Source organism: Panicum virgatum, chromosome 1K (assembly GCF_016808335.1).
Source record: "Panicum virgatum strain AP13 chromosome 1K, P.virgatum_v5, whole genome shotgun sequence".
Taxonomy (NCBI): Eukaryota; Viridiplantae; Streptophyta; class Magnoliopsida; order Poales; family Poaceae; genus Panicum; species Panicum virgatum.
Window position 1 is genome coordinate 28,594,406 of NC_053136.1, and position 144,179 is coordinate 28,738,584.

Consider the following 144,179-nt stretch of genomic DNA (forward strand, 5'->3'; position numbering starts at 1 on the left):
AAATAGAGAGAGTGATAATGTGGACATTGCTGATTCCTTTTTGTACCAATGTTCAAATATATGGAAGAAATTGTAAATCTGTAAACAAACTTAACAGAGTGAAAAATAATTTTATAAATGTCTCATCTACATTTATGGTTACGTTTTCTAGAAGTCGTAAATGTCTCATCCGTCGTCCCCTTCCCCGCAAGGGAAAAATGCAATGATTGAAGACGAGGAAATTGAGCAAATTGCATCCCAGATACACTGAAACGATCATGGCGATGCTCAAAATGAATCTGGGGATGACGAGGGTCCCCAGATAGGACGAGTGTGACAATCTAGGTTTTAGAGGTTAAAAGTATAACTTTTGTGTTTATTTAAAAATTTAAACCATGATTTCTATAGCAAGGGTATTTTTGTTATTTTGAAAAAGTGCAAAGTCCTTTTTACAAAATAGTTTTGCAAAAGGAAAAATTTCAAATTTTATGAGGGGTTAAAATGCATATTTTTGTTTTTCACTTTTACGCTCATAAAAAGATATTTTATACTTAGGGCTACCCTTGCAATTTTAAAATTAAGTTGTGTTCTTTGTATTATAAAAAATTTGACGGATTTCAAAATATTTTAGAATCCTTTGATCTAGTGTGTTTTTGCCCAACAGGAAAGTTGTAGATCTTGAAAAGTTATACAACTTTCATGGTAAACACTTTTTCATTTGAGCCCTAGATCAACGAGAAAATTTACTTTTCAGTTTAACCCCTGGAATTTTGGGAAATTACAAATAAGTCTACCCACAGCTTCTTCTTCCTTGCTCTGCTGAAAACAGAGCGCCGCCGCCCCTCGCCGTTGTTTCATCGCCGCCGCTGGTTCCTCGCCTGCCAGCTGCCCCGCACCGCCCCACGCGTCGCGAGTAAGCCCCGCCACCACCTGAACCGCCTTCGCTGGCACCCCTTGGCCGCGCCACGCCGCCCCGCCAGCATCTCCTCGCGCCGCCTTGCTGACCGCCGTTGAACAGCCGCCCCCGCCACCGGTTTCGCCCTTCCTTGTCAAGTTCATCCTTTGAGCCCCCTCCCTCACTAATCCTCACTCCTCTGCAGCCTATAAAAAGCCCGGCCGAGCCCTTCCTGCTCGCATGACATCAAGCAAGGCCGCCGGTAACCATTGCGCCGCCGCTCACCGCCCACACGGGGAGCCACTTCTCCTCCCTTCCTCTGCCAAAATAGAGCACCCCACGAGCTTGCCCTCATCCTAGTGAAGCTTCTCTGCCCCGCTGTCCCCTCCACATCTCGCCGGAGCACCGCCGCCGCGGCTCAGTTCGCCGCCGGCCTGCCACTCACCGTGGACAGCCCGCCACAGGCCATCTCTGCCCTAGCTGAGACCACCGGCAGGTGCGCACGAGCCCCCTCACCGTTTCCCCAAACCTCCCCCTCATCACCAGGGTCGGACCTCACCAGAATCCGGCCGGCCGCCGCCCCTAGCACCTCCTCTGTTCAGCCCAACCGGTCAGTGACCTGATTGCATTGTTTGAAATATTTCATAGGGTTCTCTTTGCAAAATTTCCTAGCCCCCTTTCTAGTTTATGCTATAAACTTGGAAAATCCTAGAAAAATGTAGAAAAATCAAAAAATGCCAAATTAATTTTGTTGTGTTCCTCTTAACTAGCTCTATAACTTTGGCTACTAAAGTTTATATGAAAACTTATATTGTGTGCTCTAGTTTATTTGTTAGGAAATGAGTAATTTATTTATATCTTTTTAGCCATAGCTTTGTTATACTTAATTTTTGGAACCTAACATCCTTATGCCATATATAGTCTTGTGAAAAATTTGTGGCCCAAATACTTGACTTTTGCTCATTGTTTCATGTGTTTTGTTTATTTCTAGCATATACACCTGTTTTATTTATTAAAGCATGTTTTTGTTAATTTCTTAAAGTCATCTTTTTACCATGAGTTTTTCTGTTCATAAATAGTTTATGGTAATTTTTGGAAGAATTTTACTAGTATCTAATTTAGGTATTTAATTTTGCCTTGAATATAGAACTTGATTCATATATAATATTTTTTTCCTCATCATGGAAATTTATGAATTTATTCTTGAAAGCTACTTTTGGGTGATATCTCATGCTCATGAAGTTTCAAAACCTTTTGAAACTTGATATGTCTAGTTTAGAATGTTTGTTTTGCTAAATTACAACTTTTTAGTGAAGGAAAGCTATACTTAAGCACTTCACTAATTTCGACTACTGCATTGCATATAGAAATAATATCGCTAGTCGACGGAACCACGAACTCATACAGGAGCTTGATAGAAGACAACGGAGACCTGAACATGAACTTGGAGTCCGAAAGTGAACTACATGAAGTCCAACCAACATCGCAGAACTAACTGAAGTCCCGAACCCAGATTCGGAAGAGTTAAAGCCTACTAACTTTATAGACGCCACTAAAGGCAAGCCCCGGAGCATAATCTTATTATTTTAAATTATGCAATTTATTGTTACTATTTATTTGTGCATTTAAGTATTGGAGTTGAATGAAAACCTTATATGCATAATTCTAGGTTCCTATTGATTGAACACTAGCTTTAAGTCTGCAATAGCTGCTATGCTAATAGGACCGGTAAAAGTCGAGTGATTGCTTGTCACTCGCGAGCTACATAGGAGTTGATTGTTTACTTTCTTGCAATCACTATAAGGATCATGGACGGATTTGTTGAAGTCCGTCTGTATTGATAAAATTGATAAGGCCGCAGTGTGTGGTAGCCGTGGTTAAGCGTTTGAACGTACTAACCACATGCCGTAAATATGATACGCGGCAAGCCTAGTAACTGATCAGCCCGGCAAGTGGACATGCCCTCCACTCTCTCTTAGAAATAGGAAATTAAATTTATGTTAAAAGTTATGATAAATTGCGCAACAAACTACGGGTGCAGATGTAACATCCCAAAAATTTACCAAATCATATTACACGATAAAAAAAATAATTTTCAAAATTTTATTCGTCGTTGAGCTCAATCCTTCATGTCCAAGCCCTATTTCCCTGAAACCTGCTCGCCTCGACGCCCACGCCACTCTGCAACACCACGCGAGCTCTGGGAGCCATTAATGGCCGCTCTGTAGCTCGCCGACCGGCCGCTGCGCCCCGTCCTCCTCGTCCACGCCTTGGCCTATAAATCGGCCCTTCGTGTCGCCCTCGAGCTCCACATCCCAGGCCACCACCGCTCGCCGCCTCCCTGACCTCCCAGTGCCGCCGCCAGGGCTGCCTCCGCCCGCCGTCGCCGGCCCCCGTGGGCGCGTCTCCTCCCTCCACTCCAGCCCAAGCTGGTAGGGGCAAACGAACCCCCTCGCTCCCCTCTCCCTTTCCCCCTACCCCCGGCTGCCGCTGTGCCCCTAGGGCCGCAGGCCCATGGCCGCCGGCGCCCCATGGCCCTCCTCTGTTTTGGTCACGGGAGGGAGGAAGGAGAAGGGGCGATTTTGCCCTTAAGCCCCTCCCTTCCTTCTATTTTAATTAAGATCCCCCTATATGTCCCTTTTAAAGAAAAGCCCTCCTCTTTTATTTATTTAGCAAACTAGTCCCTCCACCATATAAACAAAATTCCAAGTATGCCCCTGTCCCTTTTCAGAGTAACTCACATATTCCTAGAAGTTATAATCAAGCCCTTTCACTCTCAAAACTAATTACAAACAAGCCCCTGGATCCTTATTTAGCCATAAAATTTTATGCGCCAAACAATCTCCGATCGACCTGAAACTTTACCACGCCAAACCTAACATAGTTTTGGCCGTGCCATTAGAAAACCACCACAAAATATTACTCCTATCTCCATATCTTAATTGTTTCCGATTCGAGCTCATTTTATTTTATGTTTATGCTTGCTAATGTTGTTCGTCGGTTGTGCTGTTTCCGCCGCGTATGACGAAGTAGAACCAATTCCAGAGGAGAAACCAGAGGAGCCGGGAGATCAGGAAACTGCCGCCGCCGACGCGTACGAAAGCGAAGGCAAGTCTCATCGATCCCTTACGTTGACCATGATTGATCCTAAGTAAGGTTAAATATAAAATTTACTAGACTTAGGGATTGCATGAGATGATACACTGAGGGTATGAGAGAAACCATTGATGGAAGCCATGTTGCATATTGATTTACTGTCAGACTGGTATATTATCAGACCTTGTTAATTGATGAAACTGGAATGGGAATGAGACCAGGGCAGTGTGGAATGTGTTGGTGCATGCGCTACCGTGGTGGTAGACTTGCGACCGAGCTCTGTCATGGTGACATCTCGGGTTTGGTTGGTTATGGTTGTTGGCTGCCCTGATGAGCCTTAAGGACCGAGTGTTGTGGTGCCATCTCGCCTAACCTACCTTTAGTACGACCACATGAGCTTGTATGGGTAAGCCTTAGTCTAATCCCACTGGCTAACCTGGTAGTCGTCCGAGGTGGATATGTTTTGGGGCGAGACCTAGATTGGTCCAGACCTGGGGGTTTGTGGGCGACTAGTCGGGGTTGAGCCACGGCTGGGTGTCGGCTATGACGGAGCTGTCTCTAGACGGTGAAGTGCGTGTAGGTAAAGCGTACAACCTCTGCAGAGTGTACAATCCATTCGAATGGTCCATGTCCTCGGTTTGGACAGGTTACGGTGTGGACATCTCAACTAGTTGAGCCACCTAGCCTATGAGATGGATGACTGTTTGGGTTACCTTTAATACTACATTTGTTATTTATTCTGGTCGATTAATGGACCTTTGCGTATTAATCTGTAACTCTCTCCCCGTAAGAGTGAGGTGGGACTTGCTTAGAACTTTCGTACTCAACCCTTGTTGATTATTTTTTTCAGAGGATCCTGACTTTGTGCCTGAAGCTTACGAGTAGATCGTGTCCGCACCCAAGCTGATCGAATGGAGCCGTGATGGACGAAGAGCTAGTCTTGCATATCGTTATGCTACTCATTATCCTGTGGTTATTTGCGGTAGCTTTGTGTTGTCACTTTACTCCTCGTGTACGGGTGGAATAAAGCTCTGTATGACTTTGGACTCCACTTGATGTAACATGTATTGTACCGGAGACTTGCTTCAGTTATTAATACATGGTTTAGCCTCGATCTTTGGGGTCGGGGTGCTTCAGCAGAGAGGGTCGGGCTCTCTGTAGTCGGGGAGAGTGGCGCTGATCCACGACCCGGAATGAGAAGCAAACTGTTGCTTGAGAGTGACTCATCAGTGCTCCAAGTATGTGTGTTAGGTTTACCCTTGCAAGGTTGGAAATTCGATTCAGAATCGTCCATTTCTCGCGGATATTGAGACTGCTTGATCCCTTTGCCACATAGAGTAAGAAGTGGAATAATTATGATACTAAATCTTGTTGAATGCAATTAATTTCTCTACCATGTTTGTATAGATAAGTGCTTACCTAGAATGGTAAATAAAACTAGAATCTGACAGCTAAAACTTGAAATTAAAGACCTACTCTTTGTTGCTTTTCAGCAAAATAAAACCCAGAGCCTTCACAAGCCTTGCATGTCTAGTTAAAGGGATATTATATATCCTTAGTCGGGTCAGTCTTGCTGAGTATTAGTATACTCAGTCTTGCCTTTGACTTTATTTTTAGGTAATCTTTGGAATGCTTGGTGAGATTGACGTCATGTACGGGCTTTATCATGATGTCATATATCATCGCTAGATATCATTTTCTTTTCCAATGTTTATAAACTCTGAAGAACTTATCTACTTTCAAATTTCTGAGGAACCCTGTTTAAATTCTCAAACTCAGTTTGTAATAACATTTACTATTGAAGTTTGTGTTGTTAAACTTATGGTTATTGTAATCTTTGGGCTCACCTTCGAGTGAGGTATGTTGTTTCGATCCGAAATATAGTGGTGTTATCGGGATTTTACCTGACAGACTGTCAGATTTCTCTGTTCGAAGTGCGTGTTAATTATTTCATCTTTAATGGTAATAGTTAACGCACTTGAGTCGGATTAATTTTGGTGGTTCTGCCACAACGAGGGGCTTATGTAGACAGAGTGTGGCAGGATCCTCTTGATCCACATCCATTCCCTCAAAGAGAAAGACGTTCGAGGTCGGAGTTTGATCCGGATTACGTTCCGAGTCCAATTCGGGTAAAGACTTACTAGCGAGCATTTATTATACATTTTCAACGACTACGCGTACTGAGTTGCCGAATTGTATGGTCCATGTAGGAGCCTCCGACAGGAAGAGGTGATCGTCGACGTCAACCTGCAAATGCAACAAAGGGAGAACTTGAAGGCAATGAAAGCTCTGGTCCAGAACCTCAATCGACTTCCTCTGGCAGCCAAAATAAAAGGAAACGGGGTCGGCATGGAAGAAACAAATACCCCAAAGGCCAATGGACGGTCAATGTAGTTTGTCCAGCAAGCGAGCCTATAGAGCCTCTTGATGTAAGTGCAAAGTTTCAGAATGCAATCGGTTCTATAATAAGAACAAAGATGGTTTTGGATCCAACGATCTCCGATTGGCCAACAGTTCCTGAGGGTAGGAAGGAGGCGATGTGGCAACTATTGAGCTGAACCTTTATTTTGCCAAGAGGAACTCAAGATAAAGTGAAGCATTATGCTAAGAAGATGTTGGGTGAAATTTTTCGCCGGTGGAAGAGTGAACTAAATACCAAGTATGTGCAGAAGAGCCGAACACCTTTTGCAAATTATGGGGACATCACACCACAACAATGGGAAGAGTTTGTTCGACAAAAGAACTCTGAGGAATATCTAGCTCTGAGCAAGAGAAATAGAGATCTAGCATTGAGCAACGTACATAAAGTCCGTCTTGGCCCGGGGGGATACCAAAGGAAGGCCGATCAGTGGCGGCGTGAAAGAGAAGCTATAATAGCTGCAGGGCTACCTAACTCTTTTCAAGGCCTTACTGATCATGGCTAGTTCTGGCTTGAAGCAAGGAAGCCTAAGATAGTGGATGGCAAGCCACATTTTGTCGAACCACTGACCGAAGCCGTCGCACAAAAAATGTATGAACTTACCGACCTTCAGAGTCAAGGAAAGTTCAAAGCCAAGAGGGACAAGGATGTGCTTAGTACAGCCCTTGGGTCCAAAGAGCATGGAGGTCGCGTCAGAGGCGTGTCCTCTAAGTTGTCATTTAAGGATGGGTTCCAAGAGGACCGGTCAACCTACAAGAGGCATGACCGCTACAAGGAAGAGAGGATACAAGCAGCAGAGCAAGCAGCAGAATCAAAATTTAAGGAAATGTTTGCACAAATTGCAGAGCAGCAGTCCGGCCAGCTTGTGATGGTGCCCCCTCCGGTATTAGCCCAATCGAATTCGACATGTGCTCAGAGCAGTGTTGCGTCAACGACAGCACAACCATACCCGGTGGATTCTGTAACAAGTACTACTCCATGCATGCTGCTCTATCTAATCGGTAGAGCTGGGAAGACGAAAGAAGTTGCCAAGGCCCACGTGGATCCTGCTGGGGCTTTATTTGAGGGAAAACCAATCCCGCCCCTATATGCATGTGTGCGAGTGCAGGAGCTCCTGAAATCAAGCTATGAAGACAACGAGATAGACATCTCCACTGCAGATGAGAAGACCACGCTTGGACAATGCATTGGCATCACCATGCTGTGGCACAAGCGAGATATTATACTGCTTGTTTCACCAGATTTTACCTCGCCATCACCACAACAGTCTCTATCAGCTCTACCATATGTACCGGCCCCGCCAACATCGCCACAAGCTCCAGCATCTCCACTAGCTCCACCATCGCCACCAGCTCCTGCAGCTCCACCTTCGCCACCAGCTCCTCAAGCTCCATCTTCGCCACTAGCTCTAGCATCTCCACTAGATCCACTATCGCCACCACCTCCTCTAGCTCCACCTTCGCCACCAGCTCCTCAAGCTCCATCTTTGCCACCAGCTCCAGCATCATCGCAACTAGCTCCTGCATCGCCACCAGCTCCAACATCACCATCAGCTCCTGCTTCCGGACCAGCTCATCTATCAGTTCAAGCATCATCAGCACCTAGGCAAGAATCACCTCAAGCGCACACGGGCTCGACTCCACCACCACAACTTGGCCAGTATGTACCACGAGTGATACGGTCTTATGAGAAGGAAGACTCAGAGATTGTAAATAGATGGCACGTAGCAAACACCAAGCAGAGCTCAAAGGATAAGTCCAAGGATAAATCAAAGGATGTTTCGGATTCTAGTGTCACCAGACGACCGGGCTTTTCCTTGCCCCGCACTGACTACGACTTCCATCATTATGTTGGGGTCAATGATATAGCAGATTTACCGGAATGTCCGCTAAAATTTGAATATGGTAAGCCATTTCTACCCGACTCTTTGATGGAAGGGGTTCCTCCTTTTATGAAGAGGATGCATAGTTGGTACACGAGAGCATGTAGACTTGGACTCAAAACCATTTGGGCTCGGTATGATCCTGATATTTTTGGAGCCAAAACTGAGAGTATCTGTGATACCATGTTCGATTTTGAAGATATTCATGACATGTTCCGCCTCAAACAACTCAACATAGAAATGGTCAGACTCTGGTGCATGTAAGTGTTGCATCCATACTAATACCTTATATGCAATGACCTATAATTATATATGCATACATATCTAATTAGTTGGGACATTTCATTCTACAGGATGCAACAACGACAAGCGGATGCTATAAATCGTAAGGTTGTGTTCCTTGACCTGTTCGCTATTTGTGAGGCAAGGCATTACGGGCCAATGTTGTGGAAGGACGACCACGATGAGCTGAACAAGTGTTCAACGCGCAAAGCAAAAGCTAAAAAGCGAAGAGAGTTACACAAAGATATCGTAAGAAGAGTTGGTGCATACATATCGCTTCAGATGCAACGGTGGCAGGACAGGGATGGCATATGCGCACCATACCACTTCCGGTATGTGTAATTTCAATCATTTGTTATAATATGCACTTTCTTCGACTAAATGCCTATATGATATTTTTGCAGAAATCACTGGATTGCAATTATGTTACAGCCGAAGCTCGGAAAAATACTTGTATTTGACTCTGCTGATTTTGAGAAAAAACATAAGCAGAATTCCTATCCATCCTAAAAATGTTAGCAAAATTGTTATTCTCTATATTTATTTTTTCATATATCGTATTGGACATCATACTAAATCTTTCATATATAAATAACTTCTTATTTATTTTTTCCATAAAATAACAGGGCTTACAAGCACTACATTTTCAAAGGAGGAATTCATCCCCAAGATAGACAAGAAGAAATGGTGATACACACACTTTCCATGCCACAAGCAACATGCAAGTTCTGTGTACTGTGGATACTACATGTGCGAGCACATGAGGGAGCTCGATAGATACACAACAGATCCCCAACGTGTAAGGGTCTACATTTTGCTAGGAATAGAAGCATAATTGCATATTATTCTGCTTGCATCTAATGGAAATTTTTATTTGCAGGCTTCACGGGAAAAACACCAAGGTCCACTCCATGAGCGACAACTTCTCAATGTAGTTGATGATTATGTCATTTCATATTGCATGAAGTGGTCCATATAGATGGATATTTTATTCACCCGGAGCATGAACTATCAACTGACTCAAAATATAGAAGCCTCCGTCAGTGGGACAATCAGCAACTCCGAGCCGGCTATAGTACCATTAGTCAGAAGAAATAGGACAAAACTATGCAATTATTTCTATGTGCAATTTCATGATGAATGTATGTACTCTAAAGATACACTATACTGATACTTTCTTTATAATTTTATTTTGAATTTATAATTAGTTATATTTAAGCATCATCGATCAGAAAATCATCAATTGCGCGCTAGCTTGATATGTGAAAATTCACGCGAACCAGAAGTAGGAAACAGATTTGGTATAAATTGGTGAGAAACAAATTTATAAAAATTGGCGGGAAACAAATTTGAAAAACGGGTGGGGCGGGAACCAATTTCCACGGGCGGGTTGTGCCACAAGCCGCCCCTAGAAAACTCATTTTCAGGGGTGGGTCAGGGCATTGCCCGCCCCTGAAAATCATTTTTCAGGGACGGCTGATGTCTTGACCCGCCCATGAAAACTCATTTACAGGGGCGGGCCCTTCGCCCGCCCTAGAAATCTCAATTTGTAGCAGCGAGAGACAGGAGCGGGTATTGCACCCACCCCTAAAAATGCTATTCTACCCGCCCCTACAAACCGTTTCTGTAGTAGTGATACTGTCTTTTACGTTTTCATTCAAAAAGTTGAATGAGTTTTAAATTTAAACCAACTGTCTTTGTATCAATAGAATTAGAGAGCAAACAAAATGCAAGCACTCATGAGTAATTTCTATGCATGTTTTCGATTTGGAAATAATTATTGCTATTTGTAAGTTAGTAAACTAATTGGGTTTTCCTTTGTTTTATATGTATTTTTAAAAAAAAATATATTCATGATCTAAAATTACTGTCGTTACAAGATTATCCCTGTAGCAATCTAGCTTACTTTTGATCTGCACCTCAAAATATTGGTGTACTAACTGCTGAATGTACTGAACTGACCCATGGGTGTCCATCAGCAGTCTAAAATGTTGGGGGTCATATTCTGTTGGCAATTCTCTCGTACCAAATCAGCACCAGCCAAACCAGTCGAAGTAGCAACTGTCCGTCACCCGCATCATCCTCGCCACATGCACGCCCGCCGTCGACTGTACTGAACTATTGTTAAGACATACGGCTTCCGCGGGATGACACAAAAGTGCACAGCTAGCGTGCCGGATTTTTGCAGGCCGTCGCAAATGCCCGCCAGAAGCTAGCGGTTGATGCGGCCGGGTAGTGGGTATGCGCACGCCGCCCCACTTGAAACCTGACCAGCATGGCATTAAATAAATACTGTCTTTTAGGTTTTCATTCAAAACATTTTGGTTTAATTTTGAGTAAGATCATGGAGACAACAAACTTCATGCTGTTGAATGCAAGAAGCCTACAAAGTCATGAGTGCACTGGAAAAAAAACTGTACAAAAAGTCTATTGTCTGCGTGATCAACCTATATGTAGCTCGAGAAGTTTGTCAAAACAAAAAATCAACGGTGATGAATGTTTAAAACAACATAAAAATGTTTAAATTTAAAAAATAAAACAAATTGAATTTCGTCTGATCGGTAGATGAAAATAAAAAATGTGTGGATGGAAATTGAGATTTCATCCACCGAGTAGACAAAATCTTCGAAATATTTGCATTTTTGTCTTCTAGGTGGATGAAAATATAGTTTTCATCTAATGGTTGGACGATAATTACTTTCGTCCATCCGGTAGATGAAATATGGGTATTTCGTCCTTCTGGTTGACGAAATTGAGATTTCTTCTCCTGCACAAACGATCGCGACCTATTTTTGAAATTACTCAAATTCAGAGTATTAATCTGTAATTTCAGTAAAAATTTGTATTAAAAAAATAAAACTTTGAGCTGCTTCGGAAGATGCAGCTGAGTAAAACGGAACGTGAGGAGGTGGTGCTGGCCAAGGAGGAGAAAGCAAATCTCCGAGCGATCAAATGGATGGCAGTCCCCTACCGTCGTCCTAACTCCAGTGCTGTTGCACCAATGCGTACGTCGTGCTCCGGTGAGGAAGAAGCCCACACACGGTCGATCGACCAGATGGCTCTCGCGTCCGTCGATTCAGTATGGACGATAGGCGCCACTCGACGGAGCGCTGCTGCATCCTGGATTACTTGCCTCCGTCTCCTCCGATCATGAACGACGAGCTTGACCTTCACGACGGTCGATGAGGAAGACGCAGCCAAACAGACCAGCATGGCATTACATTGGCACACATCAATTCTCTGATTTACTCTGCAAACGTGAGCAAGGCTGTATCTTTTTAAAGTTGAGCAAGGCCATATCTTTTGGCCTTCCAAATCTGAGCAAAAAAAGAAAATCCTACTTTTTTAGAGGAAAAAAGAAAATCCTACTGGGAATGAATTCTGAGCAAAACTAAAAATTCTGTTGGGTATGAAATCATGCCCGTGGAGGACCGTATAATCTATAGTTTGGCCACAACCGCCAAGTTATGCCTTGGTTATAACGTGTAGGTGGGGTAACTACAGATGGAAATGAGTTCACCAAACACGAAACCTGATGGGTATTTACTCCTTTAAGGTATGGATTTGGGTCAATTTTAATTATGTGGGTTTGTTAATGGGAAAATTTCTACTCGTTGGGTTATGGGCATGAGTTTTTTCATATAAGTATCAAAACCTGTAAATTCATGGATTTTTTTTTAAACCCAATCCAACGTAGTGCATATTACCATTTTATTGTGAACTTGTAACGAACTTTATTTTAATACCACCATTTTATTGTGAACTTGTAAAACAACTTGATTTTAATACCACCAGATTTTATTGTGAACTTGTAAAAAATTTGATGTTAATACCACTGCCACTTGAAGTACTAAACTTGTTTCATGTAATATTTATTTCCTCTAGTATCTTTATACAATAAAGTATGAACTTATGGCTCATTTTATATTTATGTAAAATCTGACTTGTTGCTTAGATAAATGTATTGTCTCTCTTAGTCGTTTGAAGCTTAGTTGATAATGAGAAGAATATGCAAGTATTGATCCTTGACAAGCTTCTATCTTGGCAAGGGTGCAACCAATGTGTAAAAGAATGTTCCCGGTCATGAGCGACCGGTGAGTATCCGTTAACCCGATGGACAGTGTTACCCAAAATGTTTAACGGTCTAAACAGTGACTTACCATTTAGCTATTTATTCGGGCTAAATAACCATTTAAACGGACTAAAAGGTGATTTAATAGGATAAACAGCTGCTTGAAAGGATAAGATAAGCCACTGTATAGTGTGTACACTACGTGTACATGGGCTAGATGGTCGTGTACGTGAATAGTGCCGATGGGTTAGGGTTTGGGCAAAATTTTATACCTATCATGGGTATGAGTTTTTAATGGGTCTAAATCAGGTCTGATCATGGGCTAGGTCGAGTCGGGTTAAATCCAAAATTTTGTGTATAATTTTCCTGTTGGGTTAGGTTTTTGGGTCAAAAAAATCGATCCATGCCCGGCCCGACTTTTGGTGTGGGTGGGAAATTTTAGCCCAAGCCCGGCTTACATATTGTCTGGGCAGGTCGGGTTAGATTTTTTTGGGTGGGTTAGCTAGGTGGGTTTGTCGGGTCGCCCGCCCGTGATTACACCTAGTCTAAATTGTTTTTGCGGGCACAGGTTTGGGATGGTAAAACCCAGCAGATTGTTGTCATCCCGAGGGGGGTGATCAGTTGAGTATTGGCTACCGTTTTTTACAACCTGGGTCAAATCTGCATGAATTTGAATCAAATTAGTGAAGTTGTAAAAATCCCATTAGAAGTTACTGTATTTTGGATTCCTCTTAGAACTTTTGATCAAGCTCTCCCTCTACAAATAGAGATCTACAAAAATGCCATGGTCTGAAAATACCTTCATGCCCTGGATCGCTGCTAATCTGCTACTAATAACAAACACCATGGCTTAGAGGATTTCCGTTGCAACTGTGTATGTACTCAATTTTAAGAGTATTCAAATGAAAATTCGATGGTATGTCCAATGCACTGTACTGGCATCATATATCAAACAGACCACTATGTATCCTGAACTCATTGAAAAAATGTATCCCTTTTTTTTTGAACTGGAAACACAGCAAGGGAAGCCCCCACTGTAAAATTTTATTAAAAGCGGTTAAAGAGCAAGTTACAAAAGATACTTATAGAGGAGAGCTAGGCTGTATAAAAAAAGAGAAAGAAAGAAGTGGGACAGAACTAGCAGAAAGTCCTATGTACAAGGAGTCTAAAGAGAAGTGTTGAGGCAGATCCTACCCTTTGGGTCCAGTCCCAAATTTTGGAAACAATAATTTTAAGGGATACAAAAGGAGGGAATTTAATACCACAATTGAAGGAAGCATTTTCCTATTCTGAGAAAATGTGCTTCACAATGGAGAAAACTTACACATGAGCCATAGTGCGCCTCCATAATATTGTATTAACAAGGGAAGGAAAAAAGAAAAAGAACATGTGAACCGACCTTTCAAGGATTAAAGATTTTTGATGTTTGGAATGAATTTGATGGTCAATCAAATGAATTAAGAAGCATCAGCAGGGTCACCAAAAACAGAATATGAACAATAAAACTGCACGACTTATCATACATAGCATTTTTTTTATAACAAACACAGCATGTTCAATTGACAATTCTACATCATCTTCACGCCTTTTGCCAATATATCGAATACCTCCTTTTTGCGTTAATGTACATGTCCTTACATGGATATCTAAACATCCAAAATTAGAGGAGTCCACAGGTTAGTTTGCAGATTAATAAGCTCAAGGAATTTTCTGAGATTACTAAGGGGTAACCCTTACAATCAATTTGGATATATACAATTCCATCAATCAATTCTACAAATATTCATAGTATGACTGTATATTTAAGAGCATCACACATGATGCTATGAAATCCAAATTTATCATTTGGCATTTGCCCAGTAATTTTGGTTGTACCTCGACAATTCTTAAAGTAGCATGAGATCACAAGCATTCTCTAATATTTGATGTTGCCTAGAACCAATATTTATCTTTTTGCAAAAAGAACGAATCCAAAGGTCTCAGTCAGTGCTACATATCAACACACATGACCAAGATCACCCTTGGAGTCAAATCTTGCAGGCAGCCAGGCACCATCTACAAACCTTGTTCTGGCATTTGATCATGAAGCAGATTCAACTGCCTCTTACCAGTATACCAAGTAACACTTCATTTTGGAGCATGAATTCATGTCCATCACAACCATAAACTCCTGGGATGCTCTCATTACCACTGTTTTCTATAAGCTTTTGAATTCTCCTGTTGCTCATTTCTACTACAAAAAAAGCCTCCAGGGCAGCATACACAAAAACTGTGCTAGGCTTGCACAATTATGCCGCCTCTTAGCTTAGAGGAGAATCAGCAGAGCTCAAAATCTATCAATCAAGGCAGCATAGATGACAAAAGTCAGCCACCCATACAAGCATATGCTCAAGGAATTAAGTTATGCATTCAAACCGTCCTATTTGACATAAACAATTGATTAGCATACTTGAATGTTACTTCATTTGGAATGCAACCCTTTCTAAGCATCTCAGTAGCAAGTTTCTCTGCATCTTTCCATCGCTCAGCCCTACACAAACCCTTTAATACAGAATTGTAGGAAATGGTGTCAGGCTCACAACACATGGTGTTCAATAACTTGAGGGCATCATTCAGACGGCCTTGTTCAGAAAATCCATTGATAAGGGCATTATATGTGAAAATATCAGGTGTAATTCCATACTTTGGAATTTGCTCATAAACTTCAATTGCACGATCAACTAGCCCTTTTTGGCACAGGGAATTGATAAGTATATTGAATGTCACTTCATTTGGGGTACATTCCTTTCTAACCATATCAGCTATAAGCTCTCCAGCATCATCCCATCGTGCAGCTGCACACAAACCCTTCATCACAGCATTGTAACTAAAGATATCAGCCTTGCATGGCATGCTTCTAAATAAATCAAAGGCCACTTCATCAAGTCCTTGTTCAGAAAAGCCATTAATAAGGCTACTGTATGTGACAATATCAGGTGTACATCCGTACTTTGGCATTATCTCAAACACTTCAATTGCATCGCTGACCAGACCATTTTGGCATAGTGAATCAATGAGTATATTAAATGTCATTTCAATTATAGGACAATCCTCCTTAATCATCTTAGCTATAAGCTGCGCAGCATCACACCATCGCTCAGCTCTACATAAACCCTTAAATACAGCGTTGAAGCTAATTGTGTCAGGCTTGCATAGCATGCCATTCAGTAACTTCAGGGCATCATCGACATGCCCTTGTTCAGAAAGACAGCTGATGATTGTGTTGTAATTGACAACATCAGGCTTATATCCATACTTGCGCATTTTTCCTAGAACTTCAGTTGCATACTCAACCAACCTGTTTTGGCATAAGGAATTGATCAGCGTGCTAAATGTCGCATCATTCGGTGGGCAATCCTTCCTAACCATCTCAGCTATCAGCTCCCCAACTTCCTCCCACCGTCCAGCAATACACAAACCCTTCAATGCAGCATTGTAACAAACCGTGTTAGGTTTGCATAACATGGTGTTAAGCAGCTCGAGCGCTTTGTCGACGCGCCCATGTTCCGAAAATCCATTGACCAGGGTACTGTAGATGACAACATCAGGAATGCATCCATAGTGGGGCATTTGCTCAAGAAGCTTCACAGCACGGTCAAGCAACCCATTCTGGCAGAAAGCGCGGATCTGTGTGGCGAACGTGACTTCATTTGGATGGCAATTGTTCCGGATCATCTCTGCCATGAGCTCCTCGGCTTCCTCCCACTGCTTAGCACCGCACAAGCCCTTCAACACGGTGTTGTAGGTGTAGGTGTCGGGAGCCACGGGCATGGAGGCGATGAGGCGCAGTGCGTCCGCGAGGCGGCCGGAGCGGCAATACCCGTCGATGAGTGCGGTGTAGGTAACGACGTTGGCGGCGCCGGAGGCTTTCGCCGCCTCGAGCACGCGCTCCGCATCGGCGAGGCGGCCGTCACGGCAGTAACCCGCGACGAGGGTGTTGTGGGAGACGGCGTCGGCGGCGCCCGAGGCCTTGAGTGCCTCAAGCACGCGCTCCGCGTCCGCGAGGCGGCGGCGTGAGCAGAGCTTCTTGATGAGGATGTTGCAGGTGATGACGGGCGGGGGCTCCGGCACCGGGTCCGAGGCCGCGGGCGTGGAGGTGGACGAGGGCCCGCCGAGGAGCAGCCGCAGCGCGGCGTCGAGGTCGTCGAGCTCGACGAGGCGGCGAAGCGTGCGGTTAGCGGCTCCAGGGCGCGGCTGGGCGCTCGGATTGACCCAGATGGAGCCCGCCCCGCCGCGCCGCCCGGGTGGGGTCTGGCTCTGGCTCCGGCGGTCTGACCTCCGCGTTGAAGCGGCGACGGCCTCGGCGAGGTGATGACGGCGGGGCTTGCTGTGTTTGAGAGATATCCGTAGAGGGGAGAGTCGATGGGCGGCGACGGGGGCGGGTGGCGGCGCTGGCGAGGAGGAAGGAGAGGGCATTCTTAGGGTGTTCGTCATGCTCGGGTTGGAAGCAGTTGCGCTACGGATATGTGTGGCTGTCGTTCTGTTGGTGGTTGTTATTAGTTTTTTTTTTTACTTTCCTATCGGACGCTCCGTTGCCACGTCAAAACAAAATATTTTGAAATATAAAAAATATAAAATTGAAATAATAAAAAATACGAAAAGAATAGTTCAATCTAAACATCGTATTCTGAAAAAAAAATCCTGCCGCAACATCGAACTCATATTTCATGCAACATTCCCAAACAAAAATTACCATATGATAGATTGAGATTGAGCATGGTGAAACTTGAAAACACAAATTCGCACACATCTGTTGTGTTTTGCAACATCCAAAAAATTGTGCTGCAACACTAAAGATATATAATGCAACATGGATGTCGAGAAGTACAGAGAGTCTTTCTTCCAACTCGATCTAGACAACGTCGGTCCTCGCGTGCCGCCTCTCCCGAGCTCCCTCATCTCCATAGAGCTCCTCCCTGTGGTCCCCGCGCCCCGCCCTTGTCCCTGCCGGCGTGGAGCACTGGTTTAGAGTGAGAGAGCTTGTGTGGTGGCCAGGCTACAGTATGTAGCCTGCCGACAGCAAAGTAGACCCAATCACAAGAAGCAGGAACAACGGCGCCACGGCGGCACCCAGCACGCCCTCACGGACCTTGAACCCAGCAACCAACGTCCACCAGCGTCCTCGGGGAGAATCGCGGAGGCGACGCCCACGGAGAGCGCGCCGGCGATGGCAAAGAGGGCGTGGGGTGGTAAAGGGTCCAATATTTTGAACTAGAAAATCTAAAGGCCGGGTCCTAAAAGGATCGGGCTTTAATCTTATATAATTTTGAGTTAGAAAATTTAAAGACGGCTGTGAAGATGTGACTAGGGCCATGGCCCATTATCACCCCTAGGAGGGCGGTTGCGAGCACGCGCTGCAGTGGGGGCAGGGAGCAGCATGGGGACACGGGGAGGAGGAGCGCTAGCGCGAGGAGTAGGTGGAGTGCAAGGACGAGGTCGGCGGGGAAGCCGAGAAATAGGTGGAGCTCTACGGAGCTGGCGGTGGGGGAGAATCGCTCGGCGCCGGCGAGGAACGGTAAGGTCTGAGGGAGGCCGATAACGCGAACAGCGGTGGCGGTGATTGTGCGAGGTGGAAAGGCAATCTTAGTGGAGGCGGCGTGGGGAGCAACAATGGAGAGGGAGAAAGAAGAAATGTTGGATGGAAGAATAGACAGGGCAAAGCGGTGTGTGGATGACGATTAAAGTTAGAGTCGGTGATTACGGGACCACATCTAGATATGTCGACGTCCTGCGTCCGATGCGTTCGGATGCACAAAGGGAAGCATTACCCTTTTTTTAAGATTACACGATACAAGTGTACAATTTAGAAACTCACACTCACCCTTATGAGCACATAGGGAAAAGAAAATTCAAAGAATGAGCCAGTAAATCCTTGAGATTGACAAAGTTATCACAGATGCCTCACTGTCGATAGGAGCATCGTCTACCACTGAAACCATAACATCGTTAAATTCTAAAATATTCGCACAGGGAATCGAATACATGACATGAGGTGCTACTAAGTTTTTTTAATCACCGAACTACATGCCCTTTCTAAATCATACTACCTTTAAATATTTTACAACATACTTACTCATCCTATGAAAATTGCAATCCCGTGTTTCAAAAAATCCCACATATTAAAGAGTACAATTCTAGAAATGAAATCTCAACTACCTACCTAATTAAATGGTCAGATTTGATTCACATGCCAAAACTAGCTGTATGTGGGTCAACAAATAAGGGTATAAGAGCTATTTCATGTCGCGCGCCCCACAATCCTGATTCCACATGCGCCCGTTGGGAGCGGCACCACATGTGCGTGTGACATATTTTTGTTTTCTTTCCTGTTGAAAGTGTATCTAGGCTCCTAATGGATTTTGATGAGTTGCATGATAACATGATTAAAGGATTAACATGTTTGCTACATAAATAAGAAATTTATTTGTAAATCAATTTATGAATTGGCTCATGGTACATGCAATCAAATAAAGAGGTTATATTGATGAATGTCAAGCAAAGTGTGAAGAAAATAGAAACAAGTGTTCATGCAATGACAACGATGGTTTCTATCCATGGCTTGGCACAAGATGAGAAGTGAATGGTCAAAAGTGTGATTGCAAAGCAATACTAGCATATGCGCGTGTGAATTACATCATTGTTCTTGTTGAAGCTTGAGTTATGGAATGCTACTTAGATATCCATAGTTTAGCTCAATAAGGTGAAGGTAAGTGATGAAGAAACAAATCGAGATGACTAGAGCGAGGGACTAAGAAAATTTTAGTGAAGCGATGGCTTACCATGTGCGAATTGCTAAGGTGAAGTGACTAGTGTCTATGGGGTTTTCGAATTATCATATTTAAGCTGTGTTGGGAAAAGCAATGCAATGCAACAAATACATTTTGGACGATGGAATGGAATGACTTAGAGCTTCAAGGAGTGATTTGCTAGAATGATGGAAATTCTAAGTCACTAGCTCAAGTATGGATTTGCTCAAGAGAAAAATTAATGTTCGAAGCGCATCTAGGCCGATAGATGCATATAGTAAGTTTCGATGATTAATGACAACCGTATGCGACTAACGTATGTCTTAAAGGAAAAATCAATGATTAGTTAAGTCTCATATAAAATGTGAAAGGAGACCCCTTAATTTAAAACAATCATGCGTACCAAGGACTCATTTTCGAAGATTAAGGACCTTTCTAGTGTCACAAGGAGGTGAAGGACACTTGATTTAGTTGAGGTTTCATAGTTTTTAGTTCTTGACCGCACTATTAAGAGGGGTTCTTGAGTTAGTAGCTTGCTCAAATTTGAGTTGGTCTTTGAAATCCTGCACACTTGACCACAATACTTGGAAGAAAAAACAATTGAAGAAAGAATCAACTCCAAGTCAATTCAGCAGAAAATTAAGAAAATCAGCACCACCGATGTAACCGATGCTCGTCCATTGGTGCATCCAAAGCAAGTCGGATGAACCAACGCCTCCACGTCGGCTCAATTCTCAATACAAAACAGAATCAAATCAAGAAACCCAAGGTTACTGGTTTAACCATTGGTCCCGAAGCATGTGTCGGTCTAATCAACATGTCATTACTCAGAGAGCATGTTTTGGTGGAATGAAACTCGCCTTCAGCACCAGTTTAACCGACGCAACTAAGGAAGGCATCGGTGCATTGACACTAGTATTACTCAGAGACGCAATCATTGGTGCAATGACGCAAGCTTGCACACTGCGTCAGGGTTCCAACGGCTATTATATGGACGCAGGGAGACATGTTGAACCGATGCCTACCACCGGTTTAACCGATGGTAACGAAATTTATGCAGTGGGTTTATAACGGCTATGGGGGCTTCTCCACTCTATATAAGTCGACCCCTAGCTCATTTATGATGACTTTGACACACTGAATATTTGAGACCACCCATCAGAAGAGAAGAGAGTGCTTTGAGCAAAGAGATGAAGATCTAGAGCTTGAAATTGTTCCAAATTTGAAGAAACCATCCTTTTCAAGTGTAGAGAGTGCTTGAGCTTAGGGCCAACTGAGTGTAGGTCAAGCAAAGGCTTAGAAGCTTGTTACTCTTAGTGTTTGACGGTACCTAGATGGTCTTGTGATTGTGAGGTTCTTGGTGAGCTCTTAGAGTTTGTGGGAGCCCCAAGAAGAGATGATTGTACACGGTGTGAAGCTCACGGTTCTGGAGATGGAGAAGGAGCATTCTTAGTGAAGACTTGCTTCTTAGTGGAGCAAGAGAGCAATATCCTTGTGTGGGTACTCCAACGTGGATTAGGGAGGAGCGTCAACTCCTCGATACCACGGAAAAAAATTCGGTTGTCTCGTGTCCCTTGCATTTACTTTTAAGCAATTAGATTTCCTTGTAATTGTTCTTGCTCTTGATTGCTTGTTGTTTGACTAGGACACTTGCATGGTAGTGTGATCTCCGGACTAGAATTCGTTCTTGTTAGTGTGTTTCTCCCTAGGCAAGATGAGCATGTTAGTGTATTTACCCACATAAGAACCTGATTCCAAACTATTAGTCAACTGATTCATCTCCAAAAAATTTCAATCAATTTTGATATAATGTAATAGTATGAACGCAAAATTTTATTTTTAGGGTCCATCTTTTTACATGGAGCTCACGTGTAGGTCTAGCAATATTGTTTTACATAGAGTAGTTACCAGTCAGTCATCTCCAATAAATTTCAGCTAATTTTGATAAATTTTTATAGTGTGAACACAATTTTATTTTCAGGGTCCGACTTTTGACGTGGCCCAAATGTAATTCTAGCCACACTGCTGATCAAAGATAGAGTAGCTGCTAGTCATATTAAATCATCTCCATCAAATTTCAGATGATTTCGTCAAATTTTATGGTGTACACTTTCCAGGGTTCGGATCTCAACGCGGTACCGACATTTATACAGTCATAATGCCGCTCTTGTATGCCGGCATGGGCGTGGGCCTCGTGGACGGTGGTGATCGGCGCCGGAATAGTGGTGAGCATCGTGTGGGTGGGCAACCTGTGGCTGGCATACTTCATGGAAAGGAAAGCAAGCTGCTGAAGAGCAGCAAGCAGCAAAACCAGTTCTGGAGCATTTCCAATCATTCATATTTTGCTGTCCAGGGCCAAAACAATTCATGTTACCATTGCTTGCATTGGATGTTATCATCGTGTACTATCTTGTTAACTTGCAAGAGTGAACATGTAAATTTTGCAGAACAATTGACATCAGAATTGACACGAGCAAAATTGTCTATGCGAAAAAAAATCCGTTCTCATTTTGCTAAGTATTGCTGCATGTTGCATTTTCAGGTACTGTAGCAAATGTCAGAAATGACTGTAGCGCGAAAAAAAGAGGAAAGGGTAAAAAAAAAGACTTCCTAACCCTCCCTTTCGTGGAGCTGCAGTCAGCCAACGAGCCAAACATGTAGAACAATCGAAGTAGAGCTGAAAAAAACCTGAAGTTAGTGAAGTGAAACTATTTTTTTGAGTTGGAGGGTAGCCAGTACCAGAAAAAGAAGCTTTATCTTTTTTCAGTGGGTGATCACATCTGCTCTACAACAAGCAGCATAATAACTGTCTCAAACGAAAATTTCTGTTGCAAATTTCGAAATTACGTAGGTGGGTAAGGGTAAAGATATTTCATGAAGGAGCACGATCTTTTGCATCAAGAACAGTAGCCATAAATGGTGCAGTATTAGAAAATTTTTTATCACAGATATGGTCGTCATTTACATCACCATATCGGCGCCACCTGAAAAACTATGTACAAGCAATGCAACGCAGAAAACCTAACAAACTGCCACTTATGTTAACAAGGCGGGAACCTAAAATACCTGCAAAGCAAAAAACCACAGTTCAGTACATACTCGTATACTATGCCTGGAAACATTTATTTTTTCTTTGAAGCCAAACGACACAGCATACTATCAACAATGGAACATTTAGTCTAATTGAGAAAAGGGACTCAGGTGCGCTTACCTTCAATCTAGAAGTGTGTTGGTTGTATCATACTATTAACACATATCCATAATATAATTTTCTACAAATTTGGAATAACGGAATCTGTCGATCTTTTAACCAAATGTCAAGTCTTGGGAACTTCGACTGCTATTACTGCGTGGGGCATATGGTCTTGGCACCTTCCATCTCAATAATTCCTGAAATGTCATGAGCAAGGGTCAGGTTACTGAAACAGTGGTAAAGTAAAAAAAGGTACAATATCCTAGTACGGTTAAATTATAAACTTAAGTGAGACTCACTAAAGATTGGTACACTGTCTCAAACCCACGGTCAGAATAGACTAGGCAACTAACTGTACTCTCAGAATAGACTAGGCAACTAACAAACCCTCGGTCATGCCAACAAAGTTCATGCATAGGTGGAGTTTTAAGTTGATAGGTTAGGATATTAAATTAACCATTGGAGTTCGAGATTATATAAAAAATGATGATGAAAAAATTATAATTTTTTTAATATGTATTGTGATGTCCACTATGCTGCAAAAATTGAAATTAAAATTCAACTTGTGTATGCAGAAACAAAAAAAAGACAAATTGTTTTATAGGGTATAATGAACTAAATGGCATAGTTTAGAGGGTAAATTGAACCAAGTTATAGTTTAGGAGGTTATTCAGACTTTAGCTATACTTGAAGGGAGTACATTGAATTTTTTCATTAATTTAAAAAGTTACAAGTCAGTTCAATGTACCTTCACTGAATTTGGACCGTAAGCTTTATAAGCTTTGTCAATTGCAGAGTAAATGACAGTTGCTTGATCTGAACCACGGTTACACTTGACCAACCGAACAACTTCCTTCGAGTTTGAAGGTTTAGCTTTCAAGTACAAAATAAGCTTTGAAGGCAAGGATCCTGGAGGGTCTTTTTTCCCATGGGTCATCTCCACCGTTACCAGATCATCCCATAACACATCCCAGATTACTGAGCAAGGATCCTTTGCAGGATTGAACTTACGCTGAGTCATCAATGGTAGCTGAAACAAAAAATGCAAGCATGTAATAAAATCAGACTGGCAAGTGAAAAAAAAATGGCACATCATGAGTAAAAATGGTCTTACCTGAAGCAATAGTACTCTTCTGTGAGTAACTAAAAGAATCTTCACCTTAGGAAGTACAAAATGATCCTCATAAGCATCAGTAGAAGCAAACTTTCCACGGATTTTAAAAATGTCAATTTGACCAAGGAATGTAGCACATTCAGCTAGATGCAAGATAGCCTTCATAATACATAAGTTGCAAAAGGTCACCAGATTAGAGAGGTTCTTTCATAGTAAATTAAGACTAGCCGAGAAAAAAAAAACTAATTACCTGACCAGTTGCTTTATGCTCGTCATAAGGATAGAGCAAACTATCACCACCAATAGCCCGAGGGAGACGCTTACGCAGCAATTGTTCCTCAGCCATTATAGCTGACGATATTTTCATTTTTACGGCATTGGCACCTTCAGTAGTTTTTGATAAAAGATCAAGAACTCCACTAACTGGTTGTGCAGCTGCGCCAATTATTCCCTTTCCAACTCCTTGAACAAAACCCTCAACACCGGAAGATTTTGCACCCTCTATGGGCTTTGTCAATATGCCTGTGACACCTCTGAAGATGCCTTTTGCAAGAGCACCACCTCCATCTCTTATGACATCACCAAAGTCTTCCACACCTTTGCTATCCTGGAGAAAACAAAGCAATAACATGAGAATTCTTCTTACATATCTCAAGTTTGGCAAGTCAAATACATTCATAAGCTTAGTAAAGAAAAAGGAAACTGAAACGCACCTGTCTCATTCGGCTCTGAATGAATTTCTTGTCCATAGACAGTGCTGCTATACCCTTGCTCATGTTACTCAAAGCGCTACTAGCATTACCAAGAATGTCAACACCAGAAAGTAGTTGAAGAGGTTGGCTAAGAAGATCCTTTTGAATGTTAGATATAGCTGAGTTCGTAAGTGCACTTTGCCGCATGCACAATTCCTCTCGGTACCTTTGAGCTATACGCACCTGGATGTGAAAAAAAATCAGTGTATAAGGGGCAGACTATGACAAGGGAGCAGTATCATGTGCAGATAAATCTTTTTTTTTGCATGTACATGTGCAGATAAATCGCATCTTTACTTGTATAGATGATGAAGATACAAAATATCAATAGCTGTCCTACCGGCATATGCTCCATGTTTCCCAATGCAGTCATCAAGGACGACCAGAACCCAAGAACTCCCCTTGGCCTTTGGCTAGGGGACATTGCCATTGACACTCTAAATCGAATCTCAGAGATGTTCAAAAGGCTGGTAAGAAAAGGTTCAGTTTAGTTAATAGGGGGACAAAAAATAAAATAAAATAAAATAAAATAAAGGAACACCATGTGGTCAGTCACCTACCCAATTTTCAGTATAGGGTCCACTGAAACAGCTGAAGGTTGGCTGCTATATATCCTATCAAATTTGAGGTGTTGAATCATCTCGTGGAGGCGCCAAATGATTGGTTCATGTATGTTAACAAAAAACACACAACTCTCAGGAACCTACAAAGGATAAAAGAAAAATAATATAAAACAAAATAGCCAGGTGAATGATGCCACAAAACTGTAAAAGTTATAAGATTTTTGGTGCCCTCCTTGCACAGATTTTAATAAAATTTATATATATTCTCAGAGGGTTTTCCCTTTTGTGATCTAAAAAAGAAAGCTGATCATCACCTGCACACCAACATATGGATAGACACAAAAATCTAGAGAATTATTGGTCTGCACTGTCACAGAAAACTTGAAAACGTATTCTGACTGATTCTCAAGCTTTTGAGGACAGAAAAGGACAGGCATAGGAACAAATGGCAATTGATTGTCTATTTGAAACCAGTGCATCTGCATTTTGAGCCTGCCATGAAAGGAGCATATTTGAGAATACACAAATGGGAATTTCTGAGAAGTGACAAAAGTAACCTAGAAAAGAACCAAGAGTATATTCTTGTTACCGATTTACTCCGGAGCCCATTCCAGATGAGTATGCAACTAATAGTTGCTGCACTGAGAGGTAAAGAACTTCCTCAGGCATATGGTCAATTACAGAAATGCCCAGCTCCATTAGTTCCAAAGTAACATGGAATTCACTATCCAGATCTGGAGATGACTGCCCATAGTCGACCTCTGATGGTTGAAAGATTGGTGATAATATCCTTTCAATTATCTGTCCCCGATTTCGACTATCTGGCAGCCAATCACTAATTTGGGTAACACGCAATTTCCCCTCCTTCAAAACAGTGACACGTAAAGCCTTCTTAAGAGCACTTGAATTCGTCAGTGGCTGGTGATCCATAACAACATCAATGTCATATGTCATGGAGTTCATAGGGTCAGTTCCATCAACCAATACTTCCAATAGACGCTTCCTGCTGAGATCTTCCCAGAAAAAGGAAGCTGATGAATTTGGAGGCAGACTACGCCATGAATAATCATCACCACCGACCTGCCGAAACCGTATAGGCAAGAACATGGAGCGATTCTCCACCCTGCTTACATAATTTTATTTTGCTTAATTAAGTGTAAGAAGTTTTGGTGTGAAGTTGACGTGAATAAAGCACGTACCTGTATGGGCTGGACCAGCAATCAAGCTGAAATACAACTTCATAGCGTGAACATTTTGTTCCGCTTCTAACATTTACCCTCACAAAAGTTTGATGATTTCCTGTAATACTGTTCATGAGCACACACATAACTCCATGGGCATTTATGCTAAAAGGTGTACTCCATTTGTATCCCTCCAGCCGCAACTGCAAGCATCACAAAGATTAAAAACGGTGGAGTAATAACATTAACAAGTAAGCAAATAACTGCCAGTTCAAGTTAATAACCTTTAAAAGTTCACATCCAAATTCCGATCGCCATTGAAATACTTTTGGAGGTTCATATGACAGCAAGGGCTCCTCAGCCTCATTATGATACTCAGATAGAAAAATATTCCTCCCAATTCTATTGATAAGAAGTGCTTGTGGCAGAAAATTTACCACCTGCATAATAGCTAATTATTTTCTGAAGTGTCCAAAGAATATAGCGAATTATTCAAACAACACTCCATAACAAACCTTCTCACGTAAAAATAGAAGAGAGCTCAATAGAATTATCAAAACACATTATTGAGTTGCATGCACCGACCAGTTCAACCCAAAAGCTTAAGCTGATGGGGAGAGGTGGGCAATTCACTTATATTCCAACACACAAGAAACAAGATTCCAAAAAACAAAAAGAGAGCAAATCTATAACAAAATTCAATTCATGTTTTGAATATTAAGTGGCCTAGCAGGCTATGCCAGCGGAAGGACCAGAATGAACACTGAAACTATTTGCCTTTGGTTTTACCTGACAAAACAATAAGAACACTTAAATATGAGATTGATCAGATAATACGTAACTGAGCACAAGGACCAAAACACTTCCTACTGCGAATATGTATCCCATATAAATTCATTCATAGACAATGCAATAGATGAATGGGAGTCAACACTGCAATCACTTTCCAAGGGATCGGCAGCATTTGTACTTCCAAATTAACAAATGAGTCAAAATGCTTAGCAACACAATCTTTATGTCTAATCTCTAAATATAGCACAGAGTTATAAAAAACAACATACTAAAGCATCTACATCTGAAAAATCCATCAAACGATATGCAATTGGTGTATATCCAATTAACATATAATAAACCACAAATATTTGACAAATCTGGGAATATAAAGACTCAAACCTTTGTTCTATCTGAAGCCATCTTCAATTGAGCGGAGAACCAGTAATATGAGCCATCAGAAGCGTATGCTTTGATGTCAACATGCTCCTGGAGATGAATGATGCCATATATATGAAATGATGCTACAAGAAGATAAGCAATAGATCAAAGCATACATTACACAAGGTATACCTTGTTCTCAAGCTCGAAAAGAGACACTCCTATACTGTACTGTGTGGAACTACCAACAGCCACAGATATTGCAACTCGAGCTGAGCTGAAATTGTTATCCCTGGACTCAGAGCGCATACCAGCAGACCGGTTCAAGTAATCCTGTGGCGATAGCATCACATAGTTTGTGCCACAATCTTCAATAACTTCCAGTACTTGCATATTTCTCGACATTGTGCCTCTTCTGACAAGGGACTTTGAAGAATACTTAAGGGAAAATTTTGAAGATTTAGCCACTCTACTTAGTGATTCTGGTCTACTAAGTGAGTCTGCATCTGAGCTTTCTGTTGGTTCCCCTTCCACAATGCGATAAGATAGTGGAATTGAAGAATGGTTTTTTATCCAGTAAGGAACAAATAATCTCAGCGTCTTTGGTGCAGCATCACTTGCTCCTAGGTCATGCTCAACACTTACACGTAGTCTCCTAATATTCATCAAAATTAGTGAAATAAATAAAAGAATATAACAGAAGAATGAAATCATTTTTTTTGAACCTGAAAAGAATGAAAACATTATTCCCCATCATTATCTAATACAAGCTCAACGGCAGATGTATATGAAAAATGGGGTAGCAGAGTGGATCGTATTCAGTAGTAGCAAGTAGCAGTGATGAGCTTGTGCTTGCTGCACAACCTAGGTAATTAACTAATTATTATAAGATTTTTGCATACAAATCCAAAGAGAACACTGGTCATGCTACCGAAAATCTTATCATATAAGTCCATTCATATTAGGGTGTATATAATTTGATGAGGGTAAGACAATCATGGGCCATTCCCAGCTCCAGGAACAAGGTGAGACAACAACATTCCTCATTTTTCTACTAGGTATAATGTGTTGATGGGACTGACTCATCATTTCCCAAACCATCCAATAACTGAATTTAATGCATCAATTATAAACAGCTCAAATCGGAATTACATATAAGAACTTTAGATACATCAATTAAAAGCGATGCAGGTTTTCTAAAAGATGTCACCACAGTGAGGCTGCTACATATGCTCTGAAGAGAGGAGTTTGTATAGGACAATTGGGGAAGTGCCAAACCATGACCACATAATCCAAAATGCGAACACTTGGATGATTGATATAAGAAGTTTGCGAGGTTTTGCTGCAGTCTAGCTGAAAACACTGATTCATTGTACATGCAATGTCCACAACCGACATATTTCATTTTTGTTGTGAAGAATGAAAGAAATTAAACACAACACTGTCAGGGTCCACAAAAATTGGAAGTGTTAATACTATTTATCAAACACAAGATTATGAGTTCAAGAAAAAAAGAACACAGGAATATCGCAAAAGGTTCCAAACCTTTGGCTTTGTTTCTGAACCATCCAGAAAGAAGAAACATGTTCCAAGGACAACAAATCCATTATCAATATAGCATCCTGAAAGAAAAAGTTAAACAAAATATTATTGTACTTCAGTTCTGTGAGAAAATGCCAAGACAGGCCACTGAATACCCTCCTTAATAATGTTTGATCACTCATCATATTAAAACAACTTGCAACTTTTTATAACTGAAGGTATTTTAAGCGTAACTCTGTTTTTGTATATTTGCACTAAATTTTTGAATAAGATGAATGATTAAATGTCTTGCCCAAAATGCAACAGTATCAAACATGTTAACACAGAGGGAGTAACCCCTTCGGAGTTCGGTCCCATATGTAAGATTGGGGAATCACGTGTCCTGTAGATCCTCAAATGCATATGGTACAGAACTCTAGGTATACTATAATGCCATGAACTATTAGTTTGACATCTAACATGTTCTGTAAAGAAAATAGATACAATACCTTTTCTAAAATCCAACCATTTTGGAGAAATAACGTGAGATAAATAGGTTTCCGTATATCTGCTGAATAGATAAATACACTTCCACCTGACGGGACCATACCATGCTGCCTTTCAACCATATTACCTTTAGTGGAAACCTCCCAAATAGCATATTCAGCTTCATACGGAAGCTTATTTTCAAGTCTAAGGATTGAATTGAAAGAAATTCTCCAATCGTAAACAGGCACATTCAAATCTGTATGAACGACAGAAGCATCGATTCCAACACTAAACCAGAAATATCTTTCATTGCCAACAGGAGGATGACAATATGAAAGCACATCCTTTTTCTCAAGTTCAGCAAGCTTAAGAAAGGAATTCCCTGATGATGCTGTCGACTGGTTTAAGGTGCTTGGCCTAGAAAGTGAAGACTGCTGCTGCTGCTTAGGTACGCTCTCAGAACCTAGAGAACAAACCTGGCTCCAGCTGTAAGGTTCCTCTGATTTTTCAGAATACGGACGGACTTGCAAGCACAGATCCATATCCCTAATCATCGCTGTCCAAGGCAATGCAGTAGATGAATGAGGACTGACAGTACCAAGTATTTTCCTAGGAATTTCCGCACCCTGTTCTTGCAATTTTTGTCTCGAACGTACCCAACGCCTTCTCCTCACAAAGTCATGTAGTGATTTAGAAGATTTCCAAGAGGATGACGGCCAATTCAAGTTTTGAAAATCAGCACTATATGCCCATCCATCATTATCTACAAAATTTGACTTTTCAATTTTCCATGGTGACGTCCATCTCCAACCTGATGGAAGATTAGGCTCAAAAAATACCTTCAAAATAGGTTTCATAAATTCTGTTAGGAGCTAATAGATTATTATGAATTAAGAGCTTTTCACATTATATAAACCAACCATGATACTTATTTTCTTAATTCAAGGAAAAATTGATTCCATTAGTAAACATATACAACAACAACAACAACAACAACAACATAGCCTTTTTTCCCAAGCAAGTTGGGGTAGGCTAGAGATGAAACCCGAAAGAAAAAAGTTCAAGGTTCAGGCACATTGATAGCTAGTCTCCAAGCGCTCCTATCCAAAGCTATCTCTTTAGAGATATTCCAATCCTTAAGGTCTCTCTTAACCAACTCATCCCACGTCAGTTTAGGTCTACCTCTACCCCTCTTTACATTATCGACCCGCTCAAGAACCCCATTAGTAAACATATACGAACACAAGAACTCCATTAGTAAACATATACGAAAAAAAATACCTTTGATGAGTACGAACAGTTCCTTGTGCTCCATTGCTTTAAGTCATTTGCATAATCACTCGAGGGGTTAGGTCCCCAGCCCATAATTGGTCGGTACCACTGATTTTCAAATACTTCATCAATAGAATTGGTGGAACTCACTGATCTAGTATTCGGCATAGAGCAATTAAGCTTGTTTACCGGACATAAAGATACTTCAAGTTTAATGTCAGCATCATTAGCAATAACTGCAAGACCTCTCAAGGTTGCATGTTTCTTTCCATTCCTCATGCTGACCTCAAATGCAAAATGGTTATTGTTAAGCGATTTTGGAAGGACTGTCACCGGCAAAGCTGCAGTAAAGCTTTCCCATGGACCATCTGGGCTAAGTCCAATCCAGAAGTTACTGTCTGCATGGTTTATGCTGTCTTTCATGCTCTGGAAGTTTGAATGAGTAGGTCGTTCTACATAACAGCTTGAGAGGACCAAAACACCACAGTTTTTCCTGTCTTCATAATTAGGTACCTGACCCTACAAATTAAAAATGTGCTGTTGATCTCAGTATGGGCTGAACAGAAGAGTCAATAACGGAACATGAATTTCATATGCTATCCAAACAGATGAGCATAAACTAGAAAACCCAAACTGTTACCTTCTTTGTAAGAGGACATGTTAGTACTCGTTTAACATCAGAAGCTTGCTGAAGGATCCTCATTGAAGGAGCTCGTTTCAACATTGTTGCTCCTCGTCCAATTGGGATTGACAAAGAACCAAGTACTTCACCTTCCAAAACAAATAGAGAAGATGTTAACAAATCTTAAAGAGTCAACACATTTACCACCATTCTACTTTATTTATCAAGTGGAAACTTAAAACTATAAAACGCACAGCATGTTAGATCTTGTTATTTTTTTTTGCCTCAAAAACCGAGGAGAGTGGTGAATCATTTGTATATAATAGATTAAGGTCACAAGTACAACCCACAAGGAGATCACCCAGCAATTCCCAGTAAAAACTGGGAAACTTAGGCTAGTATAATTTTAACTATACAAATATCCTATAAATTTAAGTTCTATTAGCAGAAACATTCAGATATAAAGCATAAGTTGTAAACTGAGGATTATTAGTTTCCATGTTAATTTGACCAGTTTCCTTGTAGAAATATTCCATGTAACATACAAGTTTAAACGTTCAAATCTTGTTTACCAGGGCCTATGGCTGGGCTGAGGTGAAGAGTTACTCCATTCGTGCCCTAATATTTTATTAGTCATTTCAACCTAGGTTTCAACCACCCTTGTCCCTTCCAATAGCTTTAAGTACCCTGGCAGAGGTAATTACAAAAAGCTCTCATGAATACTTATGGTTTGGCTGTGTGAGGTCCCAGAGGCCGGATACATTTCCTTTTTCTATAAAATAATGAGCTCTTATGGTTCCAGCCATATAGATAATAAAAGATAAGGTACTCCGTGATACTTATCCAGTCTTATCTTGCATCTCAAAGATCAAACCCCAAGTTTGTCTATGAGGAACTAACATAGTAGAAGCATCACACAGTCCTTATATAAGTTTTGGTCTACAAAGGCTAATAGAGAAGAAATGGCAACAACAAACATTGCAAATCTTATAATACCTATATAAAGGCACCGAAGTGGAATAAACATTTCATTTTCAAGTCCTAAGAGCATCTCCAAGTGTTGGGATATATAGATCCTATACATGCGCCGGTAGTTCAGACTGCTGGGGGGTGTTGGTGTATATGTGAGCCCATGTATAGAGGCCCATGTATAGGATCTATATATCCCAACACCAAGAGTTCCCAATCTCCCTTCCCCATCCTTGTTTTTTTGGGAAAAAGGGAAAAAAAACTTTCTAATAGTTCCCTATCCAAGTTCCCCATCTCCTAACAATTGGCAAACTGGGTTCTCTTGTGCGTCAAAATACGCATGCCTCCGTCGTTCCCCATCCGCTCTTTTTTCCCGTCGCCGTCATCTTCCCGCTGTGTCGCGCTCCCCACGACTCCTACCCTACACCGCACCCTCCCTGCCGTGCCAGACCCCATCCTGCATGTCCCCGTGGATGCCCAGCGCTGGTTCCAAGAGCTCGCCAACGAAACAGATCGCCGCCACCATGGTCTCGCGGGAACAGACCACCGCCGCAGCATTCTTCTCGGCGAGATTCCGACTGCTATGATGCATCTCCGACGCAAGAGGTAAAACAGAATCCCCTCGTCATCCTCTTTCTTTTCCCCAAAATTCCAAGCCCTCTTGTGCCCTCTCTTCTTCGAAGTCGATGCCCACCGGCGCAAAGACTTCTTCGAAGTCGATGCCCTCGCGCTGCACGAATCCTTTGGCCACGAGCCGCGCCTTGTGCCGCACCACCTCGCCGCGCTCGTTCTTCTTCACCTTGAACACCCACTTCAATCCGATCGGCCGGCATCCGATCGGCGGGTTCACAAGTTCCCACGTGTGGTTCTCCTCCACCGCCGCCATCTCCTCCAGCATCGCCACCCGCCAGCAAGCCTCCTGCTCTGCTGCGGCGAAGCTCGGTGGCTCCTCTGCGCTGCCCAGGTGCAGCTCGAGATCGTCCAGCACCCGGGCCGCCTGCCCTGGTGGACTGGAATCATCGACGAGATCATCCACCGCGCGGAACCGGAGCGGCTCGCCGGAGTACTCCGCATCGACGTTCGAGGAGGCGCTCGGAGGAGGCGTGACGTAGTGGATCGGCGATGCTGAGCCTGGTGATGGTGTGGCCGGCGACCCCGCAGGCAAATGCGGAGCCGGTTCCGCTTCCCCTGTTTTCGAAACAGGGGAGGCTGGAGCAGGGGAGCCGCCGCCTGGGCTCGTTGCCGCCGCACCTGAAGCAGGGGAGCCAACTCCTGGGCTCGCCGCTGCTTCCCCGTCGGCGTCCTCCCCGTCCTGGACCTCCACGTGCTCGATGATGAAGTCCCTCCAGGCTCCGCGCACTGCTTCCCCATCACCTTGCTCCTCCTCCCAACTCCAACACGCCGCCTCATCAAAAACCACGTCGCGGGACACCACCACGCGCCGTGCCTGCGGATCGTAGAGCCGGTACGCCTTGCTACCGCGCTCGTAACCCAGGAACACCATCGGGCTGCTCCGATCCTCCAACTTGGGGAGGTTTGGCTTCGTCTTCTTCACATGCCCGATGCAGCCGAATGTCCTGAGGAAGGACACGTCCGGCTTCCTCCCGTGCCATGCCTCGAACGACGTCATGCCGTCCAAGTTCTTGGTGGGCGCGCGGTTCAGAATGAACACCGCCGTGCTCACCGCCTCGCCCCAGAACGCCGCCGGCATCCTCTTGGCCTTGAGCATGCTCCTCGCCATGCCGACGACCGTCTGGTTCCTCCTTTCCACGACGCCGTTCTGCTGCGGCGAGTACGGCGCCGTGAGATGGCGTTCCACGCCTTGTCCGGCGCAGTAGAGCCCGAACTCGATCGAAGTGAACTCGCCGCCGCGATCCGTCCGCAGCACGCGCAGCTTCTTCCCCGATTCTGTCTCCACCCGCGCCTGGAACTCCTTGATCGCCGCCGGCGCCTCATCCTTGCTTGACAGGAGGTGCAGCCACATGTAGCGGCTGCAGTCGTCCACCAGAAGCAGGAAGTAGCGCCGCCCGCCGTGCGTTGCTGGCGTGATTGGCCCGCAGAGGTCGCCGTGGACGAGCTCGAGGATGTCGCCGGCGCGGTAGCTCGCCTTCTTGGGGAAAGGCAGCCTCCTCTGCTTCCCAGCGAGGCAGCTGTCGCAGAGCTCGCCCGCGTGCTCGATCAGCGGCAGCCCTCTCACCATGCCTCGCCTCGCCATCCTGGCCAGAGCGTCAAAGCTCAGGTGGCCGTAGCGCGCGTGCCAGCGCCATGCGTCGTCGTCGCAGCGTGCCGCCAAGCACACCGGGCGCGCAATGCGCAGCGCCAGGGTGTAGAGGCGGTTCTTGCTCCGCGCGACCTTGGCAAGTAGCTTCCGCTCGCGATCTCTGATCCGGAGCACGCCTCCGTCAATCAGCACCTGGCAGCCTCGCTCGTCGAGCTGGCCAATGCTGATGATGTTGCTCCGGAGCTTGGGGATGAAGTACACGTTCGTGAGCGCCTTGTGCTCGCCGTCCTTGCACTGGAACACGACCGTGCCGCGCCCCTGAATGCCAACGCCGGAGTTGTCCCCGAACTTTGCGGTGCCGACGACTTAGGTGTCGAGCTCGGAGAAGGCCGCGCGGTTGCCGGTCATGTGGTTGCTCGCGCCGGTGTCGAGGTACCACTGCTCCTCCGCCTCCTCTTCCGCCCGCCCGAGGTTGACCCGCGCGCGCGGTTCGTCGAGCTCGACGTGCCCGCCGCGGTCCTCTGCCTCGGTGTTGATGGCGCAGACCTGCGCCATGAGCAGCGCAGGCTCTTCCTCGTCATCCTGGGCGAGATGCGCCCTCTCCTGGCGCCTTGGCTCCTTGCAATTTCGGGCCCAGTGCCCGATTTTGCCGCAATTGTGGCACCGATCCTTGTCGGCGGCGCGATTGCCGCCGTCCTTGTCGGTCCCCTCAGCCTTCCGCCGCGGTTTGCCGCGCCGCCTGCCGCGCGCACCGCTTCCGCCACCTCCGCGCGAAACAGAGGAGCCCTCCCCCTGCTTCCTCTCGCACAGGCGCGCCGCCCACTGCTCCTCCGTGAGCAGTAGCTGGCCGCCGGCGGTCGTGCGGGCGGTTGCCTCCGCGCGATCTTCAACCGCCTTGAGCCGCCTGGTCACCTCCTCGATTGTGAGCGTGCTCATGTCGAGCAGCGTCTCAATCGAGAGCGCAATCTGCGCGAATCGCGGCGGCACGACGCGGAGATACTTCGCCACCGCCTCCTCCTCGCCGATGGCGACGCCGACCTGCGCTAGCTGGCTCACCAGTGAGGTGAGCCGCAGCGCGAAGTCCTCGATGGCCTCTCCATCGCGGAACGCGATTGCCTCGTACTCCCGCCTGAGCTGCTGCGCCTTCGCCTTGCGCACGCGGTCGCCTCCCAGCCGCATCGTCTCCAAACTCTCCCAGGCCTCCTTTGCGGAGTCCTTGGCGCCGAGCGGGACGACGTACTCTGTTGGCACCGACTTGAGGATGGCCTCCATGGCCGACTGGTCGTCTTCTTCGTCGGTGGTGCCCGTTGTCACCGCCGCCCACAGGCGCCTTGCCTTGAGCATCACCTTCATCAGCACCACCCACTCGGCGTAGTTCGTGCGGGTGAGCATGGGATACTGCGCGTTGCCGGCTTCCCGCACCGTCTTCTTCACGACGTACGTCGTCTGCCGACCACGCCGCTCCGGGGAACGCCCGCGCCCACGCTCACGATCCAGGGAAGTCATGGCCACCAAGCTCGAACACTCAAGCTCTGAATACCACTTGTTGGCACTCCCTCACCACACTCACTCACTCTTGCAGGTGGAGAAGAAGAAGGGGAGAGGAAGAAGAAGCTCAGGAAGAGCACACACGGCAGTGGAGCTGCTTGAACCACTGAGCTGCAGCTACTCTCTCCTTTATACACAACCAAGTCAAGGTGAGTCATTTACAAGGTATGGCCTTACAGTGCTTTGCAACTTCTAACACTACTTGCTACTGCTGCTGCTACTACTTGCTACTGCTGCCATGCTGCTACTAGCAGCTGCAACTATGCTCACTAGTCTTTGCCGCCCAAAATCAAGTGGCAAGCCACGGCAGGTCAAAGAGGTAGAGCTACTACTACTATAAAGAAAGAGAGCAAGCTAGAGCATGGTGATTATCTAACAAATCTTCCCCTAATCGCATTGCTCTTGCTTGATTTCCTCAACTCCAATCTTGGTCCTCAACTCTGTGAGTCGAACGCGCCCAAGTGGCTTGGTGAGGATGTCACCGAGCTGTCGAGCAGTCTCGACATGCTCGAGCTTGATCTGTCCACCATCGACGCAGTCACGGATGTAGTGGAACTTGGTGTCGATGTGCTTGCTCCGGTCGTGGTGGACGGGGTTCTTGGCAAGGGCAATGGCGGACTGGTTGTCCACCATCAGGACGGGTGCCCGAGCGTCTTCTCCGGTGAGCTCTGCCAGCAGCCTCCCCAGCCAAACTCCCTGGCAACATGCCGTCGCCGCCGCAATGTACTCTGCCTCGCAAGTGCTTAGCGCGACGACCTTCTGCTTCGTCGATTGCCAGGAGATCGGGCACGCTCCAAGGAAGAAGAGCACGCCAGTCGTGCTCCGCCGTCCATCAACGTCGCCCGCCATGTCGCTGTCGCTGAAACCGATCAGCTCCAGCTCTCCCCTGCTCCTCCTTGGGTAGATGAGCCCGTAGCCGCGCGTCCCCGCCACATAGCGGAGCAGATGCTTGACCGCGGCGAGGTGATCCTCCCGCGGTTCCGCCATGAACCGGCTCACGTACCCCACGGCGAACCCAATGTCCGGCCGCGTGTGTGTGAGGTAGCGTAGCCCGCCGACGATGCTCCGGTAGCTCGTGGCGTCCACCAAGGGGGCAGTGCTGTCCTTTGACAGCTTGATCTTCTCCTCCATGGGCGTCTGGCACGCCCTGCACTCGCCCATCCCGCTCCGCTCCAGCAGCTTCTCGGCGTAGGAGCTCTGGCGGAGCGTGATGGCGTCCCTCCCCTGCTCCACCTCGATCCCGAGATAGTAGGTGAGCAGGCCGAGGTCAGACATGCGGAACATCGCCTTCATCTTCTTCTTGAATGCATCGATGTCACGCTGCTCTGTGCCGGTGACGATGAGGTCGTCGACGTACACGCCGACGATTACCAGTCCGCCCTTCGACCGGTGTGTGTAGAGGGCGTGCTCGGTGGCGCACTTGGTGTAGCCGAGCGTGGTGAGGCTGGCGTCGAGCTTGATGTTCCATGCGCGCGGCGCCTGACGCAGCCCGTACAAGGCCTTGCGCAGGCGGAGCACCCTGTGCTCCTCGCCGGCGACGACAAATCCCGGCGGCTGCTGCACGTACACTTCCTCAGCGAGTTCCCCGTTGAGGAACGCCGATTTCACGTCCAGATGATGGACCTCCCAGCTCCTTGACGCCGCCAGCGCCAGTAGTAGGCGCACAGACTCCATGCGCGCCACCGGCGCAAAGACTTCTTCGAAGTCGATGCCCTCGCGCTGCACGAATCCTTTGGCCACGAGCCGCGCCTTGTGCCGCACCACCTCGCCGCGCTCGTTCTTCTTCACCTTGAACACCCACTTCAATCCGATCGGCCGGCATCCGATCGGCGGGTTCACAAGTTCCCACGTGTGGTTCTCCTCCACCGCCGCCATCTCCTCCAGCATCGCCACCCGCCAGCAAGCCTCCTGCTCTGCTGCGGCGAAGCTCGGTGGCTCCTCTGCGCTGCCCAAGTGCAGCTCGAGATCGTCCAGCACCCGGGCCGCCTGCCCTGGTGGACTGGAATCATCGACGAGATCATCCACCGCGCGGAACCGGAGCGGCTCGCCGGAGTACTCCGCATCGACGTTCGAGGAGGCGCTCGGAGGAGGCGTGACGTAGTGGATCGGCGATGCTGAGCCTGGTGATGGTGCCGCAGGTGTGGCCGGCGACCCCGCAGGCAAATGCGGAGCCGGTTCCGCTTCCCCTGTTTTCGAAACAGGGGAGGCTGGAGCAGGGGAGCCGCCGCCTGGGCTCGTTGCCGCCGCACCTGAAGCAGGGGAGCCAACTCCTGGGCTCGCCGCTGCTTCCCCGTCGGCGTCCTCCCCGTCCTGGACCTCCACGTGCTCGATGATGAAGTCCCTCCAGGCTCCGCGCACTGCTTCCCCATCACCTTGCTCCTCCTCCCAACTCCAACACGCCGCCTCATCAAAAACCACGTCGCGGGACACCACCACGCGCCGTGCCTGCGGATCGTAGAGCCGGTACGCCTTGCTACCGCGCTCGTAACCCAGGAACACCATCGGGCTGCTCCGATCCTCCAACTTGGGGAGGTTTGGCTTCGTCTTCTTCACATGCCCGATGCAGCCGAATGTCCTGAGGAAGGACACGTCCGGCTTCCTCCCGTGCCATGCCTCGAACGACGTCATGCCGTCCAAGCTCTTGGTGGGCGCGCGGTTCAGAATGAACACCGCCGTGCTCACCGCCTCGCCCCAGAACGCCGCCGGCATCCTCTTGGCCTTGAGCATGCTCCTCGCCATGCCGACGACCGTCTGGTTCCTCCTTTCCACGACGCCGTTCTGCTGCGGCGAGTACGGCGCCGTGAGATGGCGTTCCACGCCTTGTCCGGCGCAGTAGAGCCCGAACTCGATCGAAGTGAACTCGCCGCCGCGATCCGTCCGCAGCACGCGCAGCTTCTTCCCCGATTCTGTCTCCACCCGCGCCTGGAACTCCTTGATCGCCGCCGGCGCCTCATCCTTGCTTGACAGGAGGTGCAGCCACATGTAGCGGCTGCAGTCGTCCACCAGAAGCAGGAAGTAGCGCCGCCCGCCGTGCGTTGCTGGCGTGATTGGCCCGCAGAGGTCGCCGTGGACGAGCTCGAGGATGTCGCCGGCGCGGTAGCTCGCCTTCTTGGGGAAAGGCAGCCTCCTCTGCTTCCCAGCGAGGCAGCTGTCGCAGAGCTCGCCCGCGTGCTCGATCAGCGGCAGCCCTCTCACCATGCCTCGCCTCGCCATCCTGGCCAGAGCGTCAAAGCTCAGGTGGCCGTAGCGCGCGTGCCAGCGCCATGCGTCGTCGTCGCAGCGTGCCGCCAAGCACACCGGGCGCGCAATGCGCAGCGCCAGGGTGTAGAGGCGGTTCTTGCTCCGCGCGACCTTGGCAAGTAGCTTCCGCTCGCGATCTCTGATCCGGAGCACGCCTCCGTCAATCAGCACCTGGCAGCCTCGCTCGTCGAGCTGGCCAATGCTGATGATGTTGCTCCGGAGCTTGGGGATGAAGTACACGTTCGTGAGCGCCTTGTGCTCGCCGTCCTTGCACTGGAACACGACCGTGCCGCGCCCCTGAATGCCAACGCCGGAGTTGTCCCCGAACTTTGCGGTGCCGACGACTTAGGTGTCGAGCTCGGAGAAGGCCGCGCGGTTGCCGGTCATGTGGTTGCTCGCGCCGGTGTCGAGGTACCACTGCTCCTCCGCCTCCTCTTCCGCCCGCCCGAGGTTGACCCGCGCGCGCGGTTCGTCGAGCTCGACGTGCCCGCCGCGGTCCTCTGCCTCGGTGTTGATGGCGCAGACCTGCGCCATGAGCAGCGCAGGCTCTTCCTCGTCATCCTGGGCGAGATGCGCCCTCTCCTGGCGCCTTGGCTCCTTGCAATTTCGGGCCCAGTGCCCGATTTTGCCGCAATTGTGGCACCGATCCTTGTCGGCGGCGCGATTGCCGCCGTCCTTGTCGGTCCCCTCAGCCTTCCGCCGCGGTTTGCCGCGCCGCCTGCCGCGCGCACCGCTTCCGCCACCTCCGCGCGAAACAGAGGAGCCCTCCCCCTGCTTCCTCTCGCACAGGCGCGCCGCCCACTGCTCCTCCGTGAGCAGTAGCTGGCCGCCGGCGGTCGTGCGGGCGGTTGCCTCCGCGCGATCTTCAACCGCCTTGAGCCGCCCGGTCACCTCCTCGATTGTGAGCGTGCTCATGTCGAGCAGCGTCTCAATCGAGAGCGCAATCTGCGCGAATCGCGGCGGCACGACGCGGAGATACTTCGCCACCGCCTCCTCCTCGCCGATGGCGACGCCGACCTGCGCTAGCTGGCTCACCAGTGAGGTGAGCCGCAGCGCGAAGTCCTCGATGGCCTCTCCATCGCGGAACGCGATTGCCTCGTACTCCCGCCTGAGCTGCTGCGCCTTCGCCTTGCGCACGCGGTCGCCTCCCAGCCGCATCGTCTCCAAACTCTCCCAGGCCTCCTTTGCGGAGTCCTTGGCGCCGAGCGGGACGACGTACTCTGTTGGCACCGACTTGAGGATGGCCTCCATGGCCGACTGGTCGTCTTCTTCGTCGGTGGTGCCCGTTGTCACCGCCGCCCACAGGCGCCTTGCCTTGAGCATCACCTTCATCAGCACCACCCACTCGGCGTAGTTCGTGCGGGTGAGCATGGGATACTGCGCGTTGCCGGCTTCCCGCACCGTCTTCTTCACGACGTACGTCGTCTGCCGACCACGCCGCTCCGGGGAACGCCCGCGCCCACGCTCACGATCCAGGGAAGTCATGGCCACCAAGCTCGAACACTCAAGCTCTGAATACCACTTGTTGGCACTCCCTCACCACACTCACTCACTCTTGCAGGTGGAGAAGAAGAAGGGGAGAGGAAGAAGAAGCTCAGGAAGAGCACACACGGCAGTGGAGCTGCTTGAACCACTGAGCTGCAGCTACTCTCTCCTTTATACACAACCAAGTCAAGGTGAGTCATTTACAAGGTATGGCCTTACAGTGCTTTGCAACTTCTAACACTACTTGCTACTGCTGCTGCTACTGCTGCCATGCTGCTACTAGCAGCTGCAACTATGCTCACTAGTCTTTGCCGCCCAAAATCAAGTGGCAAGCCACGGCAGGTCAAAGAGGTAGAGCTACTACTACTATAAAGAAAGAGAGCAAGCTAGAGCATGGTGATTATCTAACAGACCAGTCACCATCAATCTCCTCCACCAGCAGCTCTCCATCCAATCGCCAGCAGCAGCTAGCTAGGGAGTAGCTTTCTTCCTGCCTCCCGGATCTTCCTTCTCTGAAGCAAACAGCAGAAGCCAGCACTACTTTCTCTTTTCCCTCTCTCAACCGAACCAATCAGCATCCAAGACCAAGCCACCAGCACCGGTATAGCAGCAGAGGGAGTGCAGGAGAGAATAATGGATGTATTCCTCCAAACCTTAGAAGGGTGGGATATATAATTCCTATACATGGACCTCTAGATGGGCCTCTATACATGGGCTCACATATACACCAACGCCCCCCCGCAGTCTGAACTACCGGCGCAGCGGAGTTCAAGACTGGACAACAAGAAAGCCAACCCCTCCCCGCAGTCTGAACTACCGTCGCAGCGGTGTTCAAGACTGGACAAGAAAAAAGTACAAAGGGCAAATACCCCCCGCAGCCACAACTAGCCACCTGCTACGTTGAGGCTGGAGCGAAACTCCGAGAAGGTCGAGGAGGGTAGTCCCTTGGTGAAGATGTCGGCAAACTGGGAGGTGGTCGGGACATGGAGTACCCGAACATCGCCGACGGCGACCCTGTCGCGCACGAAGTGCAAGTCGATCTCCACGTGCTTCGTCCGCTGATGCTGAACGGGGTTGGTGGAGAGGTACACGACGCTGACGTTGTCGCAGTAGACGAGCGTGCTCTTGGCGAGCGGGCTGTGGAGCTCCGCCAAGAGCTGTCGGAGCCAGGACGCCTCCGCCATGCCGTTAGCGACAGCCCGGTACTCCGCCTCAGCACTGGAGCGGGAGACAACCGGCTGCCGCTTGGACGATCAGGAGAAAAAGGTTGACGCCTAGGAAGACGGCGTAGTCGGAAGTAGAGCGGCGAGTGTCCGGACAGCCAGCCCAGTCAGTGTCGGTGTAGACCACCAGCTCAGAGGTGGGAGAGCGGTGAAGAACCAAGCCGAAACTAATAGTGCCATGGACGTAGCGGAGGAGACGCTTCAGTGCAGCAAGGTGACTCTCCCGGGGATCATGCATGTGAAGACAGACCTACTGAACGGCATAGGTGAGATCCGGCCGGGTGAAGGTCAGGTACTGCAAGGCACCGGCAAGGCTCCGGTAGGCGGTAGGCAGTAGGACCAGCCACGGGATCACCCAGATCAGCAGACAGCTTCGCCTGAGTATCGACAGGAGTGGAGCAAGGCTTGCAATCAGTCATCCCAGCCCGCTCCAGAATGTCGAGTGCATACTGCCGCTGGTGAAGGAACAGGCCAAACGGACGAGTCTCAACAGTAACGCCCAAGAAGTGGTGGAGCTGACCAAGATCCTTCATAGCAAACTCCTGCTGCAGAGAGTAGATGACGCGCTCAAGCAACTGATGACTGGAGGCGGTGAGCACAATGTCATCGACATAGAGTAGCAGGTAGGCAGTCTCATCTCCACGGCGGTAGATGAACAGAGATGTGTCAGCCTTGACCTCGGTGAATCCCAAAGTCAGCAAGAACGTGGCGAACCGAGAGTACCAAGCCCGTGGAGCCTGCTTCAGACCATAGAGGGACGTGTTGAGCCGGTAGACCATATCCGGACGACCCGAGTCCACAAATCCCGCTGGCTGAGAACAGAAGACAGTCTCTGACAGTGTGCCGTGAAGAAACACATTCTTCACATCCAGCTGGTGCACAGGCCAAGAGCGAGAGAGCGCAAGCGAGAGGACCGTGCGCACAGTAGCGGGCTTCACCACTGGACTGAAGGTCTCATCATAGTCCACACCAGGCCGCTGAGTGAACCCCCGGAGAACCCAACGAGCCTTGTAGCGCTCCAGTGTGCCATCAGCCCGACGCTTATGCGTCCAGATTCACTTGTCGGTGACCACATTGCAACCAGACGGACGCGACACGAGATCCCACGTCTGGTTGGTAAAAAGAGCCGCGTACTCCTCTTCCATCGCGCGCCGCCAGTGTGGATCCGCCAAGGCGTCGCGGACAGAGGAGGGTACCGGAAAGACCCGCGGCTCCCCCTCTGTAGCGGAGAGAGTCGCGGCCTGAGACGCCATCCGTCGAGTCACCATGGGATGGATACACCGAGGATCCCGATGGATGACTGGCGGGTGGTACACCGCCGGCTCGGATCGAGAGCGAGTCGGCGGCGGCGACGGCCCCGGTGTCCGCGCCGCAGGAGCCGGTACACCTGCATCGGCTGAGCATACCGCGCAGGTGCAGGGAGAGGCACCGGGGCCGCGCGTGGCGCAGCGGGAGACACCGGGTCCGCGCGCGGCACGACCGGAGGTCCAAGGGCCGCGCGTGGCGCGACTGCGGGCACCGGGGCCGCGCTCGGCGCACCAGTTATCACTGGAAGCGGCGTCGGTGCGCCGGAAAAAGCTGCAGGGAAAGGACAGACAGGTAACGGTGGATGAACCACCGAGTCAGTCGGAAACAGAGACTCCAGCTCGGGGTCAGGAAAAGGTGTGGAGGAGGTGGAGTAGGGGAAATCCGACTCGTCAAAGACGACGTGTCGGGAGATCAGGATGCGGCGAGAGGTGAGGTCAAAGCATCGGTACCCCTTGTGGTCAGGGGAGTAACCAAGGAACACACGAGTCGAGCGGGGTGCCAACTTGTGAGAAGCTGTGGCGGAGGTGTTAGGGTAACACGCACACCCGAAGACCCGAAGGTGGTCGTAGCGAGGAGAGGTACCGAAAAGAGCGTGGTGTGGAGTGGGAGCAGGAGAAGCAATGGACGGAAGACGGTGGAGCAAGTAGGTGGCGGTGTGGATGCTCTCAGCCCAGAAGCGTGGGGGCAGAGGGGCCTGGATCAGAAGGGTGCGCACGACGTCGTTCGTCGTGCAAATCATACGCTCAGCCTTGCCGTTCTGAGAAGTATACGGACAAGACATACGCAGCTGAACACCCCGAGAGAGTAAGAAGGAACGGGAGGTGGAGTTATCGAACTCACGCCCGTTGTCGCACTGGACGGCCTTAACGGTGAGGCCGAACTGAGTGGGCACCCAGGCAAAGAACTTGGCGCGCAAAGGGAAAGTCCAAGAGTAATGAGAAAAATCATCCACCACGACCAGATAATATTTATAGCCAGACATACTGAGTACAGAGTATGTCCACAGGTCACAGTGAACAAGATCAAAGGCAGGCGTCGCATGCAAAAAAGAAGAAAAAGAAAGTCGCACATGACGACCAAGCTGGCACGCATGGCAGTCGAACATCGGTACTACGACTGAGCAACAAGGACATTGGGACGAAGAAAAGAACCAGGAGCAGAACCCACGGCGGTGACAGAAAGGCAAGACCCATCACCAACCATGATGGAAGAAGGACAAAAGGGGGTGGGTGTCGGACGGAAGAGGATACCGACATCAGGGGTGGTGTGGAAGGAGGCACCCGAGTCGGCGATCAACTCGGTGCTGACTAGCGGCGTCAGCCCCATGGCGCTGAAGGACTGCGCCAGTGCGGCCTGGTGCCACCCCCCAAGGCCAGGTCGACGGCTGGCTGGGCTAAGCGGGCGGGGTCCAGAGCGACGCGACTAGGGGAGCAGCGCCGATGACCATGGCCGCCGGTTGGGGCTGAGGACGAGGGCCACCCCCCTGACCCTGGAACAGCCACATCGAGATGTGCCCTGACCATGTGGTGCTGAAGGATGGCCAGGGCGTACCGTCAGGGCCAGGAGCAGGAGTGGGAGCCGAAGTCGGGGTCGGAGTGCCCCGACGGCCTCCACCACGTCCCCTCCGCCGACGACGGCCGCGGCCTCCCCCACTCCCGGTCTGGCCGGTGAGAGGAGCATCAAGGAGGGGGTCAGTCGGGTCGTTCCGGGTTCCAGATCCAGAGAGCGGATCCTGGTGGGAGGACGAAGCGCCGGGCTCGGTGAAGGGAACGACGGGCTTCTCCGCGGCGACCCGACGAGTGAGGGCCGCGGACTAGGCAGCAAGGAGGACCGCTGCAAGAGCGGCGTCGTCCGTAGCAGCTCCGGCGGCGAGCTGCTGCCCGCGGAAGGCAGCGGCGGTGAACGGCGCGGCACCCGCGATTGAAGCCACGCCCGCGCCCACGGCCAGCTAGGGCAGGGCGGGCGGCGCGGGGACGCCAGGGGCCGGCCACGCGCGCGCAGAGGCGGCGGCGCCCGCGACCACGGCCGCACCCACGGCCAGCAGGGCTAGGGCGGGCGGACCGGGCGCGCCAAGGGCCGGGGGCTGTGCGGCGGCGGCGCGCGCAGAGGAGGCAGCGGCGGCGGCCTTGGCGGCGGCGGCAGGGGCCGCGCCCGCGCCCACGGCGGCCAGGGGCTCGGCGGCGGCGGCGGCGGCGCCCTGTGGCCATGCGAGCGCAGAGGAGGCAGCGCCCGCGGCCACGGCCCACGCGCGCGCAGAGGAGGCAGCGGCGGCGAGCTGGGCGACGCCGACCTGGGCCGCAGCGGCGGCAGCAGGGGCCGCGCTCGAGCCCGCGCCCATGGTGGCGTCGGCGCGCCGAGGCGGCCACACGCACGCGCCCTTACCCCGGGCGGTGGTGGCGGCGGCTGCAGGCGCGCCCGCGCCAGGGCCAGGTGGGCTGGGGAGAGCCCGCACGGCCCAGCAAGCAGTGGGAGGCGGCCCAACCGCGGGGCAACAGCCCAGGCGGGGCAGCAAGCCAGCTTGGCCAGCAGGCTGGATCGGCGGCGGCGGCGGCGGCAGCAGCGACGGCAGCGGCGGCCCCGCCCTGGAGCAGAGGAGAGGCGGCCACGGCGGCTGCATCCGCGCCGGCCGCGCCCGGGCCGGCGGCGGGGGCAGCGGCAGTAGCGACGCCTGTGCCGGGAAGGGGTCCGCCAGCGGCTGCAGCCAGCGCGACGGCGGCGTAGGGCGCCCGCGTGGCTCCCAGAGCAGAGGAAGCGTCGGCGGCCGGGATCCACGCAGGAGCAGAGGAGTTGCCGCCGGGAAAGGAAGAGGGGAGGTAAGGAGGAGAGGGAAAGGAGGGGCGGCGCCAGCTGGGATTGGAGGAAGAGAGGAGAGAGGAGAAACCCTAGGCAAATGATAAGAGAATAATGGATGTATTCCTCCAAACCCTAGAAGGGTGGGATATATAGTTCCTATACATGGGCCTCTAGATGGGCCTCTATACATGAGCTCACATATACACCAACAGGGAGCACTTCTGCTCATGGATGTGGACCCAGGAAGCGGAGAGGAGACACAGATGCAGAGAGGATGCAAAAGGGCTGCGGCACTGGATGAGTGGATGACCTCGACCCTCCTCCGGCTTGCCACCCGCCCCTGCTCGTGGGTTGCCTCAGCCCCACCCACCCCTGCTTGCACCTCACTTAGTCGGAGGGGCGCCTGCACACATGAGGAGCGTGGATCGGAGGAGCAAAGGGTGGAGAAGGGAGCTGACGCCTTGCAACCGGAATGAGCTCATCCGACTCTTTTTCTGGGATGAGCTCACCCTGGAATATAGTCCCCTCCGGGAGCAACTTTATCCCATCATCCCTCAACCAAACACCAGTAGGAACGGGGTTGCTCCATCCCCAAACCATCCATCCACCAACCAAACACAACCTAAATGATGATAAATCCCACTGAAATTTGAGGATCCAATTCCCTCAAAATAAATTTGAGTTATATCACTAATAGGTGGGCCAATATTTTGAGTTATATCACTGATGGGTGTGTGTTGTCTGCCTATTTTGGCCTTTTTTCTATCTTAATGCAATGACGCGCATCTCTCCTACATATTTTCGAGGAAAAAAGATTACTGACAGGTGGGCCTATAACATACGCCAGTGAGAAAACAGGTGGCATGTGAAGGATTAATGACAGCGTACATTGGCATGTACTGTATTGCTCCGAAGAAAAAAAATCAAGACAAGTCGTGAACAGATTTTAAGGTATAGCTCCAAAAATTACCTTTCCCAGTTTTTGATGCAAGATTTGTTACCTCAATCTCTAAATTAGCTGAGGCCTGCAAAATATAGCGTTAGGATTAATGCAGTGTCATTAACGTTCAAGAAGAAATAGATAGGGGAATACATCTGAAATTAGGTACACTATGTTGTAAAAGAAATGGAAAAAATCTAGGCACACTAAATCCCATCTGAATCAATAAGGATATACTTGCAGTTCGATCAAAGAAATAAAAATGTCATCAGTTATTCAGTTATTATTATTGAGTTGCATGCACCAACCAATTCAACCCAAAAGCTTAAGCTGATAAGGAGAGGTGGGCAGTTCACTTATACTTCAACACTCCCCCTTAGTGTAGGCTCCGCTAGGCCTCAAACGTGGAATAGGAATCGGCTGCAATTATTTTATTTAATCACCCCCGCTAGGATTCAAACTCTGAGACCTCTAGCCCGGATACCATATTGAGTTGCATGCACCAACTAATTCAACCCAAAAGCTTAAGCTGACAGGGAGAAGTGGGCAATTCACTTATACTTCAACAATTATAAAGCTTATCACTGTATTACGTAACATGCTGCGAAAGAAATAAAGATGGCAACTGCAGTAAAACATTGAAAGGACAAGAAAACACCAGATTGACAGTTACCTGTTCTGGAACTTCAAATATAAAATGCTCATTCCACTTAGCATAATGAGTCCGTAACTCACTAGTTCTCACAGGTTTTACACATCTTGTTCTGGCACTCTGTGGGAATACTTTGTGCTGATCAGAAGCATTACTTCCAATAAGTAAGCGTAAAGCACAGAAATAGCTATGACCATTGCCATCATCTATGATAGGCAAGCCCTGACATGGAGAAAAAATAAACTGTAAGCTTCATAAAAAAAAAGTGTGGAGTACAGGACGCACGAAGTTCAATACTACCTTGGACTCGAAGATCTGTATGACAACATAATATCTTGATTCTGTAGCATTGGATAATACATTTAGTTTATCAGAAAACCTGGGAGGTGGCATCAACAGTGAAACTTTACTATCATTCTGTAAGAGCTCAATAATGTTTTCAGTGTCTTCTAATTTCTTAAGATAAACATCACATCCTAATTTGTTCTCAAAAACTACTCTCTGGTAATCCTCTTCATTCAAAGCAGAGCAGGAAGAATCTTCAGCTTTTTTCATATTTCCGACAGTGTCCTGTAAAGTGGATATGCACATAATCAATCCATAAAATATACGCATATCAGGAAGGATCTAATAGTAGAAAGTATAAGGTCATACCCCATTTTTCATTGATGAATCTTTTTCTAGATCAATCTGTCTTCTCCATGAAATTAAAGTTTCTATAAGAAGCTCAAGATTTGCAGAGCTCAGATTGGCATTTAGAGGACTTGTTGCGGCAACACGAATCCTCTTACCAACTTTTGAAGGAGGGTGCTCACTGGTATCATATGTTTCAAACCTTCAATGATGGTAGAATAATGTTAAGGTCCCTGCTCATAATTCTAGAAGAGAACAGTACATATTGTCAAAATAGATGCAAAATGATTAAGCAGGTCTCACTTGAATATCCCATCAAATGGCTCAATTAAGGGTTCCCATGCCTCCAAGTGTCTATTGAATGTCGATGCAGCAATAGAACAGATCAATACAGCGTTCATTGTTTCAAATCTTCCATGTGTTGCAAGATTTATATTTGCTATTGTAGTGTCAAAAAGTGGCGTTACCTAAAAATTTGGAATATTAGCTGACCAGTAAATACTAAATAGAAACATTTTTAAGAATATTAAACTTTTGAATTCCTAAAAGAGGGTCATAGTTTAGCAGGCATACACACCATTCCACAAGAGCTGTCAAGGATGCTGACTGACAAACATCCCAGCTTCAACTCTGTAGTAATATTTTCACGTGCCTTGGGCTTCGCATGGTCAGCGTCAGCAATACGGTATGCCAGTCGTGCTGATGGCTTTTTCACATCAGGCCTTGCAAGGAAAGTACATCCCTACAAACCAAAAGAACATTGAGTCAATGGCATGATCTGTAATAGTATCTACAAGAAATGCAGGTAAGCATTAAGGATTACCTGATTTTCAATTTTCCAAATGCTCCAGCAGTTAGGACCCTTTGAGCTAGAAGACCTGGTGATAGGATCCTCTGCAATATTCGCTTGGCTAACTAAACTCGATTTAGGGCAGCAAATGGAGTCCTTGCTTGGCATTTCATCTGTTTTTGTCACTATACATCCTAGGGAAGCATATCCGGGAGGTGGCACTGGATACCAGAAGAATATTTCATCCAGGCCTTTCCTATCAATTTGTGCCACTCTAGTAAACTGTACAGGCCTCTCAGAAACAACCGTGTCACATTTAAACAGAATGCCAAGAGTAGGCGGTTCAAACCTGAAAGATGCAGGGGCATGTCAATAACTATCACAATAATAGTATTTAGTGTTTGTAAATGTATAAATAAACCATTACCCTTCAGTTACACAGTCACCAACTGAAGCAAAGCCAAAACGAGGTAATGGCCTCCATATAGAAAATGGCTTCTTGGTCTCATTGCCTTTATCCCACCATATTCTTTCAAAGTGTGGAGTAGACACACAATAGGTACTTGGTCTTGACAAAGTGCGAAGCACATCCCATCCAGACGTACCCTTGCGGTGGTGAGTTAATTGATCAGAAGACTGGTCATTTTCAACAGGTGAATCTGCATTTAGATCTTTAACAATGTAGCAATTTGGATTCCGAAGAAGAACATGGTGCAAATCAAGGGCTTCTGTTCTAGTGGGTTGTTCTGTAGAAGAATGTGCGTAGAACGAAGCAATCACATTATCCACACGCCAAATGCTAAATCCAGAGATTATTCTGCTAAAGAAATTAAAACAAGTGAACCATTCACACTTTGTTGGTACTTCATAGACTCTTTACAGAAAAAAGAGAAAAATGACTACAATGCAGAAGATGGCAAGTCAAACAAGAAAAAGATATAATGATGTCATACCCAGAACCAGATGAGATAGTGTGTATACAATCTGAAAATGTTGCAGAAGTCACAAGATCTGAACGAAGGCAGTACACTACATGGTTCGAAGGTGGCAGCCTTCCTATATTTACCACACATCCTAGAGCTAAATATCCAGGTGGTGGCACCGGAATCCAGATGGAACACTCGTTTTCTTCAGTTGACTGAGGAGAATCAATGAGATCTAGCGAACCAGGCAATACACGAAGAAGCCTAAATCCAAGAGGTTTCCGTACACGACCATAAGTATTACTTACAGCAACCACGACCTGAGATGGTGGCACAGATCTGTGAAGATGCAAAATATCAGTTTCAGCAGAAGCAATATAAGTTCTAAATATCCAGACAACTGGTGCAAATAAAGGTAACAGGAGCAGAACTTTATCCTATTTCTTTTGTAAATAAGTCCATTGCAGTTTGCATCTTTTCTTGCATAAGTTACAAGTAAGTTTCGCTTAACTAAGTATATTCAAAACTACCAAAATACATCAGGTTTACAAGTTAAATATTGCAAATACATATTTAATGTGTTGCATTACAAAACTGCTGAAACTATTAACATTACAGATACACTGTTATGTATCAGAAGAAACTGCAGGATTAACCAGCAAAAATCTGTAATTTTGCAAAAGTTGATACATCAAATCTATAATTTTGGGATACGTTGACGCATTTTCCCTAAATATGTAGTTGAGTGAAATGTGTGAATATGGATACAATAAATCCGTAGTTTGAGATGGTTTGCTAATTACTCTCTAGTTCTGTAAAAATAACTCAACACTTCTTCGAAATACCAGGTTCATGTTACAAATTGTGAAGATCAGTTACTTCCAGAGTGAAGCCATAGTGATCAATGTAGACAGAAAGAAAAAATGTATGCCGTTGGCAAGAGGTGCTTAATCCTAATATTATCAATCAGTAAAGCGTTAAGTTACAGTCACATGCCAGCTTTTATCCGAGAAAAATACAGTCACATGCCAGCTTTATTAAGCTTGTATCTTAAACATAAAACCAAGACTTAGACAGAACTATTACTGTAACCAAAACTCAAAGAACACTTCAAGAAAGTAAATAACTTCACAATCATGATGGATCTGAGGGACAAATTTACCTCGAGGACACACAATCACCCAAAATCACATAATTTGAGGGAGCTTGTGGCCTCCAGAAGGTGAGGTTGTAGCCAGGTAGGTCGCCTGCAGTATGGAATCACTCGAAGAAATAAGCAAGGGATGTCCCACACTACTTGAACCAGAATATGCACAAAATAACAACATACATTGTGAGCGCTATCCCCATTTATTAGTATCCTATAGCGTTGGCACCCCCAAGTGGGCAATCAAGGACACTGATAAGGCCAGAAGGGCTATTTTGCGGAATGGGAAAACCGATGCAAAGCATGTTGTGTGTCACCTCGGCAAAGGTTTATCAAGACACTGAGCTGGCTGCTTTGGGAATACATGATCATGAAACTATTGTGTATATCATTTGCAGTAGTTGTGGTTACACAATTTCAGCCGGGTAGACCCTGGACATCATTCACATACATTTTGTTATGACTGGCATCTCGTATCAATGCCAGAACCATACTAGTGGCTAGGTTAAGCAGCCGGTCATGGGGCTGCTGTCCCAATTTACTTTCTTAGGAGTTTTGGGGTTGTTTCCATAAGAATAGGATCAGTTTGTTAGGAGAGGAGATAAATAACTCTAAACAGTTTTGGAATGTATCAAGCAAGGCAATTATTATCTTGCCTGGCCTCACGGGCCAAACCCTACACTCATCTCTCCTATTTCCTGCATAGTCGCTGTAGGATCCCTAGTCCTATCACATTTTAATGATACAGTAAAAGCTTCCTTTGGACATGCCAATAGCTTGAAGGGGAATCGTTCACGGATCTTGTTTCAATATAGTGGCAGCAGTTGAGAGAGTATTCTCAACCATGACATGTTGGCTGAGGGGCTAACTGACAATAGCTGGACCAAAGAAATCAAAGGATCGTCATCTTAAAAAAACTCGACCAATCTATGTGGAACTAGGTGTCATTGTAACTAAGAAGAAATAGCCACCCAAATTTGAGTCAAAGAGGGCTCAACATTGTTAGCAGGGGTGTACACCTGCACCCCCCACCAAGCTAGGCTCAGTTATTAGATTTGCTGTCTATCAAAGCATCACTCGAATATTGGCAGGTGTGGGACAATATGTGCCTGACGCCGATATATGGGTTCACACTACCTCTGCCAGAGCAGTCAGCATGCAAGAAGACGTTCACCAGCAGTACTGGCCTTGGACCCTGAGAGCGAGTGCGGAAACAGCGGGCACATCTAAGGTACAAATTCTTCCTATGTCTCGCCTTGTAAAATTGTTCCGGACTGCAGACCAATTGCCTTGATGAGGGCTACCACACCCAGCATAATGTTAGCTCTGTGTTCCAGAGCTGGAAAAGGTTCAAGATCCTATCGCAGGATGAGTTTTCTTCCGTAGGGTTTGGTTCTCTATTCTCAATTGGGTCGGGTTTTATCAGGCGTACCTACAGCTTTCTGAAAGCCACATTAGAAATTGGTGGAGCTATGATGCAGAAAGGATCCCCAAGGAACGAAGGACATGCTTTAATTCCTTGATCATCCTGATCACCAGGGCAGTTTGGATGCACTGGAAGAAATTGCATCTTTGAGGGAGCATCTCCAGATATGTCCCAACTTTTTGACACCACCAGAAGGCTTCGCTGTCTGGTCTCGCCTAGTGCAAATGTGGTTTTGGACTTAATAATCCAGTGGGTCGTGTTTCAATCATCTCTTCACGAATCAGTTCGAGAAATTACCCTGCAAACCCTACCCTAATTTCATACCCTGCAGTTTTCATTCCACTACTGATATCTTCTTGGTCATCTCCTTGCGTCAAGCGGCTGCCGTTCCCAGTTCTGAACTATTAGTCTGTTTCGTCCACCCCTTCCTTTTAATCTCCCTTTGCTATACATGGATGTGTGTAATACCTTTTGTACTTTTGATTTAATTCATTCTTAAAATTATGATGGGCAGCTCTCCTGCCAGTTTGAGAAAAAATAAAGAATAGGTAGCACACAAGTACCTTGTGGTGAGCTCCAAACTCGATTAAAGTTTGTGCAAGAAATCAATGGGCTAATATTACCAAACTGCAAAGCTGCAAGAGTTTGGTTTTGCAGTTTAAGAATAAGAGAGGCAACATTCAGTGAAAGATGGATGCAAACATCTGTCGATGTCAACACTATGTTTGTCTTTTCATTGACTGAAGTATATTTCCATGAAACATCTACAGGTTCAAGAATAAGAAGACCAGAGTCAGCTTCAACTGTAAGGTCCTTAACAACTGATCGAGCCCAGATATCCTTTTCTTTTGAAGCATACCTGTTTTAATGTTAAAACATATATATCTCATTAAGCAGGAAATCAGAAGAAATAATTAATATGTCAACAAAGTGAGTGAGAGGAAGACAAACATAAAACTGAAATCCATCTTGGCCCGAAGAAGCTTCTCAATATGCAAGGAATCATCCATTGATAACTTTGAACTGTCATAAAAGGTAAATTCCGGAGATACAACCTGAACATTTTTCAAAGAGATGGTGTACATCAGCAAAACATGGGTGTAGGACTAAATATACTCAAAATAATGTAACAGGGAAGTTACATGTTTAATAAAAAAAAGGTGCACAAAGTCTGATTGCATGAAACTGAACTTTATTATCAGAAGAAGAATTCATTTGCTCAAAAAGACTTCCTTGGCCAGTTAGTCTTATCGGACAGATTCAAAGTGGGTCGCAAATAATTGTTTACTAAAATTATGTCTGGACATTTGAACCCATTGCCCGCAAGCTATGGTTCAAAATGTATTCCAACAGGTTGGCCTTCAGAACCTAGTTCCCAAGCCTCATGAAATTGTATTTGCGGATTGGTGACACCAAGCACAATGATGGGAAGGCAAACCTCTTCAGCAAGGCCTCACATCTTTAGTGAACTTAGCGCTAGGTGGATTTGGAAAGCATTGCAATGCATACGCCTTCAATGCTTCTCCTTCTGTCAGTGAGCTTCTACACGAGATTTTGGATGAGGCTCAACTATCATGCTTGGTCGGAGACAATGGGCTTAGAGCCTTGTGGCTATATCAGGGTGATCATGGTAATGGTTCGGGCGGCTCAGAGCTTCGAGCGGGCTCGCATGGTGGCCAGCCGGAGCAGGATCGATTCCGGTCGACTCGGCTGGGGAGCAGTGCGGCCGGAATTTGGGAAAGGTGCTCCCGCGAGTAATCGAGGCGCGGCTGCCGAAGTTGGCCGGAGCGGCGGCAGCAATGGTCTACTTGGAGCTCAGTTCGGCCCGAGCCGAGGGAGGAAGAAAGGGTAAAATGAAGAGTGGGGAGGAGTGGCGGGGACGGGCCGCGCCGGTAGGAAGCGCGCGGGGACGAGCCACGTGGGCAGGGAGCATGCGAACCTCACGGGAGGAGATGGTGAGGCGACGGGGCTCGGCAAAGATGACTAGCATGCGCCGCGGATGGCTAGAGAGATACCGAGGATTGAGAAATAGACTGTTGGATCCAGTTTTTACCCCAATTTGGCTATTTTTACCTATCCAACTCCTTTTACACAATCTCATAGAGATGCTCTTACATGGTATCATGAGTTTAGGTTACCAATCATACACCACGGTTTCCGCTGCCCTCGCGTCGTCCACGTGGAGATCGATCTCCACCGGGGCAGCGCCCTTGTAGGATGCGCGGCTCAAGTAGCAGCAGATAACTTACCTCTCATGTGACGATCCGATCTCGTCTGGCTGCCTCGTCGCTCATTCCTACGCATCTGGCCCAGCATCGCTGTCATCGCTGCCTAGAGCGCGAGCACACAGCTGTAGAGGTTGCACGGGCGGGTGTCGGGCTGCCACGCCATTAGATCACTAGGGTCGGAGCTCCAGTCTGCCGCGCCGTCTGTTGATGACGTCGCCAGGCTGCTACACCCAGATGCTGGCACTCTCGTTGAGATGGATCGCCGGACAGGCTCTATGAGGGCCATCTCAACCTGCCCCATCCACCACACCCCTCACCGTGCTGCGTCACTGCCATCGCTGGCATGCCGCAGCGCCATGGGGCTCGGTACCCAAGGTTCATCTTGCTGCTGTTTTTTTTTTCTCGATCAGAGATTAGTTTTGCGTCGCCCCGCCGTTTCATCGTCGCTTCATCATCGATACTCCCGAGGATGAGGTTACCGTTGTGCCCTCCCAGGCTACATCGCTAATGCTCGTGTTCAAGCTATCACCATCAGTGTCGCCGTCTTTTCATGCGGTAGCGCTACCCATGCTGCCAGTCCTCATCACATTGGCTCCCGGTCCAAGTCCGTGCCTACTATTGCCACCTCACAGACACTGCTGTCAATGCTGTTGGAGGAGGACGCTTTTGCACTTGTTAGCTGCACCGTCTACCATTGTGCAGTTGGGTTATCGTCATGCTGAGCCGATTTTGTGTACTCGAGTGCCTTCATTGATGCTTCGGACCCGCGCCCTTCTCCATGGCTTGACCATGTCCACCTCGACCTTGGCTACTTCGGCTTAAGGGGCTATCATTTGCATAAGCTACTTGCTGGTTTCCACTCTAATCGAAGCATTCGCACCGGCGTTCCATATGCAGGGGGGCGTCTCCATTGTTCTCCAGTCTGACCATTTGCGTTGCTACCGTATGACTGTTGGGGGTTAAAAGAGTAGGAAATATCTCGGGGAGGCTTCTTGCCCACCCCCCCTCCCCCCCCCCCAAAAAATATCTTGTTCCCCCTATATATACGCCCTCGAGTCTCAATGCAATGCGATTCATACGCAAGCTAGCCTACTTACACTAACTCAATAGTGTATCTATGTGTGTGCTTGCGCAAGCCTGCATGTGTGAGGGTGTTCTTCCTTTTGGAATAGTTTGTCCCATACCAGTTTTCTCTCTTTCTATGACACAATGATATGCATAGCCTCAGTTAGCACCTAGGATTTTCCCTCCTAGAGTAGTTTTAAGGTTCAATTCATGTATGGAAGCGGGAGATGGAAAAAAAACTGAACTATGCCTATCAGTCTCAATGCATGATAATGTAACTGCCTACCAAGTCTGAATGTCCGATAATGTCAAATTCTTTGGTTTAATATGCCATATTTTAACTATTCAACATTATGTTACTCTGGTCCTGCAAAAGGTACAACTGCCATGGAATGCCTAACACGGTAACACCTATCTCTTATTGAAATATTAACTGTACTGTGCCAGCTTTGCTGTTATCCTTGCATCTGCATTATTTCTGTGTAACTTGCAGAGTACTTGCATCACCAAGTATTCACCAGAGAAGGATTTCGGCAACGACTATGATGACAAGGTCATGAACCAAGTTGATTATGGCAAACTTCATCATTCATAACTATCCAGCACAGAAACACTGTTCTCATAAATTACAAAAGAAACGGGAATTTAACAAATGAGATGTAGTTGATACCTGAGCTTCAAATGTAAAATTCAGCATTTGGTTTGCAGGAGCATCGTTGGCATTCTGGAGAGTTCTTTTGTTATGATCTTCAAGTGTCAAAAGGTCATCATCATTACCGAAAGAACTTTCTAACACAGAAACTTCAACACCATCTTCAGCAGCGATTGAATAGCTGCTTCCAGTGTTCAAATATACACATCGTCTAAGAAGGGCACCATTCTTGTATGGACCATACAAAGAACAATCTAGGTGTAAGTCTGGCATCAAAATAACGGTGCACTGTAGCAGGAAACATTGCAAACTTAGTAGGAATCATAGAAGAAAGAAATTACAAGTTCATTACCTCAATTTTAACATTTTTGAATCGAAGCCTTTTACCACGCCCAATTATGATTATAGTCCCTGAGTATAGCTGGCCTTTGTTATCAAATTCCTCGCATAACGATATAGTGCCTCCACAGCCATCATAAATGAACTCATCAATGTCACGACCATCAACTATGAGCTGCCTTCCAGGAGAGAGTTGAATAACATTTTCCCTTTGCAAGAAAACACGCTCGGAAAGTATAATATCATCAGACCTCATAAGAGGATCATTCTTTGGGTCCAGACTTTCCTCTCTGCCAGTTATTGTGCCTAAGGAAGGCACAAAATATTCAACAACAGGAAGCAGAAAATCCAGGACAACAAGTATACGAGGCTGCTGAATCCTTATAACAAATGATTGGAAGGAAGAACGCCAACGATAATCCAGTATCAGCATTGTGAGGTTCGAAACCCCCACATTAGTTAAAGAGTCCTCAGCACACAGGTTAGCAGTCTCTGAATAAGATCCTAGCATCAGACGCATCTCAGACTTTGTATCTGGACGGATATCATGTATGGAGAATTTAAGTATAGACAAATATAGATCCATTTCAAGCATTGAAGTTGTCCTGTAAGATACCCATAGACCTTCTAGCTGCAGAAGAAAAAAAGAAGACAGTGTAAATACGCTACAGGAATAGGACAATACAAATACATACATCGTGTACCATCCCACAACAAAATATTAACAATGTATAAGCATCCCATCATGCAGAACTAGAATGGCATGCCCATGGCGGGTGGTGATGGGGGTGGACATTGAACCAGACACTTGGTGATTCAGCACACTGGCAATGGATGTTCCCAATCTCAAGTTCCGGGGTAGATGAGGATCTCTCCTGATAATTCTTGCTAACCTTCAATTGATACATCTCTTTTTTATATAGAGAGGTTTACTTGACCATAACCAAGATATCTAATTCAATATTAACCCTAACCCTAATGGGTCTGACCCACTAGGCCCAGTCGGCTGCCAGACCAATCAACTGTCCATGTCTCGTAGGCACATTTTAGATGGCCCTGACCCCAAGCAGCAACACAAGGGCAAGCTAGAGGAAGAGATAGAAACTCTTAATCTATTTCTTGCTTAATCAAAAGAGATGCAATCCCATCCTTATATAGATGAGGTAACTTGACTCCTAAGAAACCAACCTCTAGAGTTAAATCTAATTCTACATCGTCCCAGAGAGCCGTGAACAGTACCACGCAGTTACTGTTCGCGTGCTTCGGCCCTAGCATGGCCTGGGGCTGCTCCATCTCATGGGCCCTAACGGGTTAGATATGAAATAAATATAGATGACATATTTTTTCCATAAAAAACAAAATTGCACCCTCCTATAGAACTGTACAACTCATTTGTTAGAAATACTCACAGCAAGCTTTGCCAGAGGAGACCCTGCATCTGGGCCATTGCGAAGATCAAGCAACGCATACTGAACATCAACAGTCATGACAACAACGGTACGTGAAAGCACTGGATGGTTACTAAGGTTGACTTTATCTGCAAGTAGACGAATAGACTCCTTCGTCCGGTTCACATTTTCACGAAAACTTGGGGGAAGGTTAGGCGTCTCTGATAAATTTGTTGAAATACAGTTTGTGATCACATTGTATTCCTTATCTGACATGACAGCATGAAGCAATCCTATCTGCAGAAAGATAAAAAGGCAAATATAACTAAAAATAGGAGAAAAGAAAGTTCATATATTAGTTAATCATATAACCCCACAACTCAACCTAGGCTAAAACATAAAGCTCAGTAATTAAACAATGGAAACTGTTACTGCACGGGGGCCACGCTCGTGCCAGAGCAGCGACCCCCGTGGCCCGTGGCCTGCTGCACGTGAACTCATGTGCCGTTTTGGCTAATAATGCTGATTAGCTTTTGTTATTTTTGTACTAGTTCTTTCATCCCTTTTAATTTGTGGTATTTTTCTCATAGAGCATTCATCTTCAATCATGTGTCCCATTCGATGACTATACAGTCAACCCACATTGCATATGTTTTGAACTTATTGTAATTATTCTACGAATTTATAAGCAGTAGTAGTGTCGTACTAACAATTTATATGCAGTAGTGGTAAATGACAAACAACATCAAGTTGTGACCTGATATCTATATAAATTGATGGCACACATACAAAATGGAATATTTATAGAAACTGATATAAAATATTATATGTTTTTACAAGGTCTCTATGAAACCAAACAACCATACAATATTATATGTTTTTACAAGGTCTCTATGAAACCAAACAACCATACAATATTATATGTTTTTACAAGGTCTCTGCACTATGCATACAACTTAAGTTGACAGATGCATTAAACAGCTTCAAAACATGTGAAATGTATATGCAGTAGTAGTGTCGTACACTTTTAGTCACGCAGTAATTTTCTTAAATTTAGTCAGAGGGTTACTCCGATTACTCCAATAGCTCTAGTACTTAAGGAAACTTGAAAAAATGAAATAATTTAGGAGGCACATTTTACTTTAGGTACTTTTAAATTCATAATAGTATATCTTCACTTCTTCAATTCTTAGGAGCACTCACATTTTTATAATAAAACAGGGAGAAGCATTTGTTTCTTTCTTCTTTTTAACAAACCTAAGGATAGTGAATACAAGCTGATAAGTAATACATGCTGCAAAACAAAAAAAAATATTGAAACTGCATGCGACAAATAGGAGGTTAGCGTTTAAGTAGGAAATAATGGTGACCAAATAGAAAGTGGCAATCAGACAACAAAAAAGTGGAGACCATATTAAGTTGTAGGGCACAGAATAAGAAAAAACCAAATTCATTACCTGAACTTTCATACATAGTATCGGGACCTTTCGGAAGATATCCCGCAGGCTACGTCGCACCTCTACATTAATGCCATGACCATCCCGAATCATACACTTTCCTAAAGTTCCATTTACTCCAACCGCCATGTTGATTCCATTTATCTACTTGCACGAATCAAAATATCATATAAGATAATACGTATAATCGGAAAATTAGTTTTCCAGCCCAATGCATACCTCTGCATGGAGAACATCAAGCCTTACAGCAGAAGGATCAGTCTCTTCACCTCCATGCCAACTGAACTCATTCCTTACTTTTAATTGTCCAAGATCAAATTGTATATAACTGCAGGAAGGTATCAGGGTCAGTGTCGTGTTTTTCTATACCAGAACATCATCATTCTATTACTTCATGTAAAGAAATTGACACGTTGAAAACTAGAAAATACAGAGTCGTACAAATCTAAGAACTGGAACTGAACACTGGCAACATATAGTGTAGATTAAAAAGAACATTTACAGCAACTATATCTAAGGAACTAATTATCAAGGTTGCTTATAGTAGCAGTTATCAGATCCAAAGAATAGATATAACTAGATCATAAGGAACTAATTATAAATAGGTGCTTATAGTAGCAATTATAAAGTTAGCTAGCTAATCACTGGAAATGTAAACATACTCTTTACTCTGAGAATTCTTTGGAACAATGATTATGGGTGTGTCAAGTGAAAGATCCAGCTTTATAGCAGAAGCACCATCTATTTCATACTTCTGAATTAACCACTCAAGACCTCCAACTTTATCAATAAACTTAATTGCTTCTTCAGTATGAGGGGTTGCCAGCTCCATAAAGTAAGAAGTGAACTGCACAATAGAAGGCACGTTAAAGTAGAGACACATTGGAAATCTGATAAAATAATTTGCTATGTCAAAACATACCTCTTGAACAAAACGGTAGAGGAAGACAATACGGACAGCTGAAAGCTGCCCAGTCAAACTGTAATTGTGCCCTTCAAAGTCTTCATCATCAACACTGTATGACTGGAACGTGAACTGCAGGAGAAAGTACAACCATCAGCATTTTAGTACTTCAACTGAACATTCTGAAACTGAAAAAAAAAACTTATCTTCATAAACAAGATTGCATGTCTGACATAGTTTTTGCTGCTTCAACATTAAAAGAAGTTATGAAACACAAGTATCCCAAACTGGACAAGCATTGAGATGCACTTAAATCCAGATATTCTAGTACCCAAAGCAACTTACCAATGAATGAGGTATGGCGCTAACAACCAATGAGATGCACGCCCTCCCAGATATTCTAGTACCCAACACAAGTTACCAATTAATTGACATACAGGATCTAAAAACTGTCTGAGAAAAAGAACAGCACGAACAGTGTCATAGATGGCTAACGACTCACTGGTTCTTGTGAGGAACGAGTAAAATGGAATTCAAAATCTACACAGAAATCAACTAGAACAAGCAAGATCAAGAACACGGTAAGAAAAATTGGTAGTTGAGATACTGCAGTACTGAGTCAGACGATAAATCAATGATACACCCGACCCTCATACAATCCAAAAGCAGATTAACTAAATAAAGTTGACTAAGGTAAACAGAAGCTAGGATACGCTTAGGCGCCAGAAGTTCTTGAACTAAACATAGTCCCTTGGATCCTCGATTGACAGCTGAAGATGAACCTTCAACCGGTATGCTGGCTTAATGGACAAACTGAAGAATACGACTGTATAATGAATGGTGTAGGAGGGAAATAATGGATGTATTCCCCCAAACCCTAGAAGGGTGGGACATATAGATCCTATACATGGCGTCACATATACACCAACATCCCCCCCCCCCCGCAGTCTGAACTACCGGTGCAGCGGTGTTCAAAACTGGACAATAAGAAAGCCAACCCCCCCCCCGGCAGTCTGAACAACCGGCGCAGCAATGTTCAAGACTGGACAAGAAGAGAGTACAAAGGGCAAATACCCCCTGCAGCCAAAACTAGCCACCTGCTACGTTGAGGCTGGAGCGAAACTCCGAGAAGGTCGAGGAGGGTAGTCCCTTGGTGAAGATGTCGGCAAACTGGGAGGTAGTCAGGACATAGAGTACCCGAACATCGCCGATGGCGACCCTGTCGCGCACGAAGTGCAAGTCGATCTCCACATGCTTCGTCCGCTGATGTTGGACGGGATTGGTGGAGAGATACACCGCGCTGACATTGTCGCAGTAGACGAGCGTGCTCTTGGCGAGCGGGCTGTGGAGCTCCGCCAAGAGCTATCGTAGCCAGGACGCCTCCGCCACGTTGTTAGCAATAGCACGGTACTCCGCCTCGGCACTGGAGCGGAAGACAACCGGCTGCCGCTTGGACGACTAGGAGGCCAGCACACCGCCCAGGAAGACGGCGCAGCCGAAAGTGGAGCAGCGAGTGTCCGGACAGCCACCAGTCAGCGTCGGTGTAGACGACCAGCTCAGCAGAGGACGAGCGGTGAAGAACCAGGCCGAGGTCCACAGTGCCATGGACGTAGCGGAGGAGACGCTTCAGGCCAGCAAGGTGTGACTCCCGGGGATCATGCATATGGAGACAGACCTGCTGAACAGCGTAGGTGAGGTCCGGCCTGGTGAAGGTGAGGTACTGCAAAGCGCCGGCCAGACTCCGGTAGGCAGTAGGATCAACCACCAGATCACCCAGATCAGCAGACAGTTTTGCCTGAGTGTCGACAGGAGTGGAGCAGGGCTTGCAATCAGTCATCCCAGCCTGCTCCAGAATATCAAGTGCGTACTGCCGCTGGTGAAGGTGAAGACCAGACGGGCGAGGCTCAACAGTGACGCCCAAGAAGTGGTGGAGCTGACCAAGATCCTTCATAGCAAACTCCTGCTGCAGAGAGGAGATGACACTCTGAAGTAACTGCTGACTGAAGGCTGTGAGCACAATGTCATCGACATAGAGCAGCAGATTGGCAGTCTCATCCCCACGGCGGTAGATGAAGAGAGACGTGTCAGACTTGGCCTCGGTGAACCCCAAGTGGCGAACCGAGAGTACCAAGCCCGAGGAGCCTGCTTCAGACCATAGAGGGACTTGTTGAGCCGGCAGACCATATGCGGACAACTCGAGTTCACAAATCCCGCCGGCTGAGAACAGTAGACAGTCCCTGACAGTGCCGTGAAGAAACGCATTCTTCACATCCAGCTGGTGCACAGGCCAAGAGCGAGAGAGCGCAAGCGAGAGTACCATGCGCACCGTAGCAGGCTTCACCACTGGACTAAAGGTCTCATAGCGCTCCAGTGTGCCGTCAGCCCGACGCTTATGCATCCAGATACATTTGCTTGTGACCACATTGCAACCAGACGCCGGTACACCTGCACCGGCTGAGCGTACCGCGCAGGTGCAGGGGAAGACACCAGGGCCGCGCGTGGCGCAGCAGGAGACACCGGGTCCGCACGTGGCACGACCGGAGTTCCGGGGGCCGCGCGTGGCGCGACTGCGGGCACCGGGGCCGCACTCGGCGCAGCAGGGATCACCGGAAGCGGTGCCTGTGTGCCAAGAAAACCTGCCGGGAAAGGACAGGCAGGTAACGGTGGCTGAACCACCGGGTCAGTCGGAAACAGGGACTTCAACTCGGGGTCGGGAGAAGGTGTGGAGAAGGTGGAGTAGGGGAAATATAACTCCGTCAAACACGATGTGTCGGCAGATCAGGACGCGACGAGATGTGAGGTCAAAGCATCGGTACCCCTTGTGGTCAGGGGAGTAACCAAGGAACACAACGAGTCGAGCGGGGCGCCAGCTTGTGAGAAGCGGTGGCGAAGGTGTTAGGGTAACACGCACAACCGAAGACCCGAAGGTGGTCGTAGCGAGGAGGGGTACCGAAGAGAGCGTGGTGTGGAGTGGGAGCAGAAGAAGCAGTGGACGGAAGGTGGTTGAGCAAGTAGGTGGCAGTGTGGAGGCTTTCAGCCCAGAAGCGCGGGGGCAGAGAGGCCTGAATCAGAAGGGTGCGCACGACGTCGTTCGTCGTGCGAATCATCCGCTCAGCCTTGCCGTTCTGAGGAGAGGTATACAAACAAGACATACGCAGCTGAACACCCCGAGAGAGGAAGAAGGAACAGGAGGTGGAGTTTTCGAACTCACACCCGTTGTCACACTGGACGGCCTTAACAGTTAGGCCGAACTGAGTGGACACCCGGGCAAAAAAGTGGAGGGGGGTGGGGAAGGTCTCAGACTTGGCGCGCAAAGGAAAAATCCAATAGTTGTGTGAGAAATCATCGACCACGACCAGATAGTATTTGTAGCCAGACATGCTGAGTACAGGAGATGCCACAAGTCGCAGTGAACAAGATCAAAGGCATGCGTCGCATGCGAAGAAGAAAAAGAAAGTCGAACATGGCGACCAAGCTGGCACACATGGCAGAGGTGCTCAGCAGGAGCCCTAGTACAAGGAACATCGGTACTACAACTGAGCTGAGCCAGAACGTCGCGGCCAGGGTGACCAGGACGGCGGTGCCAGGTGGTGGAAGACGGCGTCGCGGCAAAAGCGGCAGACGAAGAAGAAGGCGAAAGTGGTGCAGCGGAGGCGAAAGTGGTGCAGCGGAAGACGGAAGGCAAATTGTGTAAAGGGGCCCCGTGCTGTCACACCGGAGGAGCGGACGCCGGGAAGCCGAATCCTTTACAGTGAGGCTAGAAGAGTCAAATTCGATGGAACAAGAATTGTCAGCTGTAAACTGACGAATGGAAAAAAGGTTATGAACCATCTGAGGAGCAACAAGGACATTGGGAAGACGAAAAGAACCAGAAGCAGAACCCACGGCGGTGATAGGAAGGCAAGACCCATCACCAACCATGATGGAAGAAGGATAAGAGGGGTGTAGGGGCCGGACAGAAGAGAAGATACCGGCATCAAGGAGGCACCCGAGTCGGCGATCCACTCAGTGCTGACTGGCGGCGTCAGCCCCATGGCACTAAAGGACTACGCCAGTGCGGCCTGGTCCCACCCCACCCCGGCCAGGTCGGCTGCTGGCTGGCCTGAGCGGGCGGGGTCCAGAACGGCGCGACCGCGGACGGCATACCGAACGCAGGCCACGCGGGCATGGGCGCGGGCGCGCGCGCCATGGCCAGCGCGGCCGTCACGGGCACAGGCAGGGGCGGCACAGCAGGCGCGTGCAGGGGCGCGGTCACCGCGGCCGTCGCGGGCGCGTGCACGGGAACTCTGGCAGCAGGGGCGGCGCCAGGGGCCACAGGGAAGGCGAATCTGGCGGCCGAGGCGGCGGCGGCGCCCCGGGGCAGCCACGCGCCGGGGGCGGCAGCCTGCGCGGCGCGCGCGGCGGCGAGGGAGGCAACGGCCCATGAGGGGTCCCTGGGCGCGACGACCTGGGCGGTGTGCGCGGTGGGCGCGACATCCTGCGCGGCGTGCATGGCGGCGACGGAGGCGGCGGTTCGCGCGGCCTGCGCGGCGGTGAGGGAGGCGGTTCGCGCGGCCTGGACGAGCTTGGCCTCGAGGTCCCGAAGCATCTCCTGCGCGCGCTGCGCGGTAGAATGGGCGGCGCCGGGAGCCGCGAGAGGCGCCAGGCCGGCGGCAGCGGCCCGAGAGGGGTCGCCAGAGGCAGGGAAAAGGAAGAGAGGGCGGCGGTAAGGAGCGGCTGCGCGGCAGTTGCCTGGAGCCACGCGCGCTGCGCCCCGACAGCCCCCCTGGAGCAGAGCACCCGGCGCCATGGTGCGCGTCCGCGGGTGCCAACTGCCCGGTCGGCGGCCCTGCACCCGGCGCAGCCGCGCCACCGGCGCCCGCACCCACGGCCATCGTGGCCTGGGCGGGCGGCCCAGGCCCTGCGGCGTCAGCGGGTGAGGGCCAGCCGCGGCGGCGACCAACGCGGCGGCGGTGGTGGGGAGCGGCTGCACGGCAGTGGCCTGGAGCCACGCGCGCTGCGCCCCGACGGCCCCCCTTGGAGCAGAGGCGGCGACCCCTGGAGCAGAGGACCTGGCGCCAAGGTGCGCCTGGAGCAGAGCAGATCTGGGCGACCACAGAGCAGAGGAAGAGGAGGCGGCGGCCGGCGACCACGCGCCCGGTGCAGCGGATCTGGGCGCGACAGAGGAGGCGGCAGCCGGCGACCACGCGCCAGAGGAGGCCCCGGCGACGCCCGACGCCGCGCAAGGCGCAACAGGGCAGCGGCCAGCAGCAGGAGGGAAAGAGGAGAGGGGAAGGGCCGGCGGCCGACCGGCCATGGGGCCGGCGGCGGCGGCGGGAAAGAGAACAGCAGCAACAAAGGGAGGAAGAGGAGGCACCGGTGGCCAGCCAGCCATGGCGGCGGCGGCGGCGGCTAGAGGAAGGAGAAGCTAGCTGATACCATGTAGGAGGGAAATAATGGATGTATTCCACCAAACTCTAGAAGGGTGGGATATATAGATCCTATACATGAGCCTTTATACATGGGCTCACATATACACCAACAAATAGCAATAGCCTCCTCAGGTCCAGAGTCCTGACAATTCTCTTGATGAAATTAGCACCATAAGCTGGAAGAAAAACTACCAACAAACCCTAAGCACTAGGAACTAATCAAAGACTGCCCAGTGGCTTTCCGCATGACATCAAAGACAAGCATCCTACCCCCACCTTGGTCACAACACGTGTTGCACCATTGAACACGCAGTTGTTTTGGTGTTTCCAGATAAGCCAAGCCCCAAATTATGAACAGGAAGGACTATCTCATCTCTATTAGTTTTAGTTGCTATGAATTTGAACCAAAATCCGAACTGTCCAAACAGTCCCTTAGAGGCTTTGATAATATTGTACAATCTGTTAGTATAATTCTTGTTGCAATTAGTGTGAGTCATGTCAATGAGTCAAGTCTTTGTCTTGGTTGTATAAGTCAAGTATTTTCTTTAGGGTGTAAGTGATGTCTACAGTCTTTGCCTTAGGGAGAAAGCCACTATATGTCTTGTAATGTTATCTCTCAGCTATAAATAACAGGCAAAAGCCACCAGCAAGCTGCAGCTCATCGCAGCCCAAACCACAGAGCAAAGCTTCAACCTGTGCTAAATAGCCAACAGAACCTATTATCGCAAGTTTAGATTCACATAGCTTTTGTGGCTACATCATAGCCAAGAAAATAGATTTTTTATCTTATTAGCCATGCTTGAATCCACAGCTAGCATAGCTTAATATACTTGCATAAGCAAAAGTATGAAACCCTAAATACAAGGCAGAAACAAATTTTTGCTATTAGCTAATATATTTGACAGAAACAGTTGGACTAGTTGAGGATACCTTTATAAGCGACTCAACACCAGGCTTCCGTATATCGCAAAGCCAACCCCAGCGATGATCTGGCCCAAGAGACATGTCGCAAAATCTCATATTTCCCAGCATACCATCAATTGAAAAGGAACCTGGATGAACCTGATCGATATTTTGAAAAATTAAGTGAGAACAAAAAATGTAAGATATAGTTGATGAAGATACATACACACAAAGATACCAATTGACGGAAAAATATTTTGCAGCGAAAAAGGGATAAAGACATTCCTTATCCTGCCCATGTTATACAGTCGTCCGACTAATCGCGATTAGTCGCAATTAGTCGACCTTATCGCTCCGCTGGCTTCGATAAGTGAAACGACTAGCTTTTGTCGATTAGATGTCTGATCATCCGACTAATCGTCGCCTAATCGCGATTAGTCATCCGACTAGCTACTTGGACGATCAGGCCAAAACCAAAAGATGTCCAGCAGACCAGCACTCCAGCTGAACACTGAACCTATTTAGCTGTCTAATTGTCTATGTAATATGTATGCTTTGCTGGTTGCCTGCTGCCCTGGTTTAGTTGTGTTCTTTTTAAATTTTGAATTACTTGCTCACTTGCTGTAATGTTGTTACACATTTAATTTCAGCTACTGACTTCAGTTTTTCTCTTTGTAATTACAGTTTCAGCAGCAGAACAGCAAGGATATGGAGTGTGGGACAAGAATATGGAGTTCTGGACAGTTCAAACATCAAATCTCACAAGTAAGTGTCACCAAACTGACTATCATTGTGGTGTTCCTACTTGCTATATAGTATATAAGTACATATACATGTACATATATGTCGTGGGATATATAGGACGACTATAGCGACGACTAGGACCGACTAGGGTCGACTAATCGACCTGATCGACGACTAGTCGCGACTAGTCGCCTTATCGGTGTCATGGCGACTAGGTTCGACTAGACGACTGTATAACATTGTATCCTGCGATAATGTGCGAATCTATAGAGGTAATTCAATAGCATTTAATGCACAGACAACTCCTTGGTATGAAGCTTCTAAAAAGTCACTGATATAATGTTACTGGTGTTTCAAAAGTAAGTAGTAATAATCTACAGACCAAGTACATGAGCACAGCACATTAACTCTAGCGTCCAAATAACATATGTATTGATGCAGGCACCACCCTACTGGACACCATCCTAGATCCTTTTCATTGATGATGGTTGGGGGGTACCCTATTCTTTCTTCTTAAATATAATGAATTAATTATGCGCAGTTCTCCTGCGCTTTCGAGCAAAAAAAGATCCTTTTCATTGACCCTGGAACACATTATTCCCGTATCAAAATGATAGGCAACCATGAAACGCTAGCAAAGTAGTGTTCAAAGCTTTATGATCATGGCTGACATGGTTGTTAACATTAAGAGTTAATATTCTATACTTTTTTTCTGAAATACGCAGAAGAGCTGCATATCATTGCATTATATAAGAAGTGAGAGTACAAAAGGTGAACTAATCAGCAACTATTGTCAGGGCCCTGATCAGGAACCATGCAGAATACGGCTATTGGGGAACTTTCAGGGGTAAACAGACCCTGAACCAGACACTTCAGATCAGGCATGCCGGTGATGACTGCGCCCAATATCAAGGTCCAGGGCCATGTTATCTAGTCGTCCGACTAATCGCGATTAGTCGCGATTAGTCGGTCTTATCGGTCCGGTGACCCCGATAAGGGACACCGAGTAGGTCTGGGCGACTAGTTTTCTAGTCGTCCGACTAGTCGTCGACTAGTCGCGATTAGTCGCACGATCAGGTTGGAAAATGATCAGACTTGAGATTGTTTTGTGGGCTGTTTGAGTTGTGGGCCTCGGCCGGTGATGGGCTGGCAAGGTGGCCCATTAGGTTTTTGGTATATAGAGGCTGAGAGACAGGAATATGGACTATGGGACAGGAATACAAAGTTCTGGACAGTTCACAAATCATCTCTCACAAATAAGTGAAAAATCGACTATTATTGTTGCCTTCATACTTGCTTTTTATTAAGTAATATGTAGTACATATATCATATCGGTCCTGGGACACATAGGACGACTAGGCAGACGACTAGGACCGACTAAGCTCGACTAATCGGCCTGATCGACGACTAATCGCGACTAGTCGTCTGATCGGTCCCATGGCGACTAGGTTCGACTAGACGATTTGAAAACATGGGTCCGGGGTTAGATGAGGATCTCACCTAATACTTTCTTGCTTGATTCTCTTAAATGATACATCTCCTCTCTTTAAATAGAGAGACTTACTTGACTCTTACGCAAGGTATCTAATTTTATTTCTAACCTAACCCTGAGGCCCAATAGGCCTAGAGTGGACCCAGCTGACTGCCCATGAAAACAATACCACACGAGTCCTAGTGTAAAATGAAAAAAAAAATACACGTTAATCACAAGCGTGCCATTAATATGCTATACACTTCCGTACGAAATTAAGGGGCAACTCTAATGTAATAAACGAAAATAAAAATTTCTGCAACTGTAAAGTTCCGACCTACTTCAGAAGATTCACTTCATAGAGGATTTTTTTAGTTTTACAATCCCTCTGTTCAAAACTGCTCATTTAATTTTGATAGGTATGTCATGTGTATAAAAATTACACAGTGATATTCAGTTTAAAATGCTATCATACTATAATAACTTAACTATAGATGGTATAATTTGTGAGAAATCAATGGTCAAAGTTTAACTTGAAGAGTAATTAGATAAAATAAAAATACATGGATAGAGTATCAGTTTACTCAGATATGACATTTTGAACTTTATGCAAGGGATAACTAGAGTTTTTTTCATTCAAAACACTACAACAGAACTCAACAGGCAGGGCAATCCAGATCCTTCAGCATACAATATAGCATAATTTTGTTATTCATTATTAATACATCAAACTCACCTTCAGATCAAACAGAAATTTCTCTTGCACAAACATTGCAAGCTGAGAACCATCTTCCTTGTTAAGAAACATTGATACCCGATCCACATCCATTTTAATGTTGAAAATGGTTCGACGTTTCCCATAACCTAACAATCCTTTTACAATGGTGGAAGCACCATCTTCCTTCTCTGATGGTTTCACAATCTGTGTTGCAGGTGCCATATCAGGACTATTTCTTGGCACAGAATTAACTGTACTAAGGTCAAATCCAAACTCCATGAGAGCAACAAGTGTGGGTCTGTTACAGTAGAATTCCAGAGCGGACATACGAATACTCATCTGAAACGAGCAGATAAAAAAAATGTAATTCCAGGGAGAGGTATTTGCAGCGCACAAGCTATTTAAGAATATATATATATATGGTGCTTTTTTTCTCGAACAACTCAGGAGAGCTGCATGTCATTTCATTAATGTAGGAAAAAAAGGAGAGGTACACATTGTCAGGTTCAGAAAAAACCCAAAACTAAGGAAAACAACACCGCACAAAAAGGGGGAAAAAATACGTCTAACAGAAGAGACAGCACGTCTGGAAACAGATGAGGCTAGACCACTAATCACCACCTGGCCAATGAGGCTGGGGTTGCCGGGTTGGCGACCTATGGTGCTTTATTTCAATTGTATTGTTAATAATGAACAGAATAAAACGTTAATAATTTTCAATTTCAGTTACCTGTGAATCAATACCATCATAAAGACAAGAATCAGGACTCCTGCTCAAAAATGTAAGAACAACGAAATCTGTCACATTATTGTCTTGTGCCTCATAAAATATTTCAGTAGGATTCACTTTCTGCTCATCCCCTTCCAACCATAAACCATCCTTTGAACACGTTGCAGTATGATCATTTGCATCAGAAACCAAGTTAGGAATTTCATAGTCATGCAAATTACAGTTTTGATCCGAAGTAAAATCCGCCAGTGCATCCATGAAAGAATCCTCATCCACAGAAAAGGTGTTTAGGTCGCCCTCTTTGTCAGGTGTACCAGAACAGGTATCTTCCACACTTTCATCAATTACAGAGCATACTAGATACTTTGAAGACATGGAAAGACGACCTTGTAGCTCGTCCTTGATTTTCAGCGAATGCAATTTTGTTTTCACACTAAGACCACGAGAAGATTGAACAACATTAACCTACAATAATACATAGCAATAAATAATGGAGGTCAACAACTGAAGATAGAAGCAGTAAACCACAATGTACAAGTGCTGAACATGAAGTACAAACCAATCAGTAAATCCACTATTTAATGAGATAACAGATAAAAGATACAGGAAGACACCTAGATAATAACCGCAAGAGCCACTATGTCATCATGTAGGAGGAAATGATTGTGTGTATTCCTCTCCAAGTCCTAGAAGGGTGGGATATATAGTTCATATACATGGGCCTCTATACATGGGCCCACATATATACCAACACCCCCTGCAGTCTGAACTACCGGCGCAGCGGTGTTCAAGACTGGACAACAAGAAAGCCAACACCCCCCCGCAGTCTGAACTACCGGTGCAGCGGTGTTCAAGACTGGACAACAAGATAGTACAAACAGAGTACAAAGGGCAAATACCCCCCCCCCCCCCCCGCAGCCACAACTAGCCACCGGCTACGTTGAGGCTGGAGCGAAACTCCGAGAAGGTCGAGGAAGACAGTCCCTTGGTGAAGATGTAAGCAAACTGGGAAGCAGTCGGGACATGGAGTACCCGAACATCGCCGATGGCGTCTCTGTCGCGCACGAAGTGTAGGTCGATCTCCACATGCTTCGTCCGCTGATGCTGGACGGGATTGGTGGAGAGATACACGGCGCTGATGTTGTCGCAGTAGACGAGCGTGCTCTTGGCGAGCGGGCTGTGGAGCTCAGCCAAAAGCTGTCGTAGCCAGGACGCCTCCGCCACGCCGTTAGCGACAACCCGGTACTCCGCCTCAGCACTGGAGCGGGAGACAACTGGCTACCGCTTGGACGACCAGGAGACCAGGTTGTCGCCCAGGAAGACGGCGTAGCCGGAAGTGGAGCGACGAGTGTCCGGACAGCCAGCCCAGTCAGCGTCGGTGTAGACCACCAGCTCAGCAGAGGACGAGCGGTGAAGCACTAGGCCAAGGTCCACAGTGCAACGGACGTAGCGGAGGAGATGTTTCAGAGCAGCAAGTTGTGACTCCCGGGGATCATACATATGGAGACAGACCTGCTGAATAGCGTAGGTGAGGTCCGGCCTGGTGAAGGTGAGATACTGCAAAGCGACAGCCAGACTCCGATAGGCAGTAGGATCAGCCACCGGATCACCAAGATCAGCAGATAGCATCGCCTGAGTGTCGACATGAGTGGAGCAGGGCTTGCAATCAGTCATCCCAGCCCGCTCTAGAATATCGAGTGTGTACTGCCGCTGGTGAAGGAGAAGGCCAGACGGGCGAGGCTCAACAGTGACGCCCAAGAAGTGGTGGAGCTGACCCAGATCCTTCATAGCAAACTCCTGATGCAGGGAGGAGATGACACTCTGAAGCAACTGCTGACTGGAGGCTGTGAGAACAATGTCATCGACATAGAGCAGCAGATATGCAGTCTCATCCCCACGGCGGTAGATGAAGAGAGACGTGTCAGACTTGGCCTCGGTGAACCCCAATGTCAGCAAGAACGTGGCGAACTGAGAGTACCAAGCCCGAGGAGCCTGCTTCAGACCATAGAGAAACTTGTTGAGTCGGCAGACCATATCCGGACGACTCGAGTCCACAAATCCAGCTGGCTGAGAGCAGTAGACAGTCTCTGACAGAGTACCGTGAAGAAACGCATTCTTCACGTCCAGCTGGTGCACAGGCCAGGAGCGCGAGAGCGCAAGCGAGAGGATTGTGCGCATAGTAGCAGGCTTCACACTGGGCTGAAGGTCTCATCATAGTCCACACCAGGTCGCTGAGTGAACCCCCGGAGAACCCAGCGAGACTTGTAGCGCTCCATTGTGGCATTTGCCCGACGCTTATGCGTTCAGATCCACTTGCCAGTCACCACATTGTAACCAGACGGATGTGGCACGAGGTCCCATGTCTGGTTGGCAAGAAGAGCCGCGTACTCCTCTTCCATCGCGCGATGCCAGTGAGGATCCACCAAGGCGTCGCGGACAGAGGAGGGTACCGGAGACCCACGGCTCTGCCTCGGAGGCGGAGAGAGTCGCGGCCTGAGACGTCATCCGCCGAGTCACCATGGGATGGATATGCCGAGGATCCCGATGGACGACGGGCGGGTGGTACACCGCCGGCTCGGCTCGAGAGGGAGCCGGTGGCGACAGCGGCGGCGACGGCTCTGGTGGAGGCGTCGCAGGAGCCTCCGGAGCAGGAGGCGACGCTGGTGTCGACACCGAACGATCCCGGTGCACCTGCACCGGATCAGCGTACCGCGGCGGCGCCGGTGTCGGCGCCGAACTACGTCGGTACACCTGCACCGGCTGAGCGTACCGCGCAGGTACAGGGGAAGGCACCGGGGCCGCGCGTGGCGCAGCTGGAAACACCGGGTCCGCGAGCGGCACGATCGGAGGTCCGGGGGCCGCACGTGGCGCGACTGCGGGCACTGGGGCCGTGCTCGGCGCAGCAGGGATCACCGTGAACGGTGCCGGTGTACCGGGAAAACCTGCAGGGAAAGGACAGGCAGGAAAAGATGGCTGAACCACCGGGTCAGTCGAAACAGAGACTCCAGCTCGGGGTCAGGAGAAGGTGTGGAGGAGGTGGAGTAGCGGAAATCCGACTCGTCAAAAACGACGTCGGGAGATCAGGACGCGGCGAGAGGTGAGGTCAAAGCATCGGTACCCCTTGTGGTCAGGGGAGTAACCAAAGAATACACAACGAGTCGAGCGGGGCGCCAGCTTGTGAGGAGCAGTGGCGGAGGTGTTAGGGTAACACACACCCGAAGACCCGAAGGTGGTCGTAGCGAGGGGTACTGAAAAGAGCGTGGTGTGGAGTGGGAGCAGGAGAAGCAGTGGACGAAAGATGGTTGAGCAAGTAGGTGGCGGTGTGGAGGCTCTCAGCCCAGAAGCGCGGGGGCGGAGAGGCCTGGATCAGAACGGTGCGCACGACGTCTTTCGTCGTGCGAATCATCCGCTCAGCCTTGCCGTTCTGAGGAGAGAGATACGGACAAGACATACGCAGCTGAACACCCCGAGAGAGGAAGAAAGAATGGGAGGTGGAGTTGTCGAACTCCCGCCCGTTGTCACACTGGACGGTCTTAACGGTGAGGCCGAACTGAGTGGACACCCAGACAAAGAAGTGGAGGAGGGTGGGGAAGGTCTCAGACTTGGTGCGCAAAGGAAACGTCCAAGAGTAGTGCGAGAAGTCATCGACCACCACCAGATAGTACTTATAACCAGAAAAGCTAAGTACAGGAGATGTCCACAGGTCACAGTGAACAAGATCAAATGCATGCGTTGCATGCGAAGAAGAAGAAGAAGAAGACGAAGACGAAAAAGGGAGCCGAACATGACAACCGAGCTGGCACGCATGGCAGAGGGGCTCAGTAGGAGCCCTAGTACCAGGAACATCGGCACTACGACTGAGCTGAGCTAGAACGTCGCGGCCAGGGTGACCAAGACGGTGGTGCGAGGTGGTGGAAGACGGCGTCGCGGCAAAAGCGGCAGTCCAAGACGGCCAGGGCGAAGAAAAAAGCGAGTGGTGCAGCGGAAGAAGGAAGGCGAAGGATGTTAAGAGGTCCCGTGTTGTCACACCGGAGTAGCGGACGCCGGGAGGCCGAATCCTTTACAGTGAGGCCAGAAGAATCAAACTCGATGGAACAAGAATTGTCAGCTGTAAACTGACGAATGGAAAGAAGGTTATGAACCATCTGAGGAGCAACAAGAACATTGGGAAGACGAAAGGAGCCGGGAGCAGAACCCACGGCGGTGACAGGAAGGCAAGATCCGTCACCAACCATGATGGAAGAAGGACAAGAGAGATGTGGGGGTCGGACAGAAGAGAGGATACCGGCATATGGGGTGGTGTGGAAGGAGGCACCCGAGTCGGCGATCCACTCGGTGCAGACCGGCGGCGTCCGCCCCATGGCGCTGAAGGACTGCGCCAGTGCGGCCTGGTCCCACCCCCAGGCCAGGTCGGCTGCTGGCTGGGTGGAGCAGGCGGGGTCCAGAACGGTGCGAACAGGGGAGCAGCAGCGGCGAGCATGGCCGCCGGCTGGGGCTGAGGACGAGGCCCCCCTGACCCTGAACCGGCCACATCGGGATGCGCCCTGGCCATGGGGCGCTGAAGGATGGCCAGGGCGTACCGCCAGGGCCAGGAGCAGGAGTGGGAGCCGGAGTCGGGTCCGGAGTGCCCCGAGCACCACCATGTCCCCTCCGCCGACGACGCCCTCGGCATCCCCCACCCCCGGTCTGGCCGGTGAGAGGAGCACCAAGGAGGGGGTCGGACGGGTCGAGCCGGGGACCAGATCCAAAGGGCGGAGCCTGGTGGGAGGACGAAGCGCCGTGCTCGGTGCGGCGACCCGACGAGTGAGAGCGTCGGCGACTTCGATAGCTGCAAAAACATGTGTATCTGTTATGGACTCTTTTGGAAGAGGATAACTGGCAAAGAGATGTTGGGGATTGCCCCTGCGAAGGTGGCACTCCCTGAAGGTTCGCCAAAGGTCGGCGGCCAAAACCCATAATGCACACAATTCTATTCTCTATGAATCGCAGGATAAAAAGAAAGAGGAACCTTCGGTCCGATAATCCGAAGGTTGGAGTAGCAAAGCTCCATCCCGCACCCAATGCCCGCGGATGCCGATCTCGGAAGCTGGCGGGAGGAACCTTGGGGCGCCAATCCGAAGGTTCGAGACCGAAGCCCTGCCTCGCTCTGAGGCCACCGGAGGCGCATGGACCGAAGCTCAAGGCCGAAGGTCCAGAGGAAGACCTCGTGGGATGCGTGAACCGGGGTTGGAGTGTACAAATCGGACATTCCAACCTAGAGAAATTACTAAATACCCCTGCTGTAATCTCTGAACCTCCGGAAATAATGGAGGGGTATTTTGGGAAAGATGTAATAAGGTAAGGGGTATAAATAGCCCCCTACCGCGACACTGTAAACAGTTGAACTTTTCTGGAATCATAACGCAATTACAATTGTGCCACCGTTTCCTTTGTTCAGCACCTTCGATTTCCCCTTCGCTATCTCCTACTCTCTGTTTGGCGATCACAAGCTAGATCCCAACAAGAGAACTATTATAGGGGCGAGGAACTGGGAATTTTTGTCTCGGAGAAAAAGAGTGACAATTTGAGCTGTGTTTCCTGTTATAATCTTCATTAATTAATCTCATGAATCAGCATCCGTTTTATAGATATAAGCCCTAATAACCTCAACAAAGAATGGTTCAAATCTAATCTTACATAAGAAGGTTAACTGAAGGATAATACTAACTAAATCAAATTGTTGCAAACTCCACTGTCTTTTTCTCGAACACACATGAGAATTGTGCATCACTGCGTTAAGAACAAAGAGTTTCCAAATGTTTTCACTAGTTACATACGCACCTTTTCAAATAAGAACACACGTACTATTGTTCCCAACTGTAGCCTGCCATGGCTCTAACGGCAGTAACAGTTTCCTCACAAGGAAAGAGGCATACAGGCACTTTGTATTTTGAATTTCATAACTCAAGCAAGATTGAAATAATTACCTTGGCTCCATATCCAAGGAGCTCTAACATTAGAAGCTCTTGTGGATCTTTGCTCTTTCTGTCCAACTGTAACAGTGGGATAAATGGGAAGAAAAGTAATCAACATGAAATTAAATTGTTTCTCGAAAATGCAAACCCATACCATAAGGCATCAGAGTTACATTACATAACAAATTACCAAAAGTTGACACAATACTTTACCTTTCCATACATTGAAAGTTTAGTTTCAATAACAGAGCCATTCACAACAAGATCCACTGATCCCAAGCTACTCAGCCTTGGAGTACTTGATTCTGGAGGGCTGACAGGGTCTCCTAATATGTTAACATCAGGAGGGGCCTGCAAAAACCAAGGAACAGAAAAACATAAGAACAATTACAAGCTACAGGTGGTATCTTGACTATGATAAAGTTAGTAAAGTCATACAGAAGCCCGATAAGTTGCCTGGACAAGTGCTTTCATCCAATCAGCCTTCTCAATTTCGTTACGGAATTCAATTACAAGTGTGTTGGTCGATTCTAGTGCCTGCATGAGGAATAAGGCTTAGATCAAAAAAGAAAAAAAAAACTCCTGTTAACTGGCTAATCTCCAACAAAAAAACAAAACTTCAAAAAGGCAGCTCATATTTAATATGATAAATTAAATTTTTCATCACCGAAAACCACTATGTGAGGAATACACAAGAACAACAACAAAATAGCCTTTAGAGCCAAGCAAGTTGGGAACCACTAAGATGAACCATTATAAGAGTCGCAAATATAGTAGATATAAACTGAAAAATAACAGTGTTAGCAACACTAACAAAAGTGGGGAGTACAAGAAAAAAGCCTTGACATTTCTCAAATGTTGATATTCTCAATAGCGCATGCTTGTGAAGAACAAACTGATTTAACCCTTTTATTTTATTTTTTTGATTTCACAGGGCACGAAGCTTAGGTTTTGGTTGTCTGACCTTTCTGATTCCATTGCCATTCCAGAAATTGTTTATTATTCCCTTCCTGTATAGTCTAAAGCCAGTTTATCATTTATTAATTGTATTCGATATTAGATAATGCTAAGGTTTCGCAAAAAAAAAAGATAATGCTAAGGTACTACACTCCCTAAAAACATGACCAGGCTCTCAGATTAGCAGGTATGACAATATAATTGAATGAGCAGTGGAATTTACAGCATTATTTAGGTGTTGTTTTTGGAGTAAATTTCACAAAACTCTAAACAACCGGGTAAACTAAATACATGTATATAGTTTTTCCCGCCCAACAGCTCTCCAAGTGGGCCGAGATTGAAAACATAGTTCCATACAGTGGCATCACAAACTATTAGTGAATCAGCAACTGGACTTTGGGCATTGACCTTTTTTACAAGCTATTTCAGAATTATATTAATCAAGACAAACATTGAAAATCAATGTAAAAATGCCAAGAGGGCCCCATCATTTACCTTTTTCGTGTCTGCACCTCTAGAACACACACCAATACTGTAAAGAGACCCACCAACACTAGTTGGTGGCACCTCAAATACTTGTCGATTAGCCATGCTGCAATACCAATAACCAAAAAGCATAAATAATAAAATGCGCTATTGTTAGGAACAAAAATAGGTAAACATTTGAGCACTAGTGCCAACAAGTATATGTTATAAAAGGTCATCCAATAATCTTCTACCTGTTTCAGACAATCCTGGTTGCCATCTGTTTTCTTTAAAAAAATGAATCCTTAAAAATCTTTCTTTCCACTTTCTAAGTACATTAAGACTACTGTTATTTGATAAAACAAAGTTTACTCTCAATGGCAATAAAATGCACGTAACAAGTTATACTATCCCACAGACATACAGTTTGCTACAGTCATGTATGCCAAGACAAAAGGTGTGTGAATGTCCTTTTTGTTAATTATATGAATTCAGATTAGACAATTCGAAAAATGAGTTCAGATTAGGTAACAGTGATACGTACCTACAACACCGTTGGTAATTCTGGGACAGTTCTGACTCTAAAATATAAAGATACATCCCAGATAATACAATATAGCAAGTATGCCATCCAGCTTGCGAATAGCCAAGGCCCTTGGTCGAAAAGAAAAACATACAAAAATGGTATTAGAAAACTCAACAAAGTTGCCACTTTAGATTTTTTAGGTACAATGTAATTGAATAGAACTTTCAACAAGAAAGGAACTGTAACTTCGTACCCTCCAAACCAAAGTTCTAGCATCAGCAGCTAGATCAGCAGGATACCAAGGCAGCAGGCTACCACTTTTTTGGCTATCTGAAACTTCATTATTGCCTCCCTTCAGATGGTTAAGTACACCAAGAAGTTCGACAATCTTGCCGTACCTTTTCGGTGAGAAGTGAATATCCAGATTGGGTACTTGAAAAGAAACACGAGTTGATGGATAATCCGGATGTGGAACTTTGATCTTGATGCCACCACAAAAATAATTAGTCAATACTTTTCGATGCAGTTCAATGGAAAAAAAAACAGCGTAATTTAAATTGTATTTGTTGTATTGAACAGCTTTTCCTCACTATGTAACCAACCAATATGAAGTGCGAGGACAATCTGTTTCACTAGGGTTCTCTCTCATACTAGCTATGTCCTCAACATAAATCAACCAAAGATGTTGAAATTCAAACCTGATGAAGATAGGACATGTAAGCATAAAAGAAAAGAACTTCAATAACAATGCAAGAATTAATCATACATATCTCGTATGAGCTCAATCATACTGGTCATGTCTATATGTAAATTTTGCACCAAATGCAAAACTAATAAATGCCTTGTGTATCCTATAAGGCCAATAATGTCAGCTAACTTGGACATTATAACCTATAGAATAAAAAGGGGCATCATTTTGCACAGATCTTTTTTAGACAACAAAAGCGGAGTGTTGGTGCATTTACGGCATAAGATGCAGTCTTAGCTGGAAGTGACATGAGCATCTTAATATTTTTAAGAGGAAGCACAAGTTTGGGCAGTAGCAGGTGCTCGAGGAGTCTCTCATCTCCTTGCCCTGGCTTCTGCATCCTAATTCTGTGGTCTTGTGGTCTGCTCCTGACTAGTTTTTTGTTAAGAAAAAGCTTAGCTTGTGTTCAATGGGCGTGTTACAGGCCCTCCAAATCCTGTAACAGTTTTGTTTTGGGGGCTCTTTACCCCCCCCCCCCCTATTCTTCTTAGTATATTGATGCGCAGTTCTCCTGCGCATTCGAGGAAAAGACCATCTTAATTTTTAGTGACCATATTCATTAAGCCAAAACAATATCTGGGTTTTGCTAAGAAGAATAACTTTTGTATATTTCAACAGTTAAAAAACACAATGCAAAATGAACGCCTTTGTTACCTGGTCAATTATCACTGACATTCCACAGCGATCAAGAAGAGAACTGAACTGATTATCATGAGAGGTATGTCCTGGGAGGATATCTTGGCCTAAATTTTTAGGTATTGAGTATATCTCTTGGGCTAAATCACAAATAAAGAAAGCAGCCATATCCCTCCCAGCAATATAAAAGCGTGAGTAGAGACTCTGTCTTTCTTCGTCACACATACCATCCTGTAATTGAACAAATAGTTAGTAAAAGCTAGCAAAAATATAATATAATCCTCGGTCAAGAACTTACTCTCGTATGCAATGTAAAATGGCCAAAATCCAGAACAAAGTACTCGTTGCCCACTGTAGGTTCATTAGCAGTCAAGGGAATCCTAACTTTTGGGGCATCCAGATCAATATCAAGTCCAAATCTAGAAATGGAGCATCAAACTTTGAGGAAAAAACAAACACAGAATGGATGGAATCATACAATATAAAAGGTTAACATGAAAATGAAACAGAATGTGAGAAAAAACATCTTATATAAAATGATGAACCCAGCAGCCCCTACTTTAGTGAGTAGGGGCTGTCCCTACTTCTCATATGAAAGAAATGCAAATGCTGCTTCTGCATATTTCCTGCTTAACATTCTCCCTCATCATTCTCTATTCCTCAATCTACCAAAGTATGTAACAATACACAATTCTAAGAGTGCAAGTACTCGATTCAGGAGCACAGATACCTGCTTTGTTCCTCTAATACCATCTGAAGCTGCTCCTGAGCTCTTCGTGTGACCTGCTCCAACTTGATCTGTAGTTCAAATGATAAAAGCAAATATTGAAACACCCACCTCTCAGTTTGTCCAAATAGAAATGAGAATAAATTCAAACCAGGTGCCAATATGGGTTATAAGGTCCAAGAGAAAAGGGCATATGTACCTGTAGAGCAGTTGCTGTTTCCATAGTCACTGTTGGGCTAACAGCATTGCTTCGCTTAATGAATTCTAGAAAACGTTCATAACTCCCCTTCAGAAACTACCAATCAATACACAATCAATGAACTTTATTAAAATAACAACAAGGAATGCATTTAAAACAAGTAGAAACAACAAAGCTGAATGTAGCTAATTCATGTACCTAATGAATAGTAGCTTATAAATTAGCACAAAAGATGAGTATTGAGACTAAGACTAAGCACATAAGAAATTGATATAAACATTTAGCAGCAATGACATGTTTAGAATAATATAATCAATGCCACAGAATAACAGAACTCCTTCAGTCTTTCCCACGAATGTCAATATCTGATGAATTTGCACCATGCAAGGGGGGCTTAGCTTCCTTGAAATTCTTACTATGTTCAAATTCTAACTCTTGGGGTGGTAGATCCTCTAGACCATGGGTGGGTGGCCAACCAGGGGTCCACCTTATCCACATCAATAACCTCATGGAATTCAGCCCACCTTGTGCTCGATTTATCATCCTTAGTTCCAAAAATGTATAAATATCTTCCATATCAGATAAAACTCGCCTCAGCTACACAATTTTATCCTACTAGTCATAAATCATCAGGTTCATGCAATCTACATGCATCCTACTCCTACCCCAGTTTAGAAAACAATGAACCCACCAGGCCATTATCATTGTTACTGCCATTGAGCAAATGCCCATTACCAAAAGTCGAGCAATCAAGGGTGCTGCAGGCAGCGCATGTGACCTCAGTAGCCATGTCTTTTTTTTTCAAGAACACACCTCAGTAACCATGTCAAGAGAAGAATCACAGAGCCACCCATGAATGGGAACCATGAAAAGGCCATAAAACAGTGCAGAAGTGCAAGATTACATTTAGGAAACTATTAGCCAATAATTTCACATGGGCAAGTCTCCAAAGATATTCATGCGCGAAGGAGCCAACAACAAGAATTGGTAGTGTTGACTAACAGTCCTAGACTCCAATAAATGGGTGAGAGGAAGAAGGGTGGGGAGGGATGCTCGGATAGGAAGATGTGCTGCAACATTAGGGATTTAAATGGCTTTGGGGTGATAAGTTCTTTTCACTGTAGCTGTGTTAACAGTTACATCTCAAATTAAACCATCCATCTCATCAGTCACCAGTTTGTGGATCATGTTTCAGCATTTATCCTCCAATGATAGAAATAAAGTATATGGGCTGAATTGTGTTAACTATTTAAGTATAAGGAGCATTGAATCCCCATGCTGAAGTAGATGAGCAAATCCCATGAACCCAAGACAGACAATAATTACTTGTATTTTATTCACTTCTTCAGTAAACTTTAGAATTGAGTATCAATTATAAGTATCAATTATAAAAATTAGAAAAATGATTCCTTGTTCACAGTTTCAGACTGATCACCAAACATCTATTTTTTTTTGCGAAGTACTCCATCTCGCTTCAGGATGCATGGAATCAAATATGTTTGAATTTAGATCATCAATACTTGTTTTAAATTTTCAACTTAACATTGAAATGGTCTAGATTCATCTCCAAAAGTAGATTCAATACATTGCTACATTTTGCATGTGTTTTACACAATCGATTAATGGTCACAGTAGTGTCTTGGTGACTGTGTCACTGTCCAAACGGACACCTCAAATTGTCTTTGAGTATCAGCAGTCACATCCATGAAACTTAAAACAAAAACCCTGTACTTTTTCCTACGTTATGCAGTCACATCCATAAAACTTAAAACAAAAACTCTCTACTTTTTCTTAATAGATATTTTTCCTGGCCATTAAAGCGATTGCCCTTTGTACCTCCAAACTATTTAACAAAAAAAATTCCCTAACCACCTACTCAAAGAATGAAAAACTAGAGATGAATATGCCTCTGCATAATGTATTAGAAACACACTAGCTTAGATAAGTACCGTAACATGGCAGGGTGATATCTTTGCTATGAGCTGCCAATCAAGGTCCATACCAATTGGCGCACGTACAAAACTGACATCAAGAGCATTGTTCTTTCCTTCACTAACAACACTCTGCAATGAATGACCAAAAAATGTTATTGCTAAAAAAATGTGAAAGTCACAAAATAAAAGTACTGGGGAATGATATGCAAAGTAGAAAAATATATAGATTACTTCAAAACAAAGTTAATAAACCAGGAAACTCGTCAGTAACAAGTCGACACTAGGAGTTAAGATTTATCAACCACGGAGTAAGCATTGTGTAAAAGTGTAGGTTTGCAGTCATCATCCAGAACCTTGCATGTAATCTAGCAATACGGCCATAAATATCAACACACTCAGGAACTAAGGGAGTGCACATAGAGAATGAAGAATTGGGTAGACATCAAACGCCGAACAGCAGTGGCAAATTATTTAGCTATCTCCCTCTACACTGCCTGTCTACATGCTTTGAGATCAAGCCTGCACATGTATACAGGCATTTATAACAATAAACTATGACACTTAGCGTCATGCTACCAATCTGATTGGCCACCCTTCCAATTCACCTGTTCACTGTCATTATTGTCAGTTTACTGCTCTCAACACTGGTCCAATAGCTAAACTAATAAATAGAACTAACATTTATGTACTTTAGGCTTTCATGCTTATTCTCTTCCCTAAACTTATGTCTGCCCCATATGCAACCTCTTGAAATTGGTTGGTTGGGTACTTCAATTGTAGTTTGCCACGCTTTTCAAGTATCACATGTAAGATATATATGGTCAGTTCCTTTCATAACATAAACATTATTATGGACCGAACGGATGCCATTTTGATTGCCACAAATGGCCTAGTTATGGTAAAGGTGTCCTTGAATCAAATTGGCTCTTGCACCTACCCAACACAACAGCCACCATAGGTAGAATGGCTAGAATGGATCAGTTTGGGCCCTAGAACCTTAATGATGGATAGAATAATGGCTTGTATTCCTCCAAACCCTAGAAGGGTGGGATATATAGATCCTATACATGGGCCTCTATACATGGGCTCACATATACACCAACACCACCCCGCAGTCTGAACTACCGGCGCAGCGGTGTTCAAGACTGGACAACAAGAAAGCCAACACCCACCCCCGCCCCCCCCGCAGTCTGAGCAACCGACGCAGCGGTGTTCAAGACTGGACAAGAAGAGAGTACAAAGATTGTCCAAAGGGCAAATACCCCCCCCCCCCCCCCGCGCGGCCACAACTAGCCACCTGCTACGTTGAGACTGAATCGAAACTCCGAGAAGGTCGAGGAGGGTAGTCCCTTGGTGAAGATGTCAGCAAACTGGGAGGTAGTCGAGACATGGAGTACCCGAACATCGCCGATGGCGACTCTATCGCGCACGAAGTGCAGATCGATCTCCACATGCTTCGTCCGCTGGTGCTGGACGGGGTTGGTGGAGGAGATACACGGCGCTGACGTTGTCGCAGTAGACGAGCGCGCTCTTGGCGAGCGGGCTGTGGAGATCCGCCAAGAGCTGTCGTAGCCAGGACGCCTCCGCCACGCCGTTAGCAACAACCCGGTACTCCGCCTCAGCACTGGAGCGGGAGAACCGGCTGCCGCTTGGACGACCAAGAGACCAGGTTGCCGCCCAGGAAGACGGTGTACCCGGAAGTGGAGCGATGAGTGTCCGGGCAGCCAGCCCAATCAGCGTCGGTGTAGACAACCAGCTCAGCAGAGGACGAGCGGTGAAGCACCAGGCCGAGGTCCACAGTGCCACGAACGTAGCGGAGGTGACGCTTCAGCGCAGCAAGGTGTGACTCCCGGGGGTCATGCATGTGGAGACAGACCTGCTGAACCGTGTATAGGTGAGGTCCAGCCTAGTGAAGGTGAGGTACTGCAAAGTGCCGGCCAGACTCCGGTAGGCAGTAGGATCAGCCACCGGATCACCCAGATTAGCAGACAGCTTCGCCTGAGTGTCGACAGGAGTGGAGCAGGGCTTGCAATCAGTCATCCCAGCCCGCTCCAGAATGTCAAGTGCGTACTGCCGCTGGTGAAAGAGAAGACCAGACGGGCGAGGCTCAACAGTGACGCCCAAGAAGTGGTGGAGCGCTGACCAAGATCCTTCATAGCAAACTCCTGCTGCAGAGATGAGATGACACTCTGAAGCAACCGCTGACTGGAGGCTGTGAGCACAATGTCATCAACATAGAGCAGCAGATAGGTAGTCTCATCCCCACGGCGGTAGATGAAGAGAGACGTGTCAGACTTGGCCTCGGTGAACCCCAATGTCAGCGAGAACGTGGCGAACCGAGAGTACCAAGCCCGAGGAACCTGCTTCAGACCATAGAGAGACTTGTTGAGCCGGCAGACCATATCCGAACGACTCGAGTCCACAAATCCCGCTGGCTGAGAGCAGTAGACAGTCTCTGACAGAGTGCCGTGAAGAAACGCATTCTTCACGTCCAGCTGGTGCACAGGCCAAGAGTGCGAGAGCGCAAGCGAGAGGACCGTGTGCACCGTAGCGGGCTTCACGACTGGACTGAAGGTCTCATCATAGTCCACACCAGATCGCTGAGTGAACCCCCGGAGAACCCAGCGAGCCTTGTAGCTCTCCAGTGTGCCATCAGCCCGACGCTTATGCGTCCAGATCCACTTGCCAATCACCACATTGCAACCAGACGGACACGGGACGAGATCCGACGTCTGGTTGGCAAGAAGAGACGTCTCCTCTTCCATCGCGCGACGCCAGTGAGGATCCGCCAAGGCGTCGCGGAAAGAGGCGGGTACCGGAGAGACCCACGGCTCTCGGTGGCGGAGAGAGTCGCGGCCTGAGACGCCATCCGCCGAGTCACCATGGGATGGATATGCCGAGGATCCCGATGGATGACTGGCGGGTGGTACACCTCCGGCTCGGCTCGAGAGGGAGCCGAAGGAGGCGGCGGCGGCTCCGATGTAGGCGTCGCAGGAGCCTCCGGAGCAGGAGGCGGCGCCGGTGTCGGCGCCGAATGACGCTGGTACACCTGCACCGGCTGAGCATACCGCTGCGGCGCCGGTGTCGGCGCCGAACGACGCCGGTACACTTGCACTGGCTGAGTGTACCGCGCAGGTGCAGGGGAAGGCACCGGGGCCGCGCGTGGCGCAGCGGGAGACACCGGGTCCGCGCGCGGCACGATCGGAGGTCTGGGGGCCGCGCGTGGCGCGACCGCGAATACCGGGGCCGCGCTCGGCGTAGCAGGGATCACCGGAAGCGGTGCCGGTGCGCCGGGAAAACCTGCAGGTAAAGGACAAACAGGTAACAGTGGCTGAACCACCGGGTCAGTCGGAAACAGAGACTCCAGCTCGGGGTCAGGAGAAGGAGTGGAGAAGGTGGAGTAGGGGAAATCCGACTCGTCAAAGACGACGTGTCGGGAGATCAGGACGCGGCGAGAGGTGAGGTCAAAGCATCGGTACACCTTGTGGTCAGGGGAGTAACCGAGGAACACACAACGAGTCGAGCGAGGCGCCAGCTTGTGAGAAGCGGTGCCGGAGGTGTTAGGGTAACACGCACACCCGAAGACCCGAAGGTGGTCGTAGCGAGGAGAGGTACCGAAGAGAGCGTGGTGTGGAGTGGGAGCAGGAGAAGCAGTGGACGGAAGGCGGTTGAGCAGGTAGGTGGCGGTGTGGAGGCTCTCAGCCCAGAAGCGCGAGGGCAGAGAGGCCTGGATCAGAAGAGTGCGCACGACGTCGTTCGTCGTGCGAATCATCTGCTCAACCTTGCCGTTCTGAGGAGAGGTATACGGACAGACATACGCAGCTGAACACCCCGAGAGAGGAAGAAGGAATGGGAGGTGAAGTTATCGAACTCCCGCCCGTTGTCACACTAGACGGCCTTAACGGTGAGGCCGAACTAAGTGGACACTCAAGCAAAGAAGTGGAGGAGAGTGGGGAAGGTCTCAGACTTGGCGCGCAAAGGGAAAGTCCAAGAGTAATGAGAAAAATCAACAATGACCAGATAATATTTATAGCCAGACATGCTGAGTACAGGAGATGTCCACAGGTCACAGTGAATAAGATCAAAAGCATACGCAGCATGCGAAGAAGAAGAAAACAGAAGTCTAACAGGACTACCTAACTGGCACGCATGACAGAGGTGCTCAGCAGGAGCCCTAGTACAAGGAACATCGGTACTACGACTGAGCCGAGCCAAAACGTCGCGGCCGGGGTGACCAAGCCGGCGGTGCCAGGTGGTGGAAGAAGGCGTCACGGCAAAAACAGTAGACGAAGAAGAAGTCGAAGACGGAGCGGCGGAAGCAGGAAGCCGAAGAGTGTAAAGGGGCCCCGGGCTGTCACATCGGAGGAGCGGACGCCGAGAAGGCGAATCCTTCGCAGTAAGACCAGAAGAGTCAAATTCGATAGAACAGAAATTGTCAGCAATAAACTAGCGAATGGAAAGAAGGTTGTGAACCATTTGAAGAGCAACAAGAATATTAAGAAGAGGAGCAAAACCCACGGCGGTGGCAGAAAGGCAAGACCCAGCACCAACCATGATAGAAGAAGGACAAGAGGGGTGTGGGGGTCGGACAGAAGAGAGGATACCAGCATCAGGAGTGGTGTGGAAGGAGGCACCCGAGTCGGCGATCCACTCGGTGCTGACCGGCGACGTCAGTCCCATGGTGCTGAAGGACTGCGCTAGAGCGGCCTGGTCCCACCCCCCAGGCCAGGTCGGCTGCTGGCTGGGCTGAGCGGGCGGGGTCCAGTACGGCGCGGAGAGGGGAGCAGCACCGGTGAACATGACCGCCGACTAGAGCTGAGGACGAGGCCTCCCTCCCGGACCCTGGAACGGCCACATCGAGATGTGCCCTGACCATGGGTTGCTGAAGGATGGCCAGGGCGTACCTCCAGGGGCATGGGCAGAAGCGGGAGTCGGAGCCAGAGCCAGTGGAGTCGGCGCGCCCCGACGGCCACCACCGGTACCGGTACCCCCAGAAGCAGGGCCACCAGTGCCACCACCACCAACACGTCCCCTCCGCCGACGAAGTCCACGCCCCCTGCCCCCCCCCCCACCTCCGGTCTGCCCGGCGGAAGCCACACCAAGGAGAGAGGTGGCAGGGGCGGCAGAGGAAGCCGGTGGAGCAGCGACGGGCGCGGTGGAAGTGCTCCGCCTCGGCGACCCGGAGAGCGAGAGCGTCGGCCATGGCGCGCTCGCGCTCCCAAGCGAGGGCAGCCGCGCGGACCCGCTCCTGGGTTGCCGAAGCCTCCGACTTGGCGGCGAGGAGGGCCGCCGCGAGAGCGGCGTCGGCCTGCTGCACACGGAGGGCGGCGGCGGCGAGCAGCGCATCCGCGGGAGACATCCCGAGGCCAGTCCACGCGGGATCGGCGGCAGGCGGCTTGCCCGCCGCGATAGCAACGCGGTGCGCCGCAGCGGCGGCGGCGGCGGCCCGCAGCGCGGCCTGCAGGGCAGCCGGATCGGCGCCCGCAGCCTGCAGCACGGCCTGCAGGGCAGCCAGATCGGCGCCCGCGGCAGCGGAATCGGCGGCGAGGGGACCCTGCAAGGGAGGCTGGCCCCGCATGGGCGGCCCCTCCCCCGTGCCCGCCCACCCCCCCCCCCCCCCCCGCCCGCACCCGCGGCGGCGGCGGGATCCGGCAGCGGCAGGGAGGGCAGGGCCACCAGGCCGGCGGCGGGGCCGCGCCAGGGGCCGGCGGCGACCGGGCCGCGCCAAGGTCCGGCGGCGGCGGCCTGGAGCAGAGGAGGTCCCTGCTGCGCAGATCGGGCCGCGCCCAGCGCAAAGGAGGCGGCGGCCATGGCTGCCGCAGAGGAGGAGGAGGGAAGGGGATGGAAGGAGGAGAGGGGGGAGGTGCCGGCGGCCGGCGGCGGCTGGGAGGGGAGGGAGGAGGAACCCTAACCCTATACTAATGATACCATAATGGAGAGAATAATGGCTTGTATTCCTCCAAACCCTAGAAGGGTGGGATATATAAATCCTATACATGGGCCTCTAGATAGGTCTCTATACATGGGCTCACATATACACCAACACTTAAGATAAGGGCATTGAAACTCATTTCTACCAAAAAAAAATATTGAAATGTTGGTTTTGATGGCTGGATGATTCACTAACCGAACCCCTTTGGCATGAACATGCCTGGTCTTTAGATGGTTTACTAGAAACTACCGTGGTCAACTACAGTCTCCCAACCTTGAAGCCAGACCAGTCTCCTGAGTTCTGGTTTCCCGTCAAACAGGCTAACCAACCAGATTTACTAAATTACTAGTAACTGTGCATATGCAATGCATGTTTTAATTAGGTGGTGATTAGGGAACAGTCACAGTATTAGTGTTATTAATTATTTGAGGAATAAGGAAGGCAGGAAACAAAACCAACACGATCTGTTAGGTGCCACTGACCACACGGACAAGACTTTAGGGGATGAAAAAAAGAAAGCAACTTGTGGCTTTTATGTTAGTGTAGAAAAAGATGGGTCACATGGACCGGCATTTTCTCATATCAAAAGCTAGGGATGGGTGGGATACAGCTTTAAATCCGTAAATCAAAAATTATTTCATAAACACTGACCTGAGCAAGAGAACCTTCTGGAGAAGATAGACCACAATATTTCAAAGTTACACCACATCTTGTGCTCTTCGGATACAACTTAGTGACAACCTGAAGCTGCTCAAATCTACCACATAAAACCTCAGTTCGATCAATATTGATAATCCTTGCACCAGCCTGGCCAATAGATACATCCATCACAAATTGAATCATATTTGGGGAAACCTTCTCAACAGGGAAAGACAGATCTTCATCAGTTTGGTAACTCAACAACTTATTAATAGCCTGCCACTCTTCTTTGGTCAGCTGCTCCTCTTCATCTAACTGTGGTTCTTGATTTGTAGCTTCGTCACAAGGTAAACCAGCCGAGTTCCTTCAACCAAAGAAGAAAGATAGATACTCAGAATAAAAAGAAGCATGAATTGAACTTTGAAAAGCTGATTAAGACCATATATTCAAGTTAAAGAATGTCAGTATCCCTATAAGAGCTGTCCTATCAAAGCTGCCCCATGTGTCATGTGGCATAGTTTTACAGTTTGATGATCCTGTTATTCTTGATAATATGGTTGTCAATGCACTACTTACACTTAACATAGTACCAATATAAGTTCATCAACTGCCCAGGTATAACATAAGAAAATGAGTAAACACTTCAGTAACAAGATTATCTTGAATATGTATATTTCACACACACACACACACAGAGAGATTCTGAAAACATGTATCGACCCAAGGCATCACCAACACAAGAGTTACCAAACAAGTGTACCGGCACTAGGGAGCACCAAAAAGAATTGCAAACAAGAACATACTTTGTTGAAAATTGAGCTCACTATGTTTATCCTACCCTAAGTGAATATTTATGTATTAATGTTCCCACATGCAATAAATGAAAAGGCTATGACAGCCGTATACATGAAAATTAATACTTCAGGGTAAGAAACTCAACAAACAACATTTTAACCAGATACAGTTCAGAACCTAAGGTCAAAATGAACAACTCAATGCAACCTTGTGAGAGAAGATATCGAAGAGCAACTAGTACATAAAGAATTCCGAACCCATTCCATAAATGAAATACATACAGAGATGAATGAAAAATTTAGTTTTCAATAATAACCAGTATCTAGGATTAGAAGTACTGAATAATAAATTAGCCTCATAGGCAATCAATATGTTTACAAACCATCCAAAAGGCCACCATCTTTTCTTTGAGGCGCCTTTTCTATGTAGTGTTCCCTTTGATTTCACTGTCTCAACCTTGGCGTGTCCCAACAACCTGGAAGTATGGAACAATGCAATAAAAAGACAAGAGCAACTAAGACAAAGGACCGAAGAAAACAAAAAAGCCTAATACATATTGCAGTAACACACCTCCAAAGTATTATGACCTTCGTGTCTAGAATTTTCTCTATCTCCCGAATTTCAGAAATATCAACATTAGGAGCTTGTTGCAACAGGGTAGCATACAATTGAACATAACGGCGACGAAGCTGGCAGAGGTGCCTAGTTCTCTCCCATGAGAACCAATAGCTGAAAAGCAAAGCACAAATAAACATCAGTGTAGAAGGGAAAATAATTGATCTATTCCTCCAACCCTAGATGGGTGGGTATATATAGAACCTATACATGGGCCTCTATACACATGGGCTCAATATACTCCAACACCCCCCGCAGTCTGAACTACCGGCACAGCGGTGTTCAAGACTGAACAACAAGAAAGCTAACACCACTCCCCCCCCCCCCCCGCAGTCTGAACAACCGACGCAGCGGTATTCAAGACTGGACAAGATGAGAGTACAAAGGGCAAATACCCCCCGTAGCCACAACTAGCCACCGGCTACGTTGAGGCTGGATCGAAACTCCGAAAAGGTCGAGGAGGGCAGGCCCTTGGTGAAGATATCAGCAAACTGGGAGGTAGTCAGGACATGGAGTAACCGAACATCGCCGATGGCGACTCTGTCGCGCACGAAGTGTAGGTCGATCTCCACGTGCTTCGTCCGCTGATGCTGGACGGGGTTGGTGGAGAGATACACGGCACTGACGTTGTCGCAGTAGACGAGCGTACTCTTGGCGAGCGGGCTGTGGAGCTCGCCAAGAGCTGTCGTAGCCAGGACGCCTCCACCACGCCGTTAGCGACAGCCGGTACTCCGCCTCGGCACTGGAGCGGGAGACAACCGGCTGCCGCTTGGACGACCAGGAGACCAGGTTGCCGCCTAGGAAGACGGCGTAGCCGGAGGTAGAGCAACGAGTGTCCGGGCAGCCAGCCCAGTCAGCGTCGGTGTAGACCACCAGCTCAGCAGAGGGCGAGCGGTGAAGTACCAGGCCGAGGTCCACAGTGCCACGGACTTACCGGAGGAGACGTTTCAGCGCAGCAAGGTATGACTCCCGGGGATCATGCATGTGGAGACAGACCTGCTGAACAGCGTAGGTGAGGTCCGGCCTGGTGAAGGTGAGGTACTGCAACGCGCCGGCCAGACTCCGGTAGGCAGTAGGATCAGCGACCGGATCACCCAGATCAGCAGACAGCTTCGCCTGAGTGTCGATTGGAGTGGAGCAGGGCTTGCAATCAGTCATTCCAGTCCGCTCCAGAATATCGATGGCGTACTGCCGCTGGTGAAGGAGAAGACCAGACGGGCGAGGCTCAACAGTGACGCCCAAGAAGTGGTGGAGCTGACCGAGATCATTCATAGCGAACTCCTGCTGCAGAGAGGAGATGACACTCTGAAGCAACCGCTGACTGGAAGCTGTGAGCACAATGTCATCGACATATAGCAGCAGATATGCCGTCTCATCCCCACGGTGGTAGATGAAGAGAGACGTGTCAGACTTGGCCTCGGTGAACCCCAGTGTCAACAAGAACGTGGCGAACCGAGTACCAAACCCGTGGAGCCTACTTCAGTCCATAGAGAGACTTGTTGAGCCGGCAGACCATATCCGGACGACTCGAGTCCACAAATCCCGCAGGCTGAGAGCAGTAAACAGTCTCTGACAAGGTCCCGTGAAGAAACGCATTCTTCACGTCCAGCTGGTGCACAGGCCAAGTGTGCGAGAGCGCAAGCGAGAGGACCGTGCGCACCGTAGCGGGCTTCACGACCGGCTGAAGGTATCATCATAGTCCACACCAGGCCGCTGAGTGAACCCTCAGAGAACCCAGCGAGCCTTGTAGCGCTCCAGTGTGCCGTCAGCCCGACGCTTATGCGTCCAGATCCACTTGCCAGTCACCACATTGCAACCAGACGGACGCGGCACGAGGTCCCACGTCTAGTTGGCAAGAAGAGCCGCGTACTCCTCTTCCATCGCGCGACGCCAGTGAGGATCCGCCAAGGCGTCGCGGACAGAGGAGGGTACCGGAGAGACCCGCGGCACTCCCTCGGCGGCGGAGGGAGTCGCGGCCTAGGACGCCATCCGCCGAGTCACCATGGGATGGATATGTCGAGGATCCCGATGGATGACCGGCGGGTGGTACACCTCCGGCTCGGCTCGAGAGGGAGCCAGAGGAGGCGGCGGCGGCGACGGCTCCGGTGTCGGCGTCGCAGGAGCCTCTGGAGCAGGAGACGGCGCCGGGTTCGGCGCCGAGCGACGCCGGTACACCTGCACCGGCTCAGCGTACCGCTCAGGTGCAGGGGAAGGCACCGGGGCCGCGCGTAGCGCAGCGGGAGACACCAGGTCCGTGCGCGGCACGACCGGAGGCCCGGGGGCGGCGCGTGGCGCGACCGCGGGCACCGGGGCCGCTCTCGGTGCAGCAGGGATCACCGGGAGCGGTGCCGTTGCTCCGGGAAAAGCTGCAGGAAAAGGACAGACAGGTAACGGTGGCTGAACCACCGGGTCAGTCGGAAACAGAGACGCCAGCTCGGGATCAGAAGGTGTGGAGGAGGTGGAGTAGGGGAAATCCGACTCGTCGAAGACGACGTGTCGGGAGATCAGAACGCGGCGAGAGGTGAGGTCAAAGCATCGGTACCCCTTGTGGTCAGGGGAGTACCCGAGGAACACACAACGAGTCGAGCGGGGGGCCAGCTTGTGAGAAGCGGTGGCGGAGGTGTTAGGGTAACACGCACACCCGAAGACCCGAAGGTGATCGTAGCGAGGAGGGGTACCGAAAAGAGCGTGGTGTGGAGTGGGAGCAGAAGAAGCAGTGGACGGAAAGCGGTTGAGCAGGTAGGTGGCGGTGTGGAGGCTCTCAGCCCAGAAGCGCGGGGGGAGAGAAGCCTGGATCAGAAGGGTGCGCACGACGTCGTTCGTCGTGCGAATCATCCGCTCAGCCTTGCCGTTCTGAGGAGAGGTATACGGACAAGACATACGCAGCTGAACACCCCGAGACAGGAAGAAAGACCGGGAGGTGGAGTTATCGAACTCCCGCCCGTTATCACACTGGACGGCATTAACGGTGAGGCCGAACTGAGTGGACACCCAGGCAAAGAAATGGAGGAGGGTGGGGAAGGTCTCAGACTTGGCGCGCAAAGGGAAATTCCAAGAGTAATGAGAAAAATCATCAACAATGACCAGATAATATCTATAGCCAGACATGCTGAGTACAGGAGATGTCCACAGGGAGATCAAAAGCATGCGCAGCATGCGAAGAAGAAAAAGAAAACGAAAGTCTAACATGACCTAACTGGCACGCATGACAGAGGTGCTCAGCAGGAGCCCTAGTACATGGAACATCGGTACTACGGCGGAGCTGAGCCAAAATGTCGCGGCCGGGGTGACCAAGCCGGCGGTGCCAGGTGGTGGAAGAAGGCGTCACGGCAAAAGCAGAAGACGAAGAAGCCGAAGGTGAGGCAGCGGAAGCAAGAAGCCGAAGAGTGTAAAGGGGCCCCGGGCTGTCACATCGGAGGAGCGGACGCGGGGAAGCCGAATCCTTCACAGTAAGACCAGAGGAGTCAAATTCGATAGAACAGGAGTTGTCAGCAGTAAACTGGCTAATAGAAAGAAGATTGGCAACCATTTGAGGAGCAACAAGAACATTAGGAAGACGAGGAGCAGAACCCACGGCGGTGACAGGAATGCAAGACCCATCACCAACCATGATAGAAGGACAAGAGGGGTGTGGGGGTCGGACAGAAGAGAGGATACAAGCATCGGGAGTGGTGTGGAACGAGGCGCCCAAGTCGGCGATCCACTCGGTGCTGGTCGGCGGCGTCAGTCCCATGGTGCTGAAGGACTGCGCCAGAGCAGCCTGGTCCCACCCCCCAGGCCAGGTCGGCTGCTGGCTGGGCTGTGCGGCCGGGGTCCAGGACGGCGCGAAGAGTGGAGCAGCGCCAGTGAACATGGCCGCCGGCTGGAGCTGAGGACGGCCCCCCCTCCTGGACCCTGGAACGGCTACATCGAGATGCGCCCTGACCATGGGTTGCTGAAGGATGGCCAGGGCGTACCTCCAGCGGCAGGGGCAGGAGCGAGAGCCGGAGCCGGTGTCGGCGCGCCCCGACGGCCCCCACCGGTACCGGTACCGGTATCCCCAGAAGTAGGGCCACCAGTGCCACCACCACCCCGTCGCCGGCGACGTCCACCCCCCCTCCTCCGGTCAGCCCGGCGGGAGCAGCACCAAGGAGGGAGGTGGCAGGAGCAGCGGAGGAGGCCGGTGGAGCAGCAACGAGCACGGCGGGGGTGGGCGAGGACGATCCGGGCGCGAGACCCCTGGTGATCTCCTCAAGGGCGAGGTCGTCCCGGACCTGCAGGAAGGTGGGGAAGGGCCTCTGGTAGGCAATCCAGCCCTTCAGGTGGTCGTAGGTGCTGCTCAGGCCCCGCAGGACATTGAGCACTAAGACCCGATCGGACACCGGATCCCCGAGGTCGTGAAGAGTATCGGCCATGCCCTTCATCCGGCGGCAGTATTCGCCGACGGAGAGGTCCCCCTGCTCGAAGGTGCGGAAGGTGGCGTCGAGCTGGAGGGCGCGGTACTCGGCGTTGCCGAGGAACTGCCCCTCGAGCGCCACCCAAGCCTGCCGTGCGGTGCCGCCGTGGGTCCTGACGAGGTCCTGAAGATCTAGGGAGATGGTCCCAAAGATCCAGGACATGGCGACGCTGTTGAGGCGCAGCCACGCCACGTCCTGCGCCTTGATCGGTGTGTCGAGGAGGACGTGGTCGTCGAGGGCGTAGCGGCGGAGGGCGAGCAGGACCTGGTCCCGCCAGCGGCCGTAGGAGGACACCGGGTCGAGGAGGACGGTGACCAGGGCAGTGATGTTCTGGACGCCGGCAGCCTGGAGGTGGAGCTGGGCGACCATGGGGTCGGTCGGGTCATACCGGGCTCCAGATCCAGCTGGCGGGGCACGGCAGGAGGAAGAGGCGCCGGGCTCGGGGTCGACGGGCAGCTGGCCGGAGGAGACGCGGAGGAAGCGCTCCGCCTCGGCGACCCGGAGAGCGGAGGCGTCGGCAGCGGCGCGCTCGCGCTCCCAGGCGAGGGCAGCCACGCGGACCCGCTCCTGGGCCGCCGAAGCCTCCAACTTGGCGGCGAGGAGGGCCGCGGCGAGAGTGGCGTCGGCCTGCTGTCCGCGAGGGCGGCGGCGGAGATCGGCGCATCCGCGGGCGACATCCCGAGCCCGGTCCACGCAGCATGAGGCGCGGCATCGGCGGCGGGCTGCTTGCCCGCAGTGACGGTGGCGCGGTGGGCCGCGGCAACGGCGGCGGGATCCTGCAGCACCTGCGCCGCGGCCTGCAGGGCGGTCGAATCGACGCCCGCGGCCTGCAGCAGCTGTGCCGCGGCCCGCAGGACGGCCGGATCGACTGCGGCGGCGCGCTGGGCAGCAGCGTGGGCGCTCTGGGCAGCGGCCGCAGCTGTAGCAGCGTCGGGCTGCACCTGCATCGCCTGCTGCAGGGGAGCTGCAGGGGAGGAGACTGCAGGGCGGCAGCGCTCTGCTGCAGTTGCTGCACGGCGGCGCTCCCCCCCCCCCCCGCGCCTGCACCCGCGGCGGGGGCGGCGGCGGCAGCTGCGGGATCCGCGGTGGCGCCATCCGGGGCCGGCAGGGAGGAGACCAGGGCGGCGGGCGGCCTGGACCCGGCACCCGCGCCAGCACCAGCTGCTGCAGCGGCGGCGGCGGGCTGCAGGGCGGCGACGGGCCGGATCTGCGGCCAGGAGCCCGCTGCGGCCCAGGCAGAGGAGGGGGCGGCGCCAGGAGAGCTCGGCGCGGCAGCAGAGGAAGATGAGGGGAGGGGAGGGAAGGAGGAAGGGGAGAAGAGGGACGGCGCCGGCGGCCGGCGGCCGGCCATGGCTGCCGGCGGCGGCGGCTGCTGGGTAGGGAGGAGAGGAAAAGAATTAGGCTGATACTATGTAGAAGGGAAAATAATTGATCTATTCCTCCAACCCTAGATGGGTGGGTATATATAGAACCTATACATGGGCCTCTAGATGGGCCTCTATACACATGGGCTCAATATACTCCAACAATCAGTAACAAACATTTCAAATCATAAAACTAATAAATATCAAAGCATACATTACTACATTAGACTTAGTAACCGCACAGGACTCAAGACCTTTTATCAAATTCTGCAATAAGTAATAAAACTGAATGATGTATCGCATCTATTTACATATAAACCCCTAGAATGCATAACCACTTAAAAATAAGTGGCATTAATATAATTTTAATATAATTTGCTACGATATGATTCAACAACAATTTTTAAATGTGTACTTTGGACTGTGGTGATATTCTAAAAAGGAAGCCGGGAGTGATAGCATGTTATTTTCCCATTTCAAATAAAGGGAGCAGTATTAAAATGTTTCAGATGTTACAGCATATAGAAGCAATAGGGACTACATGTCAATACAAAAAAAAAAGGCAAACATGTCATTGAGGACTGTATAAATTGCTATGTAATTTTTGGACAATTTTTCCTTTTCATTATTTATAAAGGCCTGGTCGGTACATCAATCCTCCACTTGTCTTTTTCTGCGAGTTAACTGCTAAAAAGATTGGGGAAGAATAGACAAAAACTTGCTTAAAAAAATAATTTCCAACAAATCCTATGATCAATGTATTATCATGTTATCTCCACTATTACCTCCTCTTCTAACGTTCCTACCTCCCTTCCTCTAAGCATTTGATGGGTTTTCAAGAACATCACAAAGATGTGTCAATGTTATTGAGGAAACGTGACCGAGGAGATGTGGTGCGCAAAGGTGACAGGACATACATATTGAAGAAGCAAGGGCAGAGATACAGGAGTAGAGGTGCCTTTGCACTGGTAGTAAAGGGGAAATTCAAACAATCTAACCGGGCAAAAGAGAGATTCTGTCCAATGATTTTATACAAAGCAAAGGCCTTCCAAAAGTTAGATTAACTATTTTACTCAGCGTGGGAAGGAAAATAATAGAAATGAAGAAGCAAGGACAAATGGAGCTTATTACCATAGTTTCTTTTGTCGCAGACCAGCAAGCATTGCATAACGCCACCAAGCACGACGATCTTCCTTTACTGGTACAATAGGTCGTAAGTGAGACACATCAACACGTGTTCTAAACCTTGAGAATGTTTCCAAGAGTTTAATACCATCATAATACTGTGCCTGGTATAGAATTGCAGATAGCAGTAAGTAATTGTAAACACAATAACTGACAATACTAAAGAAGTAATGGGGTACCTCAGTTACAGTTAAAGAAACATCACTCAGGACAAGTGAGGCTTTCTCAATAGGGGTATCTGGATCCCCTCTTTCATTCTTTCCAAGTCGTTTATATTTAAGAGTTCCATTTATAGGTGAAACTAAGTAGTTCCGATTTACTGCCCATATGGAATTTACAGAGTGATCATCAATGCCATCTTGGAATATCTGTGACAGACCATTCAATCATAAGTGGTGGAAAACAGGTACAAAACAAAGGTGTTATGACTGACACGAGAACAACCTCTCTCCACTCAGTAGGATTTAGATCTTCCCATTTCTTACTAAGCTTCCAAGGTTTGCTGTCGGAGTCATGGTAGATGGCCAGCCTATGCAGTTCGACAGACTAAACAATGACAACAACAAGAATGAAAAAATAATTATCTTGATTATATAAACAAAAGCTGATAATCAAACAGGAACATCATAGCTTATAATGACATTAATACTGTGAAAAACATATCAATTCAACCTAAAAAAAATAATAGTGCCACTTGCCAGCCTCAAATATCAAGTAACGAACCATCCAGGAAAAAAAATAAGAAATGTTCGAGAGCATAATAGCAATAAACAAAAAGTAAATGATGGTGAAAGATCAACCAGAACTAATTCCAACATTCACCAGTGATATAAAACTTGATTGTACAAAAGAATTCCAGTCATCACAGACCAACCTACAAATCTTATGTCGCATTGTCATTATGTCTAGTAGCTGTTACTCGTCTATAAACATTGTAATGATATGCAGTAGGGGTGGTAATGGGCCATGGCCCTAGTGGCCTCTTCACAGCCCAACAAGGCCCTTAAATTTTTTAGCTCAAAATTGTATAAGATTAGAGCCCAGCCCTTTTACGGCCCGGGCCCTTAGATTTTCTAGTTCAAAATCTTGGGCCCTTTACCACCCCTATATGCACCTCTATTTGAAAGCCATAAGACAGTATAGGCAAAAAGAATTGAAAATTCCTGTTGTAATTCCTGTTCCATGTGAATTACAAATTCGTCTATAAAGATCCAGTAAGACAGTATTCACTAGGCATTGGATTTACAAATTCCATTTGAAATTCCTGTTCCTTCAACCCAGTGTTGTTCAAGCATCATGGCCTAATTACAAGCAAAAGGCAGTGGCTATATGAATAGTGAAACTAACGTTTCAACCTTCTATAACTAAAGTATTAAACTATTCCTACTGTTAACAAGAAAAGGAGAAGACAAATCGGGTGAAAGTGACTTTCTTTTTTTCTAATATTATTCATCATGGCCTAATTACAGTGTTTAACACATACTGGTGGCTGAAGTTTTCCACTACATACTCTGAAACCATACCGTCATCAGGGACCGAGGGGGTGCTATTTACTAGTATCATAGCTGCTGCTAGGCTAGTCAGCTAGCTTGACATGGATTTCAATGTCAAATCTCATCATCAATACAAAAAAGAAAATACGATGCTTCTGATATGACCGGTTACTGGTAAAAACAGAAAAAGGAAATTACATGCTGTATTAATGTGCTCTAACCTTTCGCAGCTTATCTAGGGCTACACCGGCATCAAATGTCTCATTACCATCCTCATCCACTGTAACGGCTGCAAGTTTTGATAATGTGAAACCAGACGCGAACGGGTGCCCAGAATTGCTGGGGAGAATCAAAGAAAACATTAAAAAAATACAAGAAAATAAGAAGAGGCTAAAACAGATATTGTTTAACAAACCTGACAGAATCTTCATATCTGATGTGTACGTTACTGATGGTTACTTTAAGATTACCAATAATTGTAGATATCAAATTGTATAGCCATGAATTTCCACCTGGTACCTAAAATAATGGAAGAATTATATCAGAATGGTTACTAAGCCCCAACCACTTTACAAACAATTACAGACCACACAATCAAAGAACGATATGATTCAAGAGAATCAAAGCCCTCAAAGCCACAAGAAAATTATAACAAAATTATGGAGTGTCTTTTATCTATTAATGCTGATGTTTGTTTAATGAAGAGAAGCTTCAGGCCATGATCCTGACCGTGCATTCATATGCTACAATGCACCTTGTGAACCATCACGTATCAAGTACCGATACTCCTCCAATACTTACCGGAAACCGATACTCTGAGACTTATCGGACAAGTATCAGAAATTTTATAAATACATAAAATAATCTGGATACTTTGTTGATACCTTTCTAATTGTTTCCTGACACCTAGAAACCCTATCATCTGATTTTGTCTATAAATATATGTCCTCTATACATGTAAGGTGGATGAATTATTACATCAAATACTGAGCAATCAGACAATCCAAAAAACATCTTAAGCTACTATTTTTTAAAAGCGGAAAGGCGATGTAAGGCGAGCCACCACCGCCTTATCGCCTTAGGCAAGGCGAGCCACCACCGCCTTGTCACCTAGGTGACGCCTAGGTGACGCCTTGAAAACACGGAAGCTATGTTTATGATTATGTGTACTTTTTTGTTTTATCTATATTATATATTTCTATAAATATGAATATAACATATATGTCCCCATATCGATGTTTTTGGGAAAATGGCATATCACGGTATCAGAGCATCGCTGTATCGCGTATCCATATCGCCATATCTGGGAACAATGTGCCAGCTCAGGGAAAAGATAGGCCTACCTCTGGATGTTGGGGCTGCGGTTATACTGAGTGTGTTTGGATGAATGATCTTATATTTTATTATATACCAAAATAGATATTTATTATACACCAAAATAGACATTTATATGATTATATCACTTTGTTTAGTCTACACAACGTGGAGCCGGGAACTGGAGCTCTGCCAAACAGGGCATACTCAATATGAATGTAGTTCACTAGTATAGTTTGGACAAATAACAAAGAAGCAAAAAATGTTAAGCACTCAAGAGACAAATATGTTAAGGATCATACAGGTCCTCCTTTTGAGTTCCTACTTGTTGCTTCAAGAGTTGCTGCCTCTGCAGCCTGCAAAACAAGGGAGAAAGCATTAAAAGCTGTTTGTGCAAAAAAAATGTAAGGAAAAAATAGAGAATGGGATAACAGATCAAGCGGAACTGAGAAAGCAAGAAAATAACATCAGACACAAGAAAGGCGCAACAGTTAATTCGTAACTCAACAGAAGATTGCAAGACTGCTGGGGTTAAAAACAACACTTAAATCGTAATAGAGAAAAGGCTGGCTGATTCTTTGAGAAGTTCATAACCATACAAGAAAGGGTGCTCAATGACAAGGTCACTAAGGTGGAGCTGAAGTTAGTTTGGTGGAAAACTGGCAATCACTTTAGACAACTGGAACAGAAAAGACTTCGAGCAAATTAAGTATATCAAAAAATACATGATCTTAGATCAGTGGTGCTACGAATCAGTGATTTTTTTAATGTACCACATGAAAGAATCAATCCATAATGCCAGAAAATGCTAACTCAAGGCAAAGAATCTTAATAGAATGCACACTCCTAGCATAAATATAGCACAAGCAAATGAAAGGCAAGAACAGATGCATACTTAGGCATAAAAAAAACTCAAAGTAATACAAGCTCAGGTGCGAATTCATTTTGAATTGGCCTGTTCACCTTGCGTAAATATAACAAGATCAATATCTTAACTCTTGACTGTCAGAAGACAAGAAGCGACAATGACATAGCATGAAACAAACCTCAATCTGCTGAAGCTTGGCTTCAAAAAGTTTTTCTCTATCTTCTTCCTAAAGTTGAAAAAGAAGACAAAATGGAAATATATAGTGAGAAATATGAACTGAGGAAGTCTATTTCATAGAACTATTGTTTTAGGTTAAACCTAAAATACCAATAATAAATACCTTTATAGTCTGTCCGTTAGGAGCAGGATGAGCAAGAACAAATAGACGATCAATAAGAACAATGACTGGTTCTTTACCCAGGCTCTTCCATGGGACCTATCAGAAATTACACTTCGGCATTTACAATTCACAAACAGAAAGACACAGGAGAACAAGAAGTGCTGATAACGAAAGAAGATAAATGGTGACTTGCTGTAGGGTTAGATGCTATTCATATTAAGGACTGCACAATTAAGCAGATTCTAATCCAGATGGACCTTGTGTATACATGCAATGTAAAATATAATATGTTAGTTCCCCATGAATAATATATCGGCATGTACTGCTGAAAGAAGTAAATTATCCAGTTTCAAAATGCCACTCATGCTACATGATAACAGCTCTAATAAACAACCACTTGATACTGTGATGCAAGAAAAACACCACAAAATTGAAACCAGAAACAATCATGTATGGTGCAATAAAATATTTACCTTTAAGGTTATGGTGCCAACAAACCCAGCTTTCACTGTCACTGGAAGCCGGAGAGAATTGAGTGCTTCAGCCTTAAGTTTTAAGTCTTTTAGAACAACATCACCTTTACAGACAGAAATGAAAGCAGGGTCACAAAATCACAAATAAAATACCTACACAAGTAGCACAGTAACTGCTGAAATTTTTGAACATAATGGTAACTGATAAAGCCATGTTAGATGATTGTAGAGTATAACAATATGAAAAAAGGAGCATGGTAGCGATAGAGTCTCATCAGGTGTTTCATCTTTGAAAACAGGACCCATGAGTGTTAGATCAAGTGACAGGTTTCCTGGTCCAACCATCGATTCAAACGGTCAGGCAGCTGTTCAGAAAAATATATTATTATATGTTTGATTCAATTCAAACTTTTAACTCAATATGATTTTGATTTTTGGATGCCCACCATTATTATAGGTCCCAATTCTTCGGCACACAGCGGTGGTGGAACATGTGGTCATCTTTCCGAATCAGGCTTTTATAGTCTTTCCCAATAGGACTGCTAGTTCAATCTAGTTGTAAATTCTGCGCTACAAATCATGGTACTAATTTTGAAAATGTCTCGCAGTGCCCTTCCCTGCAAGCTGCAGCGGGCGCCAGGTGCTGTGCTGCTACAACCTTCCAGTGAAGGATCTCAGTGGCTCAGGATGTGTCAGGTAACATCATTTAGGGCGTGTTTGGCAGGGCTCCGGCTCTTCCAAAAACAGCTCCGGCTCCGGCTCTTCAGATGGAGCGGCTTCTCTGGTGGAGTTGGAGCCGTTTTAGAAAATGTTTGGCAAAACAGCTTCACTTGTTAGATTGATGTGTAAGCCGCGTGAAGCCACGATTTCATGGCTTCACCTTGCCTGTGTAAGCCGCCGATGGCTTCAGGACCGGCTTCACGTGTGAAGCCGGTTACAAAACAAACGTTTGGGAGGGCTTCACCTGGAGCCGCTCGTGAAGCCGCTCCAGAAGCCCTCCCAAACGGGGCCTTAGAAGCAAACTTCAGCCCCCAAAAAAAACAAGCAAAGAGCTACCCTGTACCAAGCTACCACAGACGAGGTCGTGCAGATGCATGAATGTAGAGTGGTACGTTCAATAACATCCAGTTTGCAGTAGTGTCCTTCAGAAGGCAATATAGTCTAAGTTCATATGGTCAAAGGCTCTGACATATCAGATTTAGTTTCTGTCTGTCACAGCAGCAGCTTCCTCGAAGGACCCTAGTATAGTACTTCACTGAATGACAACAGAAGCAGGAATGTTTACCAGAAGTCAACTTCCTATACATCAATAATTGTCAAGTCTCAAGAGAAAGCCACGCCAAACAAAGTTCTAAGCTTATGTGTTTTCAGACAAGACTACTCCATTTCCAAGAAGAGATTAGTGTGAATCACCATTAATATAATTGTGAAGCTTATGAGTATCACATAACAAATAAGAAAGCATTTTCATCATTTCAGTTTTTGACCATATAATATCAAACATTGCATGCTGTGATCCTAGTAAGCAGTTAGGTTACAAGATTTTCGAGTTGTAAGAAACTAAGAACTTGCAGGCTTTCTAACAATGGTCCCAGTTCATCCCAGGGTCATGTTTTTTAACTGGACCCACTTCATCCTACTTAAGGCCAGCACCAAATAAACAACACAGTAAAACTAATATTGGAGCATTTGGTCTAAATAAGGAAAGAGCTAGTTGTATCAAACCACTGCAAAATCGAATCGAAGCTTAGATAAGAACATAAAATAATTTCAGATTTGCAATTTACAGTACAAGAAGGAAACAATGTTTAGGCAAAAAGAAAATAACAGTAAGAAAGACATATACCTTTCCAGACACTTATCCTAAGAGCTTCGACAGAAAGCCCTTCAACATATTCACCCAAATATTTGCGTAGCAGATACAGCACCTATATATTAAAAAGTTACAACTATGTCATTGCTTAGAACATAACACTAAGATGAAAACTTTGTGGCAACATGCAAAAGCTAAATTTTATAACAGCATGAAATTAATAAGTTCTGAAAAATAGATTGCAAAACATCTAGGTGATTCACCATTTAAGCAGTAATTATTAGTTAACATGAATGAGTTAATGGTTAGAAGTAACTGTAACAACTCGTAAATTACTCACAACCCCACTGTTTACCAGCATAGTTGTTTCATACATAAGGACATCAAAGAAAATACACAATAAAAAATTGAACAGTGCGGTAGGATATCGCAGACCATATTTCTCACCGCAACAGATATGCTTAAAATTACATTAACAACTGAGAACAAGAAGTGATCAGGACACTTGTATTGTTGAATGGCCAATGGTGATCAGCTCCATTTAATGCATTCACACAGCATACAGTCGCAGGAACGATGATTATTAACTCTCACCAAATTGTAGCAAAAAACACTAAGCAACACAAAATAGCATCAATGCAAATACAAGTTAACTGCAATGGAAGAGCATCCTAACTTTAAGAGCAGAAAAGTGCATATCTTATCTTCTGGAGGTAACAAGGAATATGAAATTTGTGAAATAAACAAAAGGTACATGGAAGCTATGAAGTTCCACATTGCAATAACACAGATGCAACTACGAAAGGCAACAATATTGTGCCATACAGTAATAAATATAACAGCACATTCTACTCGAGCTAAATGAACAGACTCCTGAGCGGTTGGAATTCTGTCAAGGCTATGAAATTAAACTGAACAATATATGCATGTGCACCACAACTACCAACACTTCTGTTTGCCCCTTTAGATGCTCCCCCATATTTCAACATGAAACCCTTCCTCGAGGGAAGATCAAAGTACAAACAGCCAAGACTCAGCCATCAACACACCGAATTCCACCCCTCCAAACTGCCACCGAACCCGAAACATGATCAGCACAGATATTCAGTAACCCCGACCGAACCCACACCACTAACAACATAACCCCACTGCCGGCCTGCCACTCGATCACGCGGGCCGTCGTCGATCACACGCGACAAAAGAAAAAAAATGGCCCAGACCGAAGGCGCCGCAGGAATGGGGAATACGGAAGGCGGGAGAGAGAGAGATAGAGGAGATCATACGTGGCCCTCGAACATGGCGGTTGCTGCGGGAACGACCCGCGGGCGGGCCGAGCGCGGGGATGGCGGGGCCGGGGGCGCGCTATCGCGGCGGCGACGGCGGCGCGGTCGCGAATCCTCTCCCTCCTCCTCGAGCGCGGCGGGGTGCCGTCATGAGCCGACGGGGCCGAGAGGGCGGGTTAGGGTTTCCGCGGGGGATGGGAGCGGAGAGGCCGGGGGTGGAGAGCGCGGAGGTGGCGAGGAAGACGACGGAGGAGGCGGACTGGACGGGACGGGACGGGACGGCAGGGCACGGGATGGGGCCGGCACGCGGGGGTTCGCGGTGGTGGTGGGGTTCCTTTTTGGCTTGGTCCGGGCGGGGTCCAAGTTCGGAGCGGCTCGGCTGCGACGTCCGTGCGCCACGCTTCGGACGCACGCGGCGCGCCTGGTCAAACAGGTGGAGGGCGGGGGAAAAAAGGGTTGACGCCTTCGACGGGGGGTGGTTATATGCGAGGGCTCGCCGGCCCGGTACAGGGTGGTGGGGTTTGCCCTAGTGCATTTTTATATTTTTTTTCTTGGATCCTTACGTGTTGTCTGTTGGCAATTTTTTTTTACAGCGCTCTTTGACAATGGAACATATTAGATGCAAATCAATCTCTATGTGCAACTATAGAAACTTCAATCTGGACTATCGGATCAACATCCAAGGGGAGGGGCACAGGAGGGTGGGAGAGGGATTTGCAAAAGTGTGATTACCTAATCCAAGAGTGGGTCTAGATTGGAAAATTACACAATCTCCCGTACCCCTTGGATGTTGATCCGATAGTCTAGATTGAAGTTTTCATAGTTTGCACGGAGAGATTGGTTTGCACCTAATACGTTCCCCTTTAAGAAAGGACATTCATATAAGGCATGTTTGATTTAGTAGCGCTAGATTATTGTAGCAGACTTTAATCATCTATTAGAAGTATTAAATAAAGGCAGTATACAAAACTAACTCGACAACTCCTGCGCTACTGCGCGAGACGAATCTAATGAGGCCTTTGACTGCATAATTAGATGATGGTTATTGTAGTATTACTGTAGCAAATCATGAATTATTTAGGCTCATTAGATTCGTCGTGCAAAGATGCGTCCAACCGAGATTCTCTTCTAGTGCTAGGTGTGCAAATCATGAAAAAGTTTTGCAAATAAACTTTATTTAGTACTCCATACATGCAAAATTCTCTTCTAGTGCTAGGTGTGCCAGGGTGAACCAAAAAAGGCCTAAGTTTCGGCTCTTCCTGGTCCAAACGAGATGCAACCGCTAACAAGAAAAAATAGAGTAAATTATACTCCAGGTCTTCAAATTTGTCCCAAAAATTTTACTTGGGTCCATAAACTCTCAAATCATCGACCTATATCCCTACACCATGTTATGTGTTCCATCCGAGATCTCAAATGCTCCACGCGACAATCCTAAGCCAACATGGCATGCCACGTAGCGCCATGGTGGCAAACATTTGCGAAAGTACCCCCCTCATTTCTATTATCTTAATTCAACGTCCTCTCTCCTCTCCTCCACTCGCTGCTGCAAGGGACGTCATCATCCTCGGTCCTCCACCCGCCACCTCCCTCCCGCCCACTCCCTCTCCTCCCCCTCGCGCCCTGTTGCACCACCTCATCGTCGTCTCTCTGCCCACTGGCCCACGCTCCTTCACCCAAACTCATCCAATGGGCTATAGCTCCTCTGTTCATGCCAGAGCAACTCCATCGTGCACCCTCCATTGCTGCCACTCGGCACCCCCAAGCCGAGCTGCCGTCTGAGCCCGCCCCAAACTCCATCAACCTTCTAGACACGCTCACGACCTCCTACTCAACCTTTCCGAGCCGTCGGTCAACCACCTACCACCCCCAGCCACCACATCACCAGAAACGCAACCAAACGTCATCGTCGCCCGCCGCCGCCCGAAGCCCCTGCTCGCCGAGCTCTCACCTCCCCACCACCACCACCTCAACCCATTCTTGAAACGCACAACTCATTGCCCGGGACATACCAGTCTGACCCATCCGCCCTGGTGCTGATGGCACTGCCTCCGGCGGCGGCGATGCTGGTCGCGGCGTGGTACATACGACCAAGCGCAAGCGTGCACGAGCGGCCATGAGCCGGCATGACATCGTGAGCTGAGGGGCAGGAAGTCGCGAGTGGCCTGCGCGCCGCTTGCGCCTCCTGTGCTGGCCCAGAGCTCGTTGAGGCGTTGTTGCTTCTGCGTGCGGGACCACTGCATGGACTCCCAATTCGATATCCGACACCATAACCACCACTAATCGGCACACTCTGCCGCCGCGGCATCACCGGCCTCCTCCTCGGATGACGACGACGCCGGGGTTTTGGTTGGGAATACCACCTCCCACTCCACCTCTGCCCTGCCTCGCCAGAGCATCGTCATGCGCCACCCCCACCACCATGAAGCCATTGCACCGCCGTCGACCCCTCTCCAACTACCCCCAACCCCGAGGGCACCATCGTTGTCCCGTCTCTAACTGTACAGACGTCAAGGGCCTCATTGTAATCTAGGTTTTAGTTCTAGGGTCCTAAGTGCTAAAAACTAGGGGCCTGTGTAAGGATCGATGGACCAAGAGGGGGGTGAATTGGGCCTTTTTCAAATTTCTAAAACAAATTAAAGCAACCTTAACCTATGCAATGCTAGTAAGGCTCAATTCACCAACCGGCTAACTAAGCACACTACACAAGCTACCAAAGATACAACAAGGTATGAAACTAAGCAAGGTAGAGCTAAGTTATGATCTCTAAGGTCAAGCACATTAATAATTGCGTGAAAGTAAGTGCTTGAAAGTAAAGAGTGGGCAAGAGACAACCGAATTTTTTCCCGTGGTGTCGATGTGTTGGCACACACCCTTAATCCACGTTGTGACACTCACTAAGAGTCTTGTCACCTCCCATGTCACCGAGACGAGGGCGCTCACTAAGAGTCTCCGTTCACCATCCCGGCGTGGTGGAGCTCAAGCCACGTACAAACTTCTTCGGGCTCCCGCAATCCTTGGCAAGCTCCGGAAGAAACACCTCAATCACCAAGATCGCCTAGGTGCTGTCAATCACCAAGAGTAACAAGCTAGGGCCTTCACTTGAGCAAGAACCGATCACCAAGAACGGATGCACACAAGCTTCTCTCTACTCAAGTCCTTAGTCTTAGTCTTGCTTCTTGAATGATTGAATGAACAAATGTGTGGAAGATGAAGCTCAAGGTGGCTCTCAACAATACTATGAGTGTCTGAATGTTGCCTGGTGTCAAGAGAGCTCAAAATGACCCATTGGAGAGGTATATATAGGCAGCTCACACGAATAGAGCCGTTGGAGAAAAACTGCCAGAAAAGTACTTAACGCCGGTTAATCCGACGAACCTCCAATAGCCAGCGTCGGTTTAACCGATGAATGTAAACTGCCCATTTGGAAAACTAGCTGTTACAACTTGGGCAGATTAACCGACGTATCATTGGTTTAACTGATGAGTGTAGTTGTCCACTGATCAACTGAAAAACCAACTATCTGGACAACTGCACCGACGTTAACTCAAACCCATCGTCGGTTTAACCGGTGAGTGTAACTTCTGAAATCCCTGAGAAAACCAACTCTCTGGACTAATGCACCGACGTTAATTTCAAACATCGTCGGTTTAACCGGTGTATAGACCTTGCCTCAGCTTCTGAGTCCATTACACCGACGTATTCAATTTCAATAACGTCGGTTCAACCGGTGAATGTAATTGTCCAAATTCTGATAACTGCGTTTAACCGACGTATAGAAAATTTGAGGCGTCGGTTAAACCGGTGTATAGACTTTTTCTGATTTTGCCTTTTCTGATTTGAGTCTTGAATGAAATCCAAATATTTTTGAGATATAAGTTGAAAACCACTTATTTGAACTTCTAGGAACCTGAGTGACTATAGTGTGCATCCATTTTTGATTGACCATGTCCATGCTTAAGTTACTTGGTCTTAACCCCTCTTAATAGTGCGACCTCTACAAAACTATAAAACTTATACTAATTTAAGTGTCCTTCTCAACCTTGCGACACTTAGGACTAGAAAGATCCTTATATAATTGAGTTGAATACCGAGATTGCCTTTTTGAATAATGAAATTGAGGGGCCTCTTTGACATATGACCAAATGAGCGATAATATTTCATTAAGCTGCACAAACTCATTAGTCACAATAATAGTTGTCATTAATCACCGAAACATACCTAGAGGGCCTAAATGCTTACAATATCCCCCTTTTTGGTGATTGATGACAACACAAACATAAAAAATAACGAGAGAGCGAGAAAGATAAACAGGAGAAACTCAAGCAAACTTGAAAGAGAACCAAAGAGCTCAACGGCTCAAACGGAATCCATAGATATGTCTCAAAACACAGCATACTCAAGAGTCAAATGTACATATCCATGAACTGACACCAAATGAGATACAAAACATCAAAGTCCTATAACTACGAGCTCTCTCTAGCTCTACCCTCCCCCTGACTCGAACTCCCCCTAACTCTCTCCCCCTTTGGCATCAAAGCACCAAAAAGGCGAGCTACGAGTCCTGCTGTCGCGGCACGGCGAGGAAGCGGTCCAGGTCGTCGTCGTCGTCGTCGGACGGAGAACCCTCGGTGACGGACGGGAGCTGCAGGTCTGAGCTGACTGGAGGTGTAGCTGTCGTGGAGGCTCTCGTGCTGGCACTGCCTGGAAGAGGGTCTGTAGAAGTGGTAGCCGGGTCAGCAGAAGAAGTGTCAATATCTGAAGTCGTGGCTGCTGAAGCTGCCGGCTGCGTCGACTACGGAACTATAGACTCCTCTCCTCCTCCTCCCCCTGAAAGTGGTGCCTGTGGTACGACGGGGAGGGCGACTGACTGAACCGCTGACGGTGAGTCCTGAAAGAGCGTAGTCGCTGGCAGCGGCGAGAAGAGCGGACGACCGGCAGACCCAAGGAGTGCGGATATCGAGAACGTGGTCTCCGGTGTCGTCGAAGAAACTGGGGCTGCAGTAGGGGCTGGAGCTGGAGTGACTGCAAGCTGAGGTGCTCCAACACCCTGAAGTCTAGACTGCAGCGGGACGAGTCCGGTGTGAGTGTAAAGTTGTGCGATCATCCCAAACATCGCCATCATGTCCTGCTGCATCTGCTGGAACTGAGCGTCTGTCCTCTGTGAAACTCGGTCAATAAGCCTGACAAAACGCTCCTCTATATATTTGTTCTGCTCTATCTCAAGTAGCCTGGGCAGACCTCGGAAGTGTGCAAAGTGCTCTCTAACATCTGCTCCCCCATGCGGCTGTCCTCAGTGAAACCCAATCTAGCACTCTGTGTGGGAAGATCCTGTGCCCTCGCCTCTGGTAGGTCTCGTAGAAGCTGGCCTGAAGAAGTGTCCAGAACCTACGGTGGACCCTGCTATCATGGGTCACGGGGAACCAGTCCTCCTCTGCTACACTCCACCTGAGCCTCTTGACCTTCGCCGCATTGGCCTTGGTCAAGTTCTGGAGCAGCACACCTGGCTCCAGACGTACAACAGTGTCCATACGAAACACTGCGTGCTCGGCCACTAGGGCCTCAGCTCTGCGAGCTGCTGCTGCTACAGCTGTGGACCTGCGAGGCTCCTGTGGCTGGTGACCTCATCGCGTCCTTGGTCCAGTGCGACGCTCGGTCGCTGGAGAAGACTCTCCTGCTGGGGACATCTGCCGAGTGTGGCCAGAACGTCGTAGAGTCGGTGACCCCTGAGCACTCTCTCCCTGGGACTGCTCTGACTGCGCTGCATCTGAAACTGTATCTAACTCTGAGTGATCTGACTCTGTTGCTGCCTCAGTCGTGGCCCTGGTGGCCCTGGCACCTCGGACCCTGCCCATACCTCGGCCTCTGCCCCTGCCCCTGCTGGGCTGCTCCCTGATATTGAACGGACGAGCACGGCCTGACGCCTGCTCCTCGGCGGCCTTGGCCACCATCTCGGCCCTCTCGGCCTCTCTCTCTGCGCGGGTCCGCTTGCGGACGGGCTTCTCGACAACAACCTTCTTCCCCTTCCTCTTCTCGCGACCCATCTCGACTGGCGGTGGCGCGGGAGTGCGGGAACATGAACGCGGCGCGAAAGCAGCGCAAAGAGCAGCTCAGGCAAATCGTCGAGCAGTTGGCGTGTGCGGTGTGAATGCGCGAGTGGAGCACAGGCAACACGAGCGGCGGCGATGCGTGGGCGTCGGCGTGCAAGCAGTGGGTGAGTGGCGGCGTTGCGCGTGGGCGGTGGCGAGGCGTCGCGCAGGCGGCGGCGAGGGCGCACGTGGTTGGAGCAGCGTGGTCGCGCGCGGGCGGTGGCGAGGCTGTGCGCGAAAGGAGCGGCGCAGGCGGCGTGGAAGACACGCGGTAGCGAGGATGGCTCACGGTGGTGGAGGCTCGGGCCGACGGCGTGGAACAGCGATGGCGGCTGCGTGGGCGAGCGGCGGCGGCTGCGTAGGCGAGCGGCGGTGCGGAGACGGGCAATGAACGGGCGAAAAAGTGAGGGCTCTGTGCGCGAGCAAGAGACATATGACAGGTGGGCCCCGCGATTTTTCTTAACGCCGGTTAAACCGATGCTTAGGTTTAGAACGCCAGTCAATTGCATCGGTTCAGTTCACCCGAGACTCCAGCAGAAACCCATCTGAATGCCGATTGAACCGACGATATGCATTTTGAACTCGCCGGTTGAACACTGCTATCACCGGTTGATTGGTAGGTCAGATCTGCATTACGTTCACCGGTTGATCCGATGATCTGAAATTTGCATACGCCGGTTGAACGCCTGGTTTTGACTGAGCTGAGGCTGAACTAAGTAACGCTGGTTAAACCAATGGGGTAAATCCATTAAGCGTCGGTTTAACCGGTGAACCCGAAAAACCTTCACTCAGCTCACTCTTCTATGCTAAGTCCAATAAACTTATAAAAATCAACTAAACTCAAGTTAAAGGACTTGCATAGGCGACTTTACCCCTCAAAATACTTAGGATAGCACACTAGCTTAATAGTTTTTCTTTTCAATACTCAAAGAAAAGCCGCAAAGCGAGACAAAGCGCCAAATAAATTGTATGAGCCATGTCATAGGAATATTGAAGATAGAGAGTTTCAAACTCATCATGACATGACTCACTAGGCAATAACGAACCTAACACTTTACTCTTTTCACTTTTCATGAATTAAGATCTTGCATATGAAACAAGTCTCATTTTCATCAAGTGATCTCCTTTGTGACCCTTACGCATGCAATGATGGTGCAAGCTAAAACCACATGCGAAAGAATAATAAACATGAAGTGCACATCTATATGACAAGAAATGCATAACAAGAATTTAAGTTCTACTTGTCAAATTTGAACCCACGGGAAGCTTCTTTATGATGAACCTTTCTACAAGCCTAGAGGAAAACAAGTGGACCACCACCTCTAACTAAATCCATGCTCATCACTATCTTACCATGGTTAGACAAGTGTCCTATATGTATGCATTTTTCTATATGACATGGCAACTTACATGACGTTTGCCGCATCTAATACATTAAGCTCATTCTTTAGCCTAACAAAAGTACTCTCGTCTAATGGTTTTGTGAATATATCCGCCAATTGCTCCTCGGATCTCACACCTTGAAGATATATGTCTCCTTTAGCTTCATGATCACACAAGAAGTGATGGCGAATATCAATGTGCATTGTGCGAGAGTGTTGAACCGAATTTTTGGCAATTTTTACGGTACTTTCATTGTCACAAAGGAGTGGTATCCTATCTAGTTTCACACCAAAGTCCAAAAGGGTTTGCTTCATATATAGGATTTGGGCACAACATGCACCGGCCGCTATATATTCTGCTTCCGCGGTGGACAAAGCCACGAAATTTTGCTTCTTACTCGACCAAGAAACTAGAGAACGCCCAAGCAAGTGGCAACCCCCGGAGGTACTCTTGCGATCCACACGGCTTCCTGCAAAATCCGAATCCGAGTATCCCAAGAGATCTAAGCTAGCGCCTTGGGGTACCACAAGCCTAATCTTGGGGTGTGCTTGAGATACCGAAGGATCCTATTCACAGCCGAGAGGTGTGATTCCTTTGGGTTTGCTTGAAAGCGGGCACATAAGCACACATTAAACATTATATCGGACCTAGATGTGGTAAGGTAAAGCAAAGACCCTATCATAGAACGATAGAGGGATTGATCAACTAGTTTACCGTCCACATCCAAGTCGAGATGCCCATTGGTTGCCATGGGTGTCTTGATTGGCTTGCATTCATCCATCTTGAACTTCTTTAAGATATCTTTAGTGTATTTTTCTTGATGGATGAATGTCTCTTCCTTCAATTGTTTGACTTGAAAACCAAGGAAGAATGTCAATTCGCCGATCATGGACATCTCGAATTCCCTAGACATCATGGTAGCAAACTCATGGCTTAGTAAATCATTAGTTAAACCAAAAATAATATCGTCAACATAGATTTGACAAATGAAAATATCCCTGTTGACGTCTTTTGTGAACAATGTGGTGTCCACCCTCCCGATCTTGAAGCATTGTATGATTAGGAAGTCACGAAGCCTCTCAAACCAAGCCCTTGGAGCTTGTTTGAGCCCATAGAGTGCCTTGTGCAACCTATAAACATGGTTAGGATTCCTCGGATCTTCAAACCCGGGAGGTTGCTCAACATAAATAAGTTCGTTAATAACGCCATTTAAGAATGCACTTTTCACATCCATTTGATATAATTTGATATTATGATGTGAAGAGTAAGCAAGAAGGATGCGGATAGCTTTAAGTCTTGCGACTGGAGCAAAAGTTTCACCAAAATCCAAATCTTCGACTTGAGAAAACCGTTTTGCCACAAGTCTTGTTTTGTTGCGTACCACCACCCCATGTTCATCTTGCTTGCTTCGGAAGACCCACTTAGTGCCAATGATGTTCTTGTTTTTTGGAGGAGTTTCAAAGACCCAAACTTTATTGCGAGTGAAGTTGTTCAATTCTTCTTGCATGGCCATCACCCAATCCGAGTCCTCAAGTGCTTTCTCTATGCTAGTGGGTTCAATACAAGAAACAAATGAGTAATATTCGCAAAATGAAGCATGCTTGGAACGAGTTCTTACTCCCTTGGAAGGACTACCAATGATTTGACCAATTGGATGATCCTTGGAGATACGACCATGCTTCACTAGCGGTACATGCGTGGATGTTTGTTGGGGTGGATCATGGGTGACTTGTGCTTGTGGTGGAACATTTTGCTCTTCCTGTTCTTGGACTTGGGGTGTTGGCGTTGGAACACTGTCTTGAGATTGTGGATCATTTTTTTCTTTATCTTCATCTATTTGGGGTGCCATGGAGGTGCTTGGTGTAGATGAGGAAGGTCCTCCCCCTTGATCATTGCCTTCATGCACCTCTTCCGGCTTGATATCCCCAATGGACATCTTCTTCAAAGCTTCATCAATCTCCTCATCACCTACATTGTCATAGCTAACAACTTCCTCTTGGGAGCCATTAGATTCATCAAACTCTACATCACATGTTTCTTCAACTAACCCGGAGGTTTGATTGAATACTCTATATGCTTTGTAGTTTGATGCATAACCAAGAAAGAATCCTTCATCACATCTACTCTCAAACTTACTGAGCCTTTTCTTCTTATAAATGAAGCATTTGCAACCAAACACTCGAAAGTAGGATATATTTGGTTTCTTCCCGGTGATGAGCTCATATGGAGTTTTCTTGAGGAGTCGGTGGAGATACACTCAGTTGGATGCATAGCAAGCCGTATTGATTGCTTCGGCCCAAAACTTCTCGGACGTGTCATAATCATCCAACATTGCTCTTGCTAGAGTAATTAGTGTCTTGTTCTTTCTTTCCACCACTCCATTTTGTTAAGGCGTGTAGGTGGCGGAGAACTCATGCTTGATGCTCTCTTCATCGCACCATTCTTCAATCTTCCTATTTTTAAACTCGGTGCCGTTGTCACTCCGGATCTTCACAATTGGCGAGTTGTACTCCCTTTGAGCTCTTCTTGCAAATGTCTTGAAGACTTCCGGAGTTTCACCCTTATCGCCTAGAAACATGATCCAAGTATAACGTGAAAAATCATCAACGATTATTAGGCAATAGAGGTTACCACCAATGCTCTTGTATGTGGTTGGACCAGAAAGATCCATGTGAAGTAGCTCAAGCGGCTTGGAGGTAGACAACATCGTCTTGATAGGATGATGTGTTGAAACTTGCTTTCCGACTTGACATGTTTTACATAGTTTGTTATTGTCAAATGTGACATCCTTCAAGCCGGTGATCATCCCTCTCTTGTGGGCTTTCTTGAGGTTGCTCATGCCAATATGAGCAATTCTTCTATGCCAAATCCACCCAAGAGACGACTTGGTGAAGAGGCATGTCATGGAGCTTGTTTGCTTTGAAGAGAAATCCACCAAGTAAATGTTGTCATGTCTAAACCCCGTGAATACCAATGACTTGTCTTCTTCAAGAGTTACTACAATACCATTCTTGTCAAAGGTACACGTTAGTCTAAGATCACATAATTGAGCAATTGAAATAAGATTAAAACTAAGTGCTTCTACAAACAAGACATTAGAAATGGATAAATCTTTAGAAATTGCTATTCTACCCAAACCTAAGACTTTTCCTCTTGAGTTATCACAATAGGTGACATGTTCATGATCGCCGGGGTCTTCAAGAGAGGTGAACATGCTATCATTGCCGGTCATGTGTTGAGAGCAACCGCTATCAACTACCCAATGTTTTCCACCGGCTTTGTAGTTCACCTACACACATGAGAATTCACTTTTCAGTTTTTGAAACCCAAACAAGCTTTGGGCCTTGCACATGTGTGACAAGAGCTTTTGGGACTCAAAGTTGCTTGGGGAGCTTCTTCTTTGACTCCTTAGTGATTTTTCCAATGAATTTTGGACTTCACCTTGCCCTTCACTTTACTCAAAAGAAAATGATTATTTTGAAACATTGCTGAGTAATTCTTTGGTAAAGTGGGAAGATGGCGTGATGGTAAAGTGCACTCCCTAGTGTGATGCCCGGTGACTTGGCAATGTTGGCAATATGAACCAACTTCCTTGATGAAGCTAGTCTTGATCTCCGGAGAATGAGTAGTGTCTTGATTTGGCTCCGGAAATGAACCAAGTCCTCTCTTGCCATAGTCACGAGCATTGTTGAAGAGAATTTTCTTATGGATGTATTCTCCTCGTGAGAGTTTCCCCACACTACTCTTGAGGCTTGCCACTTGATCCATCAATTCCTTTTCTCTAGAAGGAGCAAGCTCGGGCATAACATTAGTAGCACTTGCATCAATGAGTAGGTCATCACATGAAGTAGAAGCATTGACTTTTTCAATATTTTTATTGAAAAAGTTCTCAAGACTTGGGTCAATAGCTTCATAGGCAAATTCAAGTTCTTGGTATTTGTGAGCCAACTCTCTATGCTCTTGTTTAAGCTTTTTGTGGCTCTCTTCAACTAGCTTAGTAAGTACAAGTGACTCATTGTGCTTTTTGAGCAAGTCATTGTACTTGCTAAGCAAGTCGGAGTGGGCAAACTTTAACTTGGCATGAGTGCTCTCAAGAATCTTGACTTTGCCCTTTTCCCACTTGATAACGAATGTATACTCATTAATAAGGTTAGTAAACTCATAAGGGTCAAGCTCATCATCACTATCACTATCACTATCACTATCACTATCACTATCACTATCACGATCCACCTCATATACCTTTGTGTTACCTTTTGCCATGAGGCACATGGGAGGTGGAGGTAGCGGTGGTTCTTCATTTGTGAGAGCGACGGGGACGATGTCTTCTTTATCACTTGAATCTTCACTTGATGAGACATCGGTCACCCATTCTTATTTTTCCACCAAGAAACTTCTCTTGGTGTGGCCTTTCTTCTTTGGGAAGAGCTTGGTCTTCTTGTCATGACTTTTCTTCTTCCCATGTTTCTTGTTCTTGTTCTTCTTTTCATCTTCATCATCATCGCTTGAATCATGGCGATGTTTGCTCTTGTTGTCCTTCTTTCTCTTGTCCGGCTTGGGGCAATCGGGAGAGATGTGGTCTTTTTCTCCACAATTGTAGCATGTTTTGTGCTTGACATCTTTCCTTGGCCGGAACATTCTTTTTTTGGGGTCAAAATTGTAACCCTTCTTGTTGATCTTGTCACTCAAGCGGGTGAACTTTCTCATCATGAGAGCATGTTCTCCATCATCTTCATCATCGGATGAGTTTTCATGATGATCATCCTCTTCATTGTTTGAGTTTGATTCTTACTTGATTATCTTGAGCTTGCGGGGCTTGTTGGCCTTGGTCTTGAGAGAAATTGATTTGCTTGTAGTTGGCTCTTCGGACATACCAAGAATACCCATTTCATGAGCACGAATTTCACCCACAAACTCTCCCACTTCCATCGTATCAAGATTCTCCTTTTGAAGCATTGCATTGATGATGTTGTACTTGGGCTTCGGAAGGAGCATGAGAATCTTGCGGTTGATGGAGCCACTGTCAATTTTAGATATTTCAAGTGCATTAATGTCCTTGACAATGACATTCAAGAGAGAATATATATCATTACAATTTTCATGAGCTATCATTTTAAAGGAATCATACTTAACTCTAAACAGGTGATATTTTTGCTCACGAACTTTTGTGGAGCCTTCATGAATTTCAATGAGCTCTTTCTAAATATCACTTGCTAAGTCCATGCCATTTACTCTAGGAAAGACTTCCTCACTAAAATCTTCGAAAATTGCATTTCTAGCCTTAGAATTCCACTTTAATTGTTCGGGAGTGGGATTTCCGGTGAACCCGGTCTTAGTTGCTAACCACACTTCGGGGGCAATCGCATCAAGATATGCGGCCATGCAAACTTTCAAATAAGCAAAGTTCTTGCTCTCGAAGTGAGGCGGCGAACCACCCATCTTGGCCATAGCTCTAGGCGGTGAAGCCTAATGATCCAAATAAACAACGAGGCTTTGATACCAATTGTAAGGATTGATGGACCAAGAGGGGGGTGAATTGGGCCTTTTTCAAATTTCTAAAATAAATTAAAGCAACCTTAACATATGCAATGCTAGTAAGGCTCAATTCACCAACCGGCTAACTAAGCACACTACACAAGCTACCAAAGATACAACAAGGTATGAAACTAAGCAAGGTAGAGCTAAGTTATGATCTCTAAGGTCAAGCACATGAATAATTGCATGAAAATAAGTGCTTCAAAGTAAAGAGTGGGCAAGAGACAACCGGATTTTTTCCCGTGGTGTCGATATGTTGGCACACACCCTTAATCCATGTTGTGACACTCACTAAGAGTCTTGTCAACTCCCATGTCACCGAGACGAGGGCGCTCACTAAGAGTCTCCATTCACCATCCCGGCGTGGTGGAGCTCAAGCCACGTACAAACTTCTTCGGGCTCCCACAATTCTTGGCAAGCTCCGGAAGAAACACCTCAATTACCAAGATCGTCTAGGTGCTGCCAATCACCAAGAGTAACAAGTTAGGACCTTCACTTGAGCAAGAACCGATCACCAAGAACGGATACACACAAACTTCTCTCTACTCAAGTCCTTAGTCCTAGTCTTGCTTCTTGAATGATTGAATGAACAAATGTGTGGAAGATGAAGCTCAAGGTGGCTCTCAACAATACTATGAGTGTATGAATGTTGCCTGGTGTCAAGAGAGCTCAAAATGACCCATTGGAGGGGTATATATAGGCAGCTCACACGAATAGAGCCGTTGGAGAAAAGCTGCCAGAAAAGTACTTAACGCCGGTTAATCCGACGAACCTCCAATAGCCAGCGTCGGTTTAACCGATGAATGTAAACTGTCCGTTTGGAAAACTAGCGTTACAACTTGGGCAGATTAACCGACGTATCATCGGTTTAACCGGTAAGTGTAGTTGTCCACTGATCAACTGAAAAACCAACTCTCTGGACAACTGCACCGACGTTAACTCAAACCCATCGTCGGTTTAACCGGTGAGTGTAACTTCTGAAATCCCTGAGAAAACCAACTCTCTGGACTAATGCACCGACGTTAATTTCAAACATCGTCGGTTTAACCAGTGTATAGACCTTGCCTCAGCTTCTGAGTCCATTACACCGACGTATTCAATTTCAATAACGTCGGTTCAACCGGTGAATGTAATTGTCCAGACTCTGATAACTGCGTTTAATCGACGTATAGAAAATTTGAGTCGTCGGTTAAACCGGTGTATAGACTTTTTCTGATTTTGCCTTTTCTGATTTGAGACTTGAATGAAATCCAAATATTTTTGAGATATAAGTTGAAAACCATTTATTTGAACTTCTAGGAACCTGAGTGACCATAGTGTGCATCTATTTTTGATTGACCATGTCCATGCTCAAGTTACTTGGACTTAACCCCTCTTAATAGTGCGACATCTACAAAACTATAAAACCTATACTAATCTAAGTGTCCTTCTCAACCTTGCGACACTTAAGATTAGAAAGATCCTTAGTCTTGTTATATAATTGAGTTGAATACCGAGATCGCCTTTTTGAATAATGAAATTGAGGGGCCTCTTTGACATATGACCAAATAAGCGATAATGTTTCATTAAGCTGCACAAACTCATTAGTCACAATAATGGTTGTCATTAATTACCGAAACATACCTAGACTGCCTAGATGCTTACAGCCTGTTTGTAAGGTCGAAAGGAAGGGCAGTTTTGTTTGCAAATGTTTGCCACCGTAGCGCCACATGGCATGCCATGTCGGCTTCGGATGCTCACACGACACGTTTGGAATCGCGGATGGAACACTTAACACAGTTTAGGAATCCAGATGGACGATTTGAGAGTTTAGGGGTCTAGATGAAACTTCGGGAGAAGTTTAGAAACCTGGACCGCAATTTAGAAAAAAAAAACAATGGCACATAACACAACACGTCTCTCAGCAAATTGTTGTAATTGCAGCATCATTCCGGGTTCAACAAACACATCTAAAACAGTGATCATACCTGTTGTGATCTTGCACGAATGTATGAAGTTTACACTATGTTCTTGTGTTGCTAATGCAAAAACTAGCCATATTAATAGAGGTAAGAGGTAGACTAATCTCTTACACCTAGCGGAATGTGGAGCGAGGATCAGGGTAGGAAAAGCGAGTTGTTACATAATATCAGACGAGGAGTCGAGGACGATGCAGCAGGGGCGCGGCGCCACTGCGACTATACGTCGCATAGGCTACAGAACCGGAATCCATTGCCTCAAGAATTTTTCTCCCCATATTTAGCTCCAATTCAGCCCTATAGACTGTTTTGGCCCACAAGTATATTTTCTTCCACTCCTACACAACGGCTTGCTCCCACGTGAGTCCGTAGATGGCTCTTGATTTATTATGCACGCATGCTATTACTTCTATAGATGGTTGTTGATTTTATTATACATGCGTGCGTGCAGCCTATCAGCCTATGCTTGGTTACGGACGGCTGCTAAAACGACGCCGCAGTGTCCATGCAACCTGCGGAGCCGTCAAATCCGTCGAAGGTGAAGGACACGCGTGAAGCATGAAAGATAGATCGAAGGTCACCTTCAACATCTCGGAAGAAGCATGACTTTGGGCATTATTTAACCGAAGGCTGGGGAGTATAAATAACCCCAACCGTTGGATGATTTTTTAAGAATTTGGGACTGCTAAGAAGTTCTTCTTCGGTCTAGTTCTTGTTTCCTACTTTCATTTTTTGCTTGGAGTTTGTTTGTTCGATACCGGTAGAAGGTTTGTCGGGACGTGGACGACTGATTTCTTCATCCTTGGTAAGTTAGGTTATCCGCATTCATCATTCTCTATTTTCATCATCTAAAAAAATATTCTATTCAATCATTGAGATTTTCCTCTATACCATTTTCTCTCGCACCCGTCATACTCTCTATCTCATATTCTATACCAACTAGTATTCTATATTTTGTTCAATCACTCCAACTACATCTCCTTTCTTCTCCTCTCTCTTCTTTTTTCTTTTCTTTTTTCTCTTCTTTTCGTTTTTCTCCTTTTTCTCTCCTTTTTTTCTCCCCCACCTTTCCCCTGCTCTTCCCTCTCCTCATTTTCTCTCCTGGCTCTCTCCTCTCATTTTCTCCTCCTCCACCGCTCTATGCTCTCTCCCCCACTCCGCCCCATCTCCCCCTTTTCCCGCTTCGCTCTTCTTCCTCTCCTCCTCTGTGCTGTGGCCGCGCGGGGCGTTGCCGATGGCCGGCGTCGAGGGCAGGCGCGGGGCAGCGCGGAGGTGGGCTCCTCGAGCTCCGCCGCGCTTGGGAGAGGGTAGGGCCGGCCATATGCGGCTCTCCCGGCGCGCCGGCCATATGCGGCTCTCCCGGCGCGGCAGCGTCCTCCCAATGGCCGGACCTCCCCGCGCGGCCCTCCTCCCGACGTGGGCAGCGCGCGGTGGGACGGCGGTTCAAGCGAGCTCCTCAAGCGCGCCAGTCGCCTCCCTCCCTCCTGTTCCAAGCACGAGCGCGAAGTGGTTGGGGGCAATGGCGGTGGGACCGTGGGAGGCGAGGTGGGTCTGGCGCGGCGACACATTGCTCTTGGCGGAGGCCCTAGGAGTCCGCGTGGTGGATGCCATGGCGGATGTGTAAGATTATTTTAATCTTTAGTGGCCAATGTGAATAATGGATTAATTCTATATTAAAGATTTAGTATGATGGTTACTAAATATTATTGATTTAGAATTATGGGGTTTCAATTCCCTCTCCTCTCCCTTAATTCAGATACATATGTGCGTCTAAAGTACACTAGCACCGCATTGTATGGCCCTGCGTGAGTGTTAATCCGTAACCATGCTTTAGTGCTAATGGACGGAGATTAGTGTGGCTCGGTGGTTACTTGCATGCATGACGGGGCGCTTGCTGCGGTGGTTGCTTGCATGCATGAAAGGGTGGCGGCGTGGTGCTGTTTAATGAACGGGACGGCTGTTTACTGGCCGGATGTCTTTTTTTTTTTGGGAACCAGCTTCTTCATTCATTCATTAACATGATTACAGTCATCTTGCAAAACCTGCAAGAGGAAGCGAGGATGTCTGTTAATGGCCGGGTGCCTATTCGGTGCAGACTGCTGCCTGGTAAGAATAAAAGCAAGGCAGAGATCTGGTTCATTCTCGCGCGCATTCATTCGTGCGCGCACAGGCAGTCAGGCACCAACGCGAGTAGAGACACAACGCATATTTAGTTCTCTGTTCCATCGAGAGAGAACATGATAGCCCAAGGCAAAGAGAAGAAGAAAGACTACAAGGAAGGTTGCAACATGGAACAAGGTGTGCTTGTACATTTTGATGAAAACTTCCATGCTAGTTGAATCATATTATGCCGCAAAGATCCGCATTATCATGACTATTTTTCTTACAGGATGCCGGTGCGGGCGTTTTTCCGCTAAATACGTCCTGAAGGATGGGGTACCGGACCCAGTGCGGATAGGCTTAGTCCTGGCTCTCATGAGTCACGAGTTGTATTTGAGCCGCAAACAGGAGAGCAACAACTATTTTTTTTCAGTGTCAGCTGTATATGTCTCTGCATCTCTCTCACCAACTTGTACTCATTACCTAGATGCCGTGATAAATTTCTCGTGTGGCTTTTTTTATGAACAACTTCTGATGAATTAACCGGGATTTCAGAAGTTCCACACAGTACGTGCAGCCAATTACTGGTTTCCAAAATATACGGTGTTTTGGTTATGTCCAAAATATAAGGTGTTTGCTTATATCTGTGGGGTCTTTTTTCTTTTATCCTGTCTGATTCTGGAATTTTAAGGGGCACAGTTGGATCAGACACCACAGATATAGAATGATGAATATTTACAAGAAACACCAAAACTCAATAGGCTCATTCCTACATGATACTATGATCTCAACCTCTTGACGATGAACATGAACAAAATTATTACAAAGAACTGGACGCGAAACTGACGCTGTACCTTACACAAGGCAAAACTGCAAATCCTAGTCACACTTGCGTGCATAAAAAATAGCAAGCAGCAACTCCCCGACGTGCTATATCTTCGGTCCCAAAGATGCCAAAATCACAGGTACAGCATGTACAAGTTGCCTCCACTCTGTGCCTGAACCACTGATTGCGCAGCAGATCCCAATCACCGGCAGCAGCCACCGTCACTTGATGACGATGCCTTGCTTTGTGCCTCAACCATCCTTCAGCAGATCCGTGAGGGTGACTGGCCTTGCAACTGTTTCGACAACAGAAACCTCATTTTCCATCTTTTACCAGTGCAGTTACAAGATCTGCAGACACTCCAGTACCAAGTTGGACAGTCGTGGAGTGCTGATCACTGCTAACCTCTACAGCATTTGCCAAATTGTTGGGCATGGAACTGGAGGATTTACTTGCTTCATCTGTGTTCAGGAATAGGCAGACGACGGCACAGTCATCGATTTTAGATGTGGGGAACCGAGTTCGCCAGGCACGGTGAGCTGATTCAACTAGAAAACGTGCTGCAGAGGCCCGGGATGTAGCTCGGCTCACAATAGAAACAACTTCATCATTTGACAGGACGTCCCACACCTAAAGTGAGTTAGATAATGACAATAGGAAGTTATATCATATAGCACAAAAAAGGCTCCAGACTTTAACAACATTCAGAAAATAGTGTATGAATAAATTAACATTTGCTCACCCCATCCGTAGCCAGCACAATAAATTCATCCTTTTCTGTGATGCGGTGATAGGAAACATCAGGCATTGAAATTACACCATGATCCTTCAGACAGAAGTCTCCAAATGCCCTAGCCATGGCCAATCCAGGTGAGTTGTACTTTGGTAGCCAAACACGAGCTACCTCTGGTTCTTCAGGGAGTGCAAATATTCTGCCCCTGCGTTGCCTGATTCTCTGCGCTTCACCTGAGAATTACCATATCATTCCTCAACTGAACAAGAAAACAAAAAGGCATACACTAAATTTTTTACTGTTCAGCAGTAATTGCTGCGACGGAGAGCATGACGATACTACCAAGCGATTCTCCAAAGTATAATGTTCTGAAAGTATTTTTTTCATAATACCTGTTCTTTTTCATTTGTCTTCGCAGGATCCATGCCGTCAAACTTTCAAAAGTTTTACACTAACATGTTTAAATCTATCAAGATTGACTAAATTAAAATACAACCACTATATTTGTCTCTGGAAAAGCTTTCATAAACTATAGTATTTCTCTATTATATTAATATAAGTTTATAAAATGTAGGTTGTAGTAATTGAATGTCCTGAAGACTATGAACACAAACAGAGAAAAAAAAAGAAATACAGGGAGCAATGAATCCTTGTCGTGTAACAAGTCTGGGTATTTAGAAAGATGACGGCATTCAAATATTAACATCCCTCAAATTCTTGTGATTAGAGAGAGAAAATGGGTACTTATGAAATATACAAAACAACAGCTTTTTTATAATAATACAAAACAACAGTTGGTAACAAGGATATATTAAGCCACACTTATGAAAACATAGAAAACAACAGCTGGGAACAGGAAAAGCTTAAGTGACCCTCGAGTCCTCCACTCAAGGTTTTCTTGGCTACTGTATTGCCTAGATTCACTAATCTTACTACAAATGAATTTGCCACACTCTTACTAGCATAACTCCCTGACAACACTTGAAAATTTTGATTGACAAGAAAACATGAACAACAATGTTAATCTGTTTCTTCAAAATTAAAATATTAAACTAAGAATTGGCAACCTGGGTGTATCACTTCCCACCAAATAGTCCATTTAGGTCTATGCTAAGACCAAAAAAAAAATCTATCTTGATCATTGATAATTAAAACTGTTTATATTGGCAACACAAGGTCGATGTTTATATATTCATCATGAAGCAAAGTTTCATAATATAACTCTTTTATATCTCAAATCATATTTTTACATAGATTGGTAGTCAAAGGTACCACACTGAAAGGCCAAGGCAATGTGATAATGGATTTTTGGGATCAGAGTGAGTACATCATACTTTAGCAATAGCTCAAATATGGTCAGGTAACTAAAGATTTGCTGATATCCTAAATTTATTGCTTATGTAACTTTCCGGTGAATGACCAAACCAGAAGAATTCAGAAATGTAAAAGATGTAAAGCTAATTTCAGACACACCAACATAAAATTTCATCGGTTTTACCAGAACAGACAAGCTCAGCATCGACAAGATAACACCATTTTTCTTTTCTTCATGAAGGTCACTTTTATTCAATTATGTGCAAACTTGACTAAACTGTAACAATAACAGCAAGCATCAAAGCCTTGCCTCCAATAAAAAAAATGATGCTTCATGATTAAAAAAAAAACTAAGTTCATATAGATTATGTCGTGGCTCTAGAAGGAGGGCCACAGCCGTGTGGCGTAGTGCACCCGCCTAGCCCCGAAGGGTGGTTACCCGGGGAAGTGCAAGCTATTCCTCGGATCTACTCATGGAGCAAGAACACAAGAACACTCGAGAATTTAGAGTGGTTCGGACCGTCCGAGCGTAATACCCTACGTCCACTTAGAGTTGTATTGCACTTGGATCTGTGGGTGAATCTATCCTCCCCCCACCGAGTCTCTCCTCCGGCTTGAGTCCTTCTCTAACGGGCGTCTCCCTTTTATAGAGTAAGGAGGACGCGTACACATGCGTTGGCCCCCGACAGGTGGGCCCAACAAGGATGTATACTAAACTAATGGTGCTACAGTGATGGAGAATCTCTTGCCGGATACGCTTCTTCGTCCTGTAGACTCTCTGACCGAGGGGGTCTTCTCCTTTCCCATCGGTGAGGCGCCCGTTGAGGCAGTGTAGGTTGCGGCGTAGACTGTTGGGTCTACCGCGTAGCCGTTATGATACTCCGTCGCCGAGCTGTCGTGTCTAACTGGCGTAGCAGACTGACGTGCGTGGCGTAAGTGGCGCCAGCGGCTGTACTGTGCACCTTGGTAACGCGCGACCAACAGTACAGCCTGGCAAAAGTCTCCTCTGGCTTTGCTGCGGCAGAGCACTTCTGAACCACCCGCATTGAATGCGGTAGGTGGGCAAGTCTTCCAGAGGAAGCTTGGCAGCCGCGCGCGCGTACCTGCGCCTGCGGACACGTGGCGGCTCCGGACCCCCCTAGACGGGGTGTCTGTTCCCTCCCTGCTGAGCGATCCGGATAGCATATGGGGTCCGGAACCGGCAGGGGTCCGGGACTCCCTGGGAGGTCCGGGGGCCCCAGCCGTTTTGGCTGAGAGCTACCTCCTCCGGGCTACGTGGCGTCACCGGACCCTCCCCAAGCGGGGAGCGGGTCCGGGGCCGTCCTGCCGGGAGAGCAGGGCTCAGGACCACAGGGGTCCGGCTGCTCGGCCGTCAGGGCATAGTTAAGGATAACTACGAGGCTTTTGACTAGACACAGCAAGAGGGGGTACCCCAGTCCTGGGGTACCGACAGATTATCATCAAAATCCTTTGACCATAACATAATAATAACATAATCGGTGAAAAAATATGAGGAAAAAACTAATTACTCCATGTGTTAAGGCATATAACTCAGCCATGCAAATATTAAAAAGTTGACAACAGAGGTACAGAGCTTGAAAACTTCAGTTGTATTGCACAAAACATGACTATTGAAAGGCTAAAATTTGCAAAATGATTAGGGACACAGAGAAGCAACAAGCACAAAAGAAAGAAACACAAGCTTACTTGGAATGTTTGGCTTGAGGTCAACTGTCAATTGGATGGCAACAAGCTGATCATTTTCATCTCTGGTGCCCAAGACAGCTCTTGAATCGCCCAAGTTGCCGATTATAAGATTGTGTCCCTGCAGAACCCAATTAAATATACAAGCATGCAGGTCCAATTATCTGGTGTAATCATAGTGACACAGAAGGAAGATATTTCTTAAGAAAAAGATTTAACAGTGCCATTTGCCTCTGTTACCTGCTTGATCACTGCCACTGCTGTAGTCCCACTGAAGAAGCAATCAATATTTTTATGTAACTTGAGATCCCTATCCATTACATGGAAGGCCTTCAAGAATGAAGTTCTCAATGCTGGGAAGATCTCTGCATACTCTCCATTCTGCTCAGCTTCAGAGGAAATGACAGTATCTCCTCTGTCTGTGTGTTCTGGTGAACGTACTTCATTTGTGTTGCTCTTAATGTTGCTAGAGGATGTTTCTCTACCATCTTCCATTGCCAAATCTGCTCCTAACTTTACAGGCAGGAGATCTCTTACTCTCTTAGCAACCAAATGGCCGTAAGGTCCATGACCATCAAACACACCACAGAAGATTGTATCATCTCTCGAACAGAAGTTCTGTCCACAAGTAATAATAGCTTGTCATAATAATATATAAGTTCCACAGAAGTAACGGCAGCAGCAATTTTACATGCTGACAACAAACTGGAAAGGTACATGGAAGATGGTCACTTCTTGCAAAATTAGCATTTGTAGTTAACCATTTTGTTATCTTTTTAATGGGACCGTGTGCAATTTGTAACTACTATGGTAGTCAAATTATCAAAGTCTAGTAATGCTGAGAAAACTCATGGAAGGCAAATACGAGTTGCACAGAAATGAAATAGGATCTGTATATGTGTCACGCAATGGACATGCAGCCAAAATTTGTAATCAAACATTTGGAAAGGGAAGGATGGGGCTTCAAGCAGATAAGATCATCCAGCAAGGAGATGGTGAAGGAAAAAAAAAACTAGGATTGGATAAGGATGAGAATCACGTGGAGCCCCTCCAACCTCCAAGAAGTATCCCAACTCAACACCAATCATTATGTTTGAATAAGACTACCAACTAGGAACTCTGCACCAGCAACACCCAATGGCAATCCGTGTCAAATATATATAGAATTTCAGTCAAAGTTCAATTCTTGCAAGTTTTAGGCTGCTGTGTGTTCATGTTGCGTAACTGATAAGAACGTGCACACGATGTTGCCAAAAAAAAGAAAACGGTGCGCCCGAATAAAAAATTCTGAGGTTAATATGAGGATCAACTTAGTTTGGAGAAAAACAAAATAAAATCTGAACCACAACTTCTCTGTTGGATAAAAAACTGGATCAAAGGATATGCTATTTAATTAAAATCAACAAGTATTCTCGAAAAATATATTCACAAGTAGAATAGAATTGGTTAGATCTCGGGGAGATCAGATCAAGGAAGAGTCAGACAAAGTACTTCGAGTATATGGGAGAAAAAGTACCGAAAGCAGGGAAAAGATGGTTCTTTTTCACTTTTCATTTTTCTTTTACCTCCCAGAAGATCATGGCATCCTGGTTGACGCCCTTCTTGCCCTGCAGCGTGTACAGAGAGGCGACGGCGCAGGCGCCATTGCCGGCGATCCGGCCTGGGGTCGCCCTGAGCTCCGCCGCGAAGCGCCGGGCGTCCGCGGGCGTGGGCGCCGCGCCAACCCCGCGCGGCAGCGGCTGCCTCTGGGGCCGCGCGGGCGCCCCCCACGTGACGCCGAGCGCTCCGAGCACGCCGAGTAGGCAGTGGAAGAAGTCCTCCACGCACCGGCCGCCGCCGCTGCCGCCTCCTTCAATTTCCCTTGCTGCCGCCGCTCCACGGCCTCCTCCCGCCGCTCCACGGCCTCCTCCCGCCGCCGCTGGCCCCGCGGAGCGGGTGGTGACCATGACGACGCGCGCGGCGACGGCGAGCGCGACCAGGCGCTGGTGCTCCCCTCCGCTGCCGCTAGGCCGCCGACGGCTGGTGCCCGACCGGCGCCCCGCGGCGGCCTCCACCATGCACCCGCGGCCGATCCGCGCCCGGCGCCGCGCGCCGCCCCCGCCCCCGGCGCCGTCGGCAGGGCGGGGCAGAAGAGCCGAGGGAGTGAGACCGACAGCAAGGCGAAGCGGAGGCTCTCGGACAGCAGCAAGCGAAGCGAAGGGAGGGAGCTGTGGGCCTGTGGCTGCCAAAATTAAGCGGGGATGCAGTGTAAACAGGGGAATTTTATATCTTCCGCAACGCGAAAGGGTATATGTTTATAGTTTTTTACATGTAAAAATTTTGCGTTAGAATCTTACTAATTTGAAGTACTAAATGAAGTTTATTTACAAAATTTTTTCATAGATGGGTTGTAAATCGCGAGACGAATCTAATGATGCTAATTAATTTATGATTAATTTATAATTAGCGGATAGTTACTGTAGCATCACTGTTGAAAATCATATAATAAGTAAGCTCATTAGATTCGTCTCGCGATTTACAGCCCATCCATACAAAAAGTTTTATAAATAGACTTTATTTAGTACTTTATAATGTGTCCCAATATTTAATATGATTTTTTTTGTTTACGGGATTTACCGGTAAAGAACGGCCCAAAACACGGACACGAGGCGAGTCCAGGAGCGCAACCAAGCCCCCTCTCTCTCCTGCGACCCCTGTCTCTGGATGGGTGAGTAGAGTATTGTGGTGTTGGTTAGGAAACAAAGAAACCCGCGTAATCCCGTACTTAAAAAGGCTCTTATTAGCAACGGACCAATCGAATCGGTCGAGAGGACGCCGTGGCCGCGGCGGTGGGTGCTTTTCTTGTGCTCGGAGGGGGAGGGGGGAAGCAGTGGGGGACGAATCTGAGGCGACGAGATGCAGGATGGACAGTGAAACGGCCGAAAAGGGAGGGCGCGGGATTGGGACGCCCGGCGGAGAGGTTGTCGGAGTCGGCGAAAGCTCGTTCGGCCTCGGGTGATTGCGGTGCGGCGGGCTGCGCCGGGCCCAGGCTGCGCCTGCGTGCCACAGTTCTCCATTTCTACCGGGACGCGGTCAGCAGCGGGGGAGACGGGGTAGTTGGGGTGGAAACGGCGGCCCGGCTGCGAAGGAGCAGCAGCCCCCGCCCGCACCGCAACCCCGGCCGCCCGGTCCAGTCTCCCCCTCGTGTCGCCGTCACGTCAGAGGGTTATGCCCATGTGATCCTAACATAAACTCATTAAGGCCTGTTTGGCTAGCTGTGGAAGGCGCTTAAACCATATTTACGCCGTCAATTCCTCCATAATAAATAAATAAAAGATCAACATTAACATAGTGTATGAGTTTATTACTAAACATTTCTACGAGTATTGATGAATATTTATATACATGTACATGAAGGGAGAAAGCACACCTAAAGGAGTAAAGAAATACACCCTCAATCCAAGACAACACCTCTCCGACCAATTAGCTCGCGGCATTCAGCATAACATGGATCTATGAGTTCATCAGAATATGCTACCAGCCTAGGACTGCGTGGAGGCAGGTAAAACCGACCTGGCCCACCTAGCAGTCACCAACCAAAAAGTATCGCGAGAGGGGTAAAAAGGGACGAGCCGACCTACTTTTGACACCGATCAGCCTATCTTACACGTGGCAACTCCTATTGACTTCCTGAAGGCGGTTATGGTTGCTCGCCCAGGAGTTACCGTCTCAAAGCCTCGGATCATGCTAGGTGGCGCAAGGAGATGGGTTGAAGCTTGGAGGAACTCCACTCTCCTAAGACACCTCTCCCTTATCCACCCTCTATAACTACTAGGTGGGTGGCTCATCATTATATCATATATAGATAGCACCCACTAACTATTTCTCTCTTCATGCAAGGTGTCTACATCATTCTCCACTAAGTGTCCCACTAAGTTTCAACTACCTTATTAATTATAAAAAATGTTCATGTCGTCTCTACAATATGCAATACTTTTAATCTTTAATTAACTAAAATAAAATCATATACATACGTTATTTTTTTCATCACATATTCTTCTATAATGTGATCAAATATTATATTGGTGTTTCTTCTTTTAACTTATCGATTTTTACGAGATTCAATAAACAAGAAAATGTCCATATGATCTCTACTATGTGCAATACTTTTAATCTTTAATCTATTTACATAAAGTCATATACATATTCTATTTTTGCAATACTTTTAATCTTTAATCTATTAAGGTAAAGACTCATATACATACTCTATTTCTTTGAGCACATATTCTTTTATAATGTGATCAAATATTCTTTGACGTTAGTTTATCGATTTCTACCAGATCTTGATAAAAACAACATGCAAGTAAAATTCATATCAACTATATAGCCTATATAGATGACACCTACTAAAGTCATTAACTCTATTTCTCTTAACATGCAAGTTATCCGCATCATGTAGGAATCCATTATATCAAATGCCACATCAACGTCTACTAGGGCCATCTATTTATGTTTTCCATCGATTTTTTTTTGTGAATGTTTCCATGCAATCATCTTAATTTTTCTACTTTCAAATTTCACGTTAAATTTAAGAAACCCCACAGCAACGTGCGGGGTATCACCTAGTTTTTGGGACACATAACGCCAGCCAAAGTTGAGCTTAGAGCCTCATTCCAAAGGTAAAGCCTTGCCTAGCTTGTGCTTAGAGTAGGGAGAGAGTGAAAGCGTAATTCAGATAAGTGCCGGGGGTGTCATCATTGCTCTCGGCTTGTGCCTCTACGGATGCTGCTATATCCTTCAATGTTAAATAAGCATTCGTGGTTCCTTTTTATAATATTATATTTTGTATAATATATGCTAGTAGTACTTACAGTTGAGTAAGACCAGTTCTCTTACTCGCAGGTTCGTGGCTCCGTATTTATACGGAGTGCTGTAGTTTGCTACAAGAGCTCAGACATCGGTAGACTTAGATAGACATCAGTAGTAATCAATATATAGCGTAGACGTGATGTCTAGACTACGGTTATTCTTCGTTTGCTTTATATCCCACGGTTTGTTACAGGCAGGTCGTAGGTGATGACATCCTTATCGGTCTTCTGTAGTCCTCCACGTTCAGATATAGCGTAGAGCTGTTGGCCAGAGTCGTCTGGCAGACTAGGTGTAAGCCAGTGTCCAAAGCAAGAGTATTGTGCCCGAGAGATCGACCTTTAACTCACTTGTAATGCTATCTTAGAAATCCTCTCCACCCTTTTCACCTATCTTGGTATGTCCTTGGACCAACTAGAATAGAAGTTAGTAAACTCATGTTCTCTTGAATTCGATAATCCTTGGAATACTCTAAGATGAAAGCTACAACGATATCCGTACACTTGCGGATTTATTCGCTATTGCTAAATACCCAATAAGCTTTCTAACGCCGTTACTGGGGAGCGGTCGCTGTATCTTTTTCCTTACCTAGTCGTCCCATATCTTTTGCTTCTCTTTTATGCTATCTCTACCCCCGCTATCATGAAGAAACCTTCTATTCAAGACTTTTGTGCTCCTAAGGACGAGTACCTTCAGCCACCACCATCTGAACATCCAACTCTTTCATCCGGCTATGAACTCCGATCCGATCTTATCGCTATGGTTCGAGAGTTTTCTTTCTCTGGTTAGATGGTGAGAACCCATACGATCATCTGTGAGAGTTTGAGCGAGTGTGTTCATGCTACACCTTTGCGGGTATGACACATGATACCCTTAGGTGGAAGTTGTTCCTCTTTTTCTCTCGTAGAGGAGGCTATATAATGGTACACACAAAACGTAGAGAGTGTGAATGGAAGATAGAGTAAACTCAGAGACAAGTTTTGTCTTAGATTTTTCCCTGATCCCCTGTGGTCGCTCTACGAAAGGATATTCTCTGCTTTCGGCAGAATGATGTGGAAACCATAGGTGCAGCTTGGGCCAAATTTTCACTCTTAATAAAGTTCGACCCTATCCTGTCGTTAACCAATCATATGTTGCTTCGACATTTTTTCTCGAGACTCGACACAGAATCCATCTCTCGTGACAGACGACTTGTGCCCAGGCATGGCACCCCGCTGCGGGGCAGCGCGGCCCCTGCGAATGGTTCGGGCTTCCTGTTATGGCCCGTCACCTCCACGAATCATGTTGAGGCATGCCTCCTCCCGTTCTTGCGTCTGAAGCCTTGAACTTAGGCACAATCTCCCATGCCCACTACAATTAGGGGAAAGGCGTGGGTCTCTAGGGCCCACACCTTTAAGCCGAGCGAGGCGGAGCCTTCCCTGTAGTGGTCGAGCGAGGTGGAGTATTCCCCCTAGGTGTCAGGCGAGGTGACTCGTGCCCTGTGTTCGGGTTTGCTGCTGGGCCGTCGATGCTCCTTCTGTTGGTGGGCCATCCACGGCCGTGTGACATCACTGTTGGGTCTAGCCGCACGGTTGGAAAATTATCCCCGTGATTAGTCCTCTAAGAATTGCACTTTAGGATATCCGTGATATTCACTCTTGTAAAGGATTATACCAAACATGCTGTTAATGTACATTATCAACAAAAATTAGTGATGTATAGTTACAAGTTATATACATAAGGGCAAAAGCAATATATATGGATGAAGTAATCCTAAGATGCCGGTCCTATGTTAGTGAACTACTGGACTAGTTATTAATAGGTAGCCATAATTATGATCTTAAAAGTAGGGTCCACTAACAAATGGAAATATTCATCACAATTGTTCATCCTAGAGGTATAGAGGAGGGCGTCATGAAGGAAGTGCTGGAAGGGGAGGCGGTGGGAAGGGAGGGCTGGAGGGGGAGGCTCTGCAGGGGAGGGGAGCAGAAGGGCGGGGGAGTATGCTGCTGTGCCGCATCACGGGCCGCCCCGCCGCGCGGCAAGGGAGGCGGCGGGGAAGGAAGGGATGATTGGGGAGGCTCTATAGGGGGAGGGGAGCGGAAGGGCAGTGAGGGAGATGAGGGGAGAAGAGGCGGGGAAGGCGACAGGAGGATCGACAAGGGAGAGGTAAAGATAAAGAGATAGGACTTGGGAGAGAAATGAGGCCGAGATGAGAGAGATGAAAAGCAAAATAAAATATAAGGTGGTGCTCGCATCACTCACATATCGGGCAATATTATGTCCCGATGGAGATAGTGAGCATCACTGTTAGTTCTAAAGGAACTCGCTGGTTCGATTTAAATCGATGGTAATGTGGCATTTGAAATGTGTTGTTTTGTAGTAGTGGCTAGTATACTTCCTCCATTCCAAATTATCTGTGGTTTTGGTAAATCTTGGTACATAGTTTTGAAAGTCTTAGGCCTTGTTTAGTTCTCTGTCAAAAACTTTACACATCAATCATATCAATGTTTGAACACATGCATGGTGTATTAAATATAGACGAAAAAATCAGTTTTCACAAATTTTCTGTAAATTGCGAGACGAATCTTTTGAGTCTAATTAGTCCATAATTAGATAATAAAGTGCTACAGTAAATATATGCTAATGATAAATTAATCAGTCTTAATAAATTCATCTCGTAGTTTACAGATGAATTCTGTAATTAGTTTTGTGATTAGTGTATGTTTAATACTTCAAATTTAAAAAGATTTCATTTCAAAAACTTTACTTAAGGGAACTAAACTGGACCTTAAATGTACAGAGAAGAGGAAAAGCAAAACCTAATCTTGCCCTATCGATGGTCGAAGTGAACTTTGCGTACGTGGTGCCACTGCATGTATGTAGGCCGTAGCACAGACCGTGTGTAGAACAGCTGGGATTACTCCAAGCAAGTTAAGGATGGAAGCAGATCGGATTCGTACAGACTCGGATATGAATAGCACCTTTTACCATATTTTAAATTAAATATGGATACATATTGTGATATTCTCAAATACAAATGCAAAATGGATACCTCGGATTCGGATTCAGATATGTACTCGATATATCAATTTATGTTTAGCTATTTTCTTTATTGGTACTTTTAGAATCCAAAATTATTATGCATGTACAAACTAAGTATAACAACATAATAAAGATAGCTACTAAAAAATAGCTTATTTATCAACAAATATTTTAACAAATAAATATATAAAAAATAAAACTAGAAGTAAAAATATATTTCAATAAATATATAAACATTTTTATTAAGAACGAGTTTTTTCTACACTCGCGTGTAGCTACTCTCATCATCAATATACCATTGTGGGTATGTTCGCATACTCATTTATCACTTTGAGTATGTTCATATACTTATTCTAAGATACTTCAAATGTATATACATGAAAAATTTCAAAAGCAGCCCTATTTTTTAAATATATTATGATTATAGCACAATATTAGTATATAAAATAAGTATGTCTATATACTCTATGTATGGTCATATACCCAACATATATATCATCATAGATATTCTAGTATGAACACATACTCCACATACATACTCTTGGTTGGATCAAATACGCCATATATCATGAGATACACGTGTAGAAGTAGCTACAAGCAAGTGTAGAAAGGAATTTTTCTTTTATTAATATATAATAAAAAAATAAAAAAATAATTTGATTGATAAATAGATGAAACAAAAATATTTAATATTCTTGTCGGTGTCCTGACCCGGCGGTCCGGACCCAACTAGTGATGATGACGCATGTTTCCTCGTCTCAGATGTTGGTGCAAGAGGCACCACAGTAACACACGGATTTATCCTGGTTCTGGCCGCGGGGCCGTACGTCCAGCAAAGGGGTGTGCGAGGGCACTGTATTATCTTGCACCGGAGGTGCCTGTAGTAGGGGGTACATGCGAGGCGAGAGAGGGAGGGAAGCTCCCAAGTCTCTGCTAGAGGAGAAGTTGATTGAGGCGAGTGCCAATATCGGGTGCTCAGTGGTGCTGAGTGTTGCGTACTATCGAATGGATCCGATCGCGTGCGACGACCCCCTTAAAGGAAGCCTGCCTCCTCCTTTTATAGACACAAGAAGGGACGGTGTACATGCGCAACGGATCGTGGAAGTCGTCGTCTTTCCCCCGAATCGCGGGGGTAGAGTGGTCGAGCACTGTGGGAAGTACACTGTGGGGCATGGCGTTGGGCGTGGCAGTCGTCCTGGATATCATCCTTGGTCTTGCGGAGATTGCGCCGGCGTCCTGCCAGCCCCCAGCAGGCGGCGTGGTCGTCGCTGTAGAGTGTACCGTCTTTCAAATGTGGCGTGGCGGCGCTCCATGGGCCCTGCAGGCCAGGGTCTCGCATATATATGTGCGCCAGCAGTAGTGGGGCACGTGGCGGTCCGGACCCCCCTGGGCGGAGTACTAGCGCGTGCACTAAGGAGGTCCGGGGGTCACGTGGAGGTCCCGGACCCCATCGAGGGGGGAGGTCCGGGCCTCCGGCTGCTAGAGCTGAGCACCCCTCCTTGGGGGACACGTGGCGACACCGGACCCCTTCCCGAGCAGGGGATGGGTCCGTGGCCGTAGGTGTGGTGAGGTGGAGTCCGGTTAGCAGGAGTTGGCAGAATAGTGACGGGAGCTGTGCCGAGCACGTCTCGTACCGCGTCGCAGGTTCCCACTGTGTTGCTACAGCGTCCGGGATGGCGGAGCAGTGACCGGAGTTGGCGGACGGGACTCCGGTCACAGCCACTGTGGGGAATGGCGGCCTGACGCCGTCTGTCCTGGGCACTGTGAAGGAGTGGTTGGTATTTAATGCCTCCGTACGACGGGCGGGTGAGCGGAAGGGCCGTTTGTCCTTTTCGTCGAGTGGTGGCCTCGAGCGAAACGGAGACGATTCGCCCTGTTCGAGGGTAGGTTCACTACCCTCGAGCGAGGCGGAGATGATTCGCCTTCCCGAGGGTAGGCTCGCTACCCTCGAGCGAGGCGGGGACGCAGGGCACGGTCGAGGGCCTTGATGGGAGCCCTCGAGCGAGACGGAGATCGCCCCGCGGGTCCGAGGGGGGTGCGGATGGACCGCGTGCTGGGCTTCTTTGAGTCCTTTCCTTTCTTCCAGATTGGAAGGAGGCCGTAGGCCTTCGTGGGCTCAGTTGCCTAATATGTGTTTGCGTTTTTAAGGTGATTTTAGTACCCCGATTAGGGTGTCCCTAATTGTGGTCCCAGACAATTCTTGTATATTCTTATTATTGGTTATGGGAAATTAATATAATTTTTGCAGTAGTTTTAGTGAAAACAGACACATAGTGTTGGATATTGTTGAATATGGATGTAAATTCGGATAGGGCAAATCAATGAAAATCGGATTTGTCGCGGGCTTTTTAGGGTACCCACAGTCGAGTGGCGGAACACACCCGCCTAATCCCAGAGGGGGAGTACTCAGGAAAGTGCTAAGCGATTAGGCCGATCTAGCTTGGGGGCAAGAACGCAAGAACACTCGGGTTTAGAGTGGTTCGGGCCGCCGGAGCGTAATACCCTACATCCACTGTGAGATGTATTGCTCTTAGTATGAATGAGTCTATCCTCTGCCCAGCCGGGGCTTGAATCCCCTTCCTCTAGCAAGCGTCTCCCTTTTATAGAGCAAGGGGACGCGTACACAGGCGTTCAGACCCCGACAGTTGGGTCTAACGTGGATGTATAATATACTGCGCAGAAAGCTTCAATGGAGCTACAACGGTTGAGAATCTCTTCTCGGATACGCTTCATTGCCCTGTAGCCTCTCTGACCGAGGGGAGTCTTTATTTGTCCCATCGGCGAGGCGCCCGTTGGGGCAATGTAGCTTGCGGCGTAGTCTGTCGAGGCTACCGTGTAGGCGTCATAATGGGCGAAGCCGAGCCGTCGTGTCCAACTGGCATAGTAGACTGACATACGCGGCGTGGGTGGCGCCAGCGACTGCACTGTGCGCCTTGGTATTACGCGACCAATAGTGCAACCTGGCAAAAGCCGCCTCGGGCTCTGCTGTGGCAGAGCGCACTTCCGCCTACCGCATTGAATGCGGTAGGTAGGCGAGTCTTCCAGTGGAAGTTGCGTTGCCCCGCGCGCGTGCCCGCACCTACGGATATCGTGGCGGCTCCGGACCAGCCCCAGGCGGGGTGTCGGTTCCTCCCTGCTGAGGGGTCCGGATAGTATATGGGGGTCCGGGACTCGGCGGGGGTCCGGTACTCCCTGGGAGGTCCGGGGCCCCAGCTGTTTTGGCTGAGGGCTACCTCCTCCGGGACATGTGGTGTCACCGGACCCTCCCCAAGCGGGGAGCGGGTCCGGGGCCGTTTGCCGGGAGAGTAGGGCTCCGGACCACAGGGGTCCGGCTGCTCGGCCGTCAGAGCGTAGTTAAGGATAACTACGAGACTCTTGCCTAGACACAGCAAGAGGGGGTACCCCACTCCTGGGGTACCGACAGGATTCAAATATATCCACTTTGCTAACACGTTCATACACGAATACAGATATCTATATTGATGTTTAAGCAGATATGGATATATAAAATATATCCACAATAACGTTTCCATCCGTATCAGCGGGGAAAAGCAACATAACAGCTTTTTTTCCAAGTACCCCCTCCGTTTCAAATTATAGGTCATTTGACTTTTTTGACACCAAATTTGACCACTCGTCTTATTCAAAAAATTTGTAAACACATAGTCAAATTTAAGTTATTCTTGAAGAACTTGTATTGATAAATCATGCGACAACAAAAGAAGTGATATTTTTCAGGATGGAGGGCGTACGTACTAGTTGAGAGTTATGGCACGTGTTTCTAAAATATGATAAACAAAAAGCTTATATTTACACCAAATTAATAAATATTGAACATCTTAAGTTAATATCGAAAAAACCTACAACTCTTCAGGTATTGAAGGCAGGTATCAATTCTTGACTATACACTTAATTTCAGCTCATTTCTTTTGGAAATATTTAGTGAATATGGTATACGTGAATAAAATAAAGAAAGAAGTTTGGGCATAATTATACAAATCACTAACCCAATCCTTGATTTCGGTCCACTAATTTTGGAAACCTTTCATACATATGGCATATATCTACAATACAATAAAAATAACCCAGACATATATCCAAGTAAAACAAATGCATTGTAAGTGATCATTCATCATCATAATTGATGGTGAACTCATGTGTAGTGCCAAGTAAAACAAATGCATTGTCTTGATCTTTAATTTCCGAGCAACTCCAACAGATTAGGTAAAGTTCCTAGCAAAATGACTATATAAAAGACTAGATAAACAAATAAAAAACTAGCCAAAGGGTGGGAGATCCGACAGCCTCTCCATCCATTCCCCCTCCTCCACTCAAAAAACTACTGTGGTAGATAGACCCCACACGTTGGGAGCAAGGAGTCGTCTTCCTCCTCTAGACAGACACCATGGCCATGAAAAGAAACCCCATCCGGTGGTTCAAGATGAGTGATGAGTTGGGAGTTTGGATTTGAGGCATGGAAAATCATCTACGGAACGTGCCGGTTCCATTTTGTGGATTATTATGCTGGGCAGGTCCCCACGGCGGCACCCGCGGCCATGGCAGTGGCACTAGACGGCGCTCGGTGCCTGGGCAGGGTGGTTCTAGTGGAAGGGGAGAGGGGGCTGGGAGGGGTAGTTGAGGTCGTGGATTGCATTGGTGGAGTCGATTTGGTTAGAGATTTCTTCTAGTGGCAAGAATCGGAATAGGGGCGAGAGCGAGTGTAATGAATCTATTGACGGATACTGCCCGCACATCGTTGTTGTTATTGTTGTTGAATATTGATCCGAATACTATTTCTTTATTTAACTTCAAACAAAGCTCGCCCTTGATTGTGATCATACAACTTCAAGACGATGAGATGAGCCACCGCTTCAAGCTCGATATATAGATTATTATATTTGTGGTCAATCATACTACTATTTCCTCCTAGAAACATGCAAAGCCACCGCTTCAATATGTGTTGAAGAATGAAGATAGCTGAGGGTTGATACACGATGCCATTTTGAACGGTCGCTTTTGTTACGACCTTTCTTGGGTCCCCGTTACCAGAAATATCTCTCTCTCCGACCATCCTCATCAAGGCTTCAACGGCTGTGTTTAGATTCATAAAATGGTGGTAAAAAAGGTCACATCAGATATTATAGCACACTGTAGCACTTTTCGTTTGTTTGTGATAATTATTGTCCTATCGTGACCTAATTAGGCTAAAAAAATTCATCTCGCCGTGTACATCAAAACTATACAATTAGTTTTTTTATTTACCTACATTTAATGCTTCATGTACGAGGCAAAAAAATTTAATGTGATAGGTGTATAGTGAAGTTTGATGAGAGAAATTTTGAATCTAAACACAGCCAACAAAGATGGACAATTTGGTGGCCGGATTGGTGCTACCAGATTAGATTCGATCAGAGTGTGGCTGGCTGACACCGACCGTACGCCGTACCTCTCGCTCACCCACCGGTGTCCGGCGCCAGGTTCCTGACTGTTCCGCGTGGGAGCGCCGCGGCCCGCGCACATGTGCGCGCCGAATCCCACCGCCCGGAGCGCGATCGAGATCGAGCCAGGGGTCGGGACCGACCGACCGACCGCGCGTGGGCGGGTATTTTAATTTGGCGGCGGCATCCGATGGGGAGCGCGGCCGATGGATGGGTTGGGCGGGCGCAGGCCGGAGGGCACCAGGCAGGCCGCGACAGCGACGTCGTCCTCTACTCCTCTCGGCCTAGTTGGCCTCCCCTCTGGGTTACAGCTGCAGATGACCACCCAGCCGTATCGATCTGTGCTCGTGCCTCACGACATCGCTGGCCGTGTCCACAGCCCCCGGCCCCGATGATTGATCCGGTGCCCGTATCTGCAGGGCTGATCTGATGATCGTCACGAGCTGCTGTGCCTGGCTGCTGATCCGACAGCCGTGGCCACGCGCGGCGACGGTACGGTGTGCGTTCCCCACGTGGCTGACTGTATCTTTTTTTGAAATACATGTGGCTGACTGTATCTAACGTGACCACGCCGCGGCAAGAGTAAACTTATCAGTGGCTGGCTCGCTCGTTGTTGGCAACCGGCCGGCGTTGACGATCCGTGCATTGCAAGGAACAAGAAGCCGAGCAAGCACTTCATTCTCTGGTACGGTGGTTGTTCAGGATACTATATTGTATATATTTCACTCGCACGACGGCGTTGCTGGCAGCTGACGAGTCGCTGACGGCCGGCCGAGGGCGCGCCATGTTCGCGTGCTGGCTGATCGCCGCCGCCTAAGCCCGCATGCATGTGCCCAGCAACGCCTCGACCCGTGCAGGTCTAATGACGACGAGAACCTATAGCTGGCTAGCTGCTGCATCTATCAGCGATCAGCCAACGTCGTCATGTCGTCGACTGCTAGCTTCATTTCAAAACGCGTGACTTTGGTTGCAGGTACCTACGTGTATGTACGTACTCGCGACGCCACTTGACCTGCCAGTTAGCTATCACAATTTCACAAACCCAGCCACCTAAATTCACATAGCTACCCGATGCAGGCATACCAGCACAGATCGATTTGAAAGAGAGGCCACCGTAGCGCACCATTTACGTGTGCGCGTGCTCCCAGATAGCCGCGGCCATCGATCGCTGCTCGCCTGCTCACAAGTTGGAGCTAGCTCCAGATACTAAGGCTGCTCTGTTTAGTTGGTGAAAAGTTGTTGCTTTTAGTATTGTAGCACATTTCGTTGTTACTTGATAAATAATGTCTAGTTATTGAATAATTATACTTTCATCTCGTGTTAATCAGTTAGACTGTGTAATTAATTATTTTTCTCAACTGTATTTAATATTTCATGCATGTGTTCGAACATTCGATGTGACGGATACTGTAGAAATTTTTTTGGAACTAAACCGAGCCTAATGCGAAATGTACAGGACCTCCAGCATTTTCGTAAATCAGTGAAGGCTACAGCGCCCAGTTGCGATAGCAATATCTGCATTTTCCCTAGTTTTTCTGTTTGGTGGTTGTTTTTTTTTGTACGTTTCGTTCTGTACGAGCTAGAAAGCGCTCCGCGAGATGCACACTGCAATATAGCGACCGGCCGGCCGTGCGCGCGCAACAGCAGAGGAAACGATGGCTTTATGCCTGTACATGCCGTCCAGACTCCAGACCTGACAGTGAAATGTGCAACTTGATCCAATGCGGATCAGTTTCAGTTTCTGTGGTCGGGGACAAGAGAGAGATGATGAATTCAGTCGTGTCATTCGCGTGCGTATCGATCGTTTGAGTGTCTCTGTAGATCATTTCCAGGATCACACATATCTATAAATATATAAAGTTGGTCCTCACTAGATTTCTCTGCATTAAGCCACATCAATTAGTGTTGTCCATTAGATCTCAGCAACTAACATAATCTTACCTTCCATACAAAAGATACATCATTAATAGATGAACATAAAACATTTACTCTGTCATACATCGGGAGCAATTTGCTGGCCACTACCGCTGAGCATTAAGAGGTACTTTGTTGGCCATTACCACTGAGCATTAAGTCTCTTAGAAACAGCCTCCAACATACGATCAATATTAAAGAGGCTGGCTGTACAGCTCCTGAGCTTGCACATCTATATAACCTATATAGATGCACCCCACTAAAAGTCATTAATTCTATTTCTCTTAACATGCAAGCTATCCATGTCATATAGGAATCCACTACATTAGACGTCACGTCATCATCCACTAAGATCATCTGTTTATTTCTTACACCTATTTTCTGTGACTAATAACATTCATGCATGTAACTTATTAGTCTTTGCAGTACCTCACTACAAAATTTCTACACAGAGGATCAATCATTTAAGAGCCTTTCTTAACAAAATGAACATATTTTCATATACAATGTCATTAGCAAAAGAATGTTGCCATACAATCACCTTAGTATCCCGCTGCAACGCACGGAGTATCACCTAGTATATGCATATACATTTTCCTATGCCGGTGGCGCCGTGGAGCTCCAGCGTCGGCCCCATCTCCATCCCGTGGTGCGCGTGTAGCTTCCGTTTTTTTCCTCAGTGCAAGATTTACTTTGCTTTGACTTTGCTAATCTCAGTCCCACGAATTTTCTTTTGACTTTGCTAATCTCAGTCCCATGAATTTTCTTATCTTTTCCCTCAAAAAGAAATTTTCTTATCTTTCCACCCTACTGTAAATTCCTGAGAAGAAACAAAGAACACACTAATTTGTAGGTGGATTACCATACTAGCATCATATCTGAGTTCATCTTTTTCGGAGAGCCTTTAAGATGAACAAAAGGTGTAAAAATTATTTTTTTTGCATCTGCGACATGGAAAATAAAAAGGTCCAAAATAGAGATCGATATATGTGAGCGTTTCACCAATTTTCGGAGAGAGGGTTCGAGAGGTCAATTAGTGACAAGTTTTTGTTATACGAAAATCCACCATTTTATATTTTTCAACAAATCTTGATCGATCCTGTGGTGCAGTCGGGGCCCCCGGCTGGCAGAGTTGCTCCAGCGGTGCTGGAGATGGCTCGGCTGCTAGCCTCTCCGAGCGCGTGTTGACAGTGTTGGATTGTGACGACTAAGTGGCGGTGCTGCTACTGTTGTTGCAAGGACTTCGCGACGGACGAGGAACACCAGCGCACGCCTGATCTGGTCCCCGTCCTCCACTGCCTGGTTGACATGAGCGTCGCAGGCGGCGGGGCCGCCTGCCCCCAGTGCAGGGCATAGCTGAAGGAGCCCGGGTGCTTTGTGGTGCACCTTTTGGCACCGGGAGGCGCACAGATAGGGCGCGTCCGAGCGTATGCCACGGCGGTGCTTTGGGAGAGGGATGCGCGCGTTAGTGGCAACAGTGGCGAGTGGCGAGGGTGCCTCCGCCAATACACTCCACATTTTCTTTTGCTTTTTCTGTTTTTTAAATTGGTTTCCTGGGGCGGGTCACCCCATGACCCGGCTATGAAAATACATTTGTAGTGGTGGGCATGTTACCCGTCTAACAAATGACATTTCTTGCTGCGAGAAGCAGGGGCAGAAACCGCACTTGAAAATCGTTTTTATAGTAGTGATTGTAGTACCCAATGCACAATGCAACTAGCCAATTTTGCACGAAGAACCGTAGTAGGGGCAATATAAATCGGAGGTGATGTGAATACCACTATCTCATATTATTTGTCCCTCTATCGCTCTCCCTCCTCTCCCTCTCATTGATCTCTTCTCCCCGGCCAGTCCTCCCGTCCCTCGCGTCCCCTCCCCCGCCACCTTCTTTCCTATGCATTGCTGCCACCATCTCACCTCCTTTCCTCCCACCCCGCCCTTCCCCTCTCCTTCCCCGCCGCAGCAGCGTGGGGGCGCCCCTTCCCTCCCTCGCTTCCCCTCCTTTTACCCACCCTGCCATCCCCCGCCGTGTGGAGCCACGAC

General features: G+C 47.4%; 2 protein-coding genes and 1 pseudogene across 5 annotated transcripts; all 3 read right to left on the bottom strand.

Annotated features, from left to right (window-relative positions):
• Window positions 1-14,153: 14,153 nt before the first annotated feature.
• Window positions 14,154-17,125, bottom strand: LOC120701430 (pentatricopeptide repeat-containing protein At1g09900-like). Its single transcript, XM_039985478.1, has one exon. It carries the CDS (start codon window positions 17,096-17,098, stop codon window positions 15,035-15,037), a length of 2,064 nt encoding a protein of 687 aa, XP_039841412.1. The 5' UTR covers window positions 17,099-17,125; the 3' UTR covers window positions 14,154-15,034.
• A 5,133-nt stretch (window positions 17,126-22,258) lies between these two features.
• On the bottom strand, window positions 22,259-105,549 carry LOC120701443. 3 transcript variants are annotated; one of them, XM_039985486.1, is made up of 65 exons: window positions 105,274-105,549; window positions 104,024-104,105; window positions 102,178-102,281; window positions 101,705-101,800; window positions 101,543-101,590; window positions 100,799-100,852; window positions 99,598-99,701; window positions 99,404-99,521; window positions 98,134-98,235; window positions 97,869-98,057; window positions 97,636-97,793; window positions 90,660-90,818; window positions 90,472-90,564; window positions 89,307-89,658; window positions 82,739-82,852; window positions 80,790-80,885; window positions 80,594-80,661; window positions 80,162-80,282; window positions 79,882-80,094; window positions 78,733-78,960; window positions 78,498-78,607; window positions 77,984-78,080; window positions 76,970-77,068; window positions 76,745-76,882; window positions 76,544-76,609; window positions 70,578-71,042; window positions 69,866-70,186; window positions 66,942-67,073; window positions 60,619-60,732; window positions 60,359-60,543; window positions 59,916-60,024; window positions 59,697-59,840; window positions 58,261-58,536; window positions 56,865-57,482; window positions 56,531-56,800; window positions 53,519-53,622; window positions 53,131-53,426; window positions 51,157-51,241; window positions 50,025-50,333; window positions 49,499-49,891; window positions 49,105-49,420; window positions 48,859-49,023; window positions 48,585-48,748; window positions 48,303-48,483; window positions 47,949-48,218; window positions 47,670-47,870; window positions 47,027-47,081; window positions 31,288-31,418; window positions 30,657-31,166; window positions 29,396-30,214; window positions 28,911-28,987; window positions 27,558-28,020; window positions 27,387-27,473; window positions 26,498-26,653; window positions 26,232-26,416; window positions 25,622-26,155; window positions 25,347-25,524; window positions 25,030-25,172; window positions 24,810-24,936; window positions 24,431-24,652; window positions 23,968-24,324; window positions 23,718-23,876; window positions 23,352-23,633; window positions 22,622-22,800; window positions 22,259-22,476 (listed from the first exon to the last, which is right to left on the bottom strand). In XM_039985486.1, exons 1-64 carry the CDS (start codon window positions 105,286-105,288, stop codon window positions 22,717-22,719), a joined length of 12,711 nt encoding a protein of 4,236 aa, XP_039841420.1. In that variant the 5' UTR covers window positions 105,289-105,549; the 3' UTR covers window positions 22,259-22,476; window positions 22,622-22,716. The 3 variants fall into 3 exon arrangements, with proteins under 3 accessions (XP_039841420.1, XP_039841425.1, XP_039841431.1); XM_039985491.1 differs by having other exon boundaries at window positions 49,499-49,888; window positions 56,531-56,740; window positions 105,274-105,288; XM_039985497.1 differs by lacking the exons at window positions 101,543-101,590; window positions 101,705-101,800; window positions 102,178-102,281; window positions 104,024-104,105; window positions 105,274-105,549 and having other exon boundaries at window positions 99,404-99,471; window positions 100,799-100,857.
• A 17,488-nt stretch (window positions 105,550-123,037) lies between these two features.
• LOC120701469 lies at window positions 123,038-129,142 on the bottom strand (annotated as a pseudogene). Its single transcript, XR_005686116.1, has 5 exons — window positions 128,481-129,142; window positions 127,156-127,533; window positions 126,919-127,036; window positions 123,907-124,130; window positions 123,038-123,794 (listed from the first exon to the last, which is right to left on the bottom strand). The product of XR_005686116.1 is annotated as a probable protein phosphatase 2C 14 (transcript).
• Window positions 129,143-144,179: the final 15,037 nt, after the last annotated feature.

What these genes read in the sequence shown, in the direction of transcription:
- LOC120701443 (XM_039985486.1), bottom strand. An exon ending in TGGCTTCAGATAGAACAAAG is followed by an intron (nt 26,654 to 27,386) that starts GTTTGAGTCTTT and finishes GCTATTATGCAG; the next exon opens with GTGGTAAATTTTCTGCCACA. An exon ending in ATGGGCTCCGGAGTAAATCG is followed by an intron (nt 25,525 to 25,621) that starts GTAACAAGAATA and finishes CTTTCATGGCAG; the next exon opens with GCTCAAAATGCAGATGCACT.
- LOC120701430 (XM_039985478.1), bottom strand. Translation starts at nt 17,098, where the DNA reads ATGACGAACACCCTAAGAATGCCCTCTCCTTCCTCCTCGCCAGCGCCG.